The following is a 114,235-nucleotide window of genomic DNA, read 5'->3' on the forward strand; positions in this document are numbered from 1 at the left end:
GAACCTGACAGACAAATGAGTGATTGTACCTCAGAGGATGTACATGTCTGCTCTTCCTCTCATTGCTAAATCATGGGCTAATCTTTCCACAGTGTGAACATCTGTAACAAAACAATGTTCCTTGTCTACAAGAAATTGGCTGTGTTTCATCAACATGGGCTTAATCAGAAATTCTCTCTATGACAATACTGGCACAGGGTGTCCAGAGCAGCTGTGGCTGCCCCTGGATCCCTGGCAGTGCCCAAGGCCAGGTTGGATGGGGCTTAGAGCAACCTGGGACAGGGGAAGGTGTCCCTGCCCATGGCAGGGAATGGGACTGAATGAGCCTTAAAGGTCCTTTCTAATCCAAACTATTTTATGATGCTATGACCTGCATTCCACTCCTTGCAAGCCTGCCTGTGGATGGCCTTAGTCACCCCAGCAGGAAGAGATACCTCCTTTCCACCTTACATGCTGGGAACTACAACATGGGCAATCCAGGGCTACATGTTTTTAACCCTTTGCATGCTTAAGGACACGCTACAAACACGGCAGAGTGAATTTCAAACACTCCGAGGTCAGCCCAGACCCTGTCTGGTGGATTGTGGAAAGCCCAGGAAGAGCTTGTCTCCAGGGACTGCAGAGCCTCTCAGGTTAACTGCCCAAGGTCTCTGAGGATGTCACATGAGAAGCAGAGCTCTGTGAGAGCAAAGCCTGCCTGCCCTGTCTGCCAAGAAGTGCCATTAATACTCCCTCCATCCATCATGTCCACTCCTAACCAGCACAGTCCCTTCACCACCTGCTCTACCTGATCCCAGCTTTAGTCCACCAGTGTTTTATCCGCCCTGCAGCCTGACCAAATGTCATTGTGCTGATGCCCTGGCTCCATCCCATCCCTCTGTGCTTTAAGGCAGTCTCTCCACAAAGGTCACGATCTATAAAGGGGGCTCAGGAAAGGAGAGAAGAGAAATGACTGCATGGAAAGGGCAGGCAGCAATCTCTGCTGGGACGGCACCCAGGGCACAGCTGGAGCTGTGTCAGGGAGGGTTAGGTGGGATACCAGGGAAAGGCTCTCCCCCAGAGGGTGCTGGCACTGCCCAGGCTTCCCAGGGATGGCACAGCCCCGAGACTGCCAGAGCTCCAGGAGAGCTTTGGACAGCGCTGCCAGGGATGCCCAGGATGGGATTGCTGGGGTCTGTGCAGGGCTGCAAGCTGCACTCCATCATCCTGTGGGTGCCTCCCTTTACAGGATACTTTATGAAATATCCTCATGCAAGGGTCCCTCCTGCCCTCAGCTCCGTGGCTCTGCTATACTCTAACACTGCAGCATCACCTCTGCCCAACGCCAGGCTGCACCTCTCCTCCACCTCCTCTTCCCACCACGCTTCCTCAGCTTCTCTCACCCTGCCACCTCTGTGCCAAGCATCTTCCCTCCCTCCTCTGGGGAAGCCTCTCTTTCCAATCCTGCCTGGACAGGAACGCTGGGCTTCCAGCAAGGCTCTGCCAGTGAGCCAGCAGCAACGTGCACACAGGGCTGTGGGCAGGGAGCACTGAGGAATGTAAATTATCTATTGTTTGCTCCAACCCGCATGAGGCAGAGCTGATATGAACAATGCACTCCCCATAGCACCTCTCCTCCACCCTATCAGCCCCTGATCTTAATCCCAGGAGTCAATGCCACCATCAATCACCGTTAATGAGAGCGAGCTCCCCTAGGCAGGGGCCTTATCTCACTCTCTATCTCCAGAGCCACATGAGGTTATGTCAGTCTTGCAATTAAGTAAAGGTTACACTGGCCTGAAAGGCTTAGCACCGACTTTTTTGGGAACGCTTCTGTGCTATCAGAGATCACAGGAAGCAAAAGTAAAAAAGGAAAGCTGTCTTCAAACTGAAAGAGAGTAGGTTTAGGTTAGGTATTAGGAAAAAATTCTTCTTTGTGAGGGTGGTGAGGTACTGACTGGCACAGGCTGCCCAGAGTAGCTGTGGCTGCCTCTGGATCCCTGGAAGTGTCCAAGGCCAGGGTGGACAGGGCTTGGAGCAACCTGGGATAGTGGAAGGTGTCCCTGCCCATGGCAGGGAGGTTGAAACTAGGTGATCTTTAGGGTCCCTTCTAACCCAATCCACTCAATGATTCTACACATTCCTTTGCATGCTACAATTCACATGTTACTTCCATTTTTGGTACTTTGAGATCCAGCAGACCAACAGCACAGAAACAGCAGGTTTTGGACACTTTCACATATTTTGCCACCTATTGCCACTAAATGTTCCATTCTCTACCAGAAATGTTTTCTGTGGAGATTAAGGTAAAGAGTAAACACACAGCAGTAACCCTGATTCTGTGATTCTGCATTTATACTATTTTCATTTAGTAAGTCCTCTGCAGCCCTGCTGCCTGCATAAGGCAGAAAACCACACCCACTGAGAAAACCAAACTCTAAGAACAGCCCCAGTGAAAGTTAAACTATAAGACAAGCCCACCACCAAACTGCTCTCTGGGGAACCACTGCCACAGGGCAAAAATTACTCCTTCCCTTGGCCCTGCCAGAGGCAGATCACTCCATCAGGGCAAGGGAAGTTGCTGCCTGCATCTCTCTGTCTAATTCCTGTCTCAGCTAGAAAGGAGCTGATCTTGCACTGACAGGCTCAGCCAAGAATTCAAGTCAAAGTCTCCGTTCCAACAGCAGTTCAGAACACTGCTTGTTCCTCACCCAAGACATGTGCTACCTACAGAAATTATTTTTTGTGTTCTCCTCAAAGGCACAAATATCTACAATGCCATTAAAACACTCTTGCCTATAACTCAGCTACAGATTTAACTGCAGCACAGACAATCCAGGGACAACCAGGTCAAGGCTGTCATTGAATATTGCCTCTGGACACAGTTGTTGGGGAAGAGTGATCACTCAGCCCTGCCTCATTTATTATCTCAACAGCTTGGCTTCACATCTGCAGGTCTCCCCCCACACTAGCCCAGGGCAGGGGCTGTGGGAGCTGTGCCTCCCACCACGGGAAAAATCAGCACCCGGGTCAAATCCAAGGTTTGGAATTCAGTTCGGGAGAAAATGGATGAAAACCCTCTGTGCCATGCTAGAAATTACACAGCAGAACAGATTAGCAGACACAGTGGTATCCTCTGGCCTTTGTTAGTTTCAAATTCATGCTGGGCCATATTTAAGAGTAGAGGTGATAGAAGGGGATCCTTGCAAAGTGAGAAACTTGTGGATGATGCTCATAGACGCTGAGGAGCAGACAAAGCGCTTCTGGAGCCACACAGCAACAGGCAATGCCAAGTGGAGAAATTCAGCTGAAGTTCACCAGCAAGGGGAAATGGCTAAGCAGTCCAGGTTTAACCACCAAGGTTCCAAAAAATAAAAATAAAAATTAAAAAAAAAAAAACACCCCAAACACCAAACCCAACAAAAAAATCCTGCAAACAAACAAAACCCAAACAAGCAAAAGCCATGACAGCATTCTGGTAAAACTTTGCATTTAAATCAGTGAAAACACTACAGGCTATCAGAGCCTAGGAAGGACAAAGGACAGCATGATGGAACATTTCTCAGAGAAGATGCCACAATAAGTGTCACTCTAAAGGGCACAGGATCCCAGGCAAGGCAGGATGTGGGTGGGTGAGTGACAACAAGAGGTGTAGAGTTATTCTCCAGAGGCGCATCCTAGAGGTGCCACATTCATTACCACAGATCTCGTTCTGAGTGCTTTTGAATCTGTTTGGAGCCTGTGAAGTGAGGCAGCAAAGCTCAGATCATGATCAGACCCCCCCCCTTCACTGGGCGTTCTGTCAAGGAAAGGTTCAGGATGTGCTTCAGATATTGTGTGGCCTGGTGGGAATAAACAGCCCACACTGCTTCCCAAAGGAGAGCAGCTCTCACCCCAGAGAAGGGCTATGAAATCTACAACTGGAGGAGCATAAATCTCTTAAATCACCAGCTGTGGCCATTCAGCAGGGAGAGACAGAGCACATAAATCCCCAAAGGCTCACTTTCAGTAGGACTGGTAGGCAGGGACCTCTGTTCTGGTGGCATTTCAAGTGCCTTTGATCAGACACATCATTTGGATTAGTCTGCAGGGATGTGTGGTGCCTCTGCCCTGCCAGCTGGCTTCAGCTAACCCCAGCATCACACAGAGACCAAGCCAGACCCTCTGTGCTTGTTTGGGTGGCATAATGGCCAGGCCAGGAGAGGACACTCAGTCCTGGAGAGCTGACATGGGTCTGAGGAGGGCCGGCAGTCCTTAAACATTCCACAGCTGTCATTTAGCCAGTCAATTCAGATGCCCTGTGAGTCAGAGGTATTTTGGGGATCCTGCAATGAGTGGCCACATCAGCACAAAGCTGTGGTTGTTGGCTGGGCTTGGGACCAGGAGCAATCTGCAGAGGTGAGCAGCAGCACTGTTGTGACGCCAGGATCATCCCCTTGCTGGCTTTGACCTGCCTTGGTAGGGGCAGAACAAGTAAATAAACTATTTAGTGCAATACAACAGCAGAGCAGAGAGCAGCACAGCCCTGCCTGTCTGCAGATGTGCCACGCTCAGAGCAGGGCACAGGATGAGCACAGGCAGCAGCAGCAAGGGCGGAAATGCAGAAGTTTGGGAGATCAGAGCAGCTCATCCACCTCAATGGGTGTGACTACATCCAGCTACATCAACAAACAGCTTGGAGAGAGACACTTCCTTTGCCTTTTTCCACTGCCATGCACTGCCCATAACAGGAGCTGTTCACGCTGTAATTGCCCACTAGGTGCAAATTACCCAATTATACACTTAATTTGCTTTGGTTGATGCTCAGCAGAGGCAAGAAGAGTTCACCAGCACCCATGTTCCAGCTCCATCAGCCTGCCAGCACAGCTTTGGTGATGGAACAGCCCCACATTTGGAGTAATGGAATGGATGGCAGGCAGGAGAACTCCCCAGGTCAGGAGCATTGGTGAGGGGCTGAGCAACACCACAGGCAAGAAACTGAACCTGAAGACTTTCAAACCAGATCAGCAGGAGCTTGAGGCAGTGGTGACAGTGTTTTGCAGCAACGCTCAAAGCCAGGAAACAGCATCAGTGTCACCAACAATAATGGTGCCTGCATTTTACACCCTCCATCCCCTTCTATTTTCCCTGCTCTGTAGGTTCACCCATAATTTTTTTTTTTCTTCCTTTTGCTTGGTGAGGATGAAGTGGACACAGAGGGAAGATGGGCAGCCCACAGCAGCTTCACAAAAAGGGGAGAATGGCTCCACTTTCTGCTTCTGACAGGGACCAGACTGACGGAAAACCTCTCTGTCCTCCCAGCTCCACTCTGCAGTACTTCACAGAGCCAGTCCCTTCAGGGAAGAGAGCCAGATGTGACAAAACACGAGGGTTTGCTTTGAATGTGTGCAGGCTGGCACTCTCAGAGGACTAGGAACACACATGATGCTGAAATAATTGAAGTGGAAAACCCTGGAGCTGAAACTAAGACCTAAAGGGAGGGAGGGGGAACACCTGTCTTCACTCTGGCCCCTGAGTAAGTGGGTAAACTGTCAGCACAGGTACAGCTACACAAATAACTCTTTCCTTTGGTCCTCAGTGACAAACCTGGGACTAGGAGGGATGAGCTCTGCCGTGGTCTTCTCCAGCCACACGCTGCAATTTGGGTGCAGATCATCACCACCCAATCAGAGAGCCGTGGAACCACTGAGCCATGGAATGATTTAGGTTGAGAAGCCCTCTGAAACCATCTGTGGGAACTCAGCACATCACTCCTGATGTCCAGAGCTACCGAGAGAACCCTTGGGGGGCTTGGGAGCCTTGGAATGTTGCCAAAAGCACTTGGTGGCTTGATTTTGATCCATCTAGGGATGTGCCACCGATGTATGAGAAGATGGAACCTGTGAGAATCACTCGGGTGTGAATGGTGAAGGGAAAACATAGTTATAGGGTAAATTACAGATTTTGGGGTTTTGGTACAGGGGGGTTGTGGAGACAAGACGGAGGAATCAGGGCGTGTCACAGGGCTCTTCTTTCTTCTTGTTGTCATCCATCTTCTGTTGTGGTGTTGGCACTTGTGGATTGGTCTGGGGTGAGGGTGTACTTGGTGACGAGGGTGACAGGTATTGGGGATAAAAGGTAAATCTGATATCCATAGTTTTTGTTATAAAAGATGTGCCCTCCTTGGGGGTGGTCAGAGTGCCTTTGGCTGCCGTGCTGGTCAGATCCCAGTCGGGCAGAGAAGGGACTTTGTAGATAAGAAACAATAAACAATTCTGAAGACCAAAAAAACCTAGAGTCCAGACTCCTCTTTTGAGGCCCAGCATGCAAAAACCATCCAAAGCATGTGTGGGAGCAGAGACGGACAGCCCAACCCCTTAACCATCCAGTTCGTCACAAAACACTGAAGGAATTTCTTAGGGAAGCAGGAGGAATGTCATTACTTGCAGCCTTTAATTTTACTAGTACTAAAACAAGTATTTGATAAATATGGACAGCATCCTGGTTTTGGTGTTGGACCAGAAGCAGGCTTCCATACTGAAATCTTAAATGCTGTTTAATCCCAGATCAGGGAAAAAAGGTCACAGAGTCTGGATCATTATAGCCATGGATGATTTTGTTTACAAAATTTTTTGGCTGATTCAAATAACTGTAAATCTTTTCAGCTATACATTACCAACTCTGTATTTTAAACACTAAAATGCTTCATTCCAACAGCCATGGTCCAAGAAGAAAATCAGTCCACAGATAAAACTCAAAGGATTTCTAGTTCTGCTCTGATTTACCATATATTTTTCTAGGAGATGCTGCAGTAAAACATTAAAGAGGAAGAGGATCATACTGGTGTTAACTGCAGCTATTCTTTACATGAATCATTTATGCTTCACTGTAACAAGATGTTTTTAACATGGATTTCACTTTAATCTTTTACTTCAATCCACTGAGTCCCACTGTGCCATGAGTGGTGAAAGGCTTAAAAAGAGTCACACCACCAAAAACTTTACATCACAAATAGATAAAATCAGACTGCACGTAGGGGAGCAAGGGGGAGGTACACAGAAAAGGCACATATCACAGATGTGATAGGGATTACAGGTCTCTTACTTGGTGCTTCCACCACCTTCACCCTCAGGTTTCTCAGCTGCTGGTGGCATGAATTATGTTTAACAGCTACTAAGGACAGCTTGCAAAGTAATCAAGACCACTGGTCCTGATGCTCCTGCTCAAGGATGACCTGCAGAGGGGACAGGGCAGGGATCTAAGTGGGTATTCGAAAAATTAACACCCTTGGCTGCGTGGCACCAGGTCCACACAGCCGGGTGAGAGAGCCGGGTACTCTCAGAGCCTCCTCCAAAAAGCCTGGGGTAGATAGACAGAGATCTCTCTATTCACAAACCCAGTAAACTGGAGGAAGCAAGGGATCAGGAAGCAGCGAATACACTGCACACTACCGCACTTCAGGGTTCCCCTCCTAGGAGATTTTCCTCTAGCTCAGAAGGGAGCAGAGGCGCAGGAGCAGGGGTGAAGGGCCAAGGGGAGCCCTGCCATGGCTCCTGCGGGTGGGCGCTGGCTCCGGGCTCAGGAAAAGCGGCAGCCACGATCCAGCAGCATCTTATCCTGGCTCTGGGAGCCCTCCAGCGGCTGCTGCAGCGGGAGTCACGGAATGCTTTTGGATGGGAGGCGCCTGGAACATCATCCCATCCCACCATGGGCAGGGACACCTTCCGCTGGACCAGGATGCTTCAAGCCCTGCCCAAGCTGTCCGTGAGTCCTGTGGGTGCTCTGTCCCTGTCACCATCCAGCAGGAAGCCCTACAGCAGCACCGCGGACAAAGTGAGATCGTCCAGGCACACACCTGTGGCCTGAAGCAAAGGCAGGAAACCTCCAGGTGAAGCCAGACAGGGAATTCACACCCAGGGTTGTTAAACTTAGCACGAGATCGCCATAAGGGAGATGGCGAGGGGAAAACACGGTCAGCTCCCCACAGGCTCTTGCAGACGAGCAAAGAGTCAATTTGCTAAAACTAAATCCAGCAGGAAAGCAGCGAGCATTTGCACAAAGATGCTGGGCAGAAAGCTGGAATTCATCTTATTTCTCAGGAGAGAATGAGTCGTCACTCATCGGGGTCATGTGAGCACGGACAGAGCGGGGTGCCAGGGGACACCAAACCACTCATCCACCAGTGAACCTCGGCACAAGTGCCTTCAAAAGAGTGGTTTGGGTTTTTTCTATACCTAGGGGTGACAAGGGGTAAAGCACAGTTGGTTTGAAGGGTCCAGGTACAGGAGAAGGAAGACAGGACAGTAAGAGTCTTCCTTGTCACAGGTTCAGAGAGATTGCAGGATTTCCTCTAGGCTGCTGAGTGGGTAACAAAAGCCATCCCCTCTTGCCTCATCACACACACAGCAAGGATCTTTGCAGCTCCAGTCTGCAATTCCCTCTCTTTAGCTGGAAATTGGTTAACACTGTGGTTCCTTCTGGTGTAATTTCCATATGACTGACCGCAGAACTATTAATACCTGAACTCAGAGCTGGTTCAGCTAAACAACTCATTCCCTCCAGGGAGAAGAAAACCACAACTTCTCCTACCCCTGGAAAAAGCTTTTGTCACTGCAGGGCCAGCAGCTCAGATGTAAGGAGATGGGTCTGCTTTGCTGATGCCCCTCAGGGGAGAACATCGAGCAGCATGAGAGAGCTCGGCTTGGTTCTCCTGTGCCTCCTTCGCATCTCCAGGAAGGGTGAGTCCTGAGCTTGCTCTCAGCCCCTGTCTGGTCACAGCTTCTCCCCTCACCTCAGTCCAAGTGCTAGGGAACTCCCTGCTACGGCAAACTCTACAGGAATTGCACTCTCCATCACGTTGCTTGAAAGTATCCTGAAATTCCAAGTGCACGTGACAACAGTGGGAAGACTCAGGCTTAGCAGTTGTCAGAGAGGCCGTCAGTTTGTGGGGTTTTTTGCATTTTTCTGTTTCCCTAACTTAAGCAGGAAGTCCACCTGACTTTTCCCCAGCTCTGTTGGGTGGATGCAGCGTTTTCATCACCGCCCTGCTTCATATTCCTTGGGAGTTATTATGCAACAGACACAATATTTTCCAGTTCCACTGAGCGCTTAAACTCACATTACTTCAAATATGTGCTTAAATTCCATTAAACTTCCATAGGATTTGCTTAGCTTCACTGCCAAACAGCATTTGCCAGAGCAAGGGTAGCTGTGACCTGGTCCCCAGCCCTTGCTGCTGTCCTCATGACCTTTCCCACTGACCACCAGCAGCAACACTGACCTGACAACTCCTTTTGGGAGTTACCTTCTGCAGGGTGTGCAGGCTATTTGCCTCTCTCTTCCTTGTGAGAGCTTCATTTCCATTAGCAAATGGAGGCAGGATATTAACAAAAGGAATGTGTAAGACCTGCCATGCTGAGGCTTTAGAGTTAAGGGTAAATTATACAGGGAAAGTTGACAGCTCCCTCCACTCATAACTAGGCAAACTGTGTTTCCATGGAAATGGGCGGAGATGCTAACATTAAAAGCACTTATTTTTAACATTATTTTTCATCTGGAAGGAAAGGGGGGCTTATGTGCTTAAAAAAAAAAAGAAAAAAATGTGTTCTTTGCTTAAGATTGAAAACCAAAAAAAAAAAAAAAAAAGAAAAGCTAATCAAAGGGGTGGCAGAGAGAAGCAAGTCATACTCAAAAGCACACAATCTACAGTTCTTCTAAAGTAAAGGTTACAGTGACACGCTGCAAAATAACTTAAACAAGAGCAAATAAGCTAGAAAGCAATAGCAATTACTGTTTTCAGTGCCAGATCTTTGTGCTCAAAGCCCATGAGCTTCATGAAGCTCCTGCAGTGCTGCAGCATTGTTTATTAGATTACCTGGGCTGGAAAAGGTGCCCATACCATTATTGTGTATGACAGGGCAGCACGACTCCAGATCTCAGTAATCAAAATACTGGCTTGGAGCTGACTCCATGTAAATATCTGAACAGAGAGCTGGCCCTAGGATGGCCTTTGTCCATTGTGTAGCACACAATAGGTTAATACAAGCTGCACTACCATGGAGGTGTTTGTCAAGTGTTATGGGCCACAGACACAGGAACAAAAAAACAAATCTGATCTTTAGGTCTGCAGGAGTAATCCAACAGCTGAATGCCCATATGGTGAAGCCAACAAGACCAGGGATGGGTGGAAATACTTACATTTACATTTTACAGGTATTCTCAGCTACTGAGAGCCCCTGATCTAATGGAGTTTCATGAGACAGGGATGCAGACACAGATGTGTTTCTGAAGCCACAATCTGCTGCTACAGCTGTTGACAGCAGCAGAACAGTGGGTAGACAAACCTGTCTATATCTTAAACTGAAAGAGGGGAGCTTTAGATTAGATATTAGGAAGAAATTCTTGGCTGTGAGGGTGGTGAGGCCCTGGCACGGGTTGCCCAAGGAAGCTGTAGCTGCGTCTGGATCCTTGGAAGTGTCTAAGGCCAGGCTGGATGGGGCTTGGAGCAGCCTGGGCTAGTGGAAGTTATCCCTGCCCATGGCAGGGGTGGTGGAATGAAATTAATTTTAAGGCCCCTTCCAGCCAGCCATTCTGCAATTCCATGATCCCTTCTTGCTTGCAGGTGTGCAGTGCAATGGCTGGTCTGTCCACGTCCCATCTGACGTCACTGGAGAGCTTGGGAAGATGGTTATCCTGCCCTGCACCTTCACACACCCCTACAAAACATTTGACCGGGCCCTCACGGCCATCTGGAGGATCAAGGAGCCTTACAACGGCACGGTGATCTTCAAGTGTGTGAGCCAGAGCAGCAGCGAGCTCTGCAGGACTGCCATCAGCCACAAGAACAAGTACAAGCTGCTGGGCAACCCCCGGCACAAGGACCTGTCCATCAGGGTGGACAACCTGACCTGGAGCGACAGCGAGAGGTACTTCTGTCGGGTGGAGCTGGCCGGGGACAGCCAGGACAAGTATGAGAGCAGGAATGGCATCAGGCTGCATGTCATTGGTAAGGGCCTGAGAGGCAAAGGAGGCAAAGACACTCTCCAGGGAAGAGCCACAGGGTATGCAAAGTGACACATGGCAGCAGAAGTTTACCTGAGGTGGTTTTCCAAAGGGCTGGGTTTTCTTTCTCCATGATAACAGAGAAAATTCATTGTCCTCCTCAGTCTTGCTTTTCCAAAGGGCTGGGTTTTCTTCCTCCATGATAATAGGGAAAATTCATTGTCCTTCTCAGTCTTGCTTTTCCAAAAGGCTGGGTTTTCTTTCTCCATTGCAAGAGGGAAAATTCATTGTCCTCCTCAGTCTTGCTTTTCCAAAGGGCTGAGTTTTCTTTCTCCATGATAATAGGGAAAATTCATTGTTCTCCTCAGTCTTCCAACATGAGACAGTGAGCACAATGCAGGGAAGGGAATAGGAACAAAACTGGTTAGGAAATGGTGAGGCTCTGGCAGCTGGAGTGAGAGCCCACCAAAAGCTGTGCATCCCACTTTGTCCCTGCAGCACAGGATTGGGGCAGCAGCAGAGGGAAGCTGAGGTTAGCTAAGATGGGGTTAAAGACATTTGGTAAAGTTCCATCAGAACCTGCACTGGACAGCCCAGATGCTGAGCACGAGTTCACAGATGTTAGCACTACAGGGCCCGAGTGGTAACAGGGGATTGGAAAGACAAGATACCTGGTACCCAGGTGCCACAAATCCAGAATCCTCTGAAGCATGAAAGACAAACTTGGAAACCTTTTTTTTCCTGGAAAACCAGCTCAGAGAAACAAATGTTAAATACTTATCCTACTTTCCAGGGCAAGTTCACAGATGAAGGGGGAGCAAGGAGACCCAGGAGGCCTCAGAAGCAGACTCAGATCTTACCCAGGCCACGAGGTTGGGTGATTTCACTTTTGAAAGGGAAACTCCTTATGCCTGCTGTGCAGTGTTGGTGTCTAGATGGGTCCTGAGGATGAGCTTGGCTGTTTCCTGAGAAGTTCTGCACAGCTGAGGCTCTCCTTCAGTTGCACCAGCTCCTGACACCCACATGCAGCAGGACCAAGGCAGGATGGCAGCAAGACCTGTGTCTCAGGGGCTGCCTGGATTTTAACACCAGAAGAATGATAACACACACAGATACAGTACTCTGCTTGGGAATGGCCCCTGTCATTGTGATTGGGAGGGATTAATTAGTGCTTGAAATGTTAATTTAAACACCAAAGCACACAGACCCATGGCACACAGCCTCAGATTCCTCTTGCACTGAGGACAAAGAGGACAACTTGTAGTAGGTGGTTGCAAACTCTGTTTTTGTTTTCTAGTCTGAAAAAAAAATTAATTTCTGCTCTTCCTCTGTGAAGACACTCATGTAGTGCCCTTCACTTTCCGTAACACCTTTTTGAATTGAACACTTCCAGGGATGAGGGCTCTACCATTTCCCTGAGCAGCTCCTTCCAATATCCAGTCACCCTTTCTGTGATGAAATTTCTCCTAATGTCCAACCTGAAAATCACCTGGTAATACTGGGTCTGGAAAAAAACTTAATCAAAAATAGGTGTGGCAAGAAGCAGATCTTTCCTCTGTAACTAACCTGCCAAATCTGGCACGTCTCAGGCCCTGAGCAAAGGGCTCACACGGACAGGTCCATCCACGTGCACTCTGGAGGTCAGAGATCAATGGAACAGCCACAAAATGCTTGTGCAAAACACTGGGTGACATGTCCTGGACCTCGTGGAGATGCAGCCAAGTCCAGAAAGGTCACCAGCTGCACCTGTGCCTGCAATGGTGGGTGGCACTTCTCTGCTTTCTGCCAACGAGGAAGGGCACAACAGCTGAACTTGGGCAAAGTTCAGAAAAATGTGTGAGCCATTACTGGGATAGAACAAACAGACTACACATCCTTGCATCCAAGCTTTGCTGGGTGAACCCTTTTGCCCCTCTATCCAACACAGGCTGGGTGGGGAAATCTGGAACAAAGTGCCAAGAAAAACAAGGAAGTCTGATCCCAACATCCATAGAGTCATTACACAGTTTCTGTTGAAGAGAACTGTTAAGGCTCATCCTGTCCAACCCCCCTGCCATGGGCAAGGACAGCTTCCACTAGATGATGTTTCTCCAAAGCCTGTCCAGCCTGGCCTTGGAGACTTCCAGGGATCCAGGGGCAGCCACAGCTTCTCTGGGCAACCCTCTTTTCAAAAAAATTCCTCCTTACATCAAATCTAAATCTCTAATCTTTTAGCTTCAAAACATCAACCCTTGTCTGTCACAAAAAGTCCTGCTAAAAAATTTATCCCCATTTTGCTTGGAGCCCCTGGAGGCCCTGGCAGGGGCTCTGAGGTGTCCCTGGAGCCTTCTCTTGTGCAGGGGAACAGCCCCAGCTGGGCCAGGCTGGCTCCAGAGCAGAGGGGCTCCAGCCCTGGCAGCATCTCCGTGCCCTCCTCTGCACTGGCTCCAGCAGCTCCAAGTCCTTGTGCTGCTGGAGCCAGGGCTGGGGCAGCTCTGCAGGTGGGGTCTCACCTGAGCCCAGGGGCACAGGGGCAGAATCCCCCCCACCCTGCTGCCCACACTGGGGGACAAGCCCAGGGCAGGGGGGTTTAGACTGGGGCAGGTCCAGCTCTCACCCCCCATTACCCAACTTTACCCTGACAGAACAACGCTGAGGGTCCACCAAGACCCAATCTTCATTCCAGCTGTTTCACACCAGATCTGCCTTTGCAGCCTGACCCGCTTTCCCTCCCCTGTTGCCATTCCCACAGCCGCCCCTAGGATCATTAACATCACGGTCAGCTCCAGCACAGATCACACCTTCCAGGCCCGCTGCACGGCTGAGGGGGAACCAGCACCTGCCCTGACCTGGACAGGACCCCTCTACAGCAACCTGAGCTCCAGCAGCAGCTCCAGCCACCGCGTTACCAAGGAGCTGCGCTCGCTGACCCACGACGGGAAGTACACCTGCACCGCTGTCAACAGCCACGGCCGGGCAGAGGGGGCTGTCTACTTCTACAAATTCAGAGCCTCCGACAGCTCCTCCTTCATGATCCTGATCTTCGTCCTGCTGGCAATCAAGGTGGTCATTCTGCTGGTGATCCTGAGCTTCGCTGCTTTCTCCAGAGAAGGTCAGTGTCCCAACGTGCCTCCATCCGACTGGCAACCAGGGATGGATGTGCAGACAAACCAGACAGGAGGGGACAGAGAGTGTTAATGATTTTGTGATTTTCTGCCCTAGGAGAAGGAAACCTAAGAAGAGCCAAGAGCTCTTGGCTGGCTGGCCACAGCCTGCTGAGAGAGGAAATTTAGAAATTTCCTTTGGAAATTCAGAGGGAGCAGGAGTTTCCCTGTGCCCAAGAAGAAATGTTAATAAACCAACAGAGGGGAAATCAGTAGAGAGACCACTGCCTACATAACCAGATTTTTATTTTTTTCCCCCTTGAAGCCAGCTAATTAGCAGGTTCTCTTCCCCTGTAGCCCACAGCCAGGATTTACCTTTGCTGCTTCCCACACAAGTTTAATCTCCAGGGATGGGCATCCTCATTTCACAGACCGCCCCATCAGTCCCCCAGAGCCTCACTACCCAGTACTTCCCCAGACTTTGTGAAATCCCGCCTTCCAACCACGCCAAGGCTGTGAGTTCAGGGAGTGCCAAGCTCACAGGAGATGGGAATCAGCCCATGGGCTGGGGGATACCACATCCCAAGCAGCCAGGAGGCCACTGGTCCCCAGCCCTCCAGTGCTGCTGAGTGGTGGCACAGGCAGGAGGGGACTGAGAAGAATGAGACTCATCTTTAGGGACAGTCTGATGTCACTCATAAAAGCCACCACTTGTCTTGAACAGTAGAAGTTGTCAGTCCAACCAAAAATGCTTTGCTCCTTATATTCCAGTGCCTAATTCCCAAGCACATGGAGAGGACCACATGCCAGACATCAGGGCTTCTTCCCGTTCATTGTAGTGTCACAACCACCCTGCAGTGCAGCTTCCCAGCAGCTCTAGGTCACTCCTGGCTCCCCAGCTCACTCTGACCTCATGGCTAACCCACATCACCATTTCCACTTCACAGGTCCCCCCTCTGCTCCACCCAGCCTGGCCAGGTAAGGATGTCTTGCCTTCTACTCATGTTATCCTGCAGGAGAGTGAGGATGGCCAAGGTGAGAAATGCAGCGTGTCCTTGGTCTTGGTAACAATTTTCTGGCCTCAGAGCAGGCTGCTGGGGCAAGGAGAGGGTTGAGCTGATGGCCAGGTGAGCCAGTGTGAGGGAACAAGGGCTGGAAACCACTGGGAAGAGGTTCCGGCTTGGGCACAGCTGAGAGGAGACCCCAGTGGAGGGAGGAGAAGGGACTGGGCAGCAGTTTGGAGAGACCAGAGCACATGGCTGCTGCACCAGCCAAGGGCTGACAGAAGTTTAGATGTGCCATAGGCCCAGAGCATGGCTGGAAGGCTGCAGACAGGCTGGCACAGCTGGGGCTGTTCACCTGGAGAAGGATCTAGGGAGAGTTCAGAGCCCCTGCCAGGGCCTCCAGGGGCTCCAGGAGAGCTGCACAGGCACTGGGCACAAGGCATGGAGGGACAGCAGCCAGGGAATGGCTTCCCAGGGCCAGAGGGCAGGCACAGATGGGATCTTGGGAATGAGGAATTGCTGGCTGGGAGGGTGGGCAGGCCCTGGCCCAGGGTGCCCAGAGCAGCTGTGGCTGTCCCTGGATCCCTGGCAGTGCCCAAGGCCAGGCTGGATGGGGCTTGGAGCAGCCTGGGACAGTGGAAAGTGCCATTCTACCCCATGCCAGGGGGTGGCACTGGATGAGGTTTAAGGTTCCTCCCAACCCAAACCCTTCCATGGTTCTGTGATGCCACATTAAACCAACAATGGATCATCCACCAGAGGGAAAGGGATGGGCTCTGTGCTGACAATGTGAAACAAATCTTCCCCTGCCTCTTCACCCCAGTTTGTAATGAAGTAGAAAGAGTTGCCACACCAAAGCTGATGAGCTCAGCCAAGTGTGCAGGGAAGGTGTGGAGAGATAGCAAATATCCCAGCTCAGGTGTGACAGGGCCTGAGTCTTGGGCTGGCATCCACACCATGCTCCCACAAACCCCTGGCATTCCCAGTGACCCAACACAACACTGATCTTGGACACTCCTGACAGCTGGGGTGGCCAAACTTCTGGAATGGGAAAAATTTTTTAAAATTCAAAAACCAACCCTCCCCCCACCCCCCCAAAAAACCCATCAAAAAACCCCACAAAAAAAAAAAACTTAAAAAAAAAACCACCAAAAAAAACCCAAAACCACCAAAAATCACCAAAAAAACCCCCAAATCCAATCCTTGAACTAATGGTAAAGAAGAAGACTTATCTGAGGTCAAGGCTAATTACATATGCATGGGGTGACTCCCTTTCAATCTGAGTAATTTCTTTGTGATCCTTCCTATGTTACCCCTTCCCTGACCATTCCCAAGAACAACAGCCATTCCAGCAGGAGAGTCAGGTGTACAGGGCACAGCTAAAGAAACAAGGAATTTAATTCTACATTCAAATCTGTAATTTCTTATTAAAACCCCCACAGTTTTGCTGATTTATCAGGGTCTAAACCACATTGTACCCTTGGTTATATTTGCATAGAAACCTACACAGATAGGAGGGCTTAAAGCCAAATACTTACATGTGAAGATCCTACTCAGGAGAGGTTTCACAAAATTCACAGAATGACTGGGTTGGAAGAGACCTTAAAGATCATCAAGACCAACACCTCATCATCCAACACCTCAACTAAACCATGGCACTGAGTGCCACATCCAGTCTTTTTTTAAACACATCTAGGGATGATGACTCCACCACCTCCCCAGGCAGGCCATTCCAGAACTTTATCAGCCTTTCTGTAAAAAACTTTTTCCCAATATCCAACCTACATTTCCCTTGGCACAGCTTGGTTTGTCACAACCTCACGAGGTTCTGGGCTGGACAGTAGCACAGTGCATGCTTAAGGTGCACGAGATTGCTCTGCATGCTTTAAGATGTAAAAGCTTTAAGGTGTAAAACAGTAGTTGCAGCTGGGACCCTTAAAATCTGCTGAGAAGTAGGAGAGGCTCTGTCTCAGAGTGTCACAGATGCTCCCCCCCGACATCCACTGGAGCCACTGGCAAATCCCAGAGCAGCCTGGAAGGCCCTCACCTTTCCCACATCTCCTCCTGGCAGGCCCCAGCAGCCGGAGTGCACCTACGAGAACTGTGACCGCAGGCACAGCCAGAGCCGGCCCAGGGGAGGGGCAGCGCCCCGGCGCAGCTGAGCGGCCGGCGGGACCCGACCCACACATCTCCTTCCCCAGGGAGCACAGAGCCGGCCTTGGCTGAGGCACAGGGGTCAGACCAGCCTCGGGGAGGCTGGAACTGCATCATCTCTGAGGTCCCTTCCACGATGCTGTCAGCTCCAGCCCTGCTTCTCCTCACAACTAACAGCAGCCTTTACGGGGATAAGAGAAGAATGATGGAGCTGGAAGGGCAAAATGTGGCCAATTGTAACTTATCTGTGTTTTTAGCCCCTGTCAAATATTTAAGCAAGCGGGCAATAGTATACAACAGTATAAAATTGCCTTGGAGCTTTTTGCTTCGGTATTTTTCAAACAGTGCTTTGAAAAGCATTTCCACCACTCCGCTTCTCCAACTGCATCCAAGTGGGCTACTGACATGATAGAAATCCTTGCTGTGGCAAAACACTACTGGAATTTCTGATGGGGCTTGTTCCTTTTTAAAATTTATTGTTTCTAAACACCCAGGAGAGTTTATTTTAAAGGAAACCTTAATTTTAAAGAGGACTCCAAGCAAAAAGATGTTTTCCAAAAACTGGTAGAGCTGAAAGCAGGACATGAGAAGTCTAAACTAGTCTGTGTTCTAACTCTGGTTCAGCTCCAACTGCCCAGAAACTCAGAGCTTTGTGATAAATGTTCCAAAACACAAATTGTTGGGTTTTTGGTTTTTTTATAGTTAAAAAATGTTTCTAAACCATTTCCATCCCTGTGTTGCACAAAGGAGTTTCTTTAAGGTCTAACTACTCATTTCTTAAATCTCTCTCATCTGAGATGGAGTCACTACTGCAAAATCACAAAGGCCACGAAGTCACAAAGGCCAACCACAGACAAATCTCTTACCCAACTGTGAACATCCTCCAAAATCAGGTGAACAGATCCAGCTTATGGTCTAGGGCAATGTGGGTCAACCTGGAGTCCTGGAGAGGCAGGCAAAGGCCCAGGACAGGGCTGGAGGCAGCAACAGGCTGGCTTAGATGAGGAGGAGGAGAAAGAATTAGGAAAGCAGGTGGCCTGAACTTACTTTCACATTTATACTGCTGAATTTGTCGCTCTGTGCAACCATCCCAGTGCAGCAGCTCCAAAACTGTTCCCCAAACAATCCTGCTCCTGGTAGCAACCACCAAACTGCTACTAAAATACCATCAAGCTTGCAAACTCGACCCCAGGCTGGGAATCATTATTTTAAAGTTCACCTCTTCATAAGATCTGCACTGGGAGAGCAAAGCAGAATTTTTAATTACTTGGCCAGAACGATAAGGGGGAAAGAAAAAATAAATGGGAGGATATATTTAAACCTGATCTTTTGAATCCCTACTTAAAATTCCAGCAGTGACAAAGCCAGATTTAATAAAAAATAAGAAGAGATGCAAAGAGAAAAGGGAATTTACAGCAGACAGTGTAGTCACAGACTTGTAAGCTCAGTTTCACAGGTGTCACAGAAGAAAGATATCTCAGAGATATCAGTTGGACAAACTGAATTGGATTTCTGAGCCCTTGTGATTTACAGATATATATAGTAATGAGAACTCACTTCTACCTGTGCATGGGATTTAGGCTTGGCTTTCTCAATTTTTCTCTAAAAAATTACTTATTTAACTCAAGCAGTTAGGGTGCAAGCAGAAGCACGTGTCCAAAACCAACTGGTTCCCCCTGGTTCTCATGGGAGACTCAAACACCCACTCAAACCAGTACAAACTGGAGGCACAAAACACAGCAGTGCACCCACCAGGATGCTTCTGGTATTGAACTCATCTGGGAGGTGCAGGGAATGCCAAAGCCCTTCCAGTAAAACAAGAAGAAATAAAAAGTCAATCTGTTGGGCACCACTTGGAAAATAAGGCCCCAGGCTCTGGAGTTCACATGTGCACAGAGAACTGCAATACAGGTTCAGGCTTCAGCCACTGCCAGAAGACTGGTCTGCAGGGGGCACATCCAGCAATGATGTGTTGTTGTCTGATGTGGATTCTTCTACCCAGCTGAAAACATCACAGTGTCTGTCATCAACTTCTTGATTTTCCGTTTTTATTTTGCATGGTCTTTGCAGACAGAGCATGTTATAAATACAACATTTGTAAAAACTCAACAGCTGAAACAATTCCTCATTTCGAAAGTGCATGTCAAACACGTATTTCTGACTTCTTCACATTTATATGCAACTGATCAATAACATTTAACCTAATAAACCCAGTGCTTTTGAGTCTTTGGGGGGAAAAGCAGCAGAATGTATTCCTCCACACATGAATTTTCCAAAAGAGTCTGTTAAAAACCATGCTGCATTGGTGTCTGGTTACTATACAGAGGGATGTACATATATATATATTTATTTATAGGCTCGCAGATAGAGCAAAGAACTCTAAGACCACATTAAAATGATGGTGATCTAATGACCCAGCTGGCATAATTAGCAGAACCTGCCAAGAAGGAAAAGGTGATCTGTCCTCTAGCACCAGAACCATGGTTTAAGAGCAACAGCTCAAAACATCATTGACCAGTAGGTAGCACATTTCTATCCCCTATTGACTAGAACTCATGTTTTAACGTGCAACCATGTCAGAAACACAAAGGCACAATTAATGGAGGAAGAGAAAAAGTGATCAGTTCCTTCACAGAGCTGTAGGGACTGGGACTGCAGGACCTTGGGCCAGCTCAAACACCTCAGTGATTAAAGGGACATCAAACAAGCACCAGGAAAAATTCGCCTTCTGCTTTTCCCAAACAAAAGTGCATCCAATGATCAGACAAGGCAACAAAACCAGTGATCATTCAGCTGAAACAACAGATTTACAGGCTCATGGTTCATGCTTTGGCAACAGAACTTCAACAAGTGATCACCAAATATAATACAACAAAAATACCTCTTCACAGTGTCATCTAAAATCCTGTTATGTCATGTCCAGCCAGGCAGAAGAAAATAAGCTTAAGTGGTAGTTGTTAAACATTTCCTAAACAACCAGACTTAGGAATTAAGGAATCCTATTTAACATGATTGTAACTGACTGTTCCCCTCTGACACTGGAGATCCAGAAAATAAGTTTCTGGATTTAAATCCCCTTAAACTTGGCTAGAAGTTACTTGCATTTAATCAAGCAATATAGATGCAGACACACTATGTTTAGAAAACAGGAAAAAACAATGTTCTTAGTTCCCATTTGTGTTGATATTTACAGAAGTGGGTAAAGATTGTAGGCATGCCTCTAAACTACAGATTTCCATGGGATAGCAAAAATGTCAAGATTTAAAATACCATCCTTTCAAATACAGGGATTTCACAAAAATCGCTAGACACACACTCATCAGGTAAGACTCAGACGTATCCTGGTTAAGAAAGTCAAACCTCTTTTACACACAATCCTCCACTCACTTTTGAACTGGCCTGAATGATGACACACTGGAAAATAAAAAAAGGCACCAAGCAAAAACTTCAGACTCTACAGTGAGCTGTGCTGACTAGTGATTTGTACACCTATCCCCAGGCACCCTTCTCTCCAAAGGGCACCACACACAGAAGATATTCAAGTGCTTTCAGTCAAAAAAAATTAAAAAAAAAAAAAAAGCAAAACCAAAAAACCCCCAAAACGCGAACCATTCAACAATTCCACAGGCCTAAAAATCAAACAAAAAGCAAGAAAACCTTGAAGTGGAGAAAACTTGACAGTGTGCAGGTGTTCTTATTCACAGGTCTGACTTAATTAAAGTGGAACTCTGAAGGTAAAAATCATTTGTGCAATAAGGACACTGTTTGTAAACCAGAGCCACCGCCGGCCCCACCGCCCACCCGGCACCGCTACCGAATGCTGTCCAAAAAATGCACTTCTGGGTACAGCGTGTTCACCAGGAGGGACAGGAGGTTATTGCCATCCTGAAGGCAGTGCTCGGGGTGCTTGATGAACAGAGAGGCCTGGGAGAGCTGCTCCTGGTAATCCATGTATTGTTTGTTGGATGACATGGCTTCGAGAGCACTCAGTGCCTACGGGGAAAAGGGAAAATTCTGTTAGTTTTGTGTATTTCCGTCCGTAACACAACACCATCTGCACAATTCCCCTAAAGGATCCTACTACAGAACACAGAGTACTCAGAACAAAACAGTTGCAAACTGTCATCTCCTAACAGTGTTTCAAGTCAACTTGTATTTTTCAAGCTGTTCTCTCCCCTAGATCAACACAAAAACTGTCCTATTATTGCTTCCTAGGATTCTGTAACCCAAATATTGTCAAATATCTACTTCATGAACTCAAGACATGGTTTCACAGAAATTATGTCAAACTACAGGCTGCAACACACTTAAATCTGCACTTTAGGTTGTTCTTATGAATATAATGACTTTCATGGAAGTACTGTTTTGCTCCCATTAATAGTATTAAAGTTAAATATTAACTGTCAAGTTAAGAATCGTATGTAGAGAAGTCTGTTGGCAAGACTAGCAAGAGCAAATGTAGAAAGTATTTCTGAACAAGTTTTGTTCCTTTTTTAGAGAAACAAGCTGTACCAAGCTACTTTACTTTGGTTTCTAACCAACTCCTCCTTCCTCGTCTCAAGAGCTTACTGAAAGAACACCGTGGTCAGTGCACATGCTAAAGGGGGAATGTTTATTTGTCACAGGCCTTTTAAGCCCTGACCTCACATAAACAAATGTCAGCGTGAGTGTAGCCCTGCTTTATCACTGAAAAGCAGTGCAAACCACAGCAGCACTGTTTTTTCCTGTTTGTTTTAAATTCCTTCTACCTGCTACTCCCCAGACTTTCTCAGTCAGACTTTACAGACTCAAGTTCATCTGCCCCTTTTAAATGTGTAAGATTCAAAAATGAATTTTTGAAAAAGAATGAATTCTTCATATTAACACAGAACGCTGTATAAAGTTGTATCCAGGATTACCTTTAGGACAGAGTCAAACTCACACTCCTGGTGCCAAAGTTTAGCAACAAAATGAAAGCAGGATTTACCTTGAAGAAATACTTGCAGTAACTCCTACAAAGTTCACCCCAAAAGCTAAAGGAGCATGCAAAGAGAGCATGTCAAGCAGCCAGAGATGGGCACACCTCACCTGCTGAGCCTTCTGAGACAGCCTGGGCTCCGAGCCGGCCTTGAGGCGCACCTGGCTCTCGGCAGGGATCTGCACCAGGAGGAAGGCGGACAAACTGCGGGCAACCACCCGGAACCTGCACGGGAGAGCACCGAGGGGCAGGGTGACACCAGATCTGCAAGTCTCAACAGCAGACAAACTGTAAGAGCTACCCATGAGGCCTCTCTTGTATGAGGAACAAAGTAAAGGCTTGAGAGGATCTAGTCCAATGCATCAGAAACCACTTCAGTATCACAGAACCCCAGAATGGTTTGTGCTAAAAGGGAACTTAAAACTCATCTTGTTCCACCCCCTGCCATGGCAAGGACGCCTTCCACAAGACCAGGCTGCTCCAAGCCCCATCCAATATGGCCTAGGACGCTTCCCGGGGGGAAGGGGATCCTAGGTATTCTCTGGGTATACACACAATAGGACACAACACATACTAAAAGATAATGTAATATGTTTATAGGAAATCCTGCATCTGTTTCAAGCCTAGCTGAAATACTCCTCAGCTGACAGCATGTAAAACATTACTATCACCCAAAATCAAGGGATGAGTTGAATGACACCAAGAATTCAGGGCAATTAAAACAGCGATGCATCCCAGAAGGTCTTTAAAAACATCAAGTTATGTTTAGGTGCAGGGTTGAATTGTTGTTCCACAAACATTTATGGGTTTTTTTTTCTCAGGATTCTTTCCAGAGTGAACCTGATTTTGGCATATAACAATCAAACTTGGTGTCTCAGAGTGAATCACAATGCTCCTTTGTGCATCACTTAACATTTCCAATACCTCAAGATTAGGACAGAAATTCCAATGTGTCTGTTTTTATACAAAATTTTGGGAAGGCAAGTGAAATAGTTTTCTATAGACCAGGTGGAAGTACCTTCCTCTAACCAACACTCTGCCTACAAACTTTGCTTGAGGGGGACATTAAGTCAGATTCAGAACTGTATTTTCTTTCCGTTTCCACCACAACCTTTGCAGAGGTTCATACTTGCTTCTTAAGCTGATTAACACACTCACTGTGTTATTTCTGTGACAGGCCCAAAGAACATTACAGGTCTGGGGGCAATGTGGATTCTGATCCCCTTTTAGCACTGCACTGGACCCAGACTGGGTATGCTGGACCCAGGCTGCAGGTTTTTAAATACCATGACTCAAACCAATTAATTCCCCGCAGCTCCAGCCCTCACCTGGGTGACAAAGGAGACCTCCTGCCCAACCCAATAGCACCAAGTATTCCAGAAGTGAGTCTCTCTTCAGCCAGCTGGCTCTGCCGGGCCTGGATGGACAGCAGGGTCCGGATGACAGATTCAATCAGAACGGGGTCATCTTGCTCCAGCTGCACCAAGGATAACTGCATGGCTTTATGCCACCAGAGAAACAGCTTTGCCTCTTCCTTTGCTGAGCTTTAGGTAAAATTTAAAGAAAAATGTAAGAGAAAATAAAAATTTAAGAGTCAGAGCATAGGTTAAGAAGTTTATTCCCCTCTCCATAAGGTCCATGAAGCTTGTTAATTAATAGCACCTAATTTTATCACATCAGGATAGCATAATTATACTACCCCACCAGTTACTATACGGCTGTGACTGCTACTGTTATGGGTTTGATCCACCAGCCAGCAGCTTTTAAGGGCCTGAAACTGGAAAAAGAACAGTGCTTCCTTTTAAGCTTTACAACTGGAAATAAATGATACTGCAGTCATAAGTGGATTTAAGCTTGCCTAAGACTTGGCACAAAACGAATGAAGCTGTATCTCTACTCGTTTGTTCTTTTCTTTACTTACCAATAAAACACTTTAGGAAGCACTGGATGTTATTACCACAACAACTTAAATGTTTAATATGATCCTTGAGAAAAGGAAACATTGAAGCTTTTTGCTGAGTAAAGCCCAAAGTGAAGTTCCCCCTACGCTATTTTTAATCTTTCCCCAAACAGTTGGCAGTTTAAGTTAACAAGCTCAGATTTTCCACATAAAGCACCATCACAAGTTTCCTGCATCAGACTATCCTCACATTACTCTTCCCAGTCGTTTCCCATCGCAGACAATCTGAGATCTGATGTTTAGAGCAAGGTTTAATCTGCTTTATATGGTGGCTTTGCTGTCTCCTTCATGCCTTGGCCATGAAATTACTACAGTACCTAACACAGTGAAAGTATTTTTTGTATTTCAAGAAAGAGTGGGAACACACATTTTTCCAAACTGTTCTTTTACAGAAAATATGAACATTATCAACATTAACATGGAAAAATAATAATCAGGTTTGTTAAATCCTGGCAATATCAGGAGCAACTCTAACTACCATTGCTACATGTATTAAATATTTTTATTTTGACCCCAAAGCTGTGCATCCTTTCCCCTTAGAACCCAATTATCTAAGACATTTTACAGCAGCACAAGCTGCTAACCCTGGGCATCCCATCAGATGAACTGGCTCCAGGTCTGGCTCAGAGCTGCTGCACAGTCCCCATCCTGCAGCTTTCAACATCAGGTCTCTCAGAGTGCCAGACTGAATATTCAGCACATAACTCATCCCACCTTGTGGACATGCTGGGAAGTGTAACCCAGAATCATTCAGGGTTTGCTTTGAGTCACTTTAACAGGGTAAATCCAGGCTGTCACTGAAACCAAGCTCATCTGACTGAAAAATGACTGAAACTCACTAATTTTCTAGCAGATTGAATTCCATCTTCCATTTAGGACAAACCCTGTCCTAGTAGATACAGAAGGACAGGCAATTCCATCCATCACTCTGTTGAAATTAACTTAATTAACCAGCGTTTCCTAATTATAACCAGCTATACAACTCTAAATAAACTTTAATCTAAATACTACTAATAATAATCCAAAAGTCCAGGCACATTCAGAAGCTTCAAGTTTCATACCTGGGGTACACTTGCTCCAGCCATTTGCAGATGGTCAGCAGGATCTTCATTTCATTGGTAAGGGTTTGGTCAGTGTTCAGGCATTGCAGCAGGTAGACATAGAGTGTCAAGTAACTTCCTAAAGACAGGCATTCCTGCAGGAATTCTTCCATGGTTAGCTCAGGAACTTGAAGGGAAGCAAGTATAGGGCCCCATCCTAACTCCTGGTGGTGAGGGGAATCTTTGAAGAAAGAAGGAAAGAACAGAAAGCATGTGAGAAAGCAGCACTTGATAAAACCTAGAAATCAGGACTCCTAGTTAAGAGAATCTGGGCTGGTTAAGCTGTTTTTCAGGTAATCAGCATGTCATGCAACTCTGATGGAGAGAACAGAAAATTCCACTGTCATAGGGCACCTCCTTGAGGTCAAGGTGAGATATTTTCCCAGCATTCAGCAAGGACTAAAATTTGAACATTTTAGCAATGGAATTAGAAGTATTTCCCTCAGGTGTACTGAAATCTTCCACACAGTGAAAGAAATAAAAAGGTAGTTCCACAAGGATTACATAAACTGAAAGAAGAAGAAAAGAAAAAAAATCATGCATACCACACTTTCAGAGTTTAACTGAACCAGAGTGTTTTTTGGTTAAATTAGCTTACAGAACACTACAGAAGGAGGAAAATGTCTTCAGTTCTCTTGGGGTGATTTTTTTATAAAACCACTTTATCTGGAAAAATGGCAACACCACAGAGAGCAAATCAGTTTTCACAGAGATGGGTATGGATATTAAGAAAACACACAATTAGCACAGCTGTAAGACCCAAACCACAGTCACAGAATCCCAGAATGGTTTGGGTTGGAAGGGATATAGAAGACCATCTTACACCATCCTCTACCATGAGCACGGACACTTTCCACTATCCCAGGTTGCTCCAAGCCCCATCCAACCTAGCCAAGGACACTTCCAGGGATGGAGAAGCCACAGCTTCTCTGGGCAACCTGTGCCAGGGCCTCCCCACCCTGAAAGGACAGAATTTCTCTCTGATTACCAATCCACCCTTGTGACAGTGTGAAGCCATTTCCCCGTGGCAGAGGGTCTGGAACAAGGTGATCTTTAATGGCCCTTCCAAGTCAAACCCGTCCATAATTCCAGACAATTTGTGCTCAGCAGCATCCCATGTCAGATTAAATCCTTTTCTGACCCAGAGATGGGGCAACTGAGAGGCATTTTAAAAACTTTTATTCCATTTTCAGTCTCATGTGAAGGGTGAGACAATACAGATGTTATAATTCAAGCCATCACAATCAGAAACCAACTATTTCTTAATTACAATACACTGTAAGTGTTTCTTGGCCTATCAGTTTTTGCCACACCATGCTGCAGATGCCTTAAAGCCAATCATCCAAAACTACCCCTAGTGGGTCCCACTACAGTGCATCTTTCACAGTTCTATTTCTCCAAAGTATCTAGTCTTGTTGGCAAGGCCATCCTTTGAACTTGTTTCTAGCTCCATTTCTCTCTCAGCAATGTCTGTCCTATTCCATGGCATTTCCAAGTCTTCATTTTGTATCTCAGGGTTTGCATACAGATGCACACTGTGTGGGCCATCTGTGGTACACCAGTATACCTCTTCTACTTCAACACTGTCAAGTTTTCCTGGTTTTACAATTTGGAACCATTTCTGAGTCACAGAATCACAGCATATTAAGAATATTGGACGGAACCTTAAATGCCATCTAGGTTCCAACCCCTGCCACAGGCAGGGACACTTCCACTAGATCAGGCTGCTCAAAGCCTTACCCAATGTGGCCCCGAGCACTGCCAGGGCTGAGGCACCCCCAACTCGCCTGGACAACCTGTGACAGTGTATCACCACCCTCACAGTAAGAAGCCAGGCCCCGAGAACTCTCTAGAAATCCGTTTCCCACAATCCCAGAGTGCCCAGAGGCTGTGGGCAGACATGGGCTCCTACCGTGGCTGAAGTAGGAGGTGATGCAGGCCTCGGTGGTCTCGGCCATGTGGCGCACGGAGGCCAGGCTGTGGCAGGCGGCCGTGAGGAGGGGCATGGCCAGCAGCCCCTGCACTCTGCCCTCGATCCACCTGCGCAGGCTGCCCCGCAGGGACTCGGCCGTGGTGATGCTGGAGTTGTTCAGCATCATCAGTGTCTCCGTGAACAGGCTGCTGAGGGCCAGGTGACGTGTCTGCAGATCCATGTCTGCAAGGCAGAAACCACAGAACCCTTTCAGTGACAGACACTGGAACCCAGATTCAGCTTCACCACTGGGCACTACCTGGGAAAAGCCTCTTCCTCGTTACACACCCGTGGGCAGGAAGAGACACGACCCCTCACAACCATTTCTGTGGAGTACAGTGAGACATGGATTTCACCTGAACTCACAGACTGACAGAGGAACCTCAAGATGGTACTAGTATGGAAAATGAGACCTAGATGATCTCACCACACAATCCCGGATGTCTGGACTTCTTATACCAACCACTACAGTACACCAGTATACCTCTTCTACTTCAACACTGTCAAGTTTTCCTGGTTTTACAATTTGGAACCATTTCTGAGTCACAGAATGACAGAATATTAAGAATATTGGACAGCACCTTAAATGCCATCTAGGTTCCAACCCCTGCCACAGGCAGGGACACTTCCAGTAGATCAGGCTGCTCAAGGCCTTACCCAATGTGGCCCCAAGCACTGCCAGGGCTGAGGCACCCCCAACTCCCCTGGGCAACCTGTGACAGTGTATCACCACCCTCACACTAAGAATTTCTTCCTAATACCTAACATAATCTTCCCAATTTCAGTTTGTACCCATTGCTCCTAATCCCTCAGGACCAGGAGAATGAATTCATGCCCTTTTTTCCCTTTAAAATAGAGGTACATGACAAGTAAAGTAAAAATTAGAAAAAACCCCAAACCATCAGATGACAAAGAAATGAATCGCTCAAGCTCCTGTATGTCAGCCAGTTTTACTCACAAACTTAACCCATTTTTAATGTTGTTCTGTCACTCTTGACAGCTCTGTAGGGCAAGATTCATATTTTTGCTTTCTGCTAATATGCCACCTATGTACACATCACCAAAGCAACATGCCCTGCTGCCCATAAGGGAGACGTGACAGTAATGTAAATAATTAAACCATCAAAGATGTTCATCAATCCACTCAGTGGAATAAAGGATTTTGACAGCTTTACAGTAATTTGCCATTCTCTCAACACAAACCTGGGGGATTAAAGATGACTACATCATCTAGCAACTTGGCCATTTCTTGTTCCAAAACTGCAAGGGTTATCTTTCCACTTTGTTCTAAGGTGCTGAGGAACTGAACCACCTGGCGAATGTACACTCGGCACTTCAGTGTTGCATCCTGTCAAACAAAATTAAAAACAATTAGGGACAAAAAAAATAAAAAAAAGAAAAATCACACCTAGAACTCTTTCCCCATTCTATAATATAAACAAACAGCATTTCACAAAAGCCAAAACAGCAAGGAGATGCTTCACAACTAGCTCAACTCACAAGGTGGATGTGAGTATCTGAAGATGCTCCAAAGCCTGCTGAGATTTTCAGGAGCTTCACAATCAGTTCAGCTCCAGTATCCTTAGCAAGGATAACAGAGGGAGAGTAGTGACTGTTGCAGTAGCTGATGATGCTTTCATAGGATGAAATGCCCACAAGCTGCCAAGGAAGGGAGCTGGTCTGTCCAAGAAGATTTATGAGTGGAGATTCCTGCAGATTTAAAGACATCAGTTTAAGCTGCACCTTCTTTGCAGTTTTCAATTCATACTCACAGTACTCAATATTGGAAGGAAGCTCTGGCTTCAGAGATTTTGAAGGAGGTGGAGCTGAAAACCCAGAGAAACAGATGACCTTAGGGAGTCTGCCTGAAAAGCAATTCCTTATTCAAGCAGTAAGCTAACACATGTACTTCATCTCCAGCACTTGCAGAACTGTATTCAGACTGCTGCAGCAGCTCTAACAAAAGTCTGTGAAAAATGTTAAGATCTGACATGTAAACATGTAAAGACAGCTAGAAATATATGGAGACCCTTCAAGTTAAAAGTCACTTCCGTATATGTTTAAAAGAGGCACTAAAATATTATTTTTGAAAATACATTAATGCAAGTTCACAGGAGAAACTGTCCCTCATTTTCCATTTGGTGAGTCATCCAGCAACCTGGGGACTCATGTGATTCTCATAAATACCACCCTGAACAGCACAGCAGCCCCACAGCTTACACGGCGGTGCAAGTCAGCAGATGTAAAAGTCTCTCTATGAGCAGTTTCCGTCTATTCTTAAACATCTGCAGTGATAAAGAGCCCCCTGGACACAGAGAAACACCAACTGGTATAGAGGTTTGTTAGAAGTTTAAACTGAATAGCAGGGAAAGGCTCTTACCTCAGAGGGGGCTGGCACTGCCCAGGCTCCCCAGCGAATGGGCACGGCCCCAAGGCTGCCAGAGCTCCAGGAGTGCTTGGACAGTGCTGCCAGGGATGCCCAGGGTGGGATTGTTGGGGGGTCTGGGCAGGGCCAGGGGTTGGACTGGACGATTACTTCTAGCTAAGGATATTCTATAAACTATTCTATGTTTCTACAGGTTTTAGAATGAACAAATATTGGAATTGTGGGGACAATCCAGAACCAACCCAAATTACACTACTTCTACAGGAATGTGACACTGGTACAACAAGTACTCCTCAGGTTGTTCATGCCCTGGAACACAAGGCTGAGAAAGTCTGAGATTTAGGTGTGTCACAGGAGTGCCCTGGGAGGCAAAAACCTCCTGACAGTGGGTCAGTTTAACACACTGGTGGAGGGAAGGAGGGAATTCCTGAGGCTGACTCACACCGTGTGCAAACAGTTATCTTCTGAAGCTTGAGAAGCTTCTGATAAGCAAACATGTTCAGGTCAAAGCACATGAAGGCTGGTAATTTTCCTAAACTGAAATACAATGATGGTCAAAGACTGCTGGTGACATCTTGACAGCATCTTGTAATGCCTCAAAGGAAATGGAGAGCAGAAGAGTCTGCAAGTGGAAGAAAGCTGACAGATGTGAAATGGGACTTTTTAAGATGATCAGGACCCTCTGAAGAGTCCTCCAGAAAAAATGAACTGGATTTAGTCACAAGATCTCAAGTCCTTTCTAGTAAAGGATTATTTTTCTTTTAAGAGATGGGTAAGAACCGTAACAAAAATTACCTCTTCGCCTATAAGCTGCTCCTCCTTTGCCAGCAGAACCATCATATACAGCAAACAGACAATCATGCTGTGAGTCTGAGGGTGAGGGTTGGGATTCCAGGCATCAGAGAGGACACTGACCCAGTTTACTTCACATAAAACATAACCCAAGAACAAGAAACAACTCTTAGGGCTGCCTCTTTCGATCTAGGAAGGAGAAAGGGAAAAAGACATGCATAAAACGATGTAAGACATAAGTACTTTTATACTTTTCAGTTCCTTAGCCAACTGTAAATCTACAGCAGCATTTTAGGTCAGCAGAGAAGTAGACAAATGTCTCTTCTCCATCATTTAATTCTCCCTCTTACAGCTTTACCTTGTCTCAGATGACTTGGAAGCAAGAACAACAAGGCAATAGCAAAATATATTAAATCTAACTAAAAACATTAAATACATATGCAATAAATGAGACACTCCAGCAGATCAATAAAAAGGGAGCTGTACAACTACCCACAACTTAGTGTCTAAGACTCAAAAGCACTCCTTCACAAAAATCACAAATTGAACAGCTGTGAATGCTGAAAAACAAACTTTAAAAGCCAAGTTGCTAATAGAACTGTCTCTTGCTCTCCAGCTATTTCCAAGGGCAGCACTGACTATGAACTTAATTCAACAGATGCCACAAACTCACTTTAAAGAACTCTTCCATAAGCATCTGGTCTGGATGCATTTCCTTCCATGGAAGCCTTTTGAACTCAGTGTGGAAAGTGTAGAGAATAAACTCTGGCATTTTGGGGGCTGTGCAACACTCACAGTAATGCATTAGGTGTAACCAGAGAGCCCCATGGTGGCTTGGCAACAGCTTTTCTAGAATCAAAGAAAATGGCTGAATTAACAACAGAAAAAAATTCAGATAAAACTTGATTGCAGAAGGAAGTCTATTTTGGAAGATTAAAAACTTGTAAGTTACACTAAAATACACTCAAAGAAAAAAAATGCACACCAAACTTTATTATTTTTTTCCTCCAAATCAACAAGTGGGGAGGCTTAGGATTTCATGCTCACCTTTGAAGCTCTCATGCAAAAGTTTGATGCAATCTGCAAACAGACTGACCATGGTGGAGGCTACAGGAGTGTCACTCTCCAGCCAAGGGTAGCAGGGCTGGCTACTGAAAAGAAGCACAACACAACTTTCAGTGTTCAGTTACCTGAGCATAAATATGTGCAATTTAAATACCCTAAAGCAGTGAAGCATAGGTATCAGCAGTCCTCACAATTTCAGCTTTTCAGGACTCTTCTCTTCTCCCTTAGAACAGCTGCATAGTCCACTGTCCCACTGAAGATCCACTGAGTAAGCATAAATTACTTGTCTGGTATTTCATAAGAGTTGAAACAACAGAGTTTCTCAATAACATTATTCACCAACTGCAAACAACCTTCTACCTTCAGTGCTGAAAGCTGCACTCACAACTCCAAAAGCTTTAAATTTTGAAAGAAAGCCAAATTTGAATGTATAGCAGCATAAGTACCTTTTCATGTAAAGACAGAGGTACACAGGGCAATAGATCATCACAGCATTCATTTAGCCAAAAGTTTCTTTATATATACCACTGGCATTTGGGGTTGTATTTTTTTGGCTTTTTTTGTTTTCTTTTAAACAGGTATTATAGATATTATGGAAGCTAAAAAAAACAGGAATTGGGAAATCAAGTTTCAGTGTTTTTAGAACTGAGTGAAACCCTTCAAATAATCAAGCCTTGCTTGTATTATTAGAAGATCTTTCTCATATCTAAAATAATTATTCTATCTAAACCTTGGAAAAATTGATGTAGGTCATGAATAAGTTCTGTAATTATTAAGGAAATTACAAAGTGAGAGCTATTTAAATAGAAGGCAAGACAGTCACAAATTATTAAAAACCAGGTAATAATGAAAGCCATTCTTACAGGACTAAAGTCTCTACTTTAGCAAAAATTCATTTAATTTTAAAATGCAATATATACCATTCATCTTCTTTCTCCAGGACCAGTATCCATGGTTTAAAGAGTCCAGCAATGACTGAGTACAAGGACTTCAATGCTAAAAGGAAACAAAACAAAGTTGCTTTTTTTCCTTCAAATCAAAAACAGTGAACATATCACACTTTTATAAATTTGCATATAATATCCAGTTCTCATTCTAACATTCACAGAATTATAGAATAATCAAGACTGGAAAAGACCTCTAAGATCATTGAGTCCAACCATTGAATCAGTTCTTTCTGGTCAAATAAAAATTTAAAATACAATATGCTTAATAATAGCTTAAGTTAACAAGAGGGCTGTTTTAACAACCATCATAAGCATTTTGCATTGTTAAGATGTTTTATTAATACACTGTTAATAACACACCAGGGATTGTGGGGGGCAATAACAATTCACACTTTAAACCTGCACATATTAAAATGTGTTAATTAATATTTAAATTAAAATTAGTTTAAAAAAAAGTAAAAGCCGACTTATTCCAGATTTAAATAATGTATGATGAAATTCAGTAGTGTCTCCTTCCAAACATCTGCTCAGTGCAAAAGACTCTTTTACTTAAGAAAGTACAGTTGCCTCATGAAATAATTTTGAAGCAAGTTCAAACATTAAAAAGCTTCATTTCAGATTATAAAGCATAAAGTCCTACATGGCCACAAAGTAGCAGCAACATTTCCCATCCGTATTTTAATATTATCATTATTGCACAAATGCAAAGTAAGAAGATTTTGGTGTATATTTAAATGGCCCTTAACAGAGGGAATTGGAGAAATCAGGTATCTGTTCTTAAGTAATTTGCTTTTAAGACACATTACCTGCTAAAATTCTGCTACTGCCAACAGGTTCTTGGGCTAAATTAGCAAGTTCAGTGTCAATCAGTTCTTTAATGAGATACTCCAGGAATGTGTTCACTTCAGCCACATAAGGAGTCCATTTAGAAAAGAGGCCAAAAGTCCTGAAGTCCACCGAGGCCAGTCGGAGTTTGCAGAAGGAGGCAGAAAGCCATTCTATTGTCTCTCTGACCTGTAAAAAGAAGGAAGCTGTGAATCAGCTGCAGAAAGGCTGCACAACAGTGTTATCTGTCACTGGAGGGCATCTGTATCACCTGAAAAACATGAATCAACCCAAGACGCACCCACCTGTTCTGTGGAGAGGAGAGTTTTTGCAGCATCCCTCACCACAGGACCTTCAGCAGGATCACTTTTCTTGGAACTGCCCTGCTCAGCCACTGCTGAATCACACCCCAAAGCCCGAAGTGATGCCTTCCAACAGTCAGGGCTTAGAAGCTGCTCTGATGAGCCTTAGGAAAAAGAAGGAAATGCATTTGTTAAAACCAGAAAGATGTTAGTCCCTTTCTCCAAACAAGTCAAACAAGGCTGAAATTAGAGCTCCCTGCTACATGAAAAATTAAGGGAAGTGGAAGTTTGAAGGCCCCAAGTTTAAGGGTGAGAGATCATCTCTAGTTTGCAAATGTAATCCTCTTAACATTTCCTTTTGGCATCTACATGTTTCTCTTCTTAGACAGCTTCCCACTTTGTATATCCCTTGCTGCAAATACCCACTAAGAGACAGCTGCTCCCTCAACAGGTATGGTTTGACAGAGAGAAGCACTTTTGTTGTCATTTGAGGGGCACATCAGAATATGTGTGACATCAAATGTCAACGAGGACATTTTCAGCAGATTTCAGCATCAGTTAACATCTTTATAATTCCAGCTCTCCACTTGACATGGAAGGATAAGCAAAAACAAGGGTTCTGCATTACAGACCATAGCATAACCATCATTAATAGGTGCCTCCATTAACAGAAGACTCTACTCCATCCTTCTGCTGTTATGTGGGGTGAAAATCTGTTGTCACTGATGTGTACGCCTTGACCCACAGAAGAACTACAATACGTCTCAAAAAACCACATTAATAGCAAGGCACATAAAAACACCCAAGGTAGAAACCTATGAAAGTGTAAATCATTCTGCAGTTTAATGCTACTGAACAGGGTTCATATTTTTAAGCCAGAAGAGTTCTGCACAAATGCTTAGGATGCATCACCTCAGATACTCACTTTGCACAAACAACCTTAAGAAATCACTGTAGTGGTCAGGGAACTGATACTGGAGAAGGTTAGTCCAATGCTTGCAGAAGATATTAAATGGCATCAAAATATCTTCTTCAGGTTCCAGGCCACATGCATTGAGAGCCAGGTGAATGGACTCCAGGAGCTGGGTGCGCTCCGAGAGAGGCGGCTTGGCCACGCTCAGCCACTGCGTCAGGTCAAACTACAACAGAGCACAGGGAGCATTTGTGAGCAGGAGATTCAGCAGACACAACACCTTTGGGAGGAGGGAGAAGTCACCAGGGATGCTAAATCATGACATTTTTTATGTATCTAAGAAAAATCTCATGCATTTGCATCTTGTTAGCCCGAACTCCAAACCTCACTCTCCAAAGGCTATGATTTAGCATACTGCAGAGGTCTCTACATCTATGGAACAGCCCTTGGCCAAGGGGCTCAGATTCATAAAGATGAGTCTGAGTTTCCAAACAAGCATTAAACTGGACTAATGCCCACAGTCCATACATTTTCAGGAAGAGGAGCAAAGCTTATGTAACCCCCTAAGCACCTGCTCAGACCTTGGTCAGCAGGGCCAATACTGCCACCATGGACAGCTCAGAGTCCTGCCCAGGACAGACTGCCTGCTGCTCCCAGATGCCTCCCTGTAACTGAAGAGGAGAATCAGAGCAATATCAAAGGCCAAATGTTGCACTAATTTCTCCACTGACAGTATCATGAGATGTGCAATTCATATCTTGCTATTACTTTAATCTGTTTTAAGACAGGCAGGAAGGACATGGGTGCCAAATAGAGCTGGAAAATGCAGACACTGTCCCAAATTTTCTTTTGATTCTTAGATACCTGGCATTCACTGGCTATTGTAATGAATATCTTTGCAGAGATACCAGGCAGAAGAAGTAATCAAGAGATGGTTTTAATTTCAGCAGTAAGCCTTGCAAAGCACAAACTGACACCATTTAGACTAGAAAAAGATACTTAAGCTATTTGCTGTTGACTCCAGCCCCTCTTGAGCCTCAATGTAACACTTATCATTCAGTATGACCAACACAGCTCTACAGAACCTGTCAATGCTATTTTAAGGTACCAGATTTGCACCTCTTTCCTCTTTAGCTGAAGGACACGGTCTTTAGGCAAAGAACACCCACCTTTGTCAGCAGCATGAAGACAACATCGCTGTTATCCTCACTCAGAAAGGCCACGACTTTTTCATACAAAGCCACAAATTCACTGGGAGAGGCTACAGGAGTGAAGTAAGGAGAAAGGAGAGTACAGAGCCTCCGGTTCTGCAGGATGGTTTGGAGCAGACGCTTGCACTCTGATTTGGTCCCACTGATAAACACCTGAGGGAAGTGGGAATGGTGGAAAAAATAACCAAAGCCAAATATCAGACAACTGGAAAATTCACCTCTTAAGCTTGTTGTTGAGACACCCACAGTTTTGGTCCTTTTATAAAAAGGGAACTTTTTCTCAAAAACAAGAGATTGAGATGATAAGATTAACATCATCTAAATGCTGCTATTCTACAAGATATAACACAAACAAACATGTCATTCTAGCTCACTTTAGACCGGCATTGTAAAATACCCAGAAATACAATTTTTTCTGATGGAATAGCATAAGAAAATGAATCCTGATTTCACCAGCCCAGCTTGATAATAGGAAAAATTTAACAGAATTACAGCTGTGAAGAACTTCTCAGTGCTTCAGCTGTTTGAGGTGTTTAAGGACAGCTCCACAATGAAATAAACTATATTTAAGATAAAAGTAAGTATCTGGACCCAAAGCAGAGGCTAAATGACTTTCTCAGAGCACAAACACAGCAAATATTACCACCACCACCAAGCACTTGTCTTCTCTACCAGCAAACTTCTGATGTAACTCACTAGACAGAGAACACTGGAAGGCTGTAGAAGGTGTTTAAATACAGAGATTGACAGGATGCGCGTCAACCAGAAAGTGACAGGTAAAAGCAAAGTCTAAGTTGAAACACACTTTTATGAACTGAAAGTATCCAAACTTTAGTTACCTGCCCAAAACTCCAGCATTTAAATTAACTAACACAATGACAATAACACTAAGTAGAGGCACCACAGCACAAGTTTTTATTTTCCTTAAAGCAAAATATAAGCTTCATCTCTCCTAAATACTGTGCACATTACAATTAGCTGAAAACAAAATGGGATAGAAGTTCAGAAATTAAGGCTTCTGAATTTGTTTAGGAACACCTCCTTCCATTAACAGCAGTGAAATTGGAATAAGTATCAAAAATCAAATTTTAAAAATTTAGAAAATATTTTCAGATTCAAGAAATAAACTCACTTGGCCCAGAATCTCAATGCAGGATGTGAAGAACTGCCTTGTGGGAGGATTACGTTGAGTTTCATCACACACATACTCCACCAATGTAAAAAACAAACCAATTCCAACTTTCTTGATTGCAGGCATAGGCTGTACCTTGTAGATGTTTATCAGGGCCCTAAACAAATTCAGTTAACAAGGCAAATTAAATTTACACACGGAGAATAACCTGTGACAATAAAGAAAGGATTTTTGTCAATATATAACCTTGAGATGAGTATTTGTGATACTCATATCTTCTCATCTCTTCTCATATCACTATTTGTGATATGAGGAGTATCCCTCCTTCTCATATCCAGACTAAAAAGTCACAGATTTAGCTCACGTAATTTTGCTGCCTGAAATGGATACTTCCAGACCTTAGAAAGTCTCCATAATCAGAGTCATAAAGTGAACTGAAAGATACCCAAAGCATAATTCCAGTGGATTGTTTATCCCTTTAATCCTGTATTCCTCATATTCTGACGGCATCCCAACCAACTCTGTAATTCAAGAAAACCAGCCCTATTTTATTTCACAGGCTCAACAATAAAAGAATTAAAAGAGAATCAATCTTTTCTTGTGCATTGCCAAGTAAATGTTTCATTGAGACCAAACCCCTTCACTAAATCTGAATGTAAACAGGTGAAGAAGATGCAATTCCACATATGTAAATCCCAAGAACTAGCTTATCCACAGAATTTTTGAGATTAGTGATCAAGAATGAACAAGCAGAAGTAGTACATAAACCCTTTTACTTGTACAATCATTACACTCTATAGTAAACCAGTTGTTCTAAGAGAATCCCAGCAGAAATCTGGAAGACTGAGGACAAAGTTGCTAAAGTAGACCTCTGGGATGTAAAAGTGAGGAAGAGGGCCTTGGACGACTCCATTTTATTCATATCCCCACACACACACACACACACAAAAAAGGGGTTTTATCTACCCAGCTTTCACTGCACCATCTTGTTTCACCTATTTAAAAACTACTTCAAATTTTAGCACTCTATTAAAGATTTATGTCCTGCACTATAATGGAGAAAAACCCATAGAGAGTCATATTGACATCATGCAGTTTAGCCTATGGCTGAGAGAGCTGTGGTACAGCTTGCCACTTTCTAAAGTTTAGCACAGCACCCTTGTCATCACTCAGTGTCCTTTTACAGGATTAGGAGGGCTATTATAACACACAGAACAACAAAAAGAAGCAGAAAACAGAAAACAATAAACAGAAGTACAATACTGTGTGCCCTGCTGAGAATTACTGTGTCACAAACACACACGTCTCAGGATTCCAGCTCTGTTGCTGGCCCAAGCTGATGAACATGAGGAAAAACACACAAACAGGTTCCACATTTTAACGCACCAAAATGGAATCACAAACACCACTACCCAGAGCAGCATCTGAACAACCTACGTTATGAAATTCTCCACGTGCACAGCTGATTCCACAACACCCAGGGAAGGTGGCTTCATGGCTTCTGCCTGCAGCTGTCTCACTTCTTTACGCAAAGCATGAAGCTGCTGGCTCACTGCTTCATTTTTGTGCTTCCCTTCAAACTAAATAACAAAAAGACACACATTCATTGCAGAATTAACATGGTTTTGCTAGAACACTTCCATGTTGAAGCTATTTCCAAAAACTAAGCAGAGTCCAGTCAGAGAACTCTGAATTTGGATGGCTTTCCCCCTGAGAGCTTTCATCAGATTTAGTACATTGTGCCCAAGCACATATCCTTGGTCATGTTACTAATTAATTATCACACACGCTAATAGAATTCATGTCTTTTATCTAAGGCTTTTAATCCACAGGGACTGAAACTTAGAGGGGATCAAATAATTAATTTACTAAGCAACATGGGAGAATTTCCATAAACATTTTCATGCTTCTATTCCTATCAGCAAGCAAATTCCCACATCCATTCACTGGGAAGCAGTTTAGAATAGATGCCAAGAGCAAAAAAAATTATGCAACAACTTTTTCTTCAGCTCTTGATCTGCTTCTCCTTTTAAGCATTACACAAGGTATTTCAGATCACTAATATGTCTGTGGATTTATGCAGTCAAATGCTACCACTTTTATAATAATTCAGCCATTTCACACTCATCCTCTATGTTCACCAGCCCCAAAACAGAGGGGATGCCATGCCTCTGACCTGGATGGTGAGCTGAGCTGCTCCCTGGCAGCCTTTATTTGAAGTTCCCCGGCACTCCAGGTGGAGGGTGATCTGCTCCTCCCTGTTGACATACAGCTTAGGCACAGTGTCCAGGATCTCACTGTTCAGAGCAACATGCTGAGACTCCCAGAGAGCTGCAGTTCTGAAAGGCATTTATTAATAAAATTACCAAAATCTTTTCTGAAAACAGCAATGCTGAGAATTTTTAAGAGAGGAGACTTCAATTTAATGTGCTGTACAAAGATTCATGACACCTTCCTGGAAAACATCAAAGGTTATCAAATGAAATTGAGCTAAAACTTCAAATTAATACCACTTCAAAGTCAAAAAAAAAAAAACTGGTTCATAAGAACAAAACTACTCAAATATGTGTGAGCTCTTTTGAATTACTTGATATGACAACCTTGATATGAACAGAATAATCTCTACAGGAAATGCAATTTTCCACCAGACCAAGACAAAACAAAACCAAAACAAAACAAACAAACAAACAAACAAACAAAAAGCCACAAAAAAAACAACCAAAACCAACCAAAACAAACCAGAAAACAGAAAAAAGAGAACCTACCTAAAACTGATAGTGGAATTGTTTAGACATAGCCTCTCATGGGCTTAGTAGCTTTTGTTCTGGTTCATAATACTGTTATTACATTACTGCATTAGGTAAGAACAGCTATAGATTGACCAGTTGTGACTGAAAACAATTCAACTGGATTATCTGAGTTGGAATATTGAAAACAGAAAACCTCTTTCATTAACAAAGCCACCAGAACCAGAAATCAGATTCCTCTCCTGGGTGCTTCACATCGCAACTACTACCCCAGTGCAAAAGGGTTAAGTAACTCATTGTCACCAAATCTAGCATAAAAGGAGGCTTTAGATCAGTCAATATGCCAAATGAGAAAGTAAATTAGATGCCATATGATGTAATCTCAGTCATTAGGTAAGACTTGTGCAGTCTCATGTCAGTTGAAGAAGCAGAATAATAATCTGATAGATCAGAAGAAAGAGGAAACAAATGGGACAAGAAGCAGAAGTCAAGTACTGACAGTCTTGTGCTAACACCATAAATGAGGCTGCTGTGAAGGGCATCTTTAGGAAGAAATTGTTCCCTGTGAAGGTGAGGAAATCCTGGCACAGGGTGCCCAGTGCAGCTGTGGCTGCCCCTGGATCCCTAGCAGTGTCCAAGGCCAGGCTGGATGGGGCTTGGAACACCCTGGGGCAGCGGACATAGCAGGGGTAAGATGGGGTGAGTTTTAAGGGGCCTCCCAATCCAGGCCATTCTGTGACTCCCCAGTAATTTTAAGGCAGTGCTGGACCCACTGGAGAGACACAAGGAGTACAGACATGACTTACTTGGCGTGCTGCTGTAAGATGTTCAGGTCCCTGCGCATGAGCTGGATCGCATCTTTCTGGCTCACCAGAGTGGCAGAGGAAATCACTGGCACAGGAGCTTTCATCGTCTGCAGAGGCAGAGGGGGCTTGGGAGTATCAAGCTTCTTCAAATTATTCATGATTCTCATTTTGGCTACATAAAAGTTTTAAAAAAAGCAGAAGCAAGTTTGGTCAATAAGAACAGTTTAGGAGAAACTGAACAAAACCATTTGTTTTCTTGCATGAAGCATTTTTAACTGTAGGCAAATATTTCTCAGGCTTCCCCCTTTAAAAAAAAAAAAAGCACTCAGCTCATATTCTTATTTTTGTCAAACTTTATTTCACACTGCCAGTTTTCATGACCAGCTCTTCCATCACACAAAGATTAGGATCAAAAGACCTATTGGTTTCCTTGTTTTCCCCGAACACTCCTATCTTCTGGTTTTCCTTTCACTCAATTTATTTTACATCTGACACACATACACAGACAAAATTCTAAGCAAGATTCATTTTCTTTTCCCTATACTGATCCTCACCAGTAATCTTGTCAGTGTCAATTCCTTCTCAGAGCACAGTGTCTCTCTGGGTCAGCCCTCTCCTCCTGCTGTTTTTCATTCAGTTTCCTTGTCCAAACTCTTACAAAAGTATTTCAGTTCCTTTCTATTCCCTCAACTCCTTCCTCTTCTTCGGATCAGCCCCAAATCCAATCGCTCCACGTCCTTAATGTCTCAGCTGTGACTATCACCTCTTCTGTTGTGCTAGAACAACCCTTTCACTATGCCAAAATTCCAGGGGAAACACACGGGGAAAAAACAACACAAAAACCAAACAACAAAACTAAACTAAACTAAAAAAAAAAAAAATCAAAACCCAGAGACAATATGTTTTCAAGTATAGTTGGATTTACCTTTGCTTTCACCTGTGTCTCTCTAAATTTTGGGAGTACATTTTGTGCAGAGGAACTTTTGAGGAGCTCACCCATGATGCCCTAGCTCTGCTGTGTGACATGGCAAACTTGAAGCCAAAAAGCATCAATGTCATCATTTTCATGTCATCATGAAAATCTTAATGAGAAAACCATGACAACTTCATGGAAAATATTGTACCCACAGAAAACAAACCAGATTAGTATCTTTATTAACAGGCATCATCAAGCTCCTAAAGAAACCAGGGCTTTGACATCCCAGTAATTCTTGAAGGTGCAGTTCCCTTAACAGTATTTATACCTCTTACCTGACAAAGGGTTGGTGAAATCTGTTTCCCCTGCAGAAGCACAAGTTGGATGTGATTCAAGCTGAACCTGCATCCAAAGATTCAGAGCTTCCTGAAACTCATGGTGTATAAGTTCCACATTGACATATTCCATCCAAAGATCCTGGAGCACAAAATAATTAAATTATCATCCCCTGTTTTGGTCAGCACCATGTGCTGTCCATCCATTCTAGTAGCTGGGCAACTAAAGTAACTACATAAAATATATACCCTGCAGTTTTAAGTCAGGAAATTTATTATTAAGGGCAAAAAAACTAAACTGAAGAAAAACACTGCACTATTTTTATTACATATATAGATATCTATTGAAAAGCACTTGTGACACTTAAAGATGAAACTTGACACATGGTATAATGTCTAACACATAAGAGACAAAGATAAAGACAGATTACTAAAAATCTGCTCCTAAAAAGGGAATACATGAGACTAAGATAGTCTAAAACATCACAGCATGATTAACTGCAGACAGCCTAAAGCAGGCTGCATTTCCAATAGTCAGATACACTGGAGAAGTGAAAACAGAGCAAGTATAAGAAATGCCTTTCCAAAATAACTCTTTAGGCTTGAAGAATAGAATAATAGAAGAATAATTGAAGAACAGAATAATACACACTCACTAACTTATAGTTGAACCTGACATTTTACAGACAGACAACACAAGCAGGTTTTGGATTCCAGTCTATTGTTATTTAAAGCTGCAACTTAAATAATCTTCTAACACTAACACAGAATATAAAAAGAATTACAGAGGAGTACAGGAAAAGGATTGTGTTGCAAGAAATGACAGATATGCAAAGAATCTACATCTGAGTCCTCTTTCAAACATAAAGGAAGGCAGTTTGGGATAGCACAGGATTTTAGAAAAAAAGGTTAGAGCTATGAAGGTATCATACATGCTGTATGTGTATTAAAGACCAGTAACACAACTCTCTCACTGACTTCAAAGACTCATTTTAGGAAGTGGACTATAGATTTCAGATTTTCAGCGTTATTAGGAACCCACCTGTTGATTCTGCATGACTTTAGCAAGTCTATGTGCATCATACTGCTTTGGTAAAGAGGGAATGTATGTATCTCCTTTCTGGAAACTCTCTTCTTCCAACCACAAAATTAAAACATTACAAAGCCTGAGGGGAAAAAAGAAAAGAAAAAAAGGGAAAAAAAAATCAGTGTGAATTTGATTTTTCTAAAGTTAGAATTAGAGCAACAAATAATGCGATGAGGCGGCATGGTCAAAAAAAGGTATTTCAGGCACATTTTCACTTGTTTTCTGCCAAGTTAAAGACCCACAGCGGACAGGAAGTACCTAGAAAAATATGAAGGACAGCAACAAAGAGGACAAATTCTGAAAAGGAAAACATTTATGCAAACTAGCAAAAGACCCAGGACTGGAATAGTATCTTATGTCAGAAAGCATCACCACAATCCCATTCAGAAGACCAATGGAATAAACAGAGTACATGTGAGCAAGTTCGGCTTCTTACCCCAGAACCCCTCTGCAGTGCCTGCTCAAAAAAGTAATGCCTGAGTTAAGTCACATCGTTTAATTTCTCTTCAGAGTTTCATTCATGGCTAGTTCATTCTCATTTCCTCCTATGTTAAAACTTTAACATAAATACAGCTTTTTTTCAGCTGACATCATTCCACTGACTGATACCATTTTTACAGTCACAGCATCCAAGCCTTCCTGAGAAGGAAGCACTAGAATGCCATTAAATCTTCACACTGTGGTATTAAATATCACTAGCAAACTCCTGCTTCTTTCATCAGTGTCACTGGTGAAAAAATGGAAGTGGACCAACTCCAAGAATCAGCCCCTATAAACACTACCAATAATCTCCCCCCGTCTAGGAAACTAGACAGGTCATTAAACTTCCTGAGTGTAAGATTTATTTGGGCATAGAGTACTCTGGTTTTCTGCTGGAGCAGGAAACTTATTTGAAATCAAAGTCTGAAAATATTAATCAAGTTCATCCTGTGACTATCTCTGGATTACTTTTCACAGACAATCAAGTGGGATTTATGATCTCCCTCGTTTGTTTGCACAATACCTACTGACTGCTGAAGGGAGCACTGAGCAGGAGTTCAGATTCCACACATCCAGGGCCCCGGAACAAGGGACTCTTTTAAATATTTCTAATAATCCTTTCAACTATTTCCTAGCAATATTCATATACTTCCTCAGGTTTAGCCTACATGAGGTACAGATATCTCTTAGAAGCTACTATCCCTCACAAAAGTGGGCACTCACCAGCTGAGTAGCAGTGAGTGACTCTGTCTCCCTCCTTAGCCTACTCCAAGACAAAAAGTGAGACCTGTGGCGAGGTTTTGGTAAGCAGATTTACCATTTTTCAGGTGGCACAGAACAAACTTGCCAGAGCTCACCTTTAGGTTTCTAACCAAGCAAACTGCTTGAACTATGTGTTGAAGACAACAGTAAATTATCTGATGAAGTAATCTTACTCAGACAGAAATTCAGGCCCTGGTCTGTGACAAACATACACACACCAACTAGTCTTTTACATTTATAGCTGGTAATGTACATATGAGTGGCAGATATGCCTAAATAATAAATATTTTGCCAGCATGGGGCTACCATTCATTAAAAAGCAAAGCTATTCCCCTAAAGGGAGTGACAAACCTATCTACAATGTATTATTTTTAGTAGTAAAACCACTCCCCTCTCAAACTAAACAAGTTATGCAATCAGAGGAACGGATTTGAGCCCAACTATGCACTTGGGGACATGGTGGCCTTGACAGTGCTGGGTTAAGTGCTGGACTTGATGATCTTGAAAAGCTTTTTCGAATCTGAATGTTTTATGATTCCATGCTTTTAGTAAGTGGCTGCAGTACATCTAAGGTCACATCCCTTCATTCCTCACACAGCCACAACTGTGCTGTAGCAGTTACTCAGGCAGTTGCATTGATTAAGATGAAACTGGGCAGGCTTTTTTTTTTTTTTTTTTTTTTACCTGACAAGTTCCCTATGCAGCTCAGGTGAAGTCAGGTAATCAGGTGAGCAGCTGGCCTTCTCTGGTGACCTGTCACTGCCCTCAGGACTCTCCACTCTCAGTGCTTTACTGGCAGCATGGTGGAAGTCTGCCACCTCTGTCAGCCGCTGCTTCATCTCATTTAGCAAGTTAACATGAGCTGCACTCTGAAAAAAGCGTCTTCCAATACAGCCATCTACAGGTAATCTAAAAATGAACAAAAAAGCATTACTAAGTCTTGTTGCAAATGCCAAATCAGCATCTCTGCAGACAAACTGGCTCACCAGAGAAGCTGCTGGTACCCACTGCTTTCAGGAGCAGTCAGTGTAATGCACTGACTCTCACTTGCTGTGCACTTAATTAGTGCTTGATAATCTGCTGGAGCAGGTCAGACTCACCCATACTGTGGTCCTGGTCGGTGAAGGTACAGGAGGAAGAATTTCTGCCAGACCAGTGGCATGAGAGGGTGATCTGCAGGGGTAGCAAGGGCCTGGTGAGCCCAGCGGTAAATCATGAGCCTCTGGAGGGAAGGGACGATGGGCAGCTTCAGCTGGGTCTGGGCTTTCTGCAGAAACAACATTTCCACACAAGTGTGGTGCTGTAACAGGCTGTCACAGGTTAACTGAGCAGATTAACACAGTGTGAACATTTGGTAATTACAGAGGAGAAAACTCTGGAAGCAGTCACACATCTGTTGCAGGCCTTGAAGGATGAGCTGCTCATCTCACAGTTATGCTGGAGAGCAGACCTACACCTCTGATGCCTACAAACCCCCAGTGTGATGGCTCTGACACAAGGCAAACATATGGGCCCTGGTGTTAATTAGAGTTAATTACTGTTCTTCCTCACAGAAGTAGATGTTCCTGGTTTAGATCTCCAGCATGCTAGTTTTAGCTTTTTCCATATTACATTTAATACAGATCTAGTGAAAATTCAAAATGCACAGTATAACTAACGTGAAGAAGGAACACAGAAGCAAAAGCAGAACAAACTCAAGCAAACTATGAGCAGCAGTGTTCCATCTTAGCAACACCAGAGATCCACTAAATCATTAAACAGTCTCACTCCAAGCTCCCCTGGACTGTACCTGAAGCAGGGGAATGGAAGGCTTTTCTGAGCTCCCAAAACCAGGAGCAGACCCTGGCACTTCCTCATCCCCTACACCAAACCTCTTTTCCACACACTGCCCACACTCTTTTTGTTTTCCAGCTAAATCAAGACATGCAAGCCAAAGAACAAATGCTCTCCAGACCAGCTCCAAGGATGCAAGACATGTACTTGTCACAGGCCATACAAACCTATTTTTACAGGGCCACTTCCTTTATTGAAACACACTGAAAAAGCTGAGATAAAGGATGGGCCAAAAGTTACACTTTGAGAATGGACAGCTTTGGTTTCCACTTGCTTCTCTCCAGAATTCCTAACTGAATCTGGGCAAAGAAGCTGTAAAATGCTGCAATATACCCTGAAGTACAGCTGATTAAGTGCCTTGTTAAAGGAGAGACCTAAACAGTTTTGAAAGCCTTGGAAAATAATTCAGAAAGCAGAGAAAAGCAAAGGCCACTCTTTTGCACAATTCAGGCCATCTGAGAAATCCTCTGTTTGAATTCAGACACATTTTCCCACCTAAAAAATAAGCACTCCCCATATCAGGGGTATAGAATAAATCCACTGAAGGTTGTGAGGCATTCAGATAACCCAGAAAATTATGCAAAAGCACAAAATTAGTTTTCTGTAAATACTGATATAGTAAAATCAGGTATTTCCATTGTAGCTTTTAACATAAAAGAACTCAAATACACTCAAAATGTCAATGAAAATTTCCTTGCAGTGTATTTGCTCCTGCACAGCCAAGTAAATCATTATTCATACATTTATCCTGGTAAGGAAGTAGTACATAAGAGAAAAACTAAATTATACAGGGGAACACTTTTCTCCAGCAGTTTTCTCTAATTTTAATGAAAAGAGATGACCAGTTCTCTCACCTTCAAAGCTTGATCAGGAGTTAAAGCATTGATAACCAGCTCCCCCTCCACAACTCTGCGAAGCTGTGAATCTTCTTCAAATATTGATTCCATATTTAACACTGTCCATGCAAACCAGACCTGGACAACACAGAAATGACAAAAATATTGATAACAAAATGGCAAGGGGCAGGATCATGAAGCTTGATGATTTCTTAAGAGAAATAAGTGTTTGATGGATTCTCATTGCAGAGTTGCAAAAGGTGCTATCACATCTCAACAACAAAACCTCTTTATCTTTAAATTCAAACTTCCCCTTTGTACAACTTTGGGAAAGAAGGGGAAAAGTAGACACAACTGACAGAATAACCCAGGGAGCTCTGGAGGAAAGAACCTTCTCAAACTCAGTAAAATAAAATCTCCCCTCTTCCGCCTGCACTACACATCTCTGTCTGGGGTACTGAGAGGTTTTTCTTTCCTTTTGCTTGAATAAGGAGCTCACTTAAGCAGAGAGAAAGTAACTCAAATTCAAAACATTTATCAGATAAAGACTGACCTGAAAGAAAAGTCAGGCTATACAGATTTTGCCTTGTTAAACAGATCAAGAACAATAGTAGACTAGAAGAAAATTTAACTAGTAAATCCTATTATATGAATTCTTGGATGCAGATTAGACAAACTCTCCCTGTGCAAAATATCCATGTTCCTTTTAGTGCAATAAAGCATTTCTTAAGGTAAACTGGGATTTTATCACAAGAAAACTCTGGGACAGGAAGAAAAAGTGACCAAGAAGAAAAACTGAAAAAAAAACCAACAAAAAAAAAAAAAAAAAAAAAAAAAAAAAAACCACAAAAAACAACCACCCCACAACAAACCCTAAACCAGTGTGCTGCTTTTCCCAACACAAAACACCATCATGGTACTCACCTGAGAGGAGCTGGCACTGCCCTCCACAAAGGATGGTGTGACATTGCCTGCCACGATCCAGCTGACCAGTGAAGACAGCATACCCTTGTCACAGTGATAGCCCAAAGCATTCTGCACAGAAATAGAAAACATTTGGAGTTTTTTTATGGCCAGGTGATTTAGAAGCTACAGGTGGTGTTGTGGTGTGATGTTATATCCTCTCCCTTAGCTGTGACTACTTCCTCCTTCCCTTCCCCCTGCCCTATTCCTAATTGCTGTCTGTCAAGTTCCACATTCCAGCAAGGGCATCGTGTAATTGGCAAAAGTTCAAAAGATGCTTTTCAGACCTGGGGTCATTGGCCTGTCCAGGTGTCACTGTACCCTGAGACTCTCCCCCTCCCACCTGGTTGGTGGCTCACCTATCCTCTCCTTCCCCCCTCCCTGTGGGTTTAAAAGGCGTTGAAACCATGTGGTCGGGGTCTGTTGGAGCTGTTACTGAGATTCAGAACTGTATCATCTTGGAATAAACTCTGGATTTAACCCTCCGGCAGAACCCGCTCTCTTTCTCTTCACCATCGCCTGAACTTTTTCCACTAGAGGTAAACTGAATTTCTACTTTGCTTGGGCTCAACTACAGGTGGATCGCTCAATTTTTATCCAGGTTCCTTTCCACCTCCTGTTGCTACCTTCCAACCCCAGCTCAGCCAGGCACCACTTGAAATGCCTGCTTGGACTTTCTATTTCAGTGAAAAAATCCTGTTGCAGTAACTATTTCTGGCTTTTTCAGGAGAGGGAGCTCCATTTTGTCCTAAACACTCCATCAAAGATTTGAAATGCAAAGAAGACAAACAGCAATAGAATTCATATAAAATGAAAACTGTGTTGCAAAGTGGTTTTAGTGGTAATTATTATAATTATTATTAAAATAACAGACATTTCATTAATTTTGACCCACTCAGAAAAAAAATTTCTTGAGCAACTCAGAAAAAAATCATTTAACTCCATCATCACTCATCATCATGACTGGCTGTCCAACAAAGCTGTCTGTGGCTTCTCACATCCCTGGAAGTGCTGAAGAACTGTTTATACAGGGCTTGGGGTAACCTGGGATAGAGGAAGGTGTCCCTGGACAGTGGAACTGGATGGGCTGTAAAGGTCCCTCCTAACCCAAACCACCCTAAGACTTCACAGTCGTTCTTGTTGCACTTCAGGAAAATACGTTCCCATCAAAATCCGACTGTGCAACACATGAGCTGACCATTTACCCAAGAGCCGCACCAAAACATCACAGCTATTTATTTACCTTGTGCTGCTGGTAAAGCAGCTTTTGCACACAGTCCTCTTGGCTGTACTGAAAAGCAGCTTTGCACAAGTCATCCAGCAGGCAGAGCGTGGCCCGGTCCCTGTGCCACAGCTGCTGGCTGGTGAGGACCTGCACCCAGAACTCCAGGACTGCAGCTGGCCCCACTCCATTTGGATGGTCACTTAGGAAAATGTGAGTCTGACAAATTAAAGGGTAAAATTGGTCAACAGATCACAGCTTTTAGTACAGCTTTAGAATTTATTGGAGGACTGTTTGATTTGCTTGAGGCTGTAGAGCTATCCTTAAATTAAAATAATTTACAACAACACTATACCCAAGTAAGGATAGCTTTGTCATCTTCAGCCTCCAAACTTCTGCAGATTCTGAAGCCTAAAGAGCAGAGGATCTTGTGCAATCAGCAAAAACGGACACAGAAGCCTTAAGCAGGACACCTGAAGGCATAAGCAGCACCTATTTGGAAAGTCCAGGCTGGTGTTCCTGCAAAAGGCCTTCCCAGGGTAGGTCTGTTTCCACTATCCCTCTCTAATGTTGGAGGGCCTTGGGTTTTGATCTCTCTGCATTTTCAAAAAACCCACTACTGCTCGCTAACTCAAGAACATTTTTCCATTCCAGGGCCCTAAATTAACGGCAAAAAGCAGAACTTGCAAACATTAATATCTCTGCTGCCTTCCTCAAATAACACAGACAAGAAAGGAGTACTGCATTTTACATTTCCTTTTTCAAACAGTTTTGACTTGGCATGGGAAAATGAATTTTCCAAGAAGTTTGAAAAGTAAACATTGTTGTTAGCGTCACATGCATTGCCAGAATTAGGCAAGTTTAAGCAGGAGCAAACCAAACCCAGCTACCAATACTTGATACAGGGTACTCTGTGACTGACCTGCTAAGTTCAGTATCCTTTCTAATCTTTAACACTAACTCAGTCAATTAAGCTTGGTTTTAAACGCTCTCTCCCCCCTTTTCTTTTTTAAATAATCTTCTTACCTGTATCATACTACTGAGCAGCTTAACATTTTCTCCATAGTTCACTCCTGTCAAGTGCTGTGTCACTTTATGGGTAACCTGCTGGGTCACTCCTTGAGGAACTCCACTGTCCAGATGAAGGAACAGTTCCACATAAGATAAAAACCTAGGGATGTCAACAAATGAAATTAAAATACCTCTTACTGCGTATTAAATAGAAAGCCTGCTTCTAGAGAATTTAAAATCAGCTCAACAGCACCAGTGAGACACACACAGAAAGGCTTTGATTCACAACCACAATGCAGATTTAATTGCTCCAGTTCAGCCATACACTGGGCACAGTATGAACATTTCACATCAGCCTGTAATTCAAGGCAGCTCATCAGAACTAAACACCAGTTCAGTTCTTGATCTACATCAGCACCCAAATCTTATACAGGATTTGTCTGGGAGACTATCAGGTGTCTAAACCAGAAGATTATTATTAACTTTTACTGCAACTATGAATAAATTAGGTAAACAAATGTATAACATTTAAAAATTAACATATTATGAACATATAATGCTTACTGTTCATTCTTCAGGAGGTAATACTGGCAAGAGTAAAACAAGGGTAAAATTTTATCCAGCACATGAACTACTGTTCTCAGATGTCTAGACTGGACTAGTACACCCAAAAGAGGGATCCCTTCAGCACAGAATTTCTCGATGCTGTCAGAAAACAAAACAAAAAAATTTAAGAAAAACACATTCACTATCAGCAGAAGGGGGCACAAGGTGTTGATTTACTTTTTACTAACTGGGATGTAAATACATTCATAACTTTACACTTTATCATTGAAAATATAAATAGATAAATACAGAGTTCTTTTCTTCAGCTGTAGGGATCACTCAACAGCCGACAGATTTGCCAAGTATTTCCTTCTCAAATATTTACTAAGTATCTCCTTCCTTCACAAATCCATTTCTGGGGATCAGAGTCCCATCTTCCAAAAATCACTAGAGATGCAAGTCTTCATTAAGTTTCTATCACTTTAAACTCACTATTCTTGCCTAACTTGGACAATTTGCCTCCCTCTCCAGGGAAAAGAGAAAACGCCAAACAAAGAAGGTGCAGGGGAAAAAAGACTAAAGAGGTTATTTGGGTTTCTATTTCATGCTCAAAGTTATGGAAAAATTTCCACTCTCAACCCAAAATACCTTAATATCAGTCTCAAACTACTCCAACGCTTTAAAGTATCTATGGCATAATCTTATCATGAAGCAATGGCTTCCTTGGGGAATGTCGTGGTTTGAAAGGAAATGAAGCTTTTGTGATGGTGTGGGCAAGCCAATCAGTGTTCAGATTTAATATTGGCACCTGGTTTGTCCACTGAGGGCATGGATACGCCTCTGAGAACACAGGGGGTTAAAAGCTGTGATCTGCCAGGGGAATTTCCTCTTGGAGTCCCGCTTGAGACTGAGGAGACCCCCCTGCCCAGATCTGGCTGGGCAGGGGGGGAGGGGAGCCATGTGGCCGGAGAGAGAGAGGTAGGCCAGGCCTGGGCCCAAGGGTGGAGGAGAACATTGCAAGGGCTTTGGGCAGCCATCCCCCATTCCCCCCCCCCACCCCCGGAGAGAGAGAGAGAGAGAGCCAGAGCCGGTGCCGGTGATAGTGGCCCGGAGTGAAGGAGAAGGGGGGAGGTGCCCAGCAGGGCAGCCAGGCGTGGGAGCTGATGAAGTAAACCGGCAGAGAGAGCCTGGGACTTTTAACCCCTCCGAAGAAGATGAAAACCTTGCAAATGCTGATTCCTCCTGAAGTTGATGAGATTGAGAGGATGTTGAGAAGAATCCTAGGTGGGAGGAGATGATGGAGTGGCCTTTGGCTGGACTTTTCTTGTATAGCCACAGCAGGACACCCTTGTGTTCCTGTGACACAGAGACTGCATTCTAGGGGGAGGCAATGGCTCAGAGCCAGGAGAGTGCAGTGATGTGGAGGTGTGTGAACAGAGACGACGGGTGAGGAGGGTGGTTGTGGTGCCCTCCGTCTTTGAAGAAGAGGAAGAGGAAGATGATCTCTGTTCAAGAGACCCCTTGGCCCCAGGGGGTGAAATTTGGGGGGGACAGGTGTCCCAAAAGGAGAGGGACTGTGCTCTTTTTGGAACTGGACAAAGTATCCTTAAAGGGAAAAACCCTAGAAGCAGCTCTGATCCATGTGCAGTGGTGAGAGCACTGGACATGGAAGGAAGAAGTCCCGATGGCAAAATGTTCTCCGGGCGGTGCCACACGTGACATGAAAACACGAGAAGTTTCGACTGTTTCCTGGAGAAGTCTGTGGTGCAAGAGGGACTTCTCTCTTCTCGAGGAATTGAGAATTGATTATCTAAAGGGTGGATTTGGTGGTAATGGAATTGGAAATCTAGGTGGGGGGAGGAGGAAGAAATTTGGAAGGTTTTCATCTTGGATTCTATGTGTTTTGTGTGTTTTCCTTAGTGTTTTCCTTTGTAGTTTTAGGTTAATAAAATTTTTTTTCCCTTAAACCTCAAGCTGGAGCCTGCTCTGCTCTGTCTCTGATCACATCTCACAGTGGGTGCCAGGGAAGGAGGTGATCTCGTGGGGGCACTGGCATTGCGCCAGGCTCAAACAATGACAGGGAAGGAGAAGAAAGGCCAGATAATTTTTACTTAAAAGACTAACGTAATATTATACATAGAAAACAAGTTAAAATCTTGAAAATCTTGAACAGCACAGCACATAACCAAAGGGATCACAGACTCAGGGAAAAGAGTTCTGGTGAGAACTGATCAAATTTTGTGTGTCTCTGTATGTCACACAAGAACACCTGATTACCTCCAAAAGCCTTACCTACAAACCAGCTAGAAGCACTGGAAAAGACTGTGCTGGATCACAGTCATGGCTAAGAGGTTAACTGCTCTTATTATGCTCTTTATTCACCATTCCCAGAGTGAGTGGGCTTTTTCTCCTCACTATTTTCTGAATGCAGTACTGCCCTAATAAAAGAAATTACCTCTAGAGCAACCCTTTCAGTAACTGTGGTTCAAAGTTACTCCTGTCCAGAGAAATTATTGTGAAGCCCCAGTTTCAGTACTATTTCTTAAGACTGAACCCCAAAGTGCAGAAGACAAAAAAGTACTACTAGCAAAATAAAGAAAATAGCAGATTGTTTGAAAGAATTCTGGAATAATTTCTTCACAAAAAAGGATTATTAAGCACTGGAACAGGATGTCCAGGGAGTTGTTGGATTCCCCATCCCTGGAGGTGTCCAAGGAATGACATGGCACACAGTGCTCTGGGTTGGAGGACAAGATGGGGATTGGTCACAGGTTGGACTCAATGACCTTGGAGGTCTTTCCCAACCTAAATGATTCTGGGATTCTGTGAAACTACTATCACAGAATCACAGAAAGATAGGGTTGGAAAAAACCCTGAGATTATCCACTCCAAACCCCTCCAAGGCAGGGTCACCCAGAGCAGGAGACAAAGGAACGAGTCCAGGTGGGTTTGGAATGTCTCCAGAGAGGGAGAATCCATAACCTCTCTGGGCAGCTGTTCCGGGGCTCTGCTATCCTCAGCATAATGAAGTTCTTCCCCGTGTTGAGGTGAAACTGCTCGTGTTTTAGTTGTGGCCACTGCTTGCTGAAAAGAGTCCAGCACCACCCTTTGGACACCTGCCTTTGAGATGTTTATCAGCATTAATGAGATCCCCTTTTGGTCTTCTCCCAGGCTCAGCTCCTCCTAAGAGAGATGACAAGCTGCTCGACCCCTTGCATCACGAGCCCTCTACTCTTTAAACAGGCACAAAGCTGTTAACAACCCTCAGCTCAGCATTAGGGAGGCTGCTCAGTCTCTGGGGCTATCCAGCCAAGGCAAACACCCAAAAAGCCCTCACCTGTGTCCCAGGGTGGTCATTGCCAGTGCCAGGTAGCAGCCGATGGGGACGTTTGCCTTGACAGCCTTGAGCAGGGGGTGCAGCGTGACCGACTTGGCCGTGTCCAGCGTGCTGTCGCACACGGGGACAGCCAGCCCGCTCTGCTGCACCCCACGGTCATTCCTGTGCAGCTTCAGCCTCAGAACCAAACTCCACGCCCACTGATTGAAGGAAGTCTCTGGGGTTTCCCCGTAGCGAACGATGCTGGCCAGGTAGGAGACCTGGAATAGAGCAGCAGGAATGAGAGGAAGCACAGCCATGACACAGCATGTGTGGCACTGGACGGGGACTTGGTCCATGGAGGGGGAACTGGATGATCTCTGGGGTCCCTTCCAACCCAAACCCAGGATTAGACTTACAGCAATTATTTTTTAGACATACCATGTAGTTTATCTAACCACTCTCTTCCTATGGCCTTGATTTTTACCTCCCTCTCCTTCCCCCATCCCTTTAAGTAAAAGCTATCAACTTACGCTGTCTGCTTAAACTTTTCCAAGCTATACACTGACCTTGAATTAAATTTTAATTTTAATACTAAAAACAAAAAATAAAACAGGCACAACCTTCAATAATGTTTAAAACATTTAAGACTGCTAGTGAAAGGAAACAAAAAAATCCATGCAAAAATATTATCTGTCAACAAACAGCCAAAAACCTGGCGCTCTCTCCTTAGAAAAAACCTGTATGTGGACATGCAGAGTCACAAATATGTGTCCACTGTCACAAAGACCATGTCTAGATCACAAGGAATGATAAATCTCTGGAAAAAAAAATTGTTCATGTTCTGACAGAGCAGTGTAAATTGCAGAGCTGGAGGGTAATACAGATATTTCATCTTCTCTGTAGGGGTACAAGAACCTAAGCACTATTTTCTCTCAAGTTCTAGTTATAGTCTCATGCAAGTCAGGGCAGATTCACCAGCACAAGTGGCAACTAGGGCTGACACTGGCTTAAAAAAGAGAACTCATCTGGCTGGCACAAGACAACAGACCATGGGTAAGTAATGCAGAGGAGCAAGTCAGAACAGGGCAGAGACAACGAGGAATATTCAGAGTGTGGGAAGAAAAGGCTGGGGGGGAAAAATACAGAGGAGGAGAAAACACCATACAAAAAATACTGAGAAGACAAAACCCAGTCCAAAACCTCTTGGACTGAATATCCAACACAGGGATTTTTTAACTTTGATCTTTCTATCCTTCCATTTGGATTCTGTAACTTGGAGCTATTCCCTCCTGAGTCCAGTGTGCTGTAAAATCAATTTAATAAATGCCTGTGGTGTGTTCAGGTCACGTAACACTGCCCACTGCTGAAAAGCTCCAAAAGGGATTAACACTTGAGTCTTCAAGTAAGATAAGAGCTGGAGTGAGTTCTCTTATGCTCACCAGTGATGAAAAATAGCCTTTCTATTTTATAGTAAGTACTGTCTACCTCTGCATGAGTAAAGCAGGAGCAGTTTGTGACTATTCACAAACCTGCAAGTGTGTCCATTTCAAGAAAGATGGAGAGAGACTGTTAAGAGCATGGAGTGACAGGACAAGGGGGAATGGCTTCAAACTGAGAGAGAGTAGATTTAGATCAGATACTAGGAAAAAATTCTTCCCTGTGAGGGCGGTGAGGCCCTGGCACAGATTTCTCAGCGCAGCTGTGGCTGCCCCTGGATCCCTGGAAGCGTCCAAGGCCAGGCAGGATGGAGCTTGGAGCACCCTGGGATAGTGTAAGGTGTCCCTGCCCATGGCAGGGGGTGGCACTTAGGGTCCCTTCTATGCAAACCACTCTATGATTCTGTGATTCTCACACAGTTTCTCAACAGAAGCCTAAACAGCTTTTAAACAGCTTTGTGGGGGCAGACAACAGTGAGTGTTAGTATGTTACAAAATTATAGTTGGATAAAGAACAGCTTTAAAAAGAAGGAAAAAAAGAGTGAAAACAAGGTCTTGCTCTGCAGCTTTTCCCATTTACAGCCATCCATAAATTATTGCATTTAAGTAAGAAGAAAGGATACCTGTTTTATGCTTTCAGAAAGCAACCCAGCATATGGTTTTTGGGAGAGATATTTCTGATATGCTTCTAAGACCATCAATGCAACTTCAGAATGGACAGCTGGATCCAGGTGAAGAGTATTCTGCTAAAAACAGTGTCAGAACACAAAAGCTTGAGTCATTTAAGAGTTCTCTACAACTGTACATTCAGCTGCACCACAGAGGAATAAATCCTAGCCTTTTTCTGGCTGTTCAAATTAATTACTGCAATCTAGGCAAAAATATTGCCCAGTGGAAAAATTTCAGCTCAGTGCTAAAGAGTACCAGGCTCACTCAGGGCAAGACAAAGACCAACAACTAGATTTTTTTTAAAGGCATCGCAACATTCACTTTCCACATGCATTTTATTAACACATGATAATTAATCCAAAAATCCATAGATGCCATTTTAAATTAGACAATACAGACAGTTGAACTCTTGCCTTTAAAAACAAAACCAAATCCCACCACCATGTTCTTTATATGAAAACACAGCAATTCCTCTATCAATTGTCACATTAAAGAGCCATTTTTCCCCACATCAAAGGGTACACACATGGCATTGCTATTGCACTGCAAAGAATTCTGTTAATTTTCCATAACATTCATTTTTATTTACATGTCTACAAGAAAGAGGGAGAATAGTCAACAGTCATGTACAACCATTAGCACAGCAAAGAGAAGAGCTCAGCATGCAACAAATGCACAGAATGCAATGCTGAACTAAATCACTGAACACAGGCAACATTATTCCCCCAATCTATCTCTGTTTTTCTCTGAAACAGCATTCACCCTCAATTTTATCCTGAACTCATGGAGCTCCTGGAGCAACCCAACATTATGGAATAATTCCCCATCATTTAGATGATGCTCAGAGTTTTGAAACGTCTCATTTCAATCATTATTTTTCTTGCACAGTGAAAAGCATACCTAGATACCAACAGCAAATTACAGTCACACCAGTCTCCTGGACATTTTTGGAAGATTCCTCTATTTCTGCTAAAAACATTTGCTTTTAAAAAGCATTGCTTTTTAAAATGCTAAAAGCATTTTAATCATGTGATTGATAAAAAATTGTCCTGTCAGCTATTTCCTCATTTAGAGAGGAAAAAAATCCCTGCTTAAGTATCTCTTTGAAAATCATCAGCAGCACTGTGAGAAAGCAGCACAAGCAAATCTTCAGGCAGAGTGCTGTAAAATTATTACGACATTCCCATTTTGTGCGATTAGGTGTACACCCATAATATAAAAAGCATGCAATTAACTGTTTTCAAATTCTGCTCTACTCCCAAGCTGAGTTAAACTTTTTCTCTGAAAAAGTGAGAAGGTTAAAGGCTCCTGTTCTCAATACCTACATGCTCACCAAGTCCCCAGTTCAGCCCTTCCAAGATAATGCAAGCCAGTTTATTCTCCACTGCTGTCAGGCTGTAATTCAACAACCAGTCACGGATCAGGGCTATCTCGGATGAAGAAGGCTTCCACAGGTACAGGGGCAGCTCTTTAAACAGATATAAAGAAACCTTTGAGGAAAGAGAGCAAAAAGTGCAAATCAGTACTCAGCACAAAACAATAATCACCACTGTGCCCTGCTATCTGAAAGGGAGGTGTGACCAAAAACCCCACAGAGAGCTCTTTAACACATCACATCCCTTCATAACAACCTGGTATGGCCTCTGATTTAAACAATTTAAATTACAGACATCAGGACTTACCATCCCCACCTTCTCAATGGTCTCTCTAATCCGATCTAGCAGAACAGAAATAATCTGTGTGTGGATGCTGGCAATGGCTCCCAAGAGTTCACGACCAACCTTGGAAAACGTCTCCCTTGTGGAAAGACTAACATAGGACACCTGAGAAGATGAGCAGGGAGAAGTTATTGATTCTGGCTGATCTCCACTAACATGGAAATAAAATGTCTTCTGGAGAACAAATTGCTCTTGGTCATTGCAGACAAAGTTGATAAATGCCCATATGAAAAGTGAAACTGATTGCCCTAAAAGACGAGGAAAGTTCTGTGTCAGAGTGACAAAATAATGTCCAAAACTAAACACAGGACCAGCACAGCCACAGGCACTAAAAAAACAAATCCCACCAAAAACAATGGAAAAAACACCACATAAGGAATTCCAGAGCTACAAGTTAGGCCTGCATGGGAAAAAAAAAAAACCAAAATAAATGTATTTTTATTTATTTGTTTCATTCTGGCTTCACTTAAAGAAAAGCTCTTCTTTTCCCCAGAAAAAATAAGTACTTCAGGCAATTTTAATTCACTGCTTTTTTAACAAGTAGCATTTTTTTAATTCCACAGAAGAACAAACTACAGAAGCCATGAAAGCTTGACACCTTCCACTGTTACAAATAAAAAGAGCATTTTCTTTCTTTTCCTGAATGGACAGTAACATTACTCACCTCATATATCTCCAAAACAACGATTTTGATAAAATCCTCATCAACATCAGCCCGTTTGGTTTGTGCCATCTGAGCAAATGTGGTGAGCAGACAAATTTCTTCTGAGCAGTTCATTGACTGGAGATACTTTTCAAACTGTGAAAGGTGCTCTGGATCTAAAAAAAAAAAAAGTCAAGTGAAAGAAACATTGTACAAGTGCAACAGGACACTCATCAGCGGCATTTATATAGTTATTCATTCAAAATCCCAGAGAAGTGATCTGTGGAGATCATTCCATGCCAATTACAAATAAAAATTCTCCAAGTATATAGCCCCAGGTCTTGATTATACCCAAGAGCTATAAAGAAAGGCCAGTGTGGACTTCTCAAATGCAATACAAGAAAAAAGACTGGATGCACTTGTTTGGAATCCATCTCTGAAAACACAGAACTGAGCCTGCCCAAGCAGGAAAGCTAAGATGTGTTTCCACTCAAATTCAAGGCAGGTTTTCTCTTTAAACCCAAAAGAGATAATGCTAAAAGCAAATAAACATTCCATTCCTCAGGGCATGGGACAACAGGAAGGTAATGATACAAAGGAACCTATACAGGGCTTTAAAATGTTTTTTTGTTTGTTTGTTTCTTCCAAACAACTTTAAATAGAGTCTGCACAGCAAAACAAGCACTGGCAGCAGCATTTGAGCTGTAAAAAGTTTTGGAGAGTGAACTGCTTTCTGTGAACCACAACATGCCAACAAACACTGTTTACAGTGATTTTATCATAGCAGCTGAATATACATAAAAAAGCATCCACTGTGCACTCAGCTACCTGACCTGGATGTGCATGTGCTCAGCGTGCTTGTGAGCAAACACTGGCACTTAGGTTACATTCTATTTTAAGGGCTTTCAAGAATTTTGCAACTTTACTCCAACCTGAGAAGGTCAGGCATGTACAGGCAAAACAGCTCATGGAACAGCATGCTAGAGGATTGTGCAATTTTAAAAAAACAGTTTCTTCCAAACAGTAAGAGAAACCACACTGCTGATAGATACAGCAGGCAAACAGGGGTGCCTCATCTACTCACCTCCATCTCCTAATGCTATTTTTTATCCTTAATGCAGAAGTTACAGACAACTCTGTTTCCCCTTGTACTTCGGGGTTTGTTGTTTTTTTTTTTTTAACATGATGCAGAAGGACATTAAAAATGACCATATCATTACTGTATCCAAAGTCACAGCAGGGTGACAGCGAGGAGAAGGGGTCAGCTGTGGGCTCCACACTGACCTCAAACCCACACCAAGCTATAGCCTGGGACTGATGATAGGGACAAGGAATAAGGGAAACACAGAGACTCCACCTAAATCCTGTCGTCTCATGGTGGAGAAATAACATGATCACCATCAACTTGGTACTTGACCCTATTCCTTTCCTCTAATCACACTACAATTCAAGTTCAGGATGCCCTAAAATCACTGATTTCTCAAATCTTGTTACTGGCAGCAAGGAAACAAATAAAATCACAGTATCCTTGGATTAAAGGGATATTAAATATTTTCTAGTTTAAAGTCCCTGCCATGGACAGGGATGCCACTCACTAGAACAGCAACTATGCTTCTGATGCCTGAGGATTTTAGCTTTTATATTTTATGTATTTGTAATCCTGCAATCCTTTAGTGTATAACCCTAAACTCCACATACAGTGTTAGTTACTGCTTTCCTATTTTGGTCTGACAAAACAATTCTTCTCTAGGCCTGGGAATCAAGGGATTATGGGAATAAACCTCACTACCTCAGACCCTGAGAAATGTAAACAAAAGTGAGTTGGGGGAGAGCAAACTTGTGGTAAAGTTGCAGCTTCATTACCTGAAGCTGCAATTGAAAGATTAACCCCTAATATGAAAATGGACCAAACTTTAAAAAGTATGAAAACACATGACCCGTTGTCCATATTTTGGGTGCAGCCCCTGGGGGGGCTTTGTCTGCCCAAAATGTACCTGAAGGCCCTTCAATAAATATAACTGCTTTTTATTGCCTTAATTTTGTCTGGCCCCCTATTTTTAGGTAATCCCAAAAATGCATTGCTCCCAACCCCTATGGACCTGATGCCTAAAGCTTCCATCAGTTACAAAGGTTTACTTCCACCTGCAGATTCACCACCCTTTTCTCATGCTTAACTTGGAAGAGGAAATCACTAAAAAACCAAGAGAATGTTAATGTCATGGTCTTCCAGGGCATGAATGACAGGAAACTAGGCATTAATTTGTTAAGTGTCCATTGAAAGAAAGTATTTCAGAAGATTAGATGGATTTCACTGGAAGAACTGCTGATATTTTCTGTCTAGGTCTAGACACTGGTGGAAAACAGTATTATGCTGACAGAACTCACTGAGGAGAATGAAGAGGATAAAGAAATCCTGAATCAGCATACCAGGGACTTTGAAACATAAGTTAGCTAGAAGCAAAACAATGCCTGAAAAAGATAATTACATAAAAGAAAAATCCGTGTTTGTTACTGCAACCCATAATAGATGCAGTAAAAATTTTCTAGCAAAACAAAAATAAAGATGTTCTACTGACACAGTGTAACAGCTACTGTTTTGGCTGGCAAGTGCTTATCAGATCAGCACCTCATCAAGTCCACACAACTACAATCTTGGTATCACTCTCCCTTTCTGTGTAAATCACCTTAAAAATTACCTGGTATTACACAGAGTCAAGATACTCAGTACCCTCTCAGAATCACCATTTTCTCCTGCTTCTCCATCAAGACTGGGTATATGGGGTAACAGCAACCTGGGATACCAGCCAGCTGAGAAGTAAAACTGACAAAAACAAGGTCTGCTCTCCCTGAAGACAGCAAAGAAGCTGTAAAGTAGGGAGCAGTAAACTGTTTACCTAGCCCCCTGCCAATCAAGTCCTGAAATATTATCCATGAATGCAGCAGCAGAGGGAAACCAGCATTCCAGCTGGCCTCTAAATAGTTCTGCTATGGCAGAAGCACCACGTTCACTGTGGAGATCAACATGGGACAAAAGTCAAGAGGAAATAAAAATAAAGTGTTCCAATGAGGACAAGAAATGCATGAAAAGAAAGCTTGAGATAAAGTAAACATAGGTGGGAATGATAAGCAGTCTCCCACAATGTGAGTTGCTAAAGCCAAAATTAGCAAGTTTAGTGGGGAAAAAAAGGAGGAGTCTGAAAACACGTTACTTATAGAACTATCAGCAGCTCAACAACCAGCCACCAAAAAAAAAAAAAAAAACCCAAAAAAAAAAAAAAAAAAAAAAAAAAAAAAAAAAAAAAAAAACACCAAACAACCAATAACCAAATCCAGTCAAGAAATTGCCAAACCAACCCTAAGTTGTCTGTTGATACAGAAGTCTGTACTTTAGGATTTAAGCCTCACTCTCCAAATACTGTTGCAGGTCAAGATGGGAAGTTATATTATACAAGAATACACAAGAGGTACCTCCTGCATGTCACTCTTGCAGCTCTGAGGTAGCCACCAAGAAAAACCAGCACAGTAAATCTATCAGTTGCTGTTAAATGACAATTTGGGCAAACAGGTACTGGAAAACCATGAATTGCCCAAGACAATTCAGCAACCACTGGACCAGTCATGCTGCCAAGGGTGCATTTAACAATGCAGCATGCAAAAATGCAAAAAGTTAAACCCACAGCTGATGCAGCAGCAGCTGAATGGATTAGAATTGGTTCTATGTGGGGAATTTTACCTTTGAGTCTTTGCTTGTAGTCAGCAGGCTGAAGAGTAGAGCAGAGCTGCTCCAGGTGCTCGTTCTCAGCACAGTGCATGACAAAGAAGAGCCTCCAAAGCATGCTGCTGGACAAGGTTCCATAAGGCATCTCAGACATGAACAGCCAGACTCCCAACCTGTTGGATTTGAAGAAGTACTTAGGAACAGTTCCACCCCGGTAAGCCCCAACATTTGGAAAGAAGACATCTCTGGCCCACACCTCTGCTATGTGACAGAATTAGGAATGTGAGGGTGTGTACTAGCACCTCAGATTCTGAGCCAACCTCACTGTGAACTGACCAAGATTTCAGAGCTTCTGTCAGGTGCTACAATTCATGGCCTAATTCCTCCCCACCTTGATGCTACCAATGCACTGAAAAATCCTACTTATTTCAGTCTTGTTTAAACCATTAAGTATTTAAGGCTACTTCAAATCCTAGTTTCAAGTATTCAACTCCTCCAAAACTAAGCCAGTGAAGAGATTACCCACCTTTTTGCCTTCAGAACATGTAGAACAGCTCTAAAAAACAGCTCATCAAACTCCAGTTGCAATTTTTCCACAGAGTAGGGGTGTTCTACTGATCCATACTGTTTATTGCCACTAACATACTGGGCCCAGTGGTCACTCACATGACACAGTGTCATCCTACACAGCAGAGCAAACAAGCCAAAGAAGGATCATTAAGTATGTCACCACCAGAGGAAAACACAGACAAGGGCAACCAGATTAGAGTCTAGCCACAAGAGACATGTCCAACATTCTGCCTTCTGGGTTCCAGAAGTTTATATATAAATTGTATCAGTCAAATTTCTGTGTTCTCTTTCCTTGGTTTTGCAAGCTCACAAGGCACAATATTCTGTTAACAACAAATTAGTTTGTGTGTGACCTTTGGAGACTTAAGGTAACTGTACAGGATGAAATGGCAGAAAGCTCATATAGGAATAATTACACTGAGAAAGCTACCGCCCCCATAACACAAAGAAAAAGTTGGATTTTGTTTCTGATTTGACTGTACTCCCCCTTGAGAATACACTTTTAGAAGCCATACAGAGTGAATGCTAGAGATTTAAAAATAAAGAGCAGCATTTAGGCTTCAATTACATTTACTTACTGCAACAACAGGACAATTTGCAGGGAGCAAACTAAAAACCCCTAAACAATTCTGGGTAACAACAGAAACAAAGCAGTAAAATTGGTTATAGACAGGGGAAATTCAAGGAATTCCTGTTTGTTGGGTTTCAGTCTGTACCCAAGACAAGCCTAACAACATCACTAATGGAAGTCAGCCTGGTGCTCCACAGCTCATCTGGCTCCTTTGCACCCACAGCATTTAGAATTTGCAATTCCCCATTTCAGATTCCCAGACTGGCTAACGCTGAACTGACCAAATGTCAGAACAAAACCCACCTGAGAACTGTTTGGGTGGGGTTTGGATTTTTTTGGTTGCTTGATGGTTGTTTCTGGGGATTTTTTAGCAGCTCTGAATAGCTATTGTATGTATAAAACACATTCAATCACACCCCAGAGGAAAAAAAATCTCTTACTTGATGAGCTGACCAATTCTCTTGACAAACTGTCGGTACCGTGCTCTGTTAAATGTTTCTAATCCCACAGACAGAAGTTCCACTAAGGAGTTTGCAAAGGCAAAAATCTTCATCATCTTCTGGGGAGAAGTTTTTTCAGGAAAATAAGCACCTAAGACCGAGACACAAAAATAAATGTCCAAAAAAAAAAAAAAAAAAAAAGAATTCTGGATTTTTAAGTAACTTAACAAGCACTCAAAGCAACAATTCACCATATTTTGAACTGGAATGTATGCTTTGTTTATGAAATGAACAATAATACCTGCTAAGTACGAAAGTGCAAATAAACTATACAGGTAATAAGACCTTTGGCAAGCAATTACAACTAAAAGGTGAGAGGGAAAAATAGCTCTGAAAGCACTTTTGGGAGTTAACTGACAACCAAACCCAAACTAAGGGAAAAGACTCTAATGTTTTGCATATTGCTAGAAGGTTTTTATTTACCCCATACACATGGCATATACTTCCATCTCATCTCTTCAGCCTGTGAGCTGCTGCACAGGTTCATTATTATTTTTCTCAGAGTTTCCAGGTACAGCAGCACTCTTGGCAGTGGCAGTCATTAATATAACTAGCATAAGCAAAATGAAGAATAACTGTCTAGCAAGTGACTTACCTTCAGACGTAAACCCAAGGAACTGCTGAAAGAGCTCATGAAATGGGAACTGTGACAAGAGAGCAATCAAGTCATCTTCCAAGAGTAGAATCCAGCTTGTTTCAGGATCCTCATCCTATAGATAAATACAGGTGTTTTCAGTAGCTCTACAGTAAAACCAGTAGTAAAGGGCTTCACATTGTACTAACTACAGTTTTGCTAGGAGTAACTGAAATATTTGAATTCTCTCTGCTAATACTCACTACTGGAAGCTCCACTCTACAGTTATACCACAGAGAGAAAATGAGACTAAAATAGAAGCAAATTCAAATCATGCTTTTTAACTTAGTAAGTCAGGTTTTCTTCACCCATTTAACAAAGATCAATGAGCTTGAACAAAAGCATAAAGGACAAAACAAAGAGAAACAAAAGAAATCATCTGCTGTACCTCTTCTCCTCCTTCATCTACCAGAGTCCAGTTCCCAGATTCCTTCCCAGAAGAAGAGGAACTTTTCCTTTCACTTGGTTTCATATGGCACATGAAGTCCACACGATTTCTGGTTTAAAGTGAAAAATCAAGTATAAAAAATTAGGAAATTAAAAATTCTGAATTCAGTAATCTTTCAGTTAAGGGAAGACATTAAAAAATCCAGAAGCAATAGGAAGATTTAGCAAGCAAGGCAGAAAGATGCCTGGCAGAGAAGGCCCTTGGGGTGCTGGTGCCAGGGCCTGGATATGAGCACAGGGTGCCGATGAGGGCAAGAGGCCAATGGCCCATGGTGTCCCAGCCAGGCTGTGACACAGCCCCAGGGCAGTGCCTGTCCCTGTGCTGGCACTGCTGAGGCACCTCCAGTGCTGGGACAGCTCTGGGCCCTCAGGACAGCAGAGACACCGAGGGGCTGGAGCGTGTCCAGGGCAGGGAACGGAGCTGGGAAGGGGCTGGAGCCCCAGGAGAGGCTGAGGGAGCTGGGAAGGGGCTGAGCCTGGAGAAAAGGAGGCTCGGGGGGACCTTGTGGCTCTGCACAGCTCCTGACAGGAGTGCAGTGTCCCCCCGGGACAGCTGGGGTGGGTTAGACTCTGCTCCCAAGTTACAAGTGAAAGGACCATAAACAGCCTCAAGTGGCACTAAAGGAGGTTTGGATTAAATATCAGGGAATTTTTTTCCATGGAAACTTGGTCAGGCACTGCAACAGATTGTTTAGGGCAGCAGAAGAGTCAACATCTCTGGAAGTGTTCAGAAGGCTTGTGGATGTGGCACCAGAGGACACACGGCTCAGCAGTGGACACAGTGGTTCTGGGTTAAGGGTTAGACTCAACAACATTAAAGTTGTTTCCCAACCTAAACAATCCTGTGACTGTAAATGACTCTAGGATGACCTGGTTCCTGACATGCAGAAGCTGTAAAACACAAGCCTCAGCTCTTTTAAGAGCAGACCCTGCAGAGGCTCTGAGTTCTGCTATCAGCATTTAAAGCAGCACCCCAGACACATTAAGTTGGCCCTTGTTCCAAACACAAGTGTCAAAACACACTGGCAACACACATTCCCCCAGGATACCCTGGTTTTCCCAGGCAGTTCTAGAAATTAAGTGCAAAAATTATACCCTTTAAAATAACAGCTTTCAATAACAAGACTCCCACTTAACTCAGACCCAAGCTATTAAGATCACACTGACAACCCTAAATACCAGTAGTTTGATTCTTTGACCTCAAGATTTGGGCAGAGGGAGAAGCGAGTTATGTATTTTATCTGGAGAACATAACTGCTTTCACTTGTGCCTGATTTCATTAACTACCATCTCCAAGCACCACATTCCTACTAGATTTTTTTTTTAATTTTTTTTTTTAAAAAGGATGAAAAATATATCAAGACATCCAATCTGTGTGTACACCATCTCAACACCTTTACTCGGGGGATTCTGTTGCAGAGACAGCATAAAAAAAAGGCCATGGTGCAAAGCAAGAAATATTTTGGAAGTCACAGTAACAAAATGTGTGGGTTTGTCAGTCTTCACAAGCTATTTCACAGCTGAAAGAAAGCTGCATCATACTGTGTACAGTATGAGGAGATACTGCCAAGGCTGAATTTTAAGAAGAATGAGTAAAAAGAGCTTGAATTAAACTGTGAATCTATTTGTGCCCACTTTTATGACTTTGCCTGCAATAAACTTCCAGAGTTTTACAAATAGATTGTGTGTTGTATCTTTTACTCTTAAATAATCAGAACATATTCAAAAAATCATGTTCATACTTACTTGACAGGAGACATAAGCAAGGCAAGAGATTGCATGAAATGAAAGACACCCGATGGGTTTCCCAAGACTTTGATCTGAAATTAAATGCAAAAATCTAAGTAAATGTAAATAAGCAAAGGGCAAATTATTCTCAGCAGAGAAATTCACATTTCTCACTAGCTTTTTGTTAAGACTTAGAAGGTTCCATAAAATACAGCACCCACACCCTGGACAATGTATTGCCATGGCAAAATATTGTGACTTGTCCAAAAGAATTACTTTGAAAAATTAAAGGGGGGGTGGGAGGGGGAAAACCCACATCAAAAGCTCCACCAAAAAAAAAAAAAGACAACCTCTCTCTTTGTGCCTCATGTAGGTCCAGGCACCAGGGGTAATTCACACGCTGAGCACAGGGGAAGATAAACCACATTAGGTTAACTGGACTCAATGATATTAAGGGTCTTTCCCAAATTTATTTTATTCTACACTTCTATTGCACTGTTTTCCTTTCCTGTTAGTGTAATTTTCCTGTGACTAGATTTCCGAAGTTTTCTCCTCTTAGAAGAGCAAATATGTTCTTTGAATGAATACCCTGGTGGCTTTGGATATCCACACTCCCTCTGACATAGACAAAGTGAACCCTTTGTCCCTGAACTTTCCAGGGAAACCAGTCCCACTTCAATGTATAGGATATAAAAAAAATCTGTTCCTCCTGATCCCTTCCACAGCATAGAGCTGACTCCAATCTCACTTTTTATATACAGCTGCTGCTTCAAATCTAAATATGCCTTCCACTTTTTGGAGAAAACTCCCAAAACTTGGTGCATAAGGCCTTGACTCCCTTTCATGGAATCTCTCCAGTCAAGAGTGAAGTGTGTTGCCCTGTCAACCGGCACATGGTTGGCCTAACATGAAAAAACGCATTCCCTGACAAACCCCTCACTGCCACCATGATTCCACACATCTGGAAAGGCAGTGTGGGTCATGAGGGATTAAGCAGGCACAAGACACTCTCCTCTCCTACCCAGGCCACTCCCACTCCAACCTGCTGACACTAAAGAATTAAACATTCACACCTGAATGAAAGGACAAGCCCACTCGCTGATGCCAGCTGGACACCGAAGGATGTGGTTGAAGAGGAAGAGATGGTCACCTGGACAGCCAATTCTCTGCAGCACAGACACCTAGAAGGAAGTATATTGAAATCAAGTAAGTAACTCTGCAGTTCATTTCCTTACAGTCTTGCAAACTAGAGTAATACTGTTCATTTCTCACCCTTTCTAACAAATCTGCATGTTCAAAGCATGTTACAGGAGAACAATATTTAAAATCTGTTTGCTATCCTTATGAGCCACAAACCACTTTTCTGGAGTAAAGTAACTATTTTTTCTACAATTGTATTAAAATCTAATTTAATTAGAAATTGGCAAGAACAAAGGTTTCTCCAACATGGCAAGTCTGAACAGCTCTAATTTCAAAATAAGTAAAAGCACAATGAGTATTATTAAGTTCACTGTGAGTAGTATTGGCTGCTCAGGTGCCAATCCTCACTAATGCTGCCTGAGTTTATCAGACAAGGGAATCAATTCTAAAGGTCTGCTAAGAGATTCTGTTCCTCAAATATAACAAACCCCACCAAAAAAAAAAAAAAAAAAAAAAAAGACAGGAAGCGAAACAGTAACACTTCCAGAAATTATTCCCGAATTCATCCTGTGTGTTGGATCAGATATATCCATGTCTACTCCCTCACCAGTCTCTGCAGCCACATGAGAAGGTCACTGTGAAACTGAGGATCTTCAATAACCCTGCGAGTGAAGCTGAATAGGACACTGATACATTCCTTCAAGTGGCTCAGGTCTGAAGAGAGATTTTCTGACTGCTTTGAAACTGTAAATTAAAAACAGAATTAATGAAGCTTTGACAAGAAGTAGCAGCATGAACAATGGGTTTGGGGCTGGACATAAAACTGCACTCTGTGTGCAGACACCAAAATATTTCAACACTAAATCTGTCAGAAGAGAATACTTAAGAGTGTTTTGTTTAATCTTATAATTAAGCTCTGGACACTAATTATAAGCAGAATATACTATGGTTACTCTCACAAAAGGCCTTCCCTCAACATCAGCTTTTTAAGAACCACCATTTACTATGCACATAAACAATCTGGGAGGTGGAGTGCAAAGGGAGGAGCAAAAGGAAAGAAAAATATCTGGGACAGGAGGAGAAATACTTTAGCTAAAAGATTATATTGGCACGAACTCAAAAAAAACACTCAGGATGAAAACCAAAAAGATAATTCTAAATATTAAGAGCTTAAGATTTCAAATGGCCTTCCAAGAGGAAGTAAAGAAGGAAAAATATCCAGCTCATTTTAGAATTGGGAAAAAGAATTGTATTAGATATTGCCTTGGACAATGAAATATTGGGAATTTGGGTGTCCCATCCACACAGTGTTTCAGTACAGTAATCAGTGTCAGTCTGCAGCTCAGACAGCAGAAATCACTTCTGCATACAGCTTGCACTGCCCAGGTGATAAAGTCAAAACAACTGGACAATTTCCTGTGAGAAAAAAGTTTCACTGATCCCTACAGAAGACCAACAGTTTTTTGTAACAGAGGAGAAACACTCCAGTACACAAATTCCACCACAAGATTCTGAAACTGCAGCCACACAAGGTGCTTGTTCCCAGGACTGGGACCAGCCCAGACCACCAAACACACCTTGTTCCTGCTGCTGCAGGGCCACAGATCTCAGCAGGGACGAGCTGCTGAGCAGCCTGTAAACATAGGACTCCACTTGCAAGCGGGACAGCACTGAGGTGTAGGAGTGCAGTGCCAGGGTCTGGTGCACATGCTCTGCTTTGGCCTCAAACAGCTTCTTCAGCTCCCCCAGCACGTTCTCGTTCAGCTCCACTGTCTGGAAGCGGTGGTGGCCTGTCACCTTGCACTGATCTGCACACACACCCTGAAAAGAGAGCAAATATTTTATGTCAGTACCTCTGACATTTTGTTGGGTCACCCTAAATGAAATCAATGATGGTATAACCCTCTCTTAAACAGATTTCAAGGCTTTCATAAAAGGGGACATTTCATAAATGGAAAAGACAAATATTTGGCAATATCCTATCTGCTTTTTAGAGGTACCAACCACTGAAGATTCATAGCCTTGACCTCTGAATAAAAAATATTTTATAAACCCTCAGTAACTCAGGTTTGGAAACAGCAAGAAGTTACTTGCCTGTGGCACTGAGAGATGTGAACAAAACCAGGTGTCTCACTCCCAGTGATGCACCTGCTCCTTAGTTTACAGATTTCCATATATTTGGACCTGCTATTTTAAAGCTAAAACAGTCACTGGAACAAGATAAGCATTTCCCAAACTCCCAGGACTAATAATTTGTAGCAATTCGCTACTGAATGTTTAAAATATTTTCCTCTGCCTCATCTCTATTTCTTCAGCACAAGAAAAATACAATAAATAACATTCTTGCTATTCCTACAATAAGTAACATTCCTGTTAATCTTTTATGCAATCAGGAAACATTCATAAGAACCTGCACTGTGAAAGCCTACCTTGAAAGCATCCCTGTATTTCCTAAGTTAGTAGAGTAAGAATTTTAAATTGGTATAAAGACAAAAATTGTTCTGTACACACAATAAATACATTGTGAATTGGGATGAAATAAAGCAAGCAGCAATCTTACACAACTCCTATGATGGCCTTAGAAGATGCAAGAGTGAAGCCAAATTTGCTTTTGGTAGAGAAAATGATCACTGCAAACCTTAGAATCCAGTGAGGCTCAGTGTTATTACCCAAGAAAAAGGACAGTATCCTCAACTCTGATGAACTGCACTCACAGAAAGAGTAAAATCTACCCTATGCACAGGTGTCCAGCACCTTGGGACAATTTTGATGATGTGCGGGCTATAAACAGCATCAGAACAATTTCAGTCACTCCCACTGTAATGCTGAGCTCCAAAGGCAAGTGTCACAGAAGGAGTCTGGGGGAAAGCCTTTCTGATGTGTGCCCCAAAGAGCTCCATAAACCCCTCTAGTTTGCAGACAAAAATGTTACAGAGCACCATGCCCATTCTGGAGTTATGAAAAAACACAGCTACACTTATGGAACAACCTACTGTAAGTGGATGGCCCTAATGCTTTGAGGTATGGGGCTACTCCTGAGCACAACTCAGCTCCCTGCAGCAGGAATTACATCAATGGAAACTGTCCCTACAGTTGGCAGCAGGCCAGATGGCATCACTGCTACAGTCACTCCACCACTGTCCCCGATGTCTGCTTGGAGAGCTGGGAAACTTCACATGACACCACAGACAGAACTGGGTGTACACAGCTCATCCCTTCTGACCCCAAAGAGAAATCACCAATATATACCCACTGCCCTGTAAAAATCAAAAAACAAACAGTCTTAAGTCTCGAGAGGATGATATTCTGAAGTACTGGGGGTCAATGGAGAGACTGAAAGAAAAGGCAATAATCTCTGGACGTGGAACTTTAGAGCCAGAGGAAGCAAAGAAGTCAGTAAGAGCCCCTTCCCTATGAAGACAGGCTGAGAAAGTTCAGCCTGGAGGAGTGTAGAGACCTCACAGCACCTTCCAGTATGTGGAAGGGGCCTACAGGGAAGCTGGACAGGACAAGGACTAAAGGGATTAAACTGAAACAAGGGGTAATTTAGGTTACATATTAGGAAAAAAAAATGTTTACTGTGAGTGTGGTGAGACACTGGCACAGGCTGCCCAGGAAGGCTGTCCCAATCCTGGCAGTGCTCAAAGCCAAGTTGGATAAGGCCTTGAACAACCTGGTCTAGTGGGAGGCATTCCTGCAGGGTAGAAAGCAGGGTTGGGATTATTTTTAAAGTCTCCTTCAACCATTAATGATTCTTTTACAACAAAACACCTTAACTATGATAAACCTGGTAAGTAAAGTTAATTTCCAAATAGTATGGGTTCAAAAGCAGCTTCAGCAACAGCACCTGCACAGTTTTCTGTTGTTCCTTGAAAGTCCATAATCTCCCCTTCACATTTTGGCAGTCTGTTGCCATGGCCTGCAGCTCTGCCTCAGCCAACAGCAGCTGCTTCCTGCAGCGCATGTAGTTCAGGAGCAGCTCGTAGAACTCATGCCTGTCCTGGTGAGCCACGCTCTCAAATTCCTCGGCATAGGAGTCGACATTCTCCAGCCAGGAGCAGGGCTCAAAGATCTTCAGCTGCTCCCTGGTGAATGGCACCAGCTCTGGCTCGGAGGGCAGCTCTGGGTACAGCCTCTCGTGGTGCAGCAGGGGCTTTACTGCCATGATGGTGGGCTTCTCGTAGGACAGCTCCAAGGACAGGTCGGGATAAACCGGGCGCGGAACACGCACCTTGGATTTCTCAGGGCGCTGTGAGGTGCTGAGAGGAAGCTTCTCTGAAGAGCAGGAGAGAGGATCTCTAAAGTCTTGTCGGTTTTCAGCTCTTCTGCCCTGTACAAAGCCCATCACTGACAGAGGGGGAGCAGCACTGGACTGAAAGGTACTACTCAATAAGTCAGAATTTCTAGATCCACTAGCAACTGCTTCCACAGGGCTCTGAGGTTTGTCCAACTTGCTCTTCTCAACATCCCCCACACATTCCTCCTGGGCAGGATCAGCTTTGACCTCTTCTGCATGTTTGGGAGGCTCCAGAGCCACTGCCAGAGCCTCATCATTTACTGAAGATACACAGCTTTGGGGGATGTCAGACACGTCATTTGTAGTTCTCCTATTGTCTGCTTCATCTCTGAGCTGAATTTCTGTGAATTCTCCAGGATGTTCCACTTGCACTCTCCCGGCTTGAGAAGGCCCTTCAGCCACAGGAGGCAGGAAAACATCACCAGGCTCTTGTACCTGGGGCTCCTCACTACTTCTTTTCTTTTTTTCCTATGAACACAAAAAATTAACAGTGTCACTGCCAAGTGAATCTCTTCATCTTGCATCCCAAATCCCACCAACACCAAAGGTAATATTTATCAGCATTATGATTCCAAGAGCCCTTTTACACATATTAGTTTTCATAATATTAAAGATTAAAACATATATACCGAACAAATCTTTGTTCTTTAGCTGCCCTGTGAAGACTGTCTACCAGTGAGTGGTTTTGTGCTCTTGCACAAGGCTTCAACATTTCTAAGCAAAAATCTATAAATATCACAGGACAGACTGTTTCATCAACACAGAAAATAATCAACATAACAAGTCCCTGACACCTAAGAAGAGTTACTCGATTTCACCTACTGACTGAAAAAAAAAGAAAAAACCAAAAAAGTTACTCTGTGATCCAGATCTATCTTAAATTTTTCAGAATATTTTAGTGATTGGAAAAATATTTTCAAAACAGTAATTTCAGAACAAAGAAAGTCTGGAATGTAACCCTTAGCTACATTCTAAAACCATGGTAACACCTGAACAATTACTGAAATACTTATTTTCAGCAGGCAATACACACTGGAGACATAGAAAAACTTAATAATGCCATTAAAACTGTCAATCAATTTAAAATTAAAATTACAATTACTTTGAGGCTAAATAATTCCCATAAATCTAATCTAAGGTGTAGATTAGCTTCCTTTCCAAAAACACAACAGGGAAAATTTTGATAATTTGTAAATAATTTGCCAACTAATAAAACAAAAAATTGGCAGAGATTACCCAATCTCTAAATTGAATAGACCTAGCACTTTACTAGGAGCAAAACTGAGGAGTTAGGTCACAGTGCTCCAGTTTTGGATGACCCAGATAATGTAACAATGAACACAGGTGAAATGAGTACAAACTCTTAATTTGGGGAAATAATAATAGGAAAAAGACGACAGTTTTGGAAACTTGCTTGCAGTTTCACGTATAATTTTACTAAACATCTGAATATTTTTGCCTTAAGAGAAAGCATAAATGAAAACAGCCCAAATCAAGGCACTAGCTCACCTTGATCTCAAGGCTAATTTTATTCTGAACATATGGTTGCAGGTCCGTTACAAAAAAAAAAATATTACTCTGATTTGGGTTTCATGCTGTTTTCTGGTGTAATAAAGCCTGTAAACACTTCTGATCACAAAACAGCTCTGACTCACTACCTAAAGCTGCAGGTGAGAGACTAAAAATACATCAGTGCAATTCTCTAAGCCAGGACTTGTCATAATAAGCATCTCCTGACAATTACCTCAAAGTCAAAAATGTCCACAGGATACTGTATCACTAAATCATATTTATACAGTGTATTAATCCACATACTTCACGAATACATGCTGGTCCTCTCCCCTCTACAATCTCAAGGTTTCCTCTTGCACTCCTCATACAGAATAAACTCCCTTTATCTCTCAGTATCAGCCTGCATCCCTCTCAGACACAGCTGTTTTTAAAATTTATATTATGCCTTTCAGTTCTCACTCTCCTAGGCAAAAAAAAAAAATGGCATAATCATTAAAAGAAATTTCAACTGAGAAAGAATGAGAGAAATCAAGTTCTGAACTAACATGGAGGAAAATTCTGCTTTAGCCACATATGAAAGAACCTCAGAATGGTTTTGCTTTAAGGGACCTTAAAGACCATCTCATTCCAACTCTTTCCATGGGCAGGGACACTTCCACTAGACCAGGTCACTCCAAGCCCCATCCAGGCTGGCCTGGAACACTCCCAGGGGTGGGAAAATGGCACCTGATCATTAGCCTTGCCGCATTCCTGATGCTGCTGGTGCTGCACAAGTTTAACTTTGGGGCTACTATTGTCAGAAAGTCCTGGGCCCCATTCCACCACTTGGCAGCTCGGCAGCTGAGCCAGCCTTTCTCTCAGCTCACAAGAATTCCAGCTTTTCAAAGGATTACATTACAGCTTTTCCTGTGGCATGGGAATGGAAAAGTCCTCAATGTGACTGACCTGCAAACTGCATCCTCAGGCATGCCTGGGTATTAACAGAGGTGAGCTCAGTAATAGTAATAAAAATACCAGAAATGGGTCATGTGTAGCACTGGAGAATTCAGGGTTCTCACGTGTGACACCTCCAGTGAATTGTTTCACAGTGAATTTCACTGTGAAGGGATGGCTGAAGACTGGAGTCACCACACACATGCCCTTAATGAAACAGCAATGTCATCCATGACTCACCACCTTCCAGCAGGGAACTAATTCTCTTAGGCAGCAGTTTCAAGGTCTGACTGCCTTGCACACACCAGGAGGCTGAATCAAAACCAAAACAACGACACAGTAATTCTTCTGGGATTGCTTTTCCCTGCAATCTTTACTTGCCTTCCATTCAGGAAGCACACCCACACCTGACACTTAGATTTAACCCTGGTTTTACAGAACACTGGTCAATTAATTCAGTGTTTTCAAAGAGCTTTGACAGCCATGACTTCAGTGTCCTTCCTCTATATGGTTGTCCATAGGGACAACAAGAGGTCAAGAAACCAAGAAAAACATTTCCAGTTTGTCAGGTAGTTCAAATCATTCCCACGAACACTCTGTGCAAAGAAAATAAACCCTTCAGAAAGCTGTCAGTACTAATACCAAGAACAAAGAACATACTCAAAACAGAATAAAAACCCAGGAAGAGTGATACTTAAAAACTGCAGCACCAACTTATGAAGAAGCAGCACTATAATGTGTTACACACAGCACCATGTTCTCAGCATTTCAAAGCCAAACGTAGACAAGATGGAGTACCACAGAATCACCGAACGATTTGGGTTAGAAGGGAACTTAAAGACCATCTCATTCCAGCCCCCTGCCAGGGACAGGGACACCTTCCACTCTCCCAGGGTGCTCCAAGCCCTGTCCAGCCTGGCCTTGGACACTGCCAGGGATCCAGGGACAGCCACAGCTGCTCTGGGCACCCTGGGCCAGGGCCTGCCCACCCTCCCAGCCAGCAATTCCTCATTCCCAAGATCCCATCTGTGCCTGCCCTCTGGCCCTGGGAAGCCATTCCCTGGCTGCTGTCCCTCCATGCCTTGTGCCCAGTGCCTGTGCAGCTCTCCTGGAGCCCCTGGAGGCCCTGGCAGGGGCTCTGAGGTGTCCCTGGAGCCTTCTCCTGGGCAGGAAAACAGCCCCAGCTTCATCTGTAGGACTGTCTCCCCACACTACAGTAAAACACTGTAAATGTGGGTAAGCTCCAGCCTTGTACATTCCCCCGGCTCTCCCGCAGGACCCTGAGGAGGCCGCAGGACAACATAATAAAAACCTTGTTTACATCCTGCTACAGCACAAGGCCTGTCACCACCCTCACACGCCTGGCAAACACTAGAAACCCATGAAACGGAGTGCAGGACAGCAGAAATCTTTTTACGAAACAAAAAAAAAAACCCACAACAACATCATCCACACACGCTCCCCCACACTCCACCCTCCACCATTAGAGGCCGCAAAAACACGGATGTAAACACGGCCTGGCGCGGCCACCCCCACACGCGGGTCGCTCCGTCGCCCCAGCGGCGGCGGAGGACGCCCCGAGCCCCCCTCGGTGCCGTTACCTTGGGGCGGGAGCGGGCGCGGCGCGGGGGTCGCACAGCCTCGGCCATGGCCCCGCTGCCCCGCGCTGAGGCGGCACCGGGCCGCGCAGGGACTGGCGGTGGGACACGCCCCCGCCGCGCCGGCCAATCACACAGAGCGATGGGCGGCGGGACACGCCCCCGCCGCGCCGGCCAATCACACAGAGCGATGGGCGGCAGGACACGCCCCCGCCGCGCCGGCCAATCACAGGGCGCGGCTGGGGTAGGGCGGGGCCGCCGCCGTGAGGGCGAGACTGGGCGGGGTGAGGGGGCTGAGGGAGCGGGCGGGGCCAGAGAGCGTCGGTGGGGCCGGACAGACACTCATGGGGACAGAGGGACACTGCATGGGGACAGACGGACACTCATGGGGACATACAGACACTCCATGGGGTCAGACGGACACTCATGGGGACACAGACACTCCATGGGGACGGACGGACACTCATAGGGACACAGACACTCCATGGGGCACACAGACATGCCATGGGGACACACAGACATTCCGTGGCAACACACAGACGCTCCGTGGGGATAGACACTCGGGGGGACAGATAGACACTCCATGGAGACACGCAGACAGTCCATAGGGACATTTAGATCATCCATGGGCACACACAGAGTGTCTATGGGGACACAGAAGCCATCCATGGGGTGACACTGAGCATCCATGGGGACATTTAGAATGTCTGTGGGGTTACGCACGCCATCCATCGGGACAGCATCCATGGGGTGACACAAAGTGTGCATGGGGACACACAATACATCCATAGGGACACACAGGCCATCCACGGGGACCCACAAGAGCGTTCATGGGGACACACAGGCCATCCACAGGGACTCACAAAGTGTCCATGGGCACACAGACCAGCCCTAGGTGAGTGGGGTCTGCTGTAGGGATGCAGAAACCAGTCCTAGGGACACACACATTATCCAGAGGGACTGACGGATGCTCCATGGATGACCAGGGCCCACTACAGCCCAGAGATCATCCACAGGGACATACAGGCCATCCATAGGGACAGACATAGGGACAAACAGACCTTCCACAGGGACAGACTGTCCAGAGGGACTCACAGAGTCCACAGTGAACCAGAGACTGCTATACAGACTCCAAGACTGTCCATAGGGTCGGCCCAAGCTCCTGCCACAGGGAGTGTGGGATGAGAAGCCAAGCACCCACTAGCGAGGATGGGGAGTGTAAGGTCACTTCTGTCTGCCCCCGGGCGTGAGACACCTCCAACACAGAAGGAAAGCTGGCTCAGCCCCAGACCAGGAACTGCTGTCCCCCAGAGCCCTGTCCTGGCACCCAGCCATCCTCAGGGAGCCATAGCTGGAGCAGGAGTGACTTCTCCCAAAGCCCAGGAGGATGAGCCCCCCCAGAGCTCAGTGGCACCATGCAGAACACATCACAGTCCCATTAATGGCCTTGAACAGGCACTGTTCTCTCCCTGGAATCTTGCAGCTAGGGCTTGAGAAGTCTTTATGTTACTAGTGTAACTGGGAATTTGGAGTATCTATGGGAAAGGTAAACTGGACGTGGGTGTAGGGGGACACCTTCCCAGCACCCTGATTTTGGGACTACTTCTGTGCTTTTAGTAAATGTGCAAGCCAAGTTTTAGCCTCACTGGGCACTTCTACATCCAGGAAAGCCAAACAGCATCTATTGTGCTCAATCAGTGGAAAAATCCCAGAAGATAAACCATTCAAGTTTTTGCAGAGCAAAAACTCCTCCAGGGCAAACAGCCCTGCATGGCTGCAGCTCCTGACTAATGATAAGCACTTCTCATGCCATTCTCTTTTGGGGTCTTTTCTCCCACTGCTCTGTTGGTATGGAGCAAGGACTAAAATACAGGCTGAGCAAGGATGTGATCTTGTAGGTTTCCATCCAGGAGAGACTAGGATGATTTGCATGGATCCCAAACCCGTCCCCAACACAAAGTGAACGTGACAACTTCAAAAAAGAACGCATATCCAGAACATGAGACTCAAAACTTATTTTTTAAAATATATATTTATAGAACTAAGATTACAGCAGGCCCCTTCAGAAGAGTATTTGCATCCTTGGTCTTTCAGAAATAAATAGGATAGCTGATTCCTTGCCATGTGCACTCTGCACAGCTCACTGTGAGGCAGCAGGGCGGATGTTGGAGCTCATTGTCATCTTCCCCACACAAATAAACCCAGTAAAAACCCAAGGACTGGTGGGGTGAGGCACATGCTGAAGCCACGCAGATTCAACTTGAAAAACATCATAAAAACAGCAAATCCTGTTGCTCCAGGTTAGTGACCTGGCACCAGGTTTAGACAGGTAAAGTGTATGTTTATCCCCATGTCCTGTGTCCCTGTATCCAGTGAAATAAGGCAGCAAGGAGCAGTGAAGCAGCACTGCACACAGGGACATCAGAGAGACCAGCAGCCCCGAGGCACGTAAGCTTCTGAATCAAAGCCAAATCATATCTATATATGTGGTAACAACAAGGGCAGGAACTTTCAGAAGTGGTCAGAAAAACAGGTTTCATGGCTCCACTAGTAGATAGGTTTGTTTCCAGTGCTGCATAGTCAGAAAAAGTCCAGAGTTTAGAGATTCACAGAAGTTAATTAAATCATAGAATCAGAGAATCCCAGGATGGTTTGGGTTGGAAGGGACCTTAAAGACCACCTAGTTCTGATGTCTTAGGATTTTAGCTTTTATATTTTTTATGTATTTGTAATCCTGCAATTCTTTAGTGTATAACCCTAAACTCCACATACAGTGTTAGCTACAGCTTTCCCATTTTGGTCAGACAAAACAATTCCTCTCCAGGCCTGGGAATCAAGGACCCCTTACTGTCTGAGGCCCTGAGAAACATGAACAGAAGTGAGCTGAGGGCAGCAAACCTGGGGTAAATGCCTTCATTACCTGAAGCTGTAATTGGAAGAGTAACCCCCAAAATGCAAAAAGACCAAACTTACAAAAATGTGAAAACCCATGATCTGCTGTCCTTTTTCTGGAGGTCTTTGTCTGCCCAAAATGTACCTGAAGGCCCTTCAATAAATATAACTTTTTATTATCTTAATTTAGTCTGGCCTCTGTTTTTAGGCAGTCCCAAAAAGGTATCAGTTCTAACTCCCTGCTCTGGGCAGGGACACCCTCCACTAGACCAGGTTGCTCCAAGTCCCATCCAGCCTGGTCTCCAGAGCTTACCAGGAGCAACCTGATAAACCTAAAAGCCCACAAGACCCTCATCACACAGGTGACTGGAAGAGTTGAATAAATTCCTTAGAACCTTCTTGGGACCTCCCTGCAGGTTGGATGTGACACTGCCCCTCCCTGGGTAGATGCAAAGCAGTTTCTACTTAAGCCTGGAGCACAGCTACAGCTAAGCCAGATATGTGGTGTAACTGCTGGTGCCCCTCTAAGTAAGATTTCTTAGAGATATGAGTAAAAATTTACCTAAATTACAAGCTTAATCCCCACTAATGAAAGACTTTAGGTACAGGCAAGAGCCTTTATGAACAGGCAAAACCTGAGATCTGAGGGGGATGCACATACCCTGGACACAAGCCAGCGTGCCCAAAACATCGTGCAGCACTCCTCTCAGCACATACAACTTCTTAGTTATACAGAGAGTGGGAGGCCCCAGACTTTCTAGATGGCTACACTTTAGAAGAACTTCAAACCAAAACCTTCTTCCGACACAGGTCACCCCTGTGTCCAGTCCTTTTCCTCCTCTGAGTGTGAAGATCCATCCAAGGAGTTTGCTAGGTTTTTAGTAAGCGCTTTCTGAATGTACAAATAATCATCAGAGTCCTCAAACATTCTCTTGAAAAGCAGAAGCACTTCAGCTCTGTGTGTCTGGGAATAACTGAAAACACCATCTCTGCCACGCTGGTCAGACCAACAGTGTCTTCTGCCTTCTGGAACACCTAGAGAACATGATCAGCAGTGTCTAAACACAGCTACAGCTCAGACAAATGATGGGAGGGCTGACAGGAGCATCACTTCCAATTAGTCCCCTCAAAATGTCATTCCTTAACCAATGGCCTTTCTTTATCCACTGTCCCTCCTCTGTGTACCTTCTCATATTCATCTCAATCCTTTCTTACAGAATGCCAGAATGGTTTGGGTTGGAATGAACCATCAGGACCAGCTAATTCCAACCCCTGCCATGGGCAGGGACACCTTCCACTATCCCAGATTGCTCCAAGCCTCATCCAACCTGGCCTGGAACACTTCCAGGGATGGGACAGTCACAGCGAGTCTGGGTAGCCTATGCCAGGGCATCACTACCCTCACAGGGATGAATTTCTCCCTTCTAGCTGATCTAAATCTACCCTCTTTTAGTATAAACCATTCCCCCTTGTCATATTACTATCTGCCCAGGTAAAAATTTCCTCCCCCTCTTTCTTTTAAGCCGTATTTCATCAAAAGTGGGTACTCACTGTGACTGCTAGAAATGTACCAAGCTGTAGCCATCAACTGTGGCATAATCAGGCTCCCCTGAAACAAAGAGCACAAAAAGTCCCCTCAGGTTTCCCATGAGAAATGCTTATTATGTGACTTAGAGCAGAAGCACCACACACTGGCCATCCATGTTAACAGGATGCAAGAGTGAATGAGGCTCAAGCTAGGCTGGGAGAGCTGGGGGTGTTCACTTGGAGAAGACAAGGCTCCAAGGAGATCTTAGAGTTCCTTCCAGTGCCTAAAGTGGGTTCAAGGGAGCTGAAAAGGGACTTTGGTCAAGGGCTGAAGTGCTAGCTCCCATGGCCAGAAAGCCCATGAAGCAGTAACTCACCTGGTGCACTGGTTGGAGTGGGCAGAGGTCCCCTCCTGCACACAAGGAAACAAACACAAAGCTGAGGATCTGCATGGCTAAGGGACTCCCTTTGCCCTGGTTCTGCAGCCCCCAGCTCCCCCCCAGAGCTGGTGGGAGGAAAGCAGGTTTGGCCAGCCTGGGCTTTATGGTGGCAAGTCACGGTGGGCTCACCACCCACAGCCCACTTGGCAAACACGGGAATTGAACCCGACACAGTGGGGAAGAGGAAAAAATAACTAGAAAACACTGACTTGGGGAAAAATTGACAAGTGAGCCTCAGGGCATGTCTCTGTACGTGCCTTTGCCCAGAGTGAGACATCAGGAAGCTGTAATTGGATATGACTCGTCTCTCAGTGTGGCAGCCAAAGTGGCAAATCATCCTTAGCGTGAGTCTTGGCCCCAGTCATCATCTTGCACCCGACACAAAAACCCTTCACCGTGTCCTCCCTGCCCAGCTTCTGTCCCACAAGAGTGAATCCAGGTCTGCAGTTCCTCCCTTCACCCACAAATGCTTTAAACTCTCCTCAGATCTCCTCCTGTGATCTGTCTTGCTGACATATCACATCCTGAGCCACGCAAGCAAATATTTTCCTCTAATACCCAGAAGTCCAGTTTCCATTAGACTGAAAGGAACAAAATATGCCTGTTTTGGGGGAGTGAGCATCACCTGCAGTAACAATTGCAGTTGTACATGTTACACACCTTACCTTGATATAGGCACAGGAGCTGGACTTCTTGCAGGAGTCACATTTCTCTGGGCATTATAGTAGTTTTCATAAACAACAGGAGCTAGGAAAAGTTGACAGTAGTAAAATACAAGCCTCTTACAGACATAAAATACTTGCTATATATACTTGCATTCAGCTGCTGTCTTTCCCTCTCAGAGAAAATGCCTGATAGGAAACTAAAAAAATTTGAGACTATGATCTCCAGGGGCTATCAAAAGTGGCAGAGACTAGTGTTTCAAGGCAGTGAATGAAATGCAAAATGAGTGTTTTCTGCACACAAAATGATGCTGACCAGAGCAGCCAGCTTCATGAGGAGTACAGAGCAGTCAGCACTACTTTCTGAGATTCTACCAAGCTCTTACCTGGAGCCAGACTTCCAGTTTTACGTAAATTTACGAAAAAATCAACATCCTTCTCAATGCTGCACATTTCTAAACTCTTGCGGATTTCCTCGTATTTCTGCAAAAGGGAAATAAAGTGCATTTGTATACATCAGGTCAAAAAAACAAGGCTTTTCCCCTTTTCCCCTTTGCTTACCACACACAGGGCAAAAGCCCACTACTCGCACAAGCTCCAGCGTCAGGGGAATCACAGAATCCCAGAATAGTTTGGATTGGAAAGGAAATTTGAAGCCCATCCCATTCCAGTCCCTTGCCATCAGCAAGGACACCTTCCACTAGATCATATTGCTCCAAGCCCTGTCCAACCTGGCCTGGGACATTTCCAGGGATCCAGCGACAACCACAGTTTCTCTGGGCAACCTGTGCCAGGGCCTCACCACCATCAGAAAAAGTGGAAATCCCAGAGAAAACCTCATTTTCAGGAGTTTTGGCCAATCCTTCTGCTCGCCCACTCACACTGGTGTCTGTGGTCATTCAAGGGCCAACTCGGATGTAACACAGCTTAGTGCACAGGGAAACAAACTGGGCTTTGCTCTCTACACAGAAAAATGAAGGTTTTGAGTTGAGGTACCTCATCATTCTGGACACAGCCCAGGGAGAGCTGGTTGACGTGGAGCCAGAGGGCATTACGGAAATAGTTGATCCGCTCGCACTCCTGAGTCTCAAAGAACTGAAACAACACAGACAGAACTGTCCATAACATCTTCAAAATGAGGGCAAATCTCTTTTGTCCTGATTGCTTCTCACCCCCATGTGCCACAACAAAGCTAACTGCCAGGAGCAGTTGGTGTTGGTCTTCTGCAGGAAGCAAGGAAGCCATGAGTCCTCTGGCTTGTCCAGAGCAGAAATCATCCCTCTGTGCATCCAGGTGATGTACTAGACTTGGAAAATCTGCAAGACTAATGTGGAGGGGACCACCCAGCACGTTTCTACCTCTGGGGAGACCAAGCCAGCTTCCTAAAGGCAGTACGGGCTCCCAAAGTATCCTGTGCTCCTGTGGTCCCAGCCCACTTCCCTTACCGAGATACCCTTAAATCCCAGAATAATTTAGATTGGAAAAGCCCTCTAAGATCATCAAATCCCACCATCACTCCTGCACTGCCAAGGCCACCACTTACACATTCCCCCAGGTGCCACATGGACATGGTTTTTTTTTTAATATTTCCATATTCCAGATATGGAGCAATAAAAAAAAAGGGACGTATGAAAACAGAAGTGTTTCTGTTTCTTTCCTCCCCAGCCCCTTTTCCAAGCAGGTTTAAACCCTTTTGAAATCTGCTGTCTGGTACACCTCAATTTCACATGTTTTTACACACTCCCATGAACATCCACACTTGTTACCACTTATGACCTTTGCAACACATGGAGAGGAAAACTTCCACATCATCCACGTGCAAAAATGAAACTGTTGCTTTCCACTCCCCACCACAGAATCATCAGGGCTGGAAAAGCTAAGAGCATTGAGTCCAACCACTAAGCCAGCACTGCCAAGCACCTCTAAACTGTGTCCCCATCCTCGAGGCTTCCAGAGAAGACACCAAAAGCACACCAGCACAGACACCCATGCACACCACACAAAACAGATAGAAAATTCAGTTCAAATGGGAAAACTGGAATAGCAGCCTGAAGAGAGGTAGCTTGGAAGGGATCAGCACTGCTGGGAATGGGAAAGCTGGATGCCAGCCTGAAGCAGATCTGGGACAAAATCTGTCTTTGCAACCCCTGTCCATCCCTTGGTCACAGATCACAGGCCAGCAGCAGAGCAGCTGCTCAGCTCTCTTGCTACCAGTCTGGAATTCCCCAGCGTGGGCTGGAAATCCCTGCTGGACCACTTCCCTGTAAGGCAGCCTGCTTCAGGCTGATACACCCTCTCAGAGGGGTTCCCACACTACTGCACGGTCTGTGAGACACCAGGTGAAGAGCTCTTGGCACAGTCTGCATGTAGAGATGGCTTCACCTGCATCCCCAGCCACCACCAGCCTCTGCTGAAAAGTCATGTCAAGTCTTCCAGAGTTTCAGACAGTCTTCTGAGCAACAGAGGTGTTGTTGAGGCTCCAGGACATACTGGCCTGGGGTTACTGAGTATACAGAGATGACCACAGCTGTTCAAGATGACAGCCATGCCACACATGCAAGCAAGCAGTGGGCAAAAATGTCACTGCCTTGACCCTGTCAATTTTTGAAGCTGGAGGAAAAAAATCATAAAATGAGAGCAGAACCCTTGAAGCAGTGGGGCCTTGAATCCAGAAGCCATGCTTGAGACACACACACACAAGGTTAGCTGCAATACATCCTGCTCCTTCACTGCCAGAGGAATACAAAACCAGGAAATCTGCACTGTCCCTGGGCCCTGCAGCCAGGATTGCAAACCCAGAGGACCACGCTGCCATGTGGAAGTGTTTAGGGGCATTCACCTCACAAGCTTTGATGTGCTCATTCTGCCACTCGTCCCGGATCTTCTCCATTGTGGTCACACTCTGCTGGTAACTCCTGTCTGTGAGACAAATCATATTTTGGCTGAAGGTGTCTCTGCCCATGGCAGTGGGGTTGGAATGAGATGACCTTTAAGGTCCCTTCCAACCCAAATCATTTTATGATTCTGTGATTCCATGATTAACATTCATTAAAATAATCCCTTCACTAGAAGGTAATTCTAGGGCTGGGAAAAAGGCTAAAAAGGGTGGGAGATCAGGGATAAAGCAGAAGGATATGGCTTAGGTGGGATCATGCAGGTTTCTCCAGGGACATTGCCCACTGCTGCTATCTTGGGAATGTGTTTCTGAGGAGCCATGCCTGACCCAAGAGCTGGAGCTCACCCACGAGCCACACCACAGGTTCACAACACCCTGCCTAGAAACACTCCCCTCACCCTCCCAACAGGGCATTTCCACACTCACCAGTGTCCTCCAGTGCTGATTTTGTCTGAGCCAGCTTCAGGAACAGCTGCCAAAAACAGGAGAGGCAAGGAAGGTGAAGAAGAGGCTGTGTGCATCACCAATGGCACTGCATCCCCACTGGGGAACACCACCAGCCTCCCCATCTCACCCCAAACCCAGAGCTGGAACAAGAGCCGTGGGGCATGAGAGCTGCAAGAAAAGACATCCCTTTCCCCCGCTACGCCATGGCCTGCTGGAAAGGATCAAAGCTCAACAAGAAAGTCTCACAGATATGTATGTGTAGCAGAAAGACTTTTAAATGTAGAATCTGAAGCAGGAATAGAGATGGAGGCAAGTTTTGATATAGAAGAAAAGAATTGCTGAGCCAGTCTTACTGGATAACCAAGGAGGCAAAGGGTGTGTTAGTTAGAAGGGGTTTTTATGACTTAGAGCAAAGGATAAACCCACCCCAAATAAGATGTTTTTACCAAGCAGGAAGATAGCACAGGCAAACAAGTCAGCAAATGTTGCAAGGAGAAAAAAAGTCTCAGATTTTCCACTGCAAGAAAACTGAAAAACAACTTCTAGCTTAAATTGTAATGTACTGACTTTTAGTGATTGGAGAATGGTAACATGAATATGGTAATTACAGTAGTTATGATAGGCTACAGATAAAAGTTAAGGTGTAGATTGGTTCTACTGCATTAATATGCTCATCAAAGAAAAGTATATAATGCATTGTAACCAAACCCAAAGGGTCTTCAGGCCTGCCTGCAGCTGGAGCTGACAGCTGTAGGCACAGGCTCTGTTGCCCACGACCCTGTACTGCTGTAACCTCTTGGATGAAATAAACTGCATTTTGAAGAGCTGCCTGGAGTCCTGCATCTCTCATTCAGGCTCTCAGAGTGGCCACCCGCTTGCCTGGGTGAATACCTGCCCCTACCTTCTCCTGCTGCTTCGGCGTGACCAGGTTGGCGTTGCGGTGCACAGCCTGTTCCGCCTCGTCCTTGTCCCGGCAGCGCTGCTCGTACAGACGCTTGGCCTAGGACAGACACCACACAGACACACGTTTGATGCAGACACACCGCGGGGAAAAGCTCAGCCTGCGAGGGAACAGGCTGCCTGCAGAGCAGGGAATGGCACAAAAGGTGCCCTGCAGCTTGGGAAAAGCCTTGCAAGGCAAGGATTGGGGTGAAAAGCTTCTGGCAATCAAGGGCATGTCCAAGGAAGGGCTGGGGAACAGGCAGGAGCACAAGTTTGATGAGAGGGAACTGGGAAAGGGGCTCAGCCTGGAGAAAAGAAGGCTCTGGGGGGACCCTGTGGCTCTGCACAACTCCTGACAGGAGAGGGCAGCCAGATGGGGGTTGGGCTCTGATCCCAGGGAACAAGAGACAAGAGGAGAGGAAGTGGCCTCAGGTTGCATTAGAGGAGGTTTAGAGTACATATTCACAGAAACTTCTTCACAGAAAGGGTTTTCATGCCCTGGAACAGGCTGCCCAGGGCATTGGTGCAGTCACCATCCATGGAAGTGCTCAAAAAAGATGTGGATATGGCACTTGGGGAGACGGGTTAGTGGTGAGCTTGGCAGTGCTGGGCAAATGGTTGGACCCAAGCATCTTAGAGGCTTTTCCAACCTGAATAATTCTCTGACTCTAAACTGTTTGTATCCAACCCTGCAAGGCTACCCCTGGCCATGTCTTTCTTTGGTGTGCTCTTCACTGTTTCTGAACACCCCCTGCACACCACTCACACAGGCACAGCAGAAGAGTCACAGCAGAGGAGGAAATGCCTCTCATTTAAGCCTGTCCCAGTGCTCTGTGTGTGTGTGTGGAGCAGCATTAACCCACATGGCAAGGAACAGCAGCACATTTGCTTTACCTCCATGGTCTTCTTGTACTGAAGATTCCTGTTTTTGTGAATGGCCTCCATTATCAGCTCTATCTGTGAAGACAACAGACCTGGGGTCAGCACATCACTAACCATCAAAGCTCCAGGTCACATTGGGTGGCTTACAAGAGAAGAGCCACAGACCACACTGAGATGTGTTTAAAGACCTTCATCCACCCAAATCATCTTCACAAAACGCAGCTTTTGTGCTTCTGCCTAAGCCTTGAATTGCAGGCAGCTGTAGCCTTTGTATATGCAAAGGAGCTCTACATACTAAATCCTAGTAATATACAGTACTGTATCATCTCCACAGACTCTGGCAAAACTGGGAAGCCCACTCCCCTCTGCTAGGTTCAAACCAGTCCCTGGTTCTAGCAGTTTTTCCTGGTTTTCCAGACAAAGGAATCTCAAGCCAGAAGAAGTTATAAGGTTTGGCCATTTTAGCAGCCCCTATGGAGATCATACAGCACTATAAACAAATACTTTTAAAACATTCCAATGCTGTGGCTGGCCCCAATACACATACAAAGAAGATGTGGAAGTGAGAAGAAGGAAGTTGGAGGTTACTACACAGTTCAGCACAGTTACAACACATAGGAAGGAGCTCAGTACTTCCCAGCAGCACAAGGCAGTGAGGGCGTTGCAGGGGCATGAGACAGCACCAGGATCAGCCCCTGGCTGGGGCAGGATCAACACCCTGCAGAAAGGCACATCTTCCCACTGTGCCCAACCTTTTTCCGATGCAGCTTTTGCTTTTCCCTGAAATCCTCCATCTTCTTTGCTTCCTCCCGAAGAGTTTGCGCCAGCTGGATGTGACCTTGTCCCACATTGTCTATCTCTGAAAACAGAAAACAAATTCAGTATTTATATATATATATATATTCCTGAAGAGACTGTTTCTCAAGTCAACTTAGAGCACACCACGTGTCCCCTTTCAGAAATGTGAAAAAGCTCCAGCTTGTTTGCAGCAGCCTCCAAGCAGGGCTCACCACGGTAAGGATCAGTCCTGCTGGGACCTGCTCCCTACTTTGAGAAAACTCTCCCCCTCACACAGGTAAATCTGGGCATGTTTCAACACATTGCACTGCCCTAGGCCAGCAGGCAGCAACCTGGAGCACACAAAAATGAAGACTAAAACAATCTCAGGCTCCTTTGGGTGAAGGTGAGTGGCCACACTGTGAAACACCCTCAGGATCCACCAAGGGAGCAGAGCCAAATGGCAGCTCCTGATTCAACCGCCAAAAGGGCTCCAAATCCACAGCTGTCAATTTTCAGCAGTGGTGAGGGCAGAGCCCTGTTAGGGAGGTCCACAGGGGCAGCAAAGAAACCTGGATCAGACAAGGGATGGACTGGGCACAGGACAGCAGAGTGCTCACCCTCCAGGTGCTGTATGATGGTACCATGGCAGGATGTGACACATGACAATGCATGGTGGCCAAAGCACCATCTTTCAGATGCTCCAGTTAGAATCACACAATCATTTAGGTTGGAAAAGCCCTCTTAAGATCCATAAGTTCAACCATTCCCCCAGCCCTGCCAAGGCCACCACTGACCCATGTCCCCAAGTGCCACATCCACACGGCTTTTAAATCCCTCTGGGGATGGGGACTCCACCACTGCCCTGGCCAGCTGTGCCACAGCTGGACAACTTTTTCCATGAGAAATTTTCCCTAATATCCAATCCAAACCTGTCCTGTCCCAGCCTGAGGCCGTTCCCTCTCCTTCCCTGGGAGCAGAGCTGGCTGTCCCCTCCTGTCAGGAGCTGTGCAGAGCCACAAGGTCCCCCCTGAGCCTCCTTTTCTCCAGACTCAGCCCTTTCCCAGCTCCCTCAGCCTCTCCTGGGGCTCCAGCCCCTTTCCAGCTCTGTTCCCTGCCCTGGACACGCTCCAGCCCCTCGGTGTCTCTGCTGTCCTGAGGGCCCAGAGCTGTCCCCAGGTTCAGGCAATAAGTTACAGTGTGTTTGTGAAGAGGACAAGCCTGTTCAACAAACTCCAGATAAGCTTCCTGTGCACAGCTTCCTATGCACAACACAAAGATGACCTCTGAGCTGCAGCCAGACATGAAAGCCCAAAATGATGTCTTGTAGGTCTCCTGTCCCACACATGTCCTGTCTCACTCTGTCCCAAGCCCCACATTCTGGGATGAGCCAGGCCAGCAGTACAGCCTTTGCCTGGCCTCAGCACTGCACAGCTTTAGAGATTTCTTCCCAAGCAGTTGCCTTCAGGCTTTAGTGTCCTGGCAAACACAAATAATTACTTACGTTGCTTGAAAACATCAAGGGATCTCTTCAGCGTGCTGAAAAACACAGGCAGGGCATTAAAAAAGGTGGAGAAGCACAGCCAGGCACAGGCACAGCAGAGCACCTCTACCAAAACAGAGCTCACTCAACAATGGCCAAAGAACTTAAGGAAAACTTATTTATCCTCTTAGTACCTCCAGCTTTTTCCCTCTCAGCAGGTACAACACACTTCACTTGGTTTGACACCTACTTTACATCTTTCTGAACACTGGATGCTGTTAAAAATTCAAAGGTTCACAACCAGTGCTTCTAGCAACCTCCTAAAACCATCATTTGGGACAATTCCAACATGGTGCATTTGCCAGTGGCTGGAAAAATAGCAAGCTTTTCTCCTATTAATATTGCACAGTAAAGATGGCAGAAACGTTTTAAGTGACACCTCAGTATGAAACTGTAAGTAAATGACTAGGGAATGCATAAAGTTGAGAAATAAAGGAGGAAGCAGAAGGCTTCCTCTGGGAAAGGATCACTTGGGAAATGGAGCAAGCCGTGGTGGCCACAGCATGCTGGGCTCTAAGGATGTGCATGGTTTGAGTCAAGGAAGTACCTGTACTTTCCTCTGGCTACAAAACCTGTCCGGAGGTAACCCAAGATCTCATGATCCCCAGCTTTCTGCTGACCAGCCCCCATCCCCCTGAGCATCTAACAGTGCTTTGGTTAATCTGTGGCTAAGGGGAACTTGGTGGGCTCCAGCTCAAAGCCAGTTAGAACCCAGCTGAGCACTGCTCATTCATGAGAATTATTTCAGCTCATTTCTGAATGTCTCAATCACGTTTCAATTATGTTTTGTCTCACAGCTTCCTTCCTTCTCTTCCTCCTTCACTGCTTCAGGGACACCCATAAAAGCAACTGTGAACTTACTTCAGCTCTGTCTGCCCACAGGGCTTCTTCTTCGACAAGTTAATGAGCTCCTTGCCATATTTTTCTTCTATAATTGCTCTGTTGAGGAAAGAGAGACATCAAAGAGAGAAATCATCAATTGGTTTGGGATGGAAGAGAAAACTGAAAGCTCATCCAGTTCTACCCTCTGCCATGGGCAAGGACACCTTCCACAAGCCCAGGGTGTTCCAAGCCCTGTCCAGCCTGGCCTTGAGCATTTCCAGGGATCCAGGGGCAGCCACAACTGCTCTGGACACTCTGTGCCAGAGAGGGTCCCACCACCTTCACAGCCAGGAATTCCTTCCCAATTCTTTCCCAATTCCTTCCCAATGTCCCATCCAGCCCTGCCCTCAATGTGTGGCAATAAGTACTCTCTGTACCTGGCACTACTCCTTAGGGAGAGCATCTGAAAAAGACCAAATCTCATCAGGTGACATCAATAACATCTTTGAGAGACCACATTATCTCCCCCTCTTGGAAGAAAGTAAGGAGGAAAAGAGCTCCTGTGTTGATGTGTAAGAATTACCAGCTCTTTGCAGCTGCTTTGAAATCACTACAGGGCTGGACAACCAGGGCTGGAATTGCTAGGTCAAATGTAGTTCTCTCCATGTGGCCAGCAGAAAGGAACAAGAACTGCTAGAGGCTGCCATTAGAACATCTACTGAATTAAACAAATAACTTTCTAAAATGCCTTATCTACTAACACAGATGGAGACCCCTGTGTGGTTGATTTCTGGAGTCTGGCAATGAAATTCACCTACCTTAACTCTACAAACTCCAGAAGCTAATAGGGAAATTGAAAAAAAACTTATTATAGATTGATTTTTTAATATACCTAGCAACATTCCCATGAACTTTGTTTGAGACAAAACATCCAGCAGGCACATTTTCCATATCTGGAACTGTGTAACAGCCATGCTGGACAACGGGGTCAAGTCCAGAGAGTGGCAAATCCAGGCCCAGCCTCTGATCTCCTCCAGACACTTCAGTGGCAACCTGCACCTCCTTCAAGGCCAAAGAGGGCACAAGGTGTAGAGGAGGCTTTTGGCTCTCTGCATTGTCACTGATGAGTGAGACTTGGTTCTCAGGGTCCACTTCCTCATGTGGAAGGTCCAAATCTTCCTGAAATGTGGGATTACAGCCTGAACAGATGTAGGTGCATTAGGCACTTTTAAGTGCAGCTCTCCTCCTGTTCATGCCCATTTTGTTTGTTCCAGGATGCTCTGCACTGAGTTGTGCAGTCAGAGTTTGGTTTTCCAGCTGTCATTACCAAAATGACATTAATTCAATGTAGAGTGTTCTACAACGCTCTCCATATTTAGCCCCAGCTAACCAGGTGACCCATAAAGGCAAAATACATGGCCAGATCACCACCAGCCACAGAACCTCTGCTTATGTCATCTCCTCTGATTAATAATGGCAGTACCTAACCCTACCACTTCTTAAAACTGAATCTGTGGGGTGTTCATAATGCACAGAGACAAGGACAGGACAAAGCCATGGCTCTCCTGGGCCAAGATCTTCTAACCTGATCTTCTGCAAGGGAAACAGCAAGGTGAACTTCATGGGACAGTCTTTTAACATCAGTTAAACATGGCAGAAATCAAACTGGGAATACCAGGAGAAGGAGCAGTGCCACAGCACCACTCCCAGGCTCAGCACAGCCCACTGTCAGAGGCAGCCCCTACCTTTCCTTCAGAAAGTCTTCAAACTCTTTGCAGTTCTTCCTGCCATCATTCAGATGCTGAATGATGCTGTCGTAGCCAACTGTGCTGGTCAGGTCCGTGCTCTGAAAACACAGGAACAGGAGTCATGTCCCTGCCACTGCAATCCATGGCCACTGCCACCTCCTGAGGCATTTGCACAGGCCACGGCTCAGTGGGAGCAACCATGCAAGTTCCTCTTTATGAAATAAAATATTGTATTTCAGGGGTGGGAGAAACTCCAGAATGAGAACAACGGTGGCAATTTGAGACAAGGCACATCTATGCCACCCACACTTGCCGTAGATTCTGAAGGGTCACTGTCTTCCAAATTATTCCTTTAAAACATATATTGCACGGATGCATGTAGAAAAAAGGAAAGAAAAAAAAAGGAAAGGAAAGAAAAAGGGAAAGAAAAGAAAAAGAAAAAGAAAAGGAAAAAGAAAAGAAAAGAAAAAGCAAAAGAAAAAGAAAAAGAAAAAAGAAAAAGAAAAAGAAAAAGAAAAAGAAACAAAAAAAGAAAAAAGAAAAAGAAAAAGAAAAAGAAAAGAAAGAAGAAAAAGAAAGAAAAAAAAGATGAAAAAGAAAAGAAAAAGAAAAGAAAAAGAAAAAGAAAACGAAAAAGAAAAGAAAAAGAGAAAAGAAAGAAAAAGAAAAAGAAAAGAAAAAGAAAAAGAAAAAGAAAAAAACAAGAAGAAAAGAAAAAATAAGAAAAGAAAAAGAAAAGAAAAAGAAAAGAAAAAGAAAAGAAAAAGAAAACGAAAAAAAAACTACAAGAAAAAGAAAAGAAAGAAAAAGAAAAGAAAAAAGAACCACTAAACAAAAAGACAACGAAAAAACAAGCCATACACATATCAGAACCCCACAAAACAACCCCCCATCACCCTTACACAGCAACCAAACCCGACCCCGCAATAGACCAACGACCAGAAACCGCAGACAAAATAGAAACCCGACCACGAAAAGCCACCGCCCCACCCCAAACTCAACAGAACCAAAGCCACATCCCAAGAAAAGCACAGAACGAAAAAGAACATCCAATACACGACAATACCAAAGAAAAGAAAAACTGAAAAAAAAACAAAAAAAAGCAATAACAGAAAAAATAACAGATACAAAGAAAAAGAAAAGATACAAGAAAAGAAAAAGATGAAAAACAAACAGAAAAGAAAAGCAACAGAAAAAGAAAAAGAAAAGAACAAACAGCAAAAAGACAAGAAAGAAAAGCCATGCAACAATGATGTAGCTGCCTTACTCTACCCCATTCTTTCCCCATTTCTATGCATGGCTGCAGAAAAGGGTGCAATAGTAGGAGCAGGTATGGAACTCAGCAACAGGAAACAAAAGCCACGGAAGGTTATCAAGAAACCTGAAGAGGATTGTGGCAGGATGGAGAGATTCAGGAAATGGTTCAAAGCCAGGACGAGAGTATGCGGAGATCTGGCATAACAGTGCAGGCAGCACTGAGGGGATTTCTCAGAATTTATTCCTGGTGCAACAAAGGAGAAGGAACAGGGCTGGTATCTGTGATAAAGGAACAGTTTAATTAAGTGGAATTCCCTGTTCAAGTACTTGACTGTCAGTGACCAGAAAGCAAGAAGTGAAGGGGAGATGTGGTAGCGTGGGACTGGTATCCACGGGTATCCCAGACCAGCTTTGCATGGGAAGACAGGACTGTGGAGCAGGACCTAAGCGGAAACCAAACTCCCTTTACAAAGTGCAAATGTCCCTCCAAAATGAGGTTGGTACTGATAAACCCTCAACCAGCTCTCAGGTTGCTCCACATCTTCACTAACCGGGTCTGCGGAAAGGAAACACTGCACCGGAGTCAGGTTTCATCATCACATTTGCAAAACATAGGATCAGCCTCTCTTGAATTCCTGTCCCCACTTTCAAAGGAAACAAAAGGGATGCAAAGCACAGCTGCTGGCCACTGCAAGCCCAGGCAGGAGGGAGCGTCAGAGCCCCATCGCTGCACGTCCAGGGGCACCCAGAGGCTTCTGCATCCTGCTCTGCTGCCTGGCGCTCTTGGGCTCGCTGTGCCAGCCAGAAGGGTCAAGGGGAAAATTGGGAGTACCCACCAGTAATGTGCACTAGGCTCCTTGTTTTATCACTCTTCTCCTACAGTAGAAGGATTTAATTCCAGCATGTGTGTGTTTCCTAAGCACCCAAGGCAGGACCAGACCTCAGGGTGCAAGGTGTTAGTGTTACATGAAACACAGAATCACAAAATCAATTGTTTAAGTTGGAAAAACTCTCTGAGATCATTGAGTCTACACGTTCCCCAGCTCTGCCAAACCATTCACCTACCCATGTCCCTGACTGCCACATTCATGTGGCTTTTAAATTCCTCGAGGTGAGTTTTCCATGGAAGGAACTCCCAGCCCAGATGGAGCTGGGCAGGGTTGAATGGCCAAATCAGGCTTTGCAGAAACCTTCTGGGCAGGTTTGGCACAGAAAGACTCAAAAGGACCAGCATGACTGGGGGTGTTCAGCGTGGAAGAGGCTCCAGGGAGAGCTCAGACCCCTGTCCAGTGCCCACAGAGGCTCCAGGAGAGCTCCAGAGGGACTGGGGACAAGGCATAGGGGGACACAGGGAATGGCTTCCCAGCACACAGGGAATGGCTTCCACTGCCAGGGGGCAGGGACAGATGGGATATAGGGAAGGAATTGCTGGATGTGAAGATGGTAAGGCTCTGACCCAGGGTGCCCAGAGTAGCTGTGGCTGCCCCTGGATCCCTGGGAGTGTTCAAGGCCAGGCTGGATGGGGCTTGGAGCAGCCTGGGATAATGGAAGGTGTCCCTGCCCATGGCAGGGGATGGAATGAGATGGTCCTGAGGGTCCTTTTCAACCCAAACCACTCTGGGATTCTGTGACTGCAAAGGCAGGGCTGGCAACAGCAAAGGAAGAGGAAGTGCAGCATGGCAAGCACAGAGCAGATTCAAAACCATAATAAACTAACCCAAAGGCAAGTACAAAAGATTGGGAGCTGCACCAAGCCCTGCCCAAACAGAGCATGAGGATCTCTCCTGCATACATCTGTCCTGGTCCTCCCTGCTGGGCACAGCTCTGATCCCACGTGCTATTTAGAGGACAGCCCATGGAAACTGCAAACAGATGATTTCAAGGTGACAAAGCAGCACCTGATGTTTCCCAAGCTCACAGGACATGCAAAACCCCCCCACCCTTCCTGATCTGCTGCCTGGATTTGCACCCAATGGACTCAGTAACCAGAAGGAATTTGTGTGCTGCTTGTGATGTTTTGGGGTTTGGTTACACTTTCAGCCAAAAGCACGGCTAAAATGCTCTGCTGGGGATGGGAAAGCACGTCATGATCCTGTCTGAGTCACAGCAAGCTGCTGAGCCTGACGCTTCCATCTCCTAACCCAATTTACACGGAAAACCCCTGCAGACACACACCCTGTGAAGAAAATTACAGTGGAGAAATGTTTCAATTAGGAAAGTCCTCTAAGACCCCTAAGTCCAACCCCAACATTGCCCACCCCACCACTGACCCATGTCCCGAAGTGCCACATCCACACGGCTTTTAAATCCCTCTGGGGATGGGGACTCCACCACTGCCCTGGCCAGCCTGTTTCTAGGATTAATAACTCTTGCAATGAAGAAAATTTCCCTAATATCCTATCCAAACATGCCTTTACACAGCCTGAGGCCGTTTCCCTCTGCTCCTGTCCCCTGGGAGCAGAGTCCAAACCCCCCCCCCCCCCCGCCCCGGCTGTCCCCTCCTGCCAGGAGCTGTGCAGAGCCACAAGGTCCCCCCTGAGCCTCCTTTTCTCCAGGCTCAGCCCCTTCCCAGCTCCCTCAGCCTCTCCTGGGGCTCCAGCCCCTTCCCAGCTCCGTTCCCTGCCCTGGACACGCTCCAGCCCCTCGGTGTCTCTGCTGTCCTGAGGGCCCAGAGCTGTCCCCAGCACTGGAGGTGCCTCAGCAGGGCCAGCACAGGGACAGGCACTGCCCTGGGGCTGTGTCTCAGCCTGGCTGGGACAGCCCAGGGCCATTGGCCTCTTGTCCCCCTGGGCACCCTGGGATCGTGTCCAGGCCCTGGCACCAGCACCCCCAGGGCCTTTCCCAAAGGGCCCTTTCCAGCTCCTCTGCCCAGCCTGGAGCTGCAGGGGTTGGGTGACCCAAGTGCAAGATCTGACCCTTGTGCCTGTCCAGACCCCTCTGCAGAGCCTTCCTGCCCTCCATCTGTCTGTCCCAACCTTCCCAAACCGAAAGGTTTTGGGCACTGCACATGTTCATGGACCATCTCCTCAAAGATCTATATTTATTCCAAGATCTCGGTATGTTTCCTCAGCCTTGAGTGCTTAGAGAAATGCACCAGAAGCTGGTGACTATTTTAGTAGTTGGAAACTGTGCAACTGTGCAAGGCTGTGCTGTCCTTGCTCAGCCAGTGCAGCCTCAAAATCGCTCAGTGTCCTGCAGAAGTTACTGAGACAAAGAGAAGTGCTTCATGCTGGTGCCTGCAGGCGAGGAGAGGCTTTGCAGAAACCTTCTGCAAAGGCTGCACAAGACTGCAGCTCCTCCCCACTCCACAACCAGGAGGATACAACAAGACAGACAAAACTCACTGCAGGGAGAAAAAGGCTGCAAATCCACCCACCTGGGACCAGCATCCTGCAAAAAGCAGCTTTTTGATTACTAATTTCCCATTTGAAGTTTCCTTCCCCTACACCAGCAGCTTCCCTGCTCGTCCCAGAGACACCAAAAGCAATGGACTGTTCCTCCTTGAAGCAATTTCTTCTTCCCACAAATCCCACCTTGTTCCTTAGAAACAATGACCTGGGTATTTCACAACGCTGCTGCTAAGTTCCACCAAGCCAGTGCCCATTTAGAGAAGGGCAAGCAGGGGGAAGGGGAAGTGAAACAGCCACCATCAGTCAGCAGCCAGGGAATAAACCCAGGAACCCAGGGTTCATCCCCCCAGCCATGGGTTGTTTTAGCAGCATTGCTAAAAACGCTCCAGGCAGCAGAGCTCTGCCTCATTGAAGGCAAAATGACCAAAATGTCATTCTCCAAGCTGCAACCTGTTTAGTCCACAGATCCGAATTAGAGTGGTTCTTAGCATTATTGCCATTTCTATTCTTACCATACGGTTTTACAACACCAAAGCACGCTGATGAGACCCAAAGCTGTTGGGTTACCCAAAACATGTGCAAGAACAGACTTGTGGAAAACAAGGCATGTACTAAGAAAGTGAAAAAAAGTGAAAGAAAAGACCTCACATAGTGAAAGAAGAAGAGCCGATTGCAAAAACTGATGAAAACAAAATGTCAGTCTTGCCCAACTTGTGGCAATCACTACAGGCAGGACAAGGACAAACAAACGCGAGCTTTGGGGTATTTTTGTTTTTGCATAGCTCACTCACAGGCCTGTGGGAGTGAGTGACAAGGGAGTCAGAGCATGCAGGGCAAAAAATGTTCATCTTCAGGCATGTCTGCACTTCCGTCCCTGAGCAAGCAGGAGCTGCAGTGCGGTGCCAGGGAGCAAACATCTTTATTCAAGGAAATTCATCATCTTGTATTGAGACCCGGAGGCCTGAGCAAACTTCACTGCAGAGAGCCAAGTGGGCCTGTGCTTTCCCAACAGAGCACAATAGGAATATCACACCATCAGCTCCAGCAGGGAACAGAAGCCAGTGCGGAAGCAGACATAGCACCTACCGAAGGAACCAGAACTGCTGGGGTTTAAAACTATATCAGTCCCCAGGTGAGGCTGGAAGCACAGCCCTGCTATTCCAACAGAGCAAAGGGTGGGCTGCAGCTTAGCCTCCAATCACAGAATCCAAGAATGGTTGAGGTTGGCAGGGATCTTAAACCTCATCCCATTCCACCCCCTGCCATGGGCAGGGACACCTTCCACTGTCCCAGGTTGCTCCAAGCCCATCCAATCTGGCCTGGGACACTTCCAGGGATCCAGAGGCAGCCACAGCTACTCTGGGCACCCTGTGCCAGGACCTCACTACCCTCACCCTTACCATCCTATCCCCACAAAGAAATTTGGAGGTTATCAATCACAATCAGTCATATTTCAAAGCTGGAAGATCCAATACCAAAACTTGCCTAGGTTTTAAGAGTTTGTACATTTTTTAGACTTTGTCCCATCAGTTGGAGCACACTTCCCCTGGAGCACTCCCATAGTCTTCTCCTTCTCATCAGGCTGTCCTAATCACCAAAACTCTTGCTCCCACAAGAATATCATACATTTTCCCCAGTATTTAGGGATTCTGATGAGCCATCATCACCACTAAAGAACAATGTGTGGCAGCATCTGCCACCTGCCCAGGATTGTGCAGCAATGGCCCTCTTGGTCTCACCCTGTCTGACAAGTAAAGAAGCTACAGAAGGCAAACGTTGTGCCCACCAAGCTCTTTGTAATGATAGGACAAGGAATTATGGTTTTAAACAAGAAGATGGGAGATTCATATTAAATACAGGGAGGGAATTGTTTGGATTGTTTATGACTGAGGGTATTAAAACACCAGCAGAGGTTCCCTACACAAGCTGTGGGTACACCATCCCTGGAAGCATTCCAGGCCAGGCTGGACAGGGCATAGAGCAACCTGGTCTCACGGAAGGTGTCCCTGACCATAGCAGGGTGGGGGACTAGATGGTTTGTAAGGTCTTTCCCAACCCAAACTGCTCAATGCTTCTATGATTCTAAGAAATCACTTGCTTCAGCAAAGACTTCTTCTATTTTTTGCCTTGCGCAAAGCAATCTAAGAGGAAAATTGCAGGAGGAAGTGCTTGCCCACTCACAGCACACAGCAGCAGGTGGAAGCTGGATGTGCAGCCCTCCACACTTCATTTGGTTTTTTCCCTTCCTATCCTTATTCACCCCTCCTCCCCAGCCTTCACAGCTGATGCACAGTCATCAGTACGTGGTGTGGCAGCTGCCTGGGGTGGTACCTGCCTTTTCCATGGGCCCAATGACCGCAGAAGGGCCTCAGTCTCTCCACTGAGTCACATCCATCATGCTCCCAGCCAACCTCAGTCAGGGGGCTTGGAGCACACAGGCTTCAGAAAAGACAAAACCCAGGAAAAATGCCTGGCAGCACCAGTGGTTTGGGGCTCGACAAGAACCAGGGATTATCCAGAAAACAGCCGTGTGCACAGAAGTGTGCACAGAAGTGTGCACTCAAGCAGGGGTGAGTGCCCCACGCAACACCCCAGATCCTCCTTGTCTTGGGAGCTGAAGGCTGCTCCTGTCCTGGTGTTTTCTCCCACTGAGCCCCCTCCTCCAAGATCCTCCTTCAAAAAGCACCACACCACTGGGGGAGAGGAACAAAGCGGGCAGAAACAGCCGAAGTCAGCCCTGCGGTGAGGAGCTCCTCTTCAATCCCATGTGCCACTGAGGTACAACAAACCCTGCCTGCTCAGCCTTTCTGTCATCACACTGGTTCCTCCAGCACCCTCAAAACCTCCCCTCTGCACGTCTGCAGAGCAAAGGGAGCGCTGTGGAAAACTTCTGTGTAACAAATAGCTGGGAAGCAGCTGCCAGATGCAAAGTTGGCTTTATTCTCCACAACAGGCTTGACACCTGTGTGGGATTTACGTGTTTGACAACGCTATGCCAGTTAACTCGTTAATGATGCTGGGCGAGGCTCTGCACTGATTCCACAACACTCTGGAGCCCCAAACCTGGTGCCACCTCTTCCTGGGGCCTCTGCTTCTCTCCCACATGCTACAAGATGGGAGATGCTTCCAGGCAGCATCTGGGAAACCCCAAGCAGCACCATTCACAGATGAAGATTTTCATCCCCAAAAGACCAAATTTGGTAATTTCCTTCCTGGTCACCAATACCTAGAATGAAGGTCCACCACAAGAGGAAGTGAGTAGCCACACAGTTTTAGCTTTGCAGCATATATGTGGGTTTTCTGCACTTCTCCTTTTATAAAAGCATAATTCAGACCGAAAAGAATAAATTGTGGTTTTTCCTGAACTGTGGGTTTTCCTCCATGGCTCAACAGCTGGCAGCAGCACCACACCAAGTGACCTGCTCCTAGTCCAGGATTAGCTCCACAAGAGAACACTTTTCATCATGGTGTCTTCAAGTAGTTCACCACTGCCAAATTAATGGCATCAAACCCTTCAGCCTGGCACTGACTTCCTCCAGCAAGGCAGCAGCCACTTGCTGGGATTATTTTGGCTGAATGGAGCAAGCTGTAAAGGCACAGCTCTCAAGACATGCATGGTGGGCAGTGCCTGCTGGGGATCACATAATCTCAGAATGGTTTGGGTTGGAAAGGGACCTTAAAGCACATTTTATTTCATCCCCTGCCAGGGGCAGGGACACCTTCCACTATCCAAGGGTACCCAAAGCCCCGTCCAGCCTGGCCTTAGCCACTTCCAGGGATCCAGGGGCAGCCACAGCTTCTCTGGACAACCTGTGCCAGTGTTCTATCGACCGAGAGCATTCAGCAAAGTCACCCCACGACCACGATCGTCGGCTCTGGAGCCAACTCTAACCAGAGAGCAGTGATCCCTCCACTTCCAGCTGCGTCCCCCGGCTCCGGCTGACTCTGCCCCTGCTGTCCCGGTTCCGCCGTGCTCCCACTCACCCAGAAGTTGTCCCTGAACCGCGCCTCCCGCATCCTGCTGCCGCCGCCGCCGCCGCGCTCCGCCGTTCCCTGCCCGGCCCGGCCCGCCCCGCGGAGTCTCCTCCCACGCACGGGTGCTCCCGCCCCGGGATGCCCGCGGGTCGAGGAGCGGGACGTGCTGCGGCAGGCGGGCGGGACCGGCGCGCCGTGGGACAAACCCACCCGTGCCGGCCGATGCCGCTGAGCCGCGCGGTGCCCAAAGGACAGAGGGAGCGGAGCCGGAGCAGGTCGGCCGGCGGCTGCACAGCCGTGCCCACGCCACTTGCAGTACCCTGCCCGCCCGGCTCGGGCCTTCAGGAATACTTTGGGAAGGTTTCATGGAATCATAGAATAGCTTAAGTCGCAAAAAGCCCTCTAAGGTCATCGAGTCCAACCATTCGCCCAGCACTACCAAGCCCACCCATGTCCCACACATCCATACGCACAGGACTTTTTAATGCAAGGATGAGGAGTTCACTACTGCCCTGGGAGGCCTGTGCTAGGGCAGGAAAACTCCCCAGGTCAAGAAACGTTCCTAATATCCAATCTAAACCTATCCTGGCACAGCTGCAGGCTGTTGCCTGTCCTGTCCCTATTCCTTGGCAGCACAGCCCGACCCCCTGGCTGTCCCCTCCTGCCAGGAGTTGTGCAAAGCCACAAAGTCCCCCCTGAGCCTCCTTTACTCCAGGCTCAGCCCCTTTCCCAGCCGCTCCTGAACACACACAACCCTCCTTCACCACACACATCCCGTATCACACACAGTTTATTAGGGGTCATTGCCTGACACAAGGCACTCCATGAGGGACCTCTGAGCAATGCTTGGAAAATATGAAAGCAAAGATGGGACACTCTGTACTGAAATGCCTCAATCACGCACACCACACTCAATTGCTTTTGCTTGAACACAGGGACAGCTAAAATCTCCACTTGTGTCAAAAAAAGCATTTTCAACTTACTGAAATAAGTCTGCTCAATTGTAACCTGAGGCTGCTTTAGGCAGACTAACCCTGCACATAGCCTCTAGACACAAGAGAACACAAACTGTCACCATGAATTTGCACCACCAAGCACCTAAATGTGCTCTAAGAGAGCAGGGGAGGACTCTGGACATGGGCACAGAGTAACAGAGCAAGGGAGAATTGTCTTGCCACTGAGCGAGGGCAGCGATAGATGGGATGTTGGGAAGAGTCTTTTCCCAGAGAGGATGGTGAGGCCAGGGCACAGGTTTCCCAGAGCAGCTGCAGCTCCCCACCCCTGGCAGTGTCCTAGGCCAGGCTGGATGGAGCAGCCTGGGATGAGGTGCCCTGCCCACAGCAGCAGGTGGACACAGATGACCTTTAGGATCCCTTTCAAACCAAACCACTGTGATTCTGTGATCCACTCGCCATTTTCCAGCTTCCCAGCCCTTGGCCAGGGCAGCCCACAGCACCGCTCAGGAACATTTACCCTATGTTTCTAGAAAAAAATACATCTCTGTTCTGGACTAAGATACTTTTGAGTTCAGGACTTTACAACTACAGCAGCACATGAAACGTGGCACAGCAGCATCAAGTAGAAACCAGGGTTTAGTCACCGGGCAGTCACAAGCTGTAAAAGCTGTCCTGGAAGGAATGTGATGTTGGGCAGAGCAAAGTGGAAATGTTCCACAGCCGTATTCCCTCCCACCTGTGAGGTCCCTCAACCACCTATTCTGGGGCTGTGGGGCAACAGAGACAGGAGGGTGAAGGAGCACAGGACCACAGGATCCTCCTCCTGGAGTACAGCACTAACTGTTCCAAAAAGGTGTCTGCCATCTCTAGATTTCAAGTGTGTGTTTATTTTTGCAGAGCCCACTCTCTCAAAGCACTCAGGCCATTAACAAGAGAAGCATGTTAGTCTGAACTGCGTGAGAATGTTTCCAGCTGCCTGTAACTCCACAGGTGGAGTGGAAGGCAGGACACTCCTGTACAGGGGACAGCACACCCAGCAAGAGCAGTCCTGCTCCAGCCTGAACCCCCTGCCCTGGGCTGATCCCCCAGCGTGGGCAGCAGAGCAGGGGGGATTCTGCCCCTGTGCCCCTGGGCTCAGGTGAGACCCCACCTGCAGAGCTGCCCCAGCCCTGGCTCCAACAGCACAAGGACTTGGAGCTGCTGGAGTGAATCCAGAGGAGGAACCAATGTGAAGAGAGGGATGGAGCAGCACTGCTGACAGAATTAGGACTGCTCAGCCTACAGAAAAGGCAGCTTTGGGGTGACCTAATTGCAGCCTTCCAGTACCTGAAGGGAGTGACAAGAAAGATGAAGAGATTATTTACAAGGGCCTAGAGTGACAAGGAGCAACGACTTAATAGTGGCAGAGGCCAAGATTAGATGGGATATTGGAAAGAAATTCTTGGCTGTGAAGTTGATGAAGCCCGGGCACAGGTTGCTCAGATCAGCTGTGACTGCCCCATCCCTGAAAGTGTTCACAGCCAGGCTGTACATGGCTTGGAGTGACCTGGGATAGTGAAAGGTGTCCTTGCCCATGGCAGAAGGGTGGAGTGACAATGTTCAAGGTCTTCTCCAAAACCATTCTGAGATTCTCAGATTTAAATCTCTAGCTATTGCTGCTGTGACAGCTACACCTGCTGTCAGTAGTCCCGAGACACAAAGACCAGTATTCCAAAGGCCAGGCACCAAGACGGGTGAGACAGCAATTCCAAGAAATGCTTTGTCAGTGTCAGACAGCTAAGAGATTCCTGTGAAGTCCAGTGGGTTATCCCTGTGACCCCCAGCTGCACTACCCTGCTGCAGGATAAGCTGCCTGGCATAAAAATGATGAACATTGAGAAGGTCCCTCAGCTCTGTCCCTCTCGTGGTTCGTGTAAGGGGGAGTTTGTCCACTAAAGCATTAAGGATACCCCTGATTTGCAGAGTCCCTCTAGCAGGGCTGTGTCCAGGGGAATTCAGATGTGTGGTTCTACAGGCGCAAGAGCAAGCAGGTAGACGTAAAGCAATTACACAGAACACAGTATTTTTACATTCAGAACAAAGCCTTTTTACATGGGAACCTTTATTCTCACCGAGATCTGTACATTCAAGTCGCACATGCTTTTGTCGTCTTTGACGGAGCTGGAACACTGGATCACAACAGCCTGGTCTGTTAGAACAGTTTTATGAGTTTATGCCTCAAAAGTAGACAGGAACTTTGTGACTATTTCCTTCAATTTTGCTTCTGTCTGGTCAGAGATCTTCCCTTCGGTCCTGTGGGAAGAGTTCAGTTAAATTCTGGCACAGCAATCAGAACAGGGTCAACCCTGAGACAAACACAGAAGCTTAACAACGAACCTCCCCATTTCTAACAAATTCAGTAAATAAATAAACACATTTATTTGATGCATGAAGCCATCCCACGGATAGAATGTCTCTTCTCCTAAAAGAGCCAGTCCTGTTTGAGAACTCAAGTTTGTTCACAAATTCTTTCAGAACAGCTATATGAATTCCAACAAGGCCCAACCTACAGAGGGGGTCGCCAGAGACAGAAGGCATTAATATCTTCATGACAAAAAAAGCCAGGACTATGGAAATACTCAATCCCCAACACTTCACTCAGCAGCACTTAATCCACAGCACTCCAACAGCTCAAAGCTGGCCACAATATGGGGACTGAATCCATCAAGAGATTTCAGGAACAGGTTAGAGGAGACACATTGCAAGAAGGTTCACTTTAAGCATCAGCTGCTTTTCCTAAGAGCTAAAGCTGAGGACAGCAGATGGTAAGAAGGCTGATTTAACCCCTAGTTTTGATACAGCCAGCTGAATGCCTGGTATTCTTAGCATACACTAAACCAACAGTTCAGTGACCATTACCTGCACTCCAGACATTAATACCTTTGGGATAAAACAACGTAAACCACCATACCTGATTGTGGAGAGGAGGTCCTGGTGCTGGCTCAGTACATGAGCCAGGAAAGCACTCTCAAATTTTGTGATCTTGCTGGGCTCCAGCTTGTCCAAGTGACCTCTTACACCAGCATAGATGACTGCCACCTGCTCCTCAATAGCCATGGGAACTGCAGGAAAAGACAGCACTCACACCTCTAGAACTCTTCCAGCAGGACACAACAAACTACAGAGTCCTTGGAACACCCAAGCACACGTGGACAGCTCAGTTCAAGCAAATCTGCATGTACCACGTGCACAGAACAGACACAAACACTAACCAAGCCCAACCTCGTTCGCACAAGGCACCAATGGCACCCAGACCTGCCTAGCCCAGGGCACTCACCGTACTGGCCCTGCTTGAGCAGCTCTGTCAGGCGCACGCCGCGGTTCAGCAGCTGCTGCGTGGCAGCGTCCAGGTCAGAGCCGAACTGGGCGAAGGCAGCGACCTCCCGGTACTGAGCCAGCTCCAGCTTCATGGTACCGGCCACCTGCAGGGCACAGTCACAGCCACTGACATCACCTCTAAGTGCGTCCAGGAGTTTGAATGTCAGCTGGCAGCTGACAGGTGTTACAAGTCAGCTTTGCCTTTCACTCCATACAAATGAATCAAAAAACTGACAGATTATACACATTACAAAAATCCTACACTTTACCATAACCACACCATTTCTCCGCTGAAACAGCAACTGTTGATATTAAATCTCTCTAATTCTAGATTTAGTCTAATTGTAGATAATTTAGTCTGGACTAAAAACCTGTGGTTAAGAGAGCATTCTCCATTTCTAAGTGAGGAGTACCCAGTTCAACACATCAAAACTTAATCCCGCATCTTTATGCAGAAACTACTTCCCTTTTTCACATGCCTTTCTCAGCAGGCAACAGAAGCATTGAAGAGATATCTAAAGTTTGTTCTTTTGTAATTTCATAACACTAAGAGATCTAAAGCTCTAATCCTTCTCTATTCACACCTACACACCACTCATCTCTAGCATGAGGAGGAACAGTAATTTCCCAATTACCTACCTGCTTCATAGCCCTGGTCTGAGCAGCAGAACCCACACGGGACACAGACAGACCAACATTGATGGCTGGACGGATACCTTTGTAGAACAACTCAGTCTCCAAGAAGATCTGCAGGACAGAATTGTATCATTATCTTGTTCAGAGGCCTGGAGGCCTCCTCAGAGACCAGCCACTAAGCTCCATGGAGATACTGGGCTGTGAGGGAGCCCTACCTGTCCATCAGTGATGGAGATGACATTGGTTGGAATGTAAGCAGACACATCCCCAGCCTGAGTCTCGATGACAGGCAAGGCGGTCAGAGAGCCGCCCCCGAAGGAGTCGTTCATTTTGGCTGCCCTCTCCAGCAGCCGAGAGTGCAAGTAGAACACATCGCCCGGGTAGGCCTCACGGCCAGGGGGGCGGCGCAGCAGCAGAGACATCTGACGGTAGGCAACGGCCTGTGTGGAGCAGAAACAGCCTTCAGAGCTCTGCACCCCACTTAACATTTTACATTTCTAAACCTGAGGAGTTCTTATAGCTACAAACACCAATGCCACACCACAAGGCCTAAAACCAAAGTTTCCTGACCTGTTTGGACAAGTCATCATAGATGATGAGTGCGTGCTTCCCGTTGTCTCTGAAGTACTCCCCCATGGAGCAGCCTGAATAGGGAGCCAGATACTGCAGGGGTGCTGCATCAGATGCTGTGGCAGACACCACAATAGTGTACTTCATGGCATCTGCAAAGGATTGGAGACACCACTGAGTGCGTTGTGTCATCATGCACAAAATCAGCAAACACAACAAGCATGTGAAGGACCAGCGCTGAAGCACATCCAGGCAGTGTCACTATACTGCAACAGGAAAGCCCAGCACACCAGCTGAACACACCTGCTAGCAAAACTGACTCAGGAAGTCTCAAGAGCAACTCTGTGGCAGCTAACATCTAACACTTAATAACTTCCTTTCCATTTAAAAAAAAGCTGAAAACTAAGACAAGTTTTTCTTCTAAATAAAAGTCACGCTGAAAGTCCACCGTTTCCCAACTGCTGTAAGACAGTACAACCCTCTGTGATAGTCTCAAACAAATTACTGTCCCTAAAATGTGGGGTTTTCTGTAACAGCTGCCAGAACTACCAGGCATGAGGTCAAGTCCCTGATCTCCTGAAAGCTCTGTTAAATGTGGAGCCTTGGTAATGGAAATCACTGATTCTGAAGACATGCTATTATTTAATGCCTTATGTTTGGGCAGTGAAACTCTTCACTGCATTTCCAGCTGCCGTTCACACTGACTGGCAAATGGAACACACAGGACAAATGCCAAGTCAATGACAACTTGAAGGCCACAGCTTGTCACCAAGTCGCCTGACTGCCAAGATAAAGCTTTTGACTCTGCTGAAAAAAAAAAAAAAACTAAAACCACACGGCAACTTTTCCAGAAGCAATTCAACAGTTTTGGGGGCCTCAAAATAGTCCTCCTGATTGTGATATAGTAAAAATGAGGTTCTTTCCCCCAGACAGGTATAGAGATTTCTTGTTCACAAAACTGAGTAATTCACTCGTGTAATATGCATTCTCTCTACACTTGCAGCCAGGAGACGTCACAGCAGTACTCAGCATTACAAAGAGAACAGGATGTCATTAGGTGCCAGGCTCAACCATCTCCCAAATGCATACCTGCATCAGTGAGCCTCTTTACCAGCTGAGCAACAGTGGATCTCTTCTGGCCAATTGCAACATAGATACAGTACAGCTTCTTCTTCTCATCCGTGCCATCATTGAATCGTTTCTGGTTGATTATGGTGTCAATTGCAATTGAAGTTTTCCTGTGGAACAGAGAGGCTGGTAAGTAAAGCTGCCCAAGGTTTTCCCAGCCCTTACTCAACCTTGTGTCCAGCTCTGCTGTACCTGAGTCTCTGGTCAAGGAACATTTTAGGATTGAGCACTTAACTTACCCAGTCTGCCTGTCACCAATGATCAGCTCACGCTGGCCACGACCAATGGGCACCAAGCTGTCCACAGCCTTAATCCCAGTCTGCATGGGCTCACGCACAGAGATCCTGGGAATGATCCCAGGGGCCTTCAAGCCAACTCTCCTACGTGTCTTAGATGCAATAGCACCCTAAAAGAAAGAAAAAACTGCTGAGGCCAGTATCACACAAATAATAGCAGAGGTACTTAGCACCCAGCTACACTCACCTTCCCATCAATTGGATTGCCCAGGGCATCCACAACACGGCCCAGCAGCTCCTCCCCCACGGGAACATCCACAATGGCACCAGTCCGCTTCACAACATCCCCCTCCTTGATCAGTCTGTCGTTACCAAACACGACAACACCAACGTTGTCAGGCTCCAAATTCAAGGACATACCCTGGAACAGAGATCACATCACTCTGAGAAAATCCACACTGACACGCATAAAAACTTTCATATTGACATGATTATTTCACTATGTAGAAAATCCTACATGATCTACCTCAACCTTGTGACACTAATCAAGGTTAAAGCATCTATTTCCTTCCACACTGGCTAGAGAACCTGCCTAAGTTTTCAACTTACCAGGTAGTTACACCCCAGCAGCCTAGCACTCAAGTCAATTGTTTCTCTAAAAAGAACAGAAAGGGTAAGCAAGGTTCAAGTACAACATTACTCCCTTGCCTAGAAGCTGGACAAGAGAAAAGGACTCGATTCTTCTCTGCCCAAGGTGAAACAGGTCATTAAAATGCTCAAAGAGCTGTTACAGTACTCTTGAAACACGTTTTAACTCTAACCCACTGATAGAACTACAAGAATCCAGCAAGCTGCATAATGTATTGAAAGAGGTCATTATTAAACAGCAAACAGAAAATACACCCTGAAACCAAAGAAAAAATGTAGTGCCAGGTTAGTCCTTTTACTTTCTAAATTAAGACAAAGAGCTCAAATGTTCAAATGCTGGCTGAGAATCAGATGCTGATACTAAAAGCAGTGTTATAAATTAAAAAAAAAAAAAAAAAATCACCAGTTACTGCATATTGAAGTTGCAATGAAGCTAATGCAACGTCCACAGTGGTAGAATCAAGCATAGTCTCATAGTCTCAGGTTCTCCTTAAAAAACTATCTTTTTAATAGCACATATCTCTTTGGCATAGAGATAAGTGGCAGCTTACCTTCAGCCCAGAAGAGAACTCAACCATCTCTTCTGCCTGGACATTCCTCAGGCCATACACGCGGGCAATACCGTCACCAATCGAGAGCACGCGGCCCGTCTCCTCCAGCTCGGCCGAGGTGTCGGCTCCCAGGATGCGCTCCTCCAGAATGGAGGATACCTCGGCAGTACCTGGGGAGATGTTTGAAATCAGATTAGCATCTTAAGGCACAGAAAGCACTCAGTAAGCTTGCCTCGAATCCACAAGGTTCTCTTTCTCAGCTGTGCTCAGAAGTCTAGCCAGCAACACCTCTACTTAGGGTAAGATAAATACCAGCCTCTGTATTGCCAGCAAATAAAAACAGCTTCAATTCATCATCACCTGCCAGCTTCAACCAAAACAGGCCTGGTAGTTATCCACTTTCCTGATTATGTCCTACGCTTTCTCTCCCTAGAAAGTAATTAGATTAGTTAATCAGCCCAAGCCCAGGCAGAACAGGCCTGCTTGCAGAACAGTTACTTGGCCTTGGATACATAAGAACACCCTGCCAAATGATTAATGATCCAAGACCCACACATATATAAATGAATTTCATTATGTTTCAGGAGCAAGTTGTTTGATGTAAGATATAAAAACGTATTCTCCATACTTCAATTCGACTTCCAACAGCTTGTTATCTTCTCAGCTAAAAAACAGTAAGTAACACTGCAAAACTTATTTATTAGTAATGTCCTTAATCACCTTAAACCACTTAAAAAATTTGCATGAGGCACTGCCAAACACACCGCTACACAGTGCAGCTGTCTTCTCTAAACACCAGACTGCTGGCAGCAAAATAAAGTTGTGCTCAAGGACACTAGGTCAAACCCAGGCAGGCCTGGGGAAGTCATCCAGTCCTTCATTCTGCTGCAGGCAACCCCAAGCTGGGGCCATTTTTTTTTCAAATAATTTTCAAATAATGCTGCAGGTGAGTTGAATCCTAGTGAAGCAGGTACTCTATGTAAGCCAGCTGACACATGGCCACTCCCTGCGCTGGGGGCATTGTCAAGGTATTAAAGCACAGTTTGCTGGATGTGACCGCTTAGAATGTAAATGTCCTCAAGGGCTGTAACTAACACCATAACCAAATTCCTTTTTTGTCTGACAGACCAAATTCTTAAACCACACTCAAATCCTTCCTCAGACTCACCAGTTTTCTGAAAGCATGCTTTGGAGGCATGGAGGTTTCTTGTAGCAACAAATGCTGCACCGAGGGTGTTTCTGGAAACCTAAAATAAGCCACTGTTTCAGTAAGGTTTCTTTATCATGCAAAAAATTGCTGAGAGATTAATACATCTTTGATCTTGAGTTGCTTATGTGCATCTCAGCTTTGAGCTAAGCTCCACAGCACCCCGTTCACAGCCATGGAACCAAGTCCAGCACCACTAAGAAAGGACCAATAATGAAGATTTGCTCCAAATCCCTCGCTGCATTTTTCTGCAGTGCGCTGATGTCACCATCAATCGCTGCAGCAGCTCCCAAAGAGAAACCTCACTTTTGTCATTTCTATGAACATGAGAACCTTGGGGCAAAAGGAATCACTGCACCACTGAAGGCTCTGCAGTGAGAAGGTTGTGTCTTCTAACACAAATCTAACTGCAGTGATTCTGGTATTGTTAAAACACGTAGGAAAAAAAAACCAAAAAAACAAAACCAAAACCCACAAAGCACTGTAACAAAAATACCTCCGAATCACAATTACTTTGGAAAAGAGCTCTGAGGTCAACCTATGACCAAACACCACCTTGCCAACTAGAACACGGCACTTAAGGGCATTATATCCTTCAACACCTCTGAGCCTGATAACTCCACCACCCCCTGGGCAGGCCCTTGCAATGCCTAATCACCCTTTCTGAGAAGAAATTCTTCTCTTAGCCAATTCTAAACACTAAAGAAGAAAAAAAGCTATGATAATGAAAGCATTACAAGATCATGCTTTTGCACTTCAAGCAAGGCTCCCAGGGTAGCACCATGCAGCAACGGTGATGCCATTAAATATCCTGCACCCCGAGCAGGCCTCTCCCCCGTTCATATTCATTGTAAACACTGGCAGGAGTGGTTCCTTACGGCTCTTCCCACTCTCCGTTTCCTCACAAACACGGGATAAACCCCTCACCCCCTCGCACCCCATAACCTTGACCTTGCCTTGACAGCTTTAAATCACCACCCCGAGACCGCGCAAGGACACCGGGTTCCTCAGCGGGGTCTGTCCCACAGCGCTAACAGCATACTCCACGCTTCCCTCCCCACACTCCCAAGTCACCCCCTCACACCCTCAATGTCACCGCGGCCCCCAAGATGGCGGCGGCGCCGCGTCCCCCCGACCCCGCCGACTCCGGGGCGGGCATGGCGCTCACCAGGCCGGCCTGCCGCGGCAGGGAGCGGGCAAGAGCGGCGGCCACGCGGGCGGAGAGCATCGCGGCGGCGGGTCCCGGGGGAGGCTGAGGCTGGCGGACACTGAGGGCTGCCGGCCGCGCGCTCTGCACACAAAATGGCGGCGGCGCCTCACGCCCCTTTTGGCGCGGAGGCCGCGCCCAGGGGGCGGGGAGCGCGAGGGAAGTGCTTCCCGTGCCCCTGATTTGGATGAGTGTGTGTCTATCTGTCTGTCCGTCTACACACGAATAGGTGGAATAGGCAATAAAAAAATGGAAATAATTTTAAAAAACAAACAAACAAAAACACTAAATGAGGCTTTTAGAAAAAAAGTTCTCTGCGGGATGCGTCCTTGAAATGGCCCTGAGCGGGCGGAAAGGGCGGGGAGTTAGGGACTACCGGAGATGGGACAAGGGCAGGGACACGGGAAGGAATACCGACAGGAACTGAGGCAGGGACAGGGACAAGGGCCGGAGATAGAGATAGTGACAAGGACGGGAGCACGGAAAGGGACAGAGACAAGGGTAGGGACAGGGGCACGGAAGAGAACGGGGATAAGGACAGGAGCAGAGACAGGGACAGGAACAGAATCAGGTACAGAAGTGTTACCCCGCGGGCTCGTTTCCCGGTGTGCAGCACTATTTCACACACCGAGGCGAGGTATTTCTGTCTCTTTGTCTGGTTAGCACAAGGCAGGTAGTTGGGTGTCTAGGTTATCCATCACCAAAACGTTACTCTGTTTATACATTCTAGCAACCAAAGGCGTCAGCATTCATTGCTTGCAAGTTCCATAACTTCTCTGTTAGTACCATTCCATTAACTACCACTTCAATTAATTACCACTCAGACCCTTCTTTGCTAGTTAAATCTCTCACTTTTCATTTTAGTTAGTTAGTTTTGAGTTGGTGGTCGATTAGATGTTGGCCACAATCTCCCACTGTCGGAATTACTCTTCTCCCAGGTACTGACTGTTCAGTCCTGCTGACTTCAGTCTTCCTGGCTCTCATCCAAACAGCCATTCCTCTAGGAATCATCTTGATTTCCTCAAAAAAGCCAAGCACACAATGCTCACAATATGCTCACAATTAATTATAGCTGTCTTGCTACAGCTACTGATTAAATCTTGAGGGGTGCAAAGCTGGTGGGGCTTGGTATCACAAGTACCAAAAGGGGTTGGTGCAGTGCAATGCTGTCTGCAAAAATCTGATTCCTTACCTGTTGTGCAATAAGCCAGTAATTAGACGCACGAGACATTGATTATTTATTGCAATGTTGTGCAAGACTGGGTGCTTAGTGTATTCTAGAACAATCAAAATGCTTTGCAATTTATACATTTTAGCATACAAAGGAACTAGTGTTCGCTGGCTATGTGTTACATAGTCCTCGTTCTCTTATTTATTAGTATTCTATTGGTTAATGATTCTACTGTTTCTCATGCCCAGACTTTCTCTTCTCTTGGGTCAGTTGTCACACATTCCCCCTGCCAGAATTACTGTTTACCCAGTCAGAGCTGATTTCAGCACAGATGCTGGGTTCACTTTATTAGTTTCTTTCTCATCTTGGAAGTTCAAGCAGATGTCCTTGTGGCCTGTAAACTCTGCATTCTCTGTGCCCGCTATCAGTGGTACATCCTTCCTTCCCAAACTTTGTTAACCTCCCCCTAGGTCTGAGATCATTGAAGCATATCAAGCTTGAGAAGGCAATTCCACCAAGTAATTTGTTTTCTCTAACACATGGACATTACTCAGAGCTTGTTTGTTAGCTGCTATCTGTTTCATGGATTAAACCTGAGTGCCCTGAGTATAGAAGCCCAGAAGATAAGAGATTGTGTGCCTCAAACACCAATAGCTGGATAACTGTAGAGCCAACCACAGATTGTTGGTACCAAGAATCAAGGTTTGTTGGTAAAAACACAGCTGCAAGGAAGAACAGGATGTGTCTGGAGAAGGGACCATTCAGATATAGGGCAGCATTTTTCTGGGACAAACATCCTTGTTCTAGTTCCTGGAGACAAACACAGCACAGCAATGAAGACAAGAAGCAGTCTAGGACTGTACAGGTAATCAAGACCACCAGAGACCCTTGAAGCCCTCCAACTCATTTTCAGAAATGTCTAGAAGAATGAACTGCAGATGATGAATTTGCATAGAAAGTGAGAAAGCAACCTCCAGGGCAGGAAAAGTCATCTATAAAAGGTGCCCCCACCAAGACCTTATGTGCAGGCACCCCAAGACCCTAGACACTCCACCAGCCAGATCAAAACTGGAGCCAAACCTGGTGATTTCTTTCTTCCTCTCTCCTCCTCTTTAATCCTGCTATCTTCCCTTTCACCCTACCTCTTTATCCAAAACCCACTGCCCTGGGCTTATATGTGGAGGTCAGAGACTAACATTAATTTCCATGCCAAGTGTGTAATTTAACTTGGAAAACTTTTATGAACTCTCCGAATTTTGTCATTCCTTTTGACCACGAGCACCTTTGAATATTGGATGCTCCATTTCCCTAAAGGGTTGGATACCACATCAAGCCCTGTCCAACCTGGGCCAGAACACTTCCAAGGTTGGGGCATCCACAGCTGCTCTGGGCAACCTGTGACAGGGCCTCCCCATCCACACAGACAGGAATTCCTTCCCAATATCCCATCTATCCCTGCCTTGTGCCCAGTGCCTGTGCAGCTCTCCTGGAGCCCCTGGAGGCCCTGGCAGGGGCTCTGAGGTGTCCCTGGAGCCTTCTCTTGTGCAGGGGAACAGCCCCAGCTGGGCCAGGCTGGCTCCAGAGCAGAGGGGCTCCAGCCCTGGCAGCATCTCCGTGCCCTCCTCTGCACTGGCTCCAGCAGCTCCAGGTCCTTGTGCTGTTGGAGCCAGGGCTGGGGCAGCTCTGCAGGTGGGTTCTCACCTGAGCCCAGGGGCACAGGGGCAGAATCCCCCCACCCCTCAGTCTGCAGCTGAGGATGATTTTATGTCTCGTATGTGAGACAGGATTTGGTCTGCAGTGAGAAAGTGCTGAAACTCAGGCAGTGTGATCAGTCGCTCTGGTAATCCACAGAGGATGGTAAAGCCACAGATTCCAGTGGATTCCCCTTCTGAGATTGAAAAGGTTAAGTGAAAAATCCTCAGCTACTTCGGCATGTGTTGTACCAAATGTGTTTCTTCACCAATTCTTTCCATGTGAATTATTTCAGAAATCATTTAAATTTCTGTAAAAGTGCCTGAAATAAACCCAAAAAACCCACATGGATGTTAAGAGCTAACACCACCACTCCCCCCGGCCAGGGCTTCACACCCCTTTTTGTGAAGACAATTTTCTGAATATCCGATCTAAACCTCCCCATGCCCAGCCTGAGGCCGTTCCCTCTCCTCCTGTCCCTGTTCCCTGGGAGCACAGCCGGCTGTCCCCTCCTGCCAGGAGCTGTGCAGAGCCACAAGGTCCCCCCGAGCCTCCTTTTCTCCAGACTCAGCCCCTTCCCAGCTCCCTCAGCCTCTCCTGGGGCTCCAGCCCCTTCCCAGCTCCGTTCCCTGCCCTGGACACGCTCCAGCCCCTCGGTGTCTCTGCTGTCCTGAGGGCCCAGAGCTGTCCCCAGCACTGGAGGTGCCTCAGCAGTGCCAGCACGGGGACAGGCACTGCCCTGCTGTTAAAAACGAGAGCAGGCTCCCGGTCCTAGAGTGATTTCAGCATTTATTATAATCAAAGAAAGGCCTAAAGCAGGGGGCCCGCGGGCCGGGCAGGAGCGTTTCCCTCAGAGGCGCTGCAGCGCCGGCGCTGGGCTGCTCAGCAGCGATGTCCCAAGGGGAGCGGCACAGATTCACGGCGTCAGAAGCTCCTTTTTATCCTGGTTTTTGTCCCTTTGGATTGGTTTCTTTTTG

General features: G+C 45.5%; 4 protein-coding genes across 8 annotated transcripts; 1 reads left to right on the top strand and 3 right to left on the bottom strand.

Moving 5' to 3' along the window:
• Positions 1 to 8,644: 8,644 nt before the first annotated feature.
• Positions 8,645 to 14,159, top strand: SIGLEC15 (sialic acid binding Ig like lectin 15). Its single transcript, XM_018920032.3, has 3 exons — positions 8,645 to 8,696; positions 10,580 to 10,963; positions 13,691 to 14,159. Exons 1-3 carry the CDS (start codon positions 8,645 to 8,647, stop codon positions 14,134 to 14,136), a joined length of 882 nt encoding a protein of 293 aa, XP_018775577.3. The 3' UTR covers positions 14,137 to 14,159.
• A 5,072-nt stretch (positions 14,160 to 19,231) lies between these two features.
• EPG5 (ectopic P-granules 5 autophagy tethering factor) lies at positions 19,232 to 75,863 on the bottom strand. 4 transcript variants are annotated; one of them, XM_050987230.1, is made up of 44 exons: positions 75,743 to 75,863; positions 71,247 to 72,164; positions 68,977 to 69,220; positions 68,007 to 68,143; positions 67,333 to 67,440; positions 66,278 to 66,351; positions 64,473 to 64,581; positions 64,046 to 64,160; positions 63,391 to 63,541; positions 62,336 to 62,491; positions 61,825 to 61,982; positions 58,113 to 58,267; positions 57,413 to 57,553; positions 57,056 to 57,220; positions 55,685 to 55,804; positions 53,644 to 53,903; positions 50,325 to 50,465; positions 49,776 to 49,920; positions 48,771 to 48,968; positions 47,489 to 47,599; positions 46,583 to 46,702; positions 44,996 to 45,162; positions 44,580 to 44,804; positions 42,609 to 42,732; positions 41,567 to 41,708; positions 40,316 to 40,487; positions 38,939 to 39,101; positions 38,200 to 38,342; positions 36,763 to 36,919; positions 35,589 to 35,783; positions 34,432 to 34,645; positions 33,510 to 33,670; positions 33,186 to 33,393; positions 32,353 to 32,428; positions 31,415 to 31,515; positions 31,041 to 31,216; positions 30,371 to 30,556; positions 28,690 to 28,899; positions 28,393 to 28,537; positions 27,130 to 27,372; positions 25,179 to 25,398; positions 23,486 to 23,701; positions 22,268 to 22,382; positions 19,232 to 21,193 (listed from the first exon to the last, which is right to left on the bottom strand). In XM_050987230.1, exons 1-44 carry the CDS (start codon positions 75,788 to 75,790, stop codon positions 21,011 to 21,013), a joined length of 7,716 nt encoding a protein of 2,571 aa, XP_050843187.1. In that variant the 5' UTR covers positions 75,791 to 75,863; the 3' UTR covers positions 19,232 to 21,010. The 4 variants fall into 4 exon arrangements, with proteins under 4 accessions (XP_050843187.1, XP_018775603.2, XP_050843186.1 ...); XM_018920058.3 differs by having other exon boundaries at positions 31,415 to 31,518; XM_050987229.1 differs by having other exon boundaries at positions 55,685 to 55,807.
• Positions 75,864 to 77,752: 1,889 nt separating this feature from the next.
• Positions 77,753 to 100,023, bottom strand: PSTPIP2 (proline-serine-threonine phosphatase interacting protein 2). Of its 2 annotated transcripts, XM_050987234.1 has the most exons (15): positions 99,909 to 100,023; positions 91,315 to 91,415; positions 89,609 to 89,686; positions 88,709 to 88,743; positions 87,180 to 87,286; positions 86,440 to 86,502; positions 85,505 to 85,603; positions 84,583 to 84,628; positions 84,100 to 84,179; positions 82,257 to 82,355; positions 81,647 to 81,743; positions 81,264 to 81,345; positions 80,536 to 80,570; positions 80,183 to 80,240; positions 77,753 to 79,666 (listed from the first exon to the last, which is right to left on the bottom strand). In XM_050987234.1, exons 1-14 carry the CDS (start codon positions 99,939 to 99,941, stop codon positions 80,191 to 80,193), a joined length of 1,005 nt encoding a protein of 334 aa, XP_050843191.1. In that variant the 5' UTR covers positions 99,942 to 100,023; the 3' UTR covers positions 77,753 to 79,666; positions 80,183 to 80,190. The 2 variants fall into 2 exon arrangements, with proteins under 2 accessions (XP_050843191.1, XP_050843192.1); XM_050987235.1 differs by lacking the exon at positions 80,536 to 80,570.
• Positions 100,024 to 102,917: 2,894 nt separating this feature from the next.
• ATP5F1A (ATP synthase F1 subunit alpha) lies at positions 102,918 to 110,521 on the bottom strand. Its single transcript, XM_009095362.4, has 12 exons — positions 110,357 to 110,521; positions 109,150 to 109,228; positions 107,982 to 108,151; positions 107,030 to 107,203; positions 106,786 to 106,952; positions 106,508 to 106,656; positions 105,419 to 105,570; positions 105,064 to 105,288; positions 104,852 to 104,959; positions 104,172 to 104,316; positions 103,806 to 103,956; positions 102,918 to 103,147 (listed from the first exon to the last, which is right to left on the bottom strand). The coding sequence occupies exons 1-12, from the start codon at positions 110,414 to 110,416 to the stop codon at positions 103,066 to 103,068; spliced, it is 1,662 nt and encodes a 553-aa protein (XP_009093610.1). The 5' UTR covers positions 110,417 to 110,521; the 3' UTR covers positions 102,918 to 103,065.
• Between the last annotated feature and the right edge of the window lie 3,714 nt (positions 110,522 to 114,235).

The sequence above is a fragment of the Serinus canaria genome, chromosome Z (genome assembly GCF_022539315.1).
Source record: "Serinus canaria isolate serCan28SL12 chromosome Z, serCan2020, whole genome shotgun sequence".
Classification (NCBI taxonomy): Eukaryota; Metazoa; Chordata; class Aves; order Passeriformes; family Fringillidae; genus Serinus; species Serinus canaria.

Coding starts and splice junctions, on each gene's coding strand:
- SIGLEC15 (XM_018920032.3), top strand. CDS start 8,645: ATGAGAGAGCTCGGCTTGGTTCTCCTGTGCCTCCTTCGCATCTCCAGG. Junction 8,697..10,579: donor CCTTCGCATCTCCAGGAAGG/GTGAGTCCTGAG, acceptor TCTTGCTTGCAG/GTGTGCAGTGCAATGGCTGG. Junction 10,964..13,690: donor CATCAGGCTGCATGTCATTG/GTAAGGGCCTGA, acceptor CCATTCCCACAG/CCGCCCCTAGGATCATTAAC.
- EPG5 (XM_018920057.3), bottom strand. CDS start 75,790: ATGGCCGAGGCTGTGCGACCCCCGCGCCGCGCCCGCTCCCGCCCCAAG. Junction 61,983..62,335: donor CATGTTCTGAAGGCAAAAAG/GTGGGTAATCTC, acceptor CAAATCCAACAG/GTTGGGAGTCTGGCTGTTCA. Junction 40,488..41,566: donor TTTCACCAACCCTTTGTCAG/GTAAGAGGTATA, acceptor ACTTTTATGTAG/CCAAAATGAGAATCATGAAT.
- PSTPIP2 (XM_050987234.1), bottom strand. CDS start 99,941: ATGCGGGAGGCGCGGTTCAGGGACAACTTCTGG. Junction 85,604..86,439: donor AGTACAAGAAGACCATGGAG/GTAAAGCAAATG, acceptor TGTCTGTCCTAG/GCCAAGCGTCTGTACGAGCA. Junction 80,571..81,263: donor GCTCCTGTGCCTATATCAAG/GTAAGGTGTGTA, acceptor CCTTGTGTGCAG/GAGGGGACCTCTGCCCACTC.
- ATP5F1A (XM_009095362.4), bottom strand. CDS start 110,416: ATGCTCTCCGCCCGCGTGGCCGCCGCTCTTGCCCGCTCCCTGCCGCGG. Junction 105,289..105,418: donor ATGATGACTTGTCCAAACAG/GTCAGGAAACTT, acceptor TGCTCCACACAG/GCCGTTGCCTACCGTCAGAT. Junction 104,317..104,851: donor AGACCAGGGCTATGAAGCAG/GTAGGTAATTGG, acceptor TGTGCCCTGCAG/GTGGCCGGTACCATGAAGCT.